The sequence below is a fragment of the Mauremys reevesii genome, linkage group 13, assembly GCF_016161935.1.
Source record: "Mauremys reevesii isolate NIE-2019 linkage group 13, ASM1616193v1, whole genome shotgun sequence".
NCBI lineage: Eukaryota > Metazoa > Chordata > Testudines > Geoemydidae > Mauremys > Mauremys reevesii.
Window position 1 is genome coordinate 6294532 of NC_052635.1, and position 124123 is coordinate 6418654.

General features: G+C 55.9%; 8 protein-coding genes and 1 long non-coding RNA gene across 18 annotated transcripts; 4 read left to right on the top strand and 5 right to left on the bottom strand.

Moving 5' to 3' along the window:
* Window positions 1–8928: 8928 nt before the first annotated feature.
* Window positions 8929–20224, bottom strand: RIPK3 (receptor interacting serine/threonine kinase 3). Of its 5 annotated transcripts, XM_039499268.1 has the most exons (13): window positions 20115–20224; window positions 19380–19527; window positions 18485–18815; window positions 18048–18208; window positions 17786–17835; window positions 15219–15389; window positions 14027–14109; window positions 13395–13560; window positions 12499–12590; window positions 11851–11935; window positions 11189–11280; window positions 10797–10824; window positions 9302–9538 (listed from the first exon to the last, which is right to left on the bottom strand). In XM_039499268.1, the coding sequence occupies exons 2-13, from the start codon at window positions 19523–19525 to the stop codon at window positions 9432–9434; spliced, it is 1512 nt and encodes a 503-aa protein (XP_039355202.1). In that variant the 5' UTR covers window positions 19526–19527; window positions 20115–20224; the 3' UTR covers window positions 9302–9431. The 5 variants fall into 5 exon arrangements, with proteins under 5 accessions (XP_039355199.1, XP_039355200.1, XP_039355201.1 ...); XM_039499265.1 differs by lacking the exon at window positions 11189–11280 and having other exon boundaries at window positions 8929–9538; XM_039499266.1 differs by lacking the exon at window positions 11189–11280 and having other exon boundaries at window positions 8929–9538; window positions 19380–19532; window positions 20110–20212.
* Window positions 20225–21600: 1376 nt separating this feature from the next.
* On the bottom strand, window positions 21601–36157 carry NFATC4 (nuclear factor of activated T cells 4). The gene is made up of 12 exons (XM_039499270.1): window positions 36033–36157; window positions 34842–34971; window positions 33863–34125; window positions 30036–30966; window positions 28697–28859; window positions 26910–27109; window positions 25271–25443; window positions 24869–25009; window positions 24547–24602; window positions 23744–23870; window positions 22894–23439; window positions 21601–22608 (listed from the first exon to the last, which is right to left on the bottom strand). The coding sequence occupies exons 3-12, from the start codon at window positions 33957–33959 to the stop codon at window positions 22541–22543; spliced, it is 2502 nt and encodes an 833-aa protein (XP_039355204.1). The 5' UTR covers window positions 33960–34125; window positions 34842–34971; window positions 36033–36157; the 3' UTR covers window positions 21601–22540.
* A 2541-nt stretch (window positions 36158–38698) lies between these two features.
* Window positions 38699–46892, top strand: LOC120379753 (ubiquitin carboxyl-terminal hydrolase CYLD-like). Its single transcript, XM_039497258.1, has 15 exons — window positions 38699–39019; window positions 39543–39975; window positions 40228–40557; window positions 40665–40770; window positions 41229–41542; window positions 41776–41944; window positions 42139–42280; window positions 42522–42644; window positions 43096–43187; window positions 43417–43480; window positions 43864–44005; window positions 44117–44225; window positions 44814–44932; window positions 45110–45326; window positions 46382–46892. Exons 1-15 carry the CDS (start codon window positions 39006–39008, stop codon window positions 46564–46566), a joined length of 2559 nt encoding a protein of 852 aa, XP_039353192.1. The 5' UTR covers window positions 38699–39005; the 3' UTR covers window positions 46567–46892.
* A 4716-nt stretch (window positions 46893–51608) lies between these two features.
* On the top strand, window positions 51609–58178 carry LOC120379710. The gene is made up of 2 exons (XM_039497197.1): window positions 51609–51751; window positions 54341–58178. The coding sequence occupies exon 2, from the start codon at window positions 54354–54356 to the stop codon at window positions 55380–55382; it is 1029 nt and encodes a 342-aa protein (XP_039353131.1). The 5' UTR covers window positions 51609–51751; window positions 54341–54353; the 3' UTR covers window positions 55383–58178.
* A 574-nt stretch (window positions 58179–58752) lies between these two features.
* On the top strand, window positions 58753–75606 carry KHNYN (KH and NYN domain containing). 5 transcript variants are annotated; one of them, XM_039498047.1, is made up of 10 exons: window positions 58753–58812; window positions 61831–61878; window positions 62605–62869; window positions 64696–64743; window positions 68687–70275; window positions 71287–71417; window positions 71683–71779; window positions 72394–72501; window positions 72860–72961; window positions 73234–75606. In XM_039498047.1, the coding sequence occupies exons 3-10, from the start codon at window positions 62642–62644 to the stop codon at window positions 73556–73558; spliced, it is 2628 nt and encodes an 875-aa protein (XP_039353981.1). In that variant the 5' UTR covers window positions 58753–58812; window positions 61831–61878; window positions 62605–62641; the 3' UTR covers window positions 73559–75606. The 5 variants fall into 5 exon arrangements, with proteins under 5 accessions (XP_039353981.1, XP_039353977.1, XP_039353979.1 ...); XM_039498043.1 differs by lacking the exon at window positions 58753–58812 and adding an exon at window positions 60351–60483 and having other exon boundaries at window positions 62609–62869; XM_039498044.1 differs by lacking the exon at window positions 58753–58812 and adding an exon at window positions 60352–60483 and having other exon boundaries at window positions 61834–61878; window positions 62609–62869.
* Window positions 75607–78413: 2807 nt separating this feature from the next.
* LOC120380367 lies at window positions 78414–80116 on the bottom strand. Its single transcript, XM_039498051.1, has 2 exons — window positions 79960–80116; window positions 78414–79531 (listed from the first exon to the last, which is right to left on the bottom strand). Exon 2 carries the CDS (start codon window positions 79516–79518, stop codon window positions 78487–78489), a length of 1032 nt encoding a protein of 343 aa, XP_039353985.1. The 5' UTR covers window positions 79519–79531; window positions 79960–80116; the 3' UTR covers window positions 78414–78486.
* Window positions 80117–87123: 7007 nt separating this feature from the next.
* On the bottom strand, window positions 87124–100424 carry LOC120380366. Of its 2 annotated transcripts, none has more exons than XM_039498049.1 (3): window positions 100242–100424; window positions 88939–89000; window positions 87124–88403 (listed from the first exon to the last, which is right to left on the bottom strand). In XM_039498049.1, the coding sequence occupies exons 2-3, from the start codon at window positions 88963–88965 to the stop codon at window positions 87354–87356; spliced, it is 1077 nt and encodes a 358-aa protein (XP_039353983.1). In that variant the 5' UTR covers window positions 88966–89000; window positions 100242–100424; the 3' UTR covers window positions 87124–87353. The 2 variants fall into 2 exon arrangements, with proteins under 2 accessions (XP_039353983.1, XP_039353984.1); XM_039498050.1 differs by lacking the exon at window positions 100242–100424 and adding an exon at window positions 89234–89470.
* Window positions 89662–106917, top strand: LOC120380368. The gene is made up of 3 exons (XR_005587743.1): window positions 89662–89794; window positions 95355–95609; window positions 104086–106917. It is a non-coding gene; the product is annotated as an uncharacterized LOC120380368 (long non-coding RNA).
* Window positions 106918–109971: 3054 nt separating this feature from the next.
* LOC120380905 lies at window positions 109972–111879 on the bottom strand. Its single transcript, XM_039498806.1, has 2 exons — window positions 111721–111879; window positions 109972–111167 (listed from the first exon to the last, which is right to left on the bottom strand). The coding sequence occupies exon 2, from the start codon at window positions 111152–111154 to the stop codon at window positions 110096–110098; it is 1059 nt and encodes a 352-aa protein (XP_039354740.1). The 5' UTR covers window positions 111155–111167; window positions 111721–111879; the 3' UTR covers window positions 109972–110095.
* Between the last annotated feature and the right edge of the window lie 12244 nt (window positions 111880–124123).

The window sequence follows — 124123 nt, forward strand, 5'->3', positions numbered from 1 at the left end:
CCCTCAGGGTCTTAAGTCCAATCCCCCCAAAGTCCAACAACCCAAAAGTCTCTGTCCCTGGTCAGTGCCTCCCCAGAGTTCAAAAGTTTATCAGCAGGGTTTTACCCCCCCCAGCCTGGGTGGAAATGGGGCGGGGGCACGCAGGGTTTTAAGGGGCACCTTACGTGGTCCGAGGCTGACTGCCCTGCCTCTCCATGGAGTTCTGCTGCAGCCTTCACCACAACTGGCTCCACTCCACCTGCCCCGCTGCTCAAGACAACCCGCAAGCTGCTCTAGCCGTCCCCGCAAACTGCTCTGCTCCGCTTGCTCGCTGTTCCATGGGCTGCTCCAACCATCCCAAAAACTGCTCTGCTCTGCGTTCCATGGGCTGCAGCAACCATCCTGCAAACTGTTCCGCTCTGCCAGCCACTTAGCGATAGATCTTCAGGCTCCCCCACTAGTTAACACTGCACTCAGTGATCTCCGCTCAGTAAGTTCAGCTTTTTCAGTGATTTCAGCTTGTAGTAGTGGAGCCCCAGTGCTGGTGCACCATTGGGCCACAGTGAATTCAGCTCAGCAGCATCTAGCTAGACTTCTAGTGGAATCAAAATTATCGCTGCTATTCAACAGTGGAGAGAGAAGGTGCAATTGGTGTTCCAGGCCCTCAAAAGGGGACCTATACTATCAGATACACATACTAATCCCCCAGCCTTTCTCCATTCACTGTGTTTTGGAACCCATGTCCCTTGTCTAGCGAGTGCTACTGATTTGATGGTGAGACCCTCTGTCATAAACCAGTTTCATTGTCCTTCATTCACATAATCAGGGTAACAACACTTTATTCCTCCTGCCCCAATAACAGAGAAATTGGGGATCCCACAGCTGTCAAAGTGACTCTTTTAGGCTGCCGTGGGCTATGCTAGGCGGGGTGGGTGTGCCTATGCAAACAAGATCAGCCCCTGAAATTCTTTTCCACACTCACCATAATTCACAACCAGATGTCAGGGTAGAGCTCATCCTGACTCTGCTTACATAAGTATTGGCTCTATACCTGGATTTCAAATGTTGACTCCTGGGGTAGTGCCCACAAGGTAGTGCCCAGCACATCTTGGAGGGACTATTCAAGCTAAGTGGTTCATCAAGAAACACTTGGTTGACAATGGACTATGGGAGATGCCCATCTACACTGAGTGGGCTGTCGTGTAAACGTGCTGTCTGGAGTGTAGATAACGGCTTCCTGCAATGACTGAGAGAAATTGGGCATGAACATGTGACTTGCCCATGTGACTCCAAACTCCATCTTGTTGCTGTAATTTTCCACAGTAAGAACAATGGGATGCCCTCCACATGGCAAAAGTTATAAAAGGCCTTGGAAACACCTCCAGTTTGTCCTCAATCCTGCTTGTTACCTCTGGAGGAACCTTGCTACAATTTGAAGCTCTGAACAAAGGACTGAATGACCCATCCCAGCTGGGGATGTTCCAGAGACTTGATTTGAACCTGCAGTTTATTCTATCACTGCTACAAGCCTGAACCAAGAACTTTGCCATTGCTGTATGTAATTGATTCCATTTAACCAATTGTAACTCTCAGCTTTCTTTCTTTCTTTCTTTCTTTCTTTCTATGAATAAACCTTTAGATTTTAGATACTAAAGGATTGGCACCAGCGTGATTTTTGGGTAAGATCTTAGTTGTATATTGACCTGGGTGTATGGCTGGTCCTTTGGGATCAGAGGAACCTATTATTTGATTAGACTGGTTGTAAAGAACCACTCATCTCTGAATCCAGTGTTTTGGGTGGTGATATAAGAACTGGGATGCCTGAGGAAACTGCCTTTATATTTTCTTGTTAGCCAGTGTGGTGAGCCAGGAGTTTACTTTTGTGGCTGGTTTGGTATATCTTATAAAAGAAGAACCACCAGTTTTCGGTTGTGTTTGCCCTATTTCTCAGCAGTTCATCCTGAATTTGGCATCCTCAGTTGTGACCCACTAAGGCCCGGTTACACCTAGTTCTTGTGTTATGAGGAGGAGTAAATAACACGTCCTTCTTTACTTTCTCCACACCAGTCATGATTTTATAGACTGCTATCATATCCCCCCTTAGTTGTGAAAAGTCCCAGTCTTATTAATCTCTCCTCCTATGGCAGCTGTTCCATACCCCTCATCATTTCTGCTGATAAACTTTTGGGATAAAGCGCTACCAAATGTAAAAGGATCACCGTGTGACTCATAGTAAGAGACAGTCCTTGTCCCAAGCAGCTTACACGTTGTACAGACCAAAAAAAGAGAATGCTAGCAGGGTTCAACATAAGGCAAAGTAGTGACCCCACGTGAAGATGAGCCCACCTGTTGTTAACTCCATTCATGTTCTTATTATTTGCCCTCAGTCAAGCAACACTATGGTATTTAACATGCAGCTTATTCTGGGCTGGAGTTCACCTGACTCCAGCCCAGAATAAACAGGATGTGTGCAAAATGCATAACTGAATTTCCTGTTTGAAGCCAGAGATTCTCTTGATGCTGCAGCTCTTGAAGAGAAAATCGAGACAATCTGCGTCCCCCTGTGTCTGTGCAATTAACAGCAAATTCCTATGAGAGCTCTCCTCAGAATCGGAAGGATGCTATTATGGCTTGATACTGCATCCTTTCTAGTGGGTCTCACATATAATTTAATTCCTGCAGACATGAGAGATGCCCAAGTATTATTAGAGAAGTCTCCATGTCTCTTTTTTACTATCCATGGATCCAGACACAATTAGAATTTGTGGCATCTGGTGGAGAAGTTAAAATGCTCGGGGACTCTCTCTGGATCTCCTGCAAAACCTCTGGATTCAGTGTTGGTGATTATGGGATGACCTGGTACAGAAACACACCTGGAAAGGGACTGGAGTGGCTCTCAACCATTAGTCATTGGGCCAGCGGTACAAAAAATTACACGGCTTCAGTGAAAGGCCAATTCATCATCGCCAGGGACAGTCCCAACAGCCTGTTGTATTTGCACATGACTAACCTTAGACCTGAAGATGCTGCCGAGTATTTCTGCATGTTGGACGCAGTATGCAGGAGTTGGAGGTCAGACAAGAATAGTTTTTACTGCAGAAAATTTCTGCTGGGGAAGCTGAAAGCCTGAACAGTAGAAAATCCCAAAGGAAACCGGCTCAGACAATCCACTCGGCTTTAACAATAGTAACGGGTTACCTACTGCCATCCACTTCTTTCCCTGACCCTGGACCCTGGGATTCCTTCCCTCTTCCCCTAGTGCCAGCTTTCCCCAGTCCCCTGGCAGCAACCTCATTCCTCCAGCTTTATCCACTCTATGTCTCCAAGAGACAACAGAAACCAAGGCCTCTCACCAGGCCTTGCAGGGACTCCTTCCAAAGGAGCTGATCTGTGCCTCAAAATGGGGGCAGAGGGAGGTCTTGGAAGATGCATGGGGATGTGTCCAACATGGGAGAGGGGACAGAGAGAACATGCAATGGGTTAGTGGGTTTCCTGAACAAGAGGGCAAGGACTGGGGGGCTTAGACATATTGGATGTGACCTGTGTAGGCCTCTATCGACCTAGTTATCCTTAATGGACTCACGTCCATGCTCCGGCCGGGTGGGGCTGCCTCACACCAGCTCCGACCCCTGTGCTGATCCAGGTTCATTCTCTCTCTCTCACCCGTGGCAGCTGTGGCCCCCTGCACCCGCCTGCTGGGGACCGACCATCACGTCAGCCCAGGCTCCGAGTGCAGCGAGGCTGGGTGGGGTCGGACCGGAGCGAACACCACCACTGACAGGCTGCAGGAGGTGGTGAGGGATGGCACATGCAGAGAACAGTGCCGGCATTACAACTAGGGCTGCCAATTTTGGTTGGACATATTTCTGTAGGTTTCATCTTCTGACATAATCTTTAATTCAAGATTAATCTTTAATTCCTGGAGACTCCAGGACAATCCTGGAGGGCTGGCAACCCTAATTACGACCCCACCACCATGCTGTGGGCCGGCAACCCTCATGCCAAGAAATCAGTGTTCCAGGTAAATCTCCCCCTGCCCAGAGCGGCCAGCCTGCAGCAACCTGCTCCAGGGCAAGGAGCTGATGGAAACCACCATGGCCATGCCTCTCCCATGCTGCATTGCCCCAAGAGGGGAGCCCCTGGTGCATCATGGGAGATGCAGCCTAGCCAGGGAGCCCAACATCTAGGACATCTCTGGAGGGGTCTCTCCAGTGTTAGTGCCCTTCTGCAAGGCGCTGGTGGAAACGGGATGATATTTAACATGGGCTCATGCAAATAGGGACAAGTAAGAAGAAAATTCCTGCTCTGAGCTGGGGGCTCATCAGCTGGAAGCGATAGAGCAGGAGGGAGACTTGGGTGTGTCAGTGGATCGCAGGATGACCATGGGCCACAAACGGGATGTGTCCGGGAGAAAGGTCAATATGGTCCTGGGATGGAGCAGCCCAGGCATCTCCAGTAGAGGGACATTTGAATGCCAGCGTAGAAGGCACTGGGCAGAGTTCAGCTGGAATCCGGTGCAGAGTTCTGGGCAGCCCTGTCCCAGAAAGAGGGATCCTGGCTGTAGCAGGTGCCGAGAATGGCTGGTGGGACAATCAGGGAAATGGAGAGTCGGTTTCATGAGAGGGGAATAAAACACTTGGGTAGGTTAGCCTGAAACACAGGCTGAGCGGGGTCTGATTGCTCTATAAATACAGCAGGAGCAGGGGGAACACCAGGGCGGGAGACGAGCTGTTGAAACTAAAGGACAAATCAAATGGGGATAAATGTGGCTGGGATCAATGGAGGCTGGAGATGAGAAGAAGGTTTCTAACCATCAGGGGGGAAGGTTCTGGAACAACCTCCAATGGGAGCAGTTGAGGGGAGAGAGGGGAACAACCTAACAAGGATGCAGACAAAGCTTGATAAGTTTATGGATGGGATGATATGACAGGGCTGCCTGAGACAGGAGGAACTGGATCCCATGACCCAGTAGGAGCCTTCCAGTCCTGTGTTCCCACAAGAAGGAATAGGGGCATGAGGCACCCAAACTACCACTCCCATGATGCACCATGACCAGAAATGTTTAGGCTTTGATTTTTAACAACCTGTTTCAGGGAAAATGTTGAAAATGGAGAAATGCCCCACACCCACATTTTATGAGCATCTGTATTGTTCGCCTTTCCTGGAGGGTCTTCAAGTGAACTCAGCCCCAAGGCTACCCAACAGACAGGACCCTGGGTGAAATCCTAGACTCATAGACGTGGATGGGAGCTTTGCTGTTGACGCTGATAGGGGCAGGGTCTCACTGGAGATGAGGGAGAGTCAGCGTTCCCGTCCCGCAGGAAATGGCAACATTTCAATCTTTGTTTTCGAAGAAAAGTTGAGATGTCAACATTTTTGGTAGAATGGAAATTCCGACGGCAGGTTTGACTCAGAAATGTCGAAATGTTTCATTGCAACATTTTCAATCAAAATGAAACATGCTGAGATGTGAACAGATTGAAACATTTCCTTTCATGTGAACAAATTGGAGAGAGTCCAGAGGAGAGAAACAACAAAAAAGATCAGAGGTTTACAACAGCTGACCTTGGGAGGAAAGGCTGAATGAACTGGGCACGTTTGGGCTAGAAAAGACGAAGCTGAAGAGGGGACATGATAACTGTCTTCAGATATATTAAGGGCTGTTATAAAGAGGCCAGTGATCAAATGTTCTCCATGTCTATTGAAGAAAGAAGAAGAAGAAATAATGGGCATAATCTGCAGCAAGGAAGATTAAGGTTGTATATTATGAAAAACTGTCCAACTCTAAGGCTAGTGAAGCTCTGGAACAGGTTAACTAGGGAGGCTGTGGAATCCCAGTCGTTGGAGGTGTTCAACCGTCCAGGTTGGACATACGCCTGTCAGGGACAGTCTCGGTTTATTTGGTCCAGCCTCAGTGCAGAGGGTTAGACTAGATGACCTCTCAAGATCCTTTCCAGCCCGACTTTTCTATGATTCTAAGATTTTGGTTTGTTGAGCTTACCCCAAATGCTTCATTTCGAGTGAGTTCAACATTAAGCTGCAGTTCCTTATCAGTGCTTTGCCTTCAGGCGGGGGCATGCACAGAAACTCAACTTTGACCCCTTTTGCTGGGGCATGTTCTGTATCTGCTCCCCCCGCTCCGGCAGAAGCTCGCTGTCCTCCCTGCAACCCCAGGGCTGGGAGGATCTTGCTCTCCCCGCCACTGCGGCCTGGGCCTGGAAGAGCTCTGTGCCTCCGATGATTATGTGTGTGGGGTGCCCCTGCTACCCCCCTTGTGCACACCCCTGCCTTCTGGGAGCTGTAGTTCAGGCCTCTATTTTCCCTTATGTAGTCCCTGCCTGGACTACATCTCCCACAATGCACTGAGTTTCATGATTCCCATGATGCTCTAAACAGCTCAATCAGAAGCAAATCTGAGCTGCATTCTGGGAGATGTAGCCCTCCAGGGAGCCAAGTCCTTATGAGAGAACTGAGACCTGAAGTACAACTCTCATAAGCCAACGCACGGGTAGCAAAAATCAGTTTAACATATTGTTGAACTGATTCCAAACTAAATGTTTCAGATCATTTAAAAAAAATGAAATATTCTGATTTGGGTGGAATGGACCTGAGATTAAATATTTCATTTCAATTTTCCCGATGGAAAATTAAAAATTCATGGAAAAATCAATTTTTTTCTGCGGAAAATTTCAATTTTGTATAAACTGCCCTTTCCACAGGTACATCATTTTGCTCAGCTCTAGATTTCACTCTCTGCTGACCCATTTTCAGGCTGGTTCTGTTTGGCAGGAAGGGCTGGGCCTTCAGCTGCAGAGAACACCTGTCCCACATGCAATCTGAGATCTCCTGAGGACAGGCCGGGCTGGGTAATGTCAATCACAGATCAGAGGGGGAGCCGTGTTAGTCTGGTTCTGTAAAAGCAGCAAAGAATCCTGTGGCACCTTATAGACTAACAGATGTTTTGCAGCATGAGCTTTCGTGGGTGAATACCCACTTCGTCGGATGCAAGTAGTCACAGATGTTATTCTCCTTATTGGCAGGGCGATTCCGGTGGGCCCCTGGTTTCTCTGTGGAGAGAGATGGCTGGATGAATGGAGAGGTGTGTATAGGGACGGGGGGATGGATGGAGTGTGTATGGAGCTGGATGGGTGGGTAGGGTGAGGGATGGGTAGATGGATTGATGCGTACATGGATGGATGGAGGGGTGTGTATGGAGATGGATGGAAGGATATGTACAGGGATGGAGGGGGTGTACAGGGATGGATGGATAGATGAAGGGGTGTGTAGAAGGATGGAGGGATGGACGGAGCGGTGTGTGTAAGGATGGAGGAATGGGAGATGGATTGAACAGTGAGTATGGGGTGGATGGATGGATAGATCGCATAGGTGCCAGAGATGGGGGCCAGAGGGACGTTGTCTCCCCTCTTTGAGACCTTGAACTTGGCAGGGGCTCAACGACCCCCCCTCGCCCGCCTTATCCCCAACTGGTGCTGGGTGTTGTAACACTGGTGCCGTCCCTGCTAGTCAGTGCCGGTGCTAGGGGGCGCTGTGCTAGCAGGGACAGGAACACATGGGCCAAACTTGAACGTCATGGCCACACCGTGTGCCACGTAGCACCACCACCCACCCCAGAAGGGCACCTATTCAAATGCGGCCTGGCTGCCCCGCCGTCCTGACAGGAGGGTGGGTGAGCCAAACCTGAGTGCGTGGCATGGGGACCTGGCAGTTGGCCCCGGCACTTCTGCAGTCCTTCCGGCACCCCTCTGGATGGACTACAAGTGTCTGAAACCCTCCATTATCCCTCCTCCACTCTGATTTTGCAGGGCGATTCTGGAGCCCCCTGTTTACAAGGGGAAGGCCCAGGGCATCGTCGCCTATGGAAATGGCAAAGTGCGGCCCCCCTCGGGTATTCACCAGAATTTCCAGCTTCTTGCCTGGGACAGAGGTGATGCTGGAGGAATTGCAGCATTAGGGGAGACAGCTGGGCTCCGCCTCAGGCGATATTTCACACGGCAGATGCTCTGGATGAATTATTTTCCCAACTTTGCTTAAGCAAAAGGCTAGCAATAGTGTCTCAGTGTAACCCTGCCCTTCCCCTGAACCACAGGACTAGGGGGCACTGTGCTGTGGGGCAGGGGGGGCTCCCTAGGGGGCACTCTCCCCTCAGAGTCAGTGCTGGTGCTAGGGGGCGCTGTGCTGTGGGGAGCAGGGCAGAGCAGCTCCCTCAGAGACAGTGCTGGTGCTAGGGGGTGCTGTGCTGCGGGGAGCAGGGTAGAGCGGCTCCCTCAGAGACAGTGCTGGAGCTAGGGGGCACTGTTCTGTGGGGAGCAGGGCAGGAGGGGACTCCTAGGGGGCACTCTCCCCTCACAGTCAGTGCTGGAGCTAGGGGGTGCTGTGCTGCGGGGAGCGGGGCAGGGGGGCTCTCTAGGGGGCAGTCTTCCCTCAGAGTCAGTGCTGGCCCTGGCGCTAGGGGGTGCTGTGCTGTGGGGCCAGGGGGGCTCCCTAGTGGGCAGTCTCCCCTCATAGTCAGTGCTGGAGCTAGGCGGTGCTGTGCTGTGGGGCCAGGGGGGCTCCCTAGGGGGCACTCTCCACTCAGAGTCAGTGCTGGAGCTAGGGAGCGCTGTGCTGCGGGGTCAGGGGGGCTCCCTAGGGGGCACTCTCCCCACAGAGTCAGTGCTGGCCCTGGTGCTGGGGGGTGCTGTGCTGCAGGGAGTCAATAGGGGGTGCTCTTCCCTGCTGGTCAGGGCCATTTTCCCCTCCTGTTGCAGATCCCAGCCAGCCCCACGCCTCATTGTCCATAGGGGACACAGACACCTCAGCCTGCCAGTGAGTCCAGCGGGGGTGACCCAGGCAGGGCTAAGCTGAGCTCCCACGGCCCCCCCACCACCACACACACAGCCCTTGGCAAGAGTCCCCTGCCCTCCCACACAGGCCCCTACCAATGTGCCTCTGCCCTGGAGGGACACTCTCCAACCGGCCACTGCCGGCCCCCTGGCCAGCAGCAGCACACGAGAACTAGGACCCCAAGCTGGCACCTCGAGGGGGTGCCCCACGGCCGGCAGGCACCTTGGCAGGGGTTGCTGTTGGGGCTACCTTGACTCTGAACCATCCAGCAGCCAGCTGCTTTCTTTCCTCCACTCACAACTCTGCAAAACCAGACTCCTCGTCCCAAAGCCAGGCTTGAGTTAGTCTCACTGTTGCTTTAATGCTGCAGCTACAAAAGTCCTCCGTGGCCAGAGATGCCAGCTCCCAGGGCTGGAATCCCCCCTGCCCTCCACCGCAGGGGGAGAGTGGGGAGCTGGGAATTTGGACAGGACGGTGGGGGGCTGAGGTCCATAGTGCCCCCGCAGAGGGAAGTGGTGCGTACCAGAGAAGGGGGGTTCTCTGCTGGGGGCAGGGAGGGCTGGGATGCTCCACACACACACATCTAGAGATCAGAGGTGAAGGAGCCATTATTTCTTCTTCTTCTTCTTCTCTACTCGCACCTTGGTCACTTTCATGCTGTTGTTGTGGCCAATCTGTATTGCCGAGCAAGGCCCAACGATATTTATGCTGCCACCTGCAGGTGACAGGGAGACACAATAAAGCGAAGGGAAAGAAAGAAAGAAAGAAAGAAAGAAAGAGCACTTGTGTGGAGAGAGAAGAGGGGGGTGTATGGGGATGGATATGTAGAGACAAAAGATGCACATGAGATGGATGGGTGTGTATGGGGATGGATGGCTCGATGGACAGACAGATGAGATGGATGGATGTGTATGGAAAAGGATGGATGGATGGATGGATGGATGGATGGGTGTGTATGGGGACAGATGGATGAATGGATGGACAGATGAGATGGAAGTGTATGGAGAAGGATGGATGGATAGATGAGATGAAATGAGATGGATGGGTGTGTATGGGGACGGATGGGTGGATGGATGGGTGTGTATGGGGACAGATGGATGAATGGATGGACAGATGGGATGGATAGATGAGATGAGATGGATGTGTGTGTATGGGGACGGATGAGTGGATGGATGGATGGATGGGTGTGTATGGGGACAGATGGGTGGATGGATGGACAGATGGGATGGAGTGTATGGAGAAGGATGGATGGATAGATGAGATGAAATGAGATGGATGGGTGTATGGGGACGGATGGGTGGTTGGATGGGTGTGTATGGGGACAGATGGATGAATGGATGGACAGATGGGATGGATAGATGAGATGAGATGGATGTGTGTGTATGGGGACGGATGAGTGGATGGATGGATGGATGGGTGGGTGTGTATGGGGACAGATGGATGAATGGATGGACAGATGAGATGGAAGTGTATGGAGAAGGATGGATGGATAGATGAGATGAAATGAGATGAGATGGATGGGTGTGTATGGGGACGGATGGGTGGATGGATGTGTGTGTATGGGGACAGATGGATGAATGGATGGACAGATGGGATGGATAGATGAGATGAGATGGATGTGTGTGTATGGGGACGGATGAGTGGATGGATGGATGGGTGGGTGTGTATGGGGACGGATGGGTGGATGGATGGATGGGTGGGTGTGTATGGAGAAGGATGGATGGATGAGATGAGAAGGATAGGTGTGTATGGGGACGGACGGGTGGATGGATGGATGGATGTATTTTCTCTTTTTCTCTCTCAGATGTTTAAAACCACAGAATTGTTCTGGGGGCAACAAACAGAAGAGACCCCCCTCCCCCATCCCAAATATCTGGGGCCACCCGAATCTTAGTGCTCATTTATGAGTGAGCAGGCGCCACCTAGAGGCTATCCAGGAACATTGCAGCTGTCCCATGTGCGGAGAGGCTCACCTGCGAACCCATAGAGAGGTTGCTGAGGCTGAAAGACAGATGGGGGAAGGGAATGGGTTAATCAGCTGGGATGGGAATGGAGACCCTGCTCTTTAGAGACCCCTTCCCTCTGTGCCATTATCCCCATGATCCATCCTCTCCATTCCACAGTTCCCATCCCTTATACCCCTCCTCCTCCCTTTCCTCTGCCCATAGCTCCCTCCCCACAACGCCATCCTCTTACATCCCCCTCCCCTGCTTTCCCCACCTGTAGATCCCCCTCCCGACCCCTCCCTCCTTCCCTTCCAGCACCCATCCCCCCCATCCTGATCCCATGAGCCCCTATATCCCCATCCCCCTATTTCCCTGCATACCCAACCCCTCCCCCTTCCCAGGGTGGGGGCACCCCCCACCTGTTGCCAGAATGGGCGCATGGGTTGATCCGGCCCCTGGGTGGGGAGGTGTGGGTGGGACTGGGTGGGGAAGAAGGGCCTCGGCTGATTGGCTGGTGGGAAAGAAAAGTTAGGGTTCATGAACACTTCCCCTTTGAGGCTGGGATTTTTCACTGCCAGACTCTATTCCCACCAAGCTGCATCCTCTTCGCCATCCCTGATGCACTCCCTGCTCACTGCCCTTGTGAACGCTTTCTCTTTAAGGGCGGAGTGTCTCTCTGCTGGAGTTGATTCCTCATGGAAACTTCCCCTTTAAGAGCAGAGTTCTTCACTGCCAGACTTTGGTCCTCATGAACACTTTTCCTTTCACTTTCTCTTAAAGGGGAGTTTCTCAGTGTCAAACACAGGGACCCATTCTGCACCGTGGACCTTCCCCTTTAAGGGTGAAGTTTCTCACTCCCTGATGCCAAATGTCAGCCACACTTTTCCTTCAAGTGGCTCTTAAAGGGGAGTTTCTTAGTATTGGTCTCTGTCCCTCATCCTGTATTAATGGTAGTGAAAAACTAAAAATGGGTACCACAAGGGGGGATAACATCCCATCTAGGGTCTGACCCCCTCCTCCTAGATTGCCCCCTCAGTCCTCCAACCTGGCCTCCCCTCCCCCTGGATCTGCCCCTTGGTACCTGGGGGTCTCAACTGTGATGGGGTTGTCTTGGGGGAGCCAAATTCTCCTTTATTGGGTCCTTCTCCTTCTTTATTGGGTCCTCCCTTGAAAGAGAGGAGAGAATCACATGGATCCTGGATGCCCCGTATCACTAGATCCCTACAGATATAGTTTACAGGGACCCTTTGCCCGGTGGGGCATGGGAGCTGTTCATATGGGAACCCCTCTCCCAGTGCAGAGACGGAGCCCCTGTGGCGAGGGGTACAGAGGCTGGTACTCATAGACTTTAAGGTCAGAAGGGACCATTATCATTATGAACCCTTCACGCGGCACTGAGATGCGGCCCCTCTGGGGTGGAGCTCACAAGCTGCGTAACAGCCACAAAGCAGTACTGCCTGGGGATTGCTCACCCAGTGCTGACGTGTAGCTAGCCCTGGGCATTAGAGCTGGCACTAACTGCAAGGGGTGGTGCCCCACCCGGCTCCCTGCGGCACTGCGCCCCCGATGCCATACTTGGGCGCTGGTGCCAGTGCTGACTGCTAAAGGAGAACACGTGCACCCCTTGCTGCCCCCTGGGTCTCCCATCCAAGCCCCAACCCAGAGGTAACCCCGCTTAGCAGGCAAATGCTGAGCCCACCCCAGGGAGGGAGCGATGGCAGACATTTACCTGCCTGGGACCCATGCTGACACTGCAGGGCTGAGGGGTACCAGGTCCTTGCTGATCCTCCGTCTGCCTCATGTTTCTCTGGAGCACAGCTTCTGAGGGACATAAAGACACCCCCACTGTGTCACTGCCAGCTTATGGGGAGCCCATGTGCCCCTCTTCCCTTCTACCCCCTTTTCTCTGAACATCCCAGAACCCCTCAGGCAGGGAAATTAGCCACAACAGCCAGCTCAGGAAGTCCCACCACTCTGGAAGCAGGACTTCCTGTATTGGCATGCTGGGAATGGAATTTCCTCTACTGCCACCTGTTTTGGGTGGGACTTCCCATGTTGACACTGTAGAGGCGGGACTTCCTGTGTTGACATTTCCTGTCCTGTACACTGGAGGCAGGATTTTCTGTCATGTCACTCTGGAGGTGGGACTTCCCCCATGGTCACCATTTAGCCTATCCTGCTACACTGGAAACACAACTTCCTGCCCAGTAAGTTGGGAGGCAGGACTTCCCCTAATGCCACCATTTTGGGTGGATCTTCCTGTCCTATGACACTGGAAGCAGCACTTCCTGCCTTGCCACACTGGAGGCAAATCTTCTCCCCCCCAGCCACCTTTTCAGGTGGGACTTCCTATGTCGCCTTGTGCCACATCAGGGACAGGACTTCTAGGGTTGCCACTCTTGAGGTGGGACTTCCTGCTCTGTTACATCAGAGATGGGAATTCTCACAGTCACAGCCGACATGGAAGTCCATTTATGGACCTGCTGGATGCAGGAATTCCTGCCCTTTTATCTTGGAGTTGGGATTTCTTGTCATGACACCAGAGTAGACTCCCTCAATATCCAGAATTTCACCAGCTGGTGCCTGATGCAGATGGCTTGGCACGGGGACGGGAACCCAACTCACCGTTTTCTCTGCTTGGACGATCCTCATAGCGAAGTGTCTGGAACTGCTCTGAGACCCCGAGGGAAGGTGGAGGAAAGGTGTGGAGATGGGAGCTCTCAGCTGCAGCAGGTATAGGGACACTGACTGATGGTCTGGATTCATCGCTGGGAGAACTGGCCATCATCATCTGGAGTGACAATTTGGGGGTCAGGTCTGGATAGACAGACAGAGATAGATGGGTGTGTATGGGGATATCTATCCATCCCCATACACACCCATCTATTTATCCATCTATCCCCATACACACTCATCTATCTATCTATCCATCTATATAGATGGATGGATGGATGGATGGATGGATGGATGGATGGGGTGTATTGGGGATAGCTAGATTAGACAGACAGACAGATGTGTATGGAGATAGTGAGATAGTCTGATTTCTCTTATGGTGCAGCACCATCTCCTTATGGCAGCTAGTGAGAATAGCAGAGATTGAATTGCTTAAATCCTGTGCTGGGAGATGGGAGATTTATCCTCGGCCCCTGGGTCTGGCTTGGAATTGGGGCTATTTCAGCTAGGATGGTGCTTCCACCTAGTGGCCAGCTGTGGCGATGCAGAGGATGAAATCAGAACCACAGCCTGCTGTGCCTTACCAGCACATCCTGCACCTGACGCACAGCCGGCACGATCTGGGACTTGTGGCAAGAAAAAATCTTCTCTGTCTTGTTGCTGCAGTCTGCAGGAGAAAGACAGGAGGGGTGAGGGATTCCACTGCAGTACAGAGTCTTGTGGCACCTTATAGACTAACAGACGTTTTGGAGCATGAGCTTTCGTGGGTGAATACCCACTTCGTCAGATGCAAGCAGTGGACATTTCCAGGGGCAGGTGTATATATAAGCAAGCAAGAAGCAAGCTAGAGATAACGAGGTCAGATCAATCAGGGAGGATGAGGCCCTGTTCTAGCAGTTGAGGTGTGAAAACCAAGGGAGGAGAAACTGGTTCTGTAGCTGGCAAGCCATTCACAGTCTTTGTTTAATCCTGAGCTGATGGTGTCAAATTTGCAGATGAACTGAAGCTCAGCAGTTTCTCTCTGAAGTCTGGTCCTGACGTTTTTTTGCTGCAGGATGGCCACCTTAAGATCTGCTATTGTGTGGCCAGGGAGGTTGAAGTGTTCTCCTACAGGTTTTTGTATATTGCCACTCCTAATATCTGATTTGTGTCCATTTATCCTTTTCCATAGAGACTGTCCAGTTTGGCCGATGTACATAGCAGAGGGGCATTGCTGGCATATGATGGCATATATTACATTGGTGAACGTGCAGGTGAATGAACCGGTGATGTTGTGGCTGATCTGGTTAGGTCCTGTGATGGTGTCGCTGGTGTAGATATGTGGGCAGAGTTGGCATCGAGGTTTGTTGCATGGCTTGGTTCCTGAGCTAGAGTTACTATGGTGCGGTGTGCAGTTACTGGTGAGAATATGCTTCAGGTTGGCGGGTTGTCTGTGGGCGAGGACTGGCCTGCCCCCCAGGGCCTGTGAAAGTGTGGGATCATTGTCCAGGATGGGCTGTAGATCCCTGATGATGCGTTGGAACCTCGATGCACCCATGAAAGCTCGTGATCCAAAACGTCTGTTAGTCTATAAGGTGCCACAAGACTCTTTGCTGCGTTTACAGATCCAGACTAACACGGCTCCCCCTCTGATACACTGCAGTACGATGCCACCTAGTGCCGGGGCATTGGGGCCAGCACAGACTGCCAGGGGAGAGCGCCCCCTACTGAGCCCCTGACCCACTCCCTGCAGCACAGTGCCCCTGTCAGCACTGACTGCACGGGAATGGACTTCACCTTTAAAAGTGGGTCTTTCCCAGCTGTCATTGTGCCAACATCTCTTCATTAACTCTTTCATGTCCTCCAGTCCCTCCACTCCTGTGACCTCCTCCAGTTCCTCCAGGTCGGGTCTCTGACCCCGGGGGATGTGCATTCGGAGCAGGGAGCTCATGCATTTTGGGAGGAGATCTGGACCAAGAAGACATGGGGAACATAAGGGTCATACATAAACACTGCCCCCCTGTGGGGAGTCAGACACATAACAGCTTTGCCCAGACACTGCCCCCCTGTGGGGAGTCAGAGATATGATTATTAAGGCTAAGATAATGTCACGGACTCTGAGACTTCCCTTGACCTCCGTAACATTTTCTGCCCTGGGGCTGGAGCTCCCAGCCAGCCCTGCTCTCACAGCTCCCAGGCCCCAACCTGGTGGGGAGACCCCGCAGCTACCCAGCCGCGGTGAGGAGCTGGCGGAACTGCAGCTACCCAGCTGCCCGGGGAGAGGGGACCCCCCAGGAGCAGGGACACCGACGCTCCCAGGCACCACGTTGCTGGGGGACCCGGGAGCCCCAGCAGCTGTGGGTGCTGAACCCACCTGCCCTTTTTGTCAGGGATATTTTTAGTGAAAGTCAGGGACAGGTCATGGGAAATAAACAGAAATTCATGGCAGCCCATCCCGTGACCTGTCCCTGACTTTTACTAAAAATATCCGTGACAAAAACTTAACCCTAATGATTATTTACTACAGAGGTCAGGAGTGGGGGAGGTCATCTGGACTTTACCATGAGCTTAAGGGAATTACCGTGAATTGCATTTGATTTCAGGTGCCTAAATGTCATTGAGCTCCCAGCCATAGAATATCAGGGTTGGAAGGGACCTCAGGAGGTATCTAGTCCAACCCGCTGCTCAAAGCAGGACCAATCCCCGGACAGATTTTTTTCCCCAAATGGCCCCCTCAAGGATTGAACTCACAACCCTGGGTTTAGCAGGCCAATGCTCAAACCACTGAGCTATCCCTGCCCCATCCCTGTTTCATAAAGCATGTCGCTGCTGAGGCCCCTAGTCACGCCCCTTCAGAGCCGCTGGGATTTGAACTCCCAGAGGTGGGCAGAGATTTTCAAATGGGCATAACTGGGCCTCTTCCCCCACTTTTTATAAGGAGCCTGTAAGAGGCCGCCCCTGCCACAAAGACTTTACAGTCAAGAGAGACCAATGAAATTCTGTTTCATGGCTGGGGAAACTGAGGCAACAGACAGCTGAAGTAAGTTGCCCCAGGCTGCATAGCTTAGCTGTGGATAGAACCCAGGAGTCCTGGGTCCCATCCCCCCTTGCTCCACTAGGCTCCACTCCTCTCCCAGAGCTGGGGATAGAATCCAGGAGTCCTGGCTCCCAGCCCCCCACTGGACCCCACTGCCTTCCCAGAACTCAGGATAGAAAACAATTAAACACCTGACTCTGAGGGAACAGCGCCCACTACCGAGCCTCCTGCCCTACTCCCTATAACACGGGTTCCCCAGATGGCACACAGGGGATGTGGGGCCAGCACTGCCTGCATGGAGAGCAGGGCCGGCTCCAGACCCCAGCGCGCCAAGCAGACGTGCCTGCGGACGCTCCGCTGGTCCCGCAGCTCCGGTGGAGCATCTGCAGGCACGCCTGCGGGAGATCCACCAGAGCTGCGGGACCAGCAGACCCTCTGCAGGAGGTCCACCGGAGCCGCGGGACCGGCGACCGCCAGAGTGCCCCCCCGTGGCGCGCCGCCGTGCTTGGGGCAGCGCAAATCCTAGAGCCGCCCCTGATGGGGAGTGCCCCCCACTTTCATGTGAATTTCTTTTGAAATTCTCCGATGAAAAATACCATTTTCCCACTAACTCTATTATCCACCTACCCATCCAACTTCAGTCCTATCTATCCACCCCATACTCCCCCCCCCCGCATCCCTTCCTCTCTAATAAACTATCCTTCCAGCCAACTGCCCTTCCTTTTTCACACACCTCCTCTTTTTTATCCCAGCAATACAGGGTTTATGGCAGGGGTCGGCAACCTTTCAGAAGTGCTGTGCCGAGTCTTCATTTATTCACTCTGATTTAAGGTTCCGCGTGCCGGTCATACATTTTAACGTTTTTAAAGGTCTCTTTCTAGAAGTCTATAATATATAACTAAACTATTGTTGTAAGTAAAGTAAAGAAGGTTTTCAAAATGTTTAAGAAGCTCCATTTAAAATTAAATTAAAATGCAGAGCCCCCCCCCCGGACCGGTGGCCAGGACCCAGGCATGTGAGTGCCACTGAAAATCAGCTTGTGTGCTTCCTTTGATACGCGTGCCATAGATTGCCTACCCCTGGCTTATGGCTTATACAGACACAGGGTTTATGGCTGTCACAGCTCATTGACCTCTAGTGGACAGATTGAAAACTGCGCCTGTATGAGCCGTAAATCCTATACTGCTGGGATAGAAGGGATTCCCCTTCAGCTCAGAGGTGGTGTTTGTTTTGTTTCTATTCCCAGGACACCCTGAGTAGCCCCTGAATTGCAGGACAAGCTTGGCTCAAAAGAGAGGCATAGTTAAAAGACAGGAATAGGACTCACTTGGGTAAGGCTGTTCACCGGTTAACACGGACCAGGTGAGGATGGCATAACTGCAGAGGCAAAAGAGGAGGCAGGTTGGGATCATGGGATGGGAGAGCACCCCCTACGCAGCTCCCTGCAGCACAGCGCCCCCTAATGTCGCTATGGGTCATTGTGGTCAGGACAGACTGAAAGGGGAGAGCGCCCCCTACTGAACCTCCTGCCCTACTCCCTGCAGCACAGCGCCCCCTAGTGCCTCACGGGGACATTGGGGTTCCTTTACCTGTATACGTCTGTGGCTGGCGTTGGCTTGTAGTTGATGTCTATGAGGGATTCGGGGGGCATGTACTCCAGGGTACCCCCGTAGTCATCCTCATCCCCGGATCTTTCTGCTCCCTGCTTGGTGGTCACTCGCTTGAATTTCGATAGCCCAAAGTCTGCCAGCTGGTGGGGAAGAGAGAAAAGCATAGCTGGGAGGCAGGGAATGGGACACATGGCCTTTCTCCTCTACCGGCGTTGGCTGCAATGCAGCCCTCGGGCAGGGGAGTGGCTGGATCAGTGGGGTGGGGAATGGGACCTTTCTCCTCTAGGGGGCGTTGGCTGCAATGCAGCCCTAGGGCAGGGGAGTGGCTGGATCAGTGGGACACGGGGCCGTTCCCCTGTACCGGGTGCCGGCTCTGACCCAGACTTGGCTGACTAGGAGGGGAGGGGCCTTCTCACCCGGACATGCAGCTCCAAATTCAGCAGGACGTTGCTGGGTTTGAGGTCCAGGTGCAGTAACGGTGGGTGAAGCCCATGCAGGTAATTCATGCCCAGCGCCACCTGGTGCAGGAGGCGGAAGCGCAGTGGCCAGGGGACTGGCCGGACTCTCTCCAGCAAGGTGGCCAGGCTGCCATTCTCCATGTACTCCATGACGATGCCCAACCGGGGGCCGGACTCCCAGCCCTCCTCTTCCTCCTCATAGAGGCCGAAGAGCCGCAGGATGTAGATGAAGCGAGCTTTGTCCATGGCCCGGGCTTCCGCCAGGAGCTCTTCCCGGCTGCAGGTATCGCTGCAGGCAGGGGGTGGAGAGATGAACAAAGGATGGGGAAAGTTGAGAGTGGCGGGAGGAGGCAAAAAGAAGGAAGGAGAAAGCAAAGGCAGGAGACTGGCGAGATGGGAGGACGGAATGGGAGGGTGGAGGGACAGAGACTACAGAGGCAGGGGAAATGGAGGTATGGAAGGAGAGAGAGTGGAGAGAAGGCGAAAATAGAGATGGAAGGATAGGAAGAGAAACTGGGCATGCAGGGAAGAGGAAAACGGAGGGAGGGATGGAAGGATAGAAAGAAGGGATGGAAGGAACGAAGGAGAAAGGAAAGGGAAGGAGGAAATGCAGGGATGGAAGAAGAGAAAGAGAACAAGGAGGATGGAAGGATAGACGAGAGGAATGGACAAAAGGAGAAGGAGGAGGGTGAAGGAACATGGTGAAAGGAACAGGGGAGAAGGGGAATGAAGGGGAGAGGGGGATGGGAAAAGTAAGAAGAAGCGGAGGAAGGAAGAGAAAAAAAGAGAAAGCGAGTGAAGAAAACAAGGCTGGAAAGAGAGAGCGAGACACCCAGCCGCCCACCCCTCTTACCGGCTCAGTTTCTTCACGGCGATGGGGATGCGCCAGTCACGGTGCTGAGCCCGATAGATGGTGCCGAACCCCCCGGAGGCGATGAACTGCATCTGCTCCAGGCACTCCCGGGGGATCCGCTCCCGGAACTCCACCCACTCGGCCATCCCTGCACTGGGACAGAGTGAGAGGGTGCCCCTCACTCCCGACCCGCAGCCCCCTGATAGCCCAGCCCTGGGGTCCCTCCGAGCCCTGCCGGTGCCCCTCACCCAGCCCTGCCAGTGCCCCTCACTCCCGACCCGCAGCCCCTGCTAGCCCAGCCCTGCCGGTGCCCCTCACTCCCGACCCGCAGCCCCTGCTAGCCCAGCCCTGCCGGTGCCCCTCACTCCCGACCCGCAGCCCCTGCCAGCCCCAGCCCTGCCGGTGCCCCTCACTCCCGACCCGCAACCCCCTGCTAGCCCAGCCCTGCCGGTGCCCCTCACTCCCGACCCGCAGCCCCTGCCGCCCCCAGCCCTGCCGGTGCCCCTCACTCCCGACCCGCAGCCCCTGCTAGCCCAGCCCTGCCGGTGCCCCTCACTCCTGACCCGCAGCCCCTGCTAGCCCAGCCCTGGGGTCCCTCCGAGCACTGCCAGAGCCCCTCACCCAGCCCTGCCGGTGCCCCTCACTCCCGACCCGCAGCCCCCGGACCCCCAGTCACTGGACGGCTCCCCTCCCGTTCTTTCTGGGTGCCAAGACGGGGGGACTCGCGCACCTGACCTCAGATTTGCACCGCTCGGCGCTCCGACTTCCGCCTCCCCTGCAGCCGCGGCTCGTTTCTCTTCGCCTGCGAGCTCGTCACTTCCCCCTTTGGCGTCCCAGGGTGGCCCTTGGCCGACTCCCCCCCCGGACTTCCCGCAGCCCGACCCCGCCCGGCTGGGCTGGGCTGGCGGAGCAGGGAGGGAGAGGGAAGCGCAGGAGGGCAGATGTGCAGCGCATGGGCGCAGAGAGACGAATCTGATCAATCAATGGACATTCTCTCCCCCCCACAAACCAAACCATCTACCCCCCCCCCCACTCTGTTTCCAGCCTAGGATCACACATTGATCAGCCACTAGCCCTGCTCAGACCCCGAGTCCCCGTCACCCGTCCACACGCGTTGTGTGTCGGTGTAAATTACTTCTCCCATCGGGCACCAGAGCCGGGGGGGGTCTGTCAACACAAAGCAGCTCACCCGAAACCAGCCGGCAGGAATTACCCCTGACTGCTATTCCACACCATGACCACTAGGGGCAGCAGAGGGTGGGGGCGGGGAGGGGCGGCTGTACTGTATAATGGGCACTAGGGGCAGCAGAGTGAGGGTGGGGAAGGGGCGGCTGTACTGTACAATGGGCACTAGGGGCAGCAGAGGGTGGGGGTGGGGAAGGGGCGGCTGTACGGTATCATGGGCACTAGGGGCAGCAGAGGGTGGGGGGGGGGACGGGGCGGCTATCCTGTATAATGGGCACGAGGGGCAGCAGAGGGTGGGGGCGGGGAGGGCGGCTGTACTGTATAATGGGCACTAGCAGCAGAGTGTGAGGGGGGAAGTGGCGGCTGTACTGTATAATGGGCACTAGGGGCAGCAGAGGGTGGGGTGGGAAGGGGCGGCTGTACTGTATAATGGGCACTAGGGGCAGCAGAGGGTGGGGTGGGGAAGGTGCGGCTATACTGTATCATGGGCAATTGCGGGCAGCAGAGGGAGGGGGCCGGGAAGGGGCGGCTGTACTCTATAATGGGCACTAGGGGCAGCAGAGGATGGGGGAGGGGAAGGGGCGGCTGGACTGTATAATGGGCACTAGGGGGCCGCAGAAGGTGGGGGGGGGGCAGGGGCGGCTGTGCTGTCTCATGGGCACTAGGGGCAGCAGAGGGTGGGGGCGGGAAGGGGCGGCTGTACTGTATAATGGGCACTAGGGGGCAGCAGAGGGAGGGGGAGGGGAGGGGTGGCTGTACTGTATAATGGGCACTAGGGGGCAGCAGAGGGAGGGGGAGAGGAGGGGTGGCTGTACTGTATAATGGGCACTAGGGGGCAGCAGAGGGTGGGGGAGGGGAAGGGGCGGCTGTACTGTATAATGGGCACTGGGGGCCGTACTGTCCCCTCCCCTTCCCCCCCTCCACTTCCCACCCCCCTGACTTCCCTTCCCTCCCCTCTCCTCCCCCTCCCATCCCCACTTGCCCACTCTGCACCTTCGCTCCCCCTCCCCCCCGAATCAGATGCACTTTTATTGTATTTAGCTGTTTTTTTAATCAATTCATTTCATTACAAAACAAACCAGGATTCAAAGAAAAGGAAAAGTCAGGGGAAAAATAAACAATATAAAAGTGGATATAATCAGGGCTACCCCTCTGGCCGGGCCCCACAGCAATACCATTGTAGTCATTAACTCCTTCTTGTCCCCATGGCGTGGGGGGGAGATCTAGGGAAGGCACCTCCTCCTCCACTCTAGTGGAGAATTATTTTACCCCTGGGGGGGAGATGTTTCCTATACCCTGCAAAATCTGATGGCTCAAACTCCTCCTCTTCCCCACCGTTAGCCACATCTGCCCCCCTCCCCCATTGCTGAGTTGATGGGGGGGGGGTGGGCTCATGCACAGGGGATAGAAATAGCCCCCTCCCCCTGGTTGGGTATTTTTGCACCATAGGAAAATGGCTCCAGGGGGGAGGTGGAGAACAGGGGTGATATAGTCTTGGGGCCTCCCCTCACCCCACAGCTGGCATATGCTGTGTTGGTAGGGGCGCTTGGGGGAGGAGACAAGGGGGGGGGATGGGGACTTCAGAGTCATCCTTCCCTGATGTAGAAAGAAAGAGAGAGATGGACAGATGGATGGAGAACTAGGATGGGCGGACAGAGAGCTAGGACAGATGGACAGAGAACTAGGATGGATGGATGACTGGAGGTGTGATCGAGGGACAGAAAGCTTGGACAGACAGAGAGCTAGGACGGACGGACAGATGGAGCTGTGATCAATGGACAGAGAGCTTGGACAGATGAATGGATGGAGGTGTGGTTGATGGACAGAGAGCTTGGACGGACAGACGGACAGAGAGCTAGGACGGACGGACAGATGGAGCTGTGATCGACAGACTGAGAGCTTGGACAGACGGATGAACAGAAATGAGATGGACAGAGCTTGGGTAGGCCAGGAAGGATCCGGGAGCAGCCAGGGTCTCAGCTCCCCCTGCCTTCACGGAGCGGCTCCGGGAAGTCACTCAAGTCCCGGCCGATGATCTCAGTCACTAGGAGAAAAAGAGAGGGGAAAACAGAGTGAGGGGAACCGCCTGAGCCAGACAGACACCCGCCCTGGGGCTGGATCAGAGCCAGCGCCCCTACAGGGGAAAGGCCCCATGTCCCATTCCCTGCCCCCTGAGCCAGGCTGTCCCCCGCCCTGGGGCTGGATCAGGGCCAGCGCCCCCTACAGGGGAAAGACCCTGCATCCCATTCTACACCCTGTGATCAAGCCAGTCCCCTGCCCTAGAGCCGTCTGGGAGCTGGTGCCCCCTAGAAGGGAAAAGTCCCATTACCTTCCTCCAGCGTGATCCCCTGGACAGGCAGGCTGTCACGGAAAGCCACCCGGTATCCGCTGCCTCTGGGTTTCTCCACCTCCTCAGTCTCCCCCGACTCCGGTTCCCCCCAGTTGTGGGGCCCGGCTCCGTCCGACAGTGGTGGTGGGGTGAGCTGGGCAGGGGCCTGGAAGTGGGGGGACCGGTAGCCCAGCGGATGGAAGTTGGGGGGCACTGTCAGCCCAGTCCCCCCGTACTGCTCTGTGTGGGGGTAGCGGCGGGGGGGCTCGGTGGCCAGGCAGCGGTGATAAGGGGGTGTCAAAGGGAGCAGTGGAGGCCCATCAGGGTATGGGGAGGGGCTCCCGAAGGCCGTGGGGGAGGGGGAGTAGCCAGCCCTGTAGGGGGAGTCATCAGGGTAGCAGGGGAAGTGGGGACGACTGGGGGAAATGTCCATGTCCCCGGGGCCCTCGGGGGGGTAAGGGGGACCACAAGGGGGCACTGGGGAGGAGGGGCCAGGGGGGAAGCCACGGAGTGGGGAGGAGGAGGGTGGCTCCTCCTTGAAGATCACTGTGGGGAGAGGGAGGGGAGAGAGTCAGAGGAGGGGGAGGGGAAGGGAACTGCCCCAAATCCTTCCCATCCAACAGCGCCCCCTGGGAGACAGCACTGTTTGTCCCCCGTCCCTCTTCTCGCGCTCCCTCCCCCCGACCTTCTCAATTTCCCACCTTTGTCCCCTCCCCCCAGCTAACCATCAGGTCACGTGGGAATCACCCCTCCAATCGCTGCCCCCCCAACCGCTTCTCCTTCCTCCTCCCCCCAGCTCGTTCCACTCTCCCAACTTGTACAACTCCTCCCCTTCCCCCCCGCCACTCACCGGGCAGGTATTTAAAGGCCTGCGTTGGGCTCCGTTTCCGCCGCCCATTGGAGACGTAGAAATAGACCTGGACAGGCCGGGCCACCTGCGGGTTGCTGTATTCTGGGACTGTGAGGGTCAGCGTGGTCTGGAGGGGGGGGAGGGAATTCGGGTGAGAGGGGGCAGCAAAATTCCCCCATCCTGGGTGGGGCTGGAATTTGGAATCTGTTCCAGGAATCCAGATCCAGGGTGGATCTACTCCAGGATTTACAACAACCCCACCCCATTCCCCCAGGGCTGATCCACTCCAGGACTTCCCCCGTCCCCCACCCCACTCCCCCAGGGCTGATCCACTCCGGGACTTCCCCCATCCCCCACTCCGCTCCCCCAGGGCTGATCCACTCCGGGACTTCCCCCACCCCGCCCCCCAGGGCTGATCCACTCCGGGACTTCCCCATCCCACTCCCCAGGGCTGATCCACTCCGGGACTTCCCCATCCCCATCCCGCTCCCAGGGCTGATCCACTCCGGGACTTCCCCGTCCCCACCCCGCTCCCCCAGGGCTGATCCACTCCGGGACTTCCCCGTCCCCACCCCGCCTCCCAGGGCTGATCCACTCCAGGACTTCCCCCGTCCCCCACCCCACTCCCCCAGGGCTGATCCACTCCGGGACTTCCCCCATCCCCCACTCCGCTCCCCCAGGGCTGATCCACTCCGGGACTTCCCCCGTCCCCCACCCCGCTCCCCCAGGGCTGATCCACTCCGGGACTTCCCCCGTCCCCCATCCCGCTCCCCCACGGCTGATCCACTCTGGGATTTTCTCACCTCGTTGCTCTTGAGCCGGTTGATACAGGCCTCCTCCTCCCATTGGAGCTTCCCATCTGAAAGGAGAGAGGTTATTGGCTGAGAGGCCATGGAGGGGTGGAGCAAGGGGGAAGGGAGGATCCTGGAGGGATCTCGCCCCGTGCAGGGAGTGGGGGCATTGTAGGGCCTGGAGTCTCCTGGGCACAAGGGGGCACAGAAGGGATGGTGGAGAAGATGGGAGTGGGAGGGTCCCAGTGGGGTGTGGGGAGGGATTGTGCATCCCAGGGGGCTCCCCAAGTGTAGTGGGCAGGGAGGAGATGGTGGGGGTGGGGCTCACACTTACCGGGACCCCTCTCAATGAAGACAACCTTGGAGTCAGGCAGGAAGTTGGCGCCCGACAGCACCATCTCCTCGCCCCCGCGCCCCGACCCTGCGCTGAGGCTGCACCTCTCCACCTGGGGGAGCTCCTGCGCCGAGCGCTGGGCTGGGGGCAGGAGAGAGCAGTGAGCGCCCAGACCCACGGACAGACGCCTCCCCTCCCCCTGGTGACCTCTAGTGGGTCCTGTAGTGGGCATGGAGCACATAGTCCTAGTTAGACCCACTGTGCCCCCCAGTGGGGCCCATAGGTCACACCAACCCCATAGCCCTGGGCTGACCCACCACAGCCCCCAGCGGGGCTTGTAGGTGGCGCCCACCCCATAGCCCTGGGCTAGCCCACAGCACCCCCTGGTGACTGGGCACTCACAGCACTCGATGGGCACGGAGGCGGCTTGGATGGAGACGACTTTCCCATTGCCCTGGGGGACATGGACCCTGAACACCAGCCGGACCCGGGTGTTCTTGCGCCCGATGTCGGTCTCGCCCTTCCGCAGCTCGATGTCCGAGTTCCGTAGCTTCAGGATCCCCGCGCAGTCAATGCTGGGGAAGGGGGGCAGGGTTAGGGGGCTCCTGGGGGGGCAGGACATAGCCTGGAATGGGGCCCTTGGTACCACCTCATCCCCTGCCCCTGGGCCTGGAAAGCCCAGAACCGGGTCCCTGTGTTGTTTGGATTGGACTGTGGGGTGAGGTCCACAAGGAAGGGGAGAAACCCCAGAGCTGGGTCCCAGAGCTCCCTGGATTGTACTTTGGGGTGTAGCTTCTGGATTCCCCCAGCCCACCCCTTGCCTCCCAGGACTGGACTCTGGGCTACAGCCTTGGGGGAAGGGCAAGGCCTGGCAGTGGATCTCTGTGCCCATTGGAATGGGTTCGGTTGTGCAGCCCCTGCGGAGATAGGAAGATGGGGAGTAGGATTCCTTTGTCCCCTGGAACGGATCTCTAGAGGCACCTCCCACTCGCTGGAGAACAAGAAGACCTGGGCCTGGATCTCTGTGTCCCCTGGATTAGACTTCGGGATGCCGCCTCCCCTGGGAATGGGGCGAAGACCCAGAACCAGATCCCCTGTGTCCCTGCAATGGACTCTTGGTCCAACCTTCATGAGATAGGGTCAGTGGCGGATTAACAAATTTGGCAACTCTAGGCCCTCAAAAAATTGTCCCCCCAGCTCACCTCTGCTTCCCCACGGCAAGCCTGGGAGGGAGGGGGGAGAAAGGGAGTTGTGGCGCGCTCGGGGGATGGCAGTGGTGGAGTGGAGGTGAGCTGGGGCAGGGAGCGGGAGCTGGGGTGCGGAGCGGTTTCCGGACCCCCGGGGTTACTCCCTGCGTCCGCGGGTCCCAGCTCACCTCTGCTCTGCCTCCTCCAGCACACGGCTACTCGCTTCTCCCTCCCTCCCAGCGCTTTCGTGCAGCAAGCCTGGGAGGGAGGGGGGAGAAGGGAGGCACGGCGCGCCTGGGGGAGGAGGTGGGCAGGGGATTTGGGGAAGGGGCGGAGTTGGGGAGGAGTCATGAGCAAATTTTCCGCCCCTGCAAATTTGCTGCCCTAGGCCTAGGCCTTGTTGGCCTAGGCGATAATACGCCGCTGGATAGGGTGGGGGAGACCAGAATTGGATTCCTTTGCCATTGGCGTGGATTCTGGATGGTGTCTAGAAGCAGATCCCTGCACCCCCTAGAACGGACACAGGGTGGCACTGCCCTGGGATGGGGAAAAAATTCAGAAGCGGATCCCTGCTCCTCCTGGATTGGACTCTGGGTGGCACTGCCCTGGGAAGGGGAGAAAACCTGTAAATGGATCCCTGCTCCCGCTGGATTGGACTCTGGGTGGAACTGCCCTGGGATGGGGAGAAAACCTGTAAATGGATCCCTGCTCCCACTGGATTGGACTTTGGGTGGCGCTGCCCTGGGATGGGAAGAAAACATGTAAATGGATCCCTGCTCCCGCTGGATTGGACTCTGGGTGGCGCTGCCCTGGGACGGGGAGAAAACCTTGAAGTGGCTCCCCAGGGAACTCACTTGGCCGCCATGTTGTTCTCGGGCAGCAGGGACATCTCCAGCACCTTGGTGCTGCTAATGATGGTCTCGTAGCTGGCAGTGGCCACCATCTTGCCGGTGATGCGGTGCACCTGGTAGAAGGCATGAGGCCGCAGGTTGCGCTCGTCAGCCGTGCCGATGAACATCTGCAGGGTCAGTGGCTTCTCGTCATAGCCTAGGAGCTTGCGGGGGGGGGGAAGGGGGGATAGGGGAAGAAGTGGGAGGACAGTCAGGAATCAGGGCCCCGATCTGCTCAGCCCATGATCCACCAGCCAGGATTTCCCAAGGAGAAGAATGGGAGGGTGACATGAAAATCCTGGCCTGGATTCCCCATGCAGAATAGGGAGGGGGGCTGGGGAAACCTGGACTGGATTAACCCCCAGGGAATGGGGAAAGAGGGCCGGGGAACACACCCCCAGGTGCCCCCTCCATAGGGAATAGAGAAGGGGGCTGGGGGAACCCGGACCAGATTCCTTTTGCTGTCCAGAAATGGATTTGGCTTTCCTGGCTAGGACCATGCCTGGACTAGATCCCAGGCAAAGCCCCACCCCCCCATGACTCAGTTTCCCACCCCTAAGGGAGCTTGGGTTCTCTCAGAGCCCCATCGCGTGCCTCGTCCCCCCTGCAGCCCTCAGAGTCTGGACGCCAGCCCAGCCAGGGTGGGGCGACGCCAGCGGTTTGGTGGTCTCCCCCAGGGCGCGCCCAGCTGTTTCCAATCAGCGGGCGGGATGCACAGCTGGACTCGATTTGGGCTGGAACAGAAACAAGGGGAAAAAATCCTTTCCCCCCCACAGACCTGGGTGAAATGGAATGTTCTGGGGGGGGATCATGGGGCAACCTCCCCCCTGAGTCTGAGATGAGAGGTGCTGACTGGGGAGGGGTTCCAGGATAATGGGGGGTCTCCCTCCCCCTCCAGCCCCCCAAAACTCCCTCCACTCCCCCTAAAACCCTTCATCCTCCAACCCTCCACCCCTGAAGCCCCCCAAACCACTCCCCTCCAACGCCTTCAGTGCCCAGAGCTCCTTCTCTAACAACCCCTTCCTTCCACCCAGAGTCCCCCCCACACCCCATCCCCTCAACCCTTCATCCTCCCCCACACGCTCTGTTTCTCTTTTGCATATTCTGCCCTTCACAAATTAAGCGTGTGTGTGTGTGTGTGTGTTCCTGCTGCCCCCTGCTGGAAGGGCTGAGGCCTGCTGTGTGTAAGTGTGTGGCTGTGCACACACACGCATGCGCGGCCTGTCCCTGGTCTGGAGCGTGGGAAAGGGCACCCTATCATGTGCACTCCCACCCCCCCACCTCCTCGCAGCTCCAGCCGGCACAGGGGAGGGGGGGCGTGCAATGAGAGGGGGATGTGACCCCCTCCAGCCCTCCCCCCGCAGAGCCACTGTGACACAGAGCCCCAGGCAGGCTGGCCCAGTGGGACCCAGCCAGAGCAGTGCCAGGAGCGGAGCAGAAGCAAACGAAAAGGCGAAGGCGGCAGAGTGAGCGGAGAAGGGTGATAGCAAAGGAAGGCCGAGGAAGCCGCTGTCCCCACCCTTCCTGTCTCTTTTGCCCCCATCCTGCTCCCCCCATCTCTGGGACCCACCTGCCGTGTCACCCGATGCTCCGTAACCACCCACGCCCCCATCCATATTCATGAGAAACTTGTGGTCACAGGTTGGGGGATCCAAGCCCTGTCTCCCCCAAGCGTGGGGGGCACTGGGGAAGCCTGGAGATGGGGCTAACCAGGGGAAAATCCAGGGATGCCTCCAAGGCAGCTCAGGTACCTTCACCACGGGGTGACCCCCCGGGGCGGCCTTCACGGCCCCCCGGCTGCCCTCGGTCTCGTAATGGGCCCGGTGGTGGGTCCGGGGCTGGACTTCGATCTTCAGCTCGTATTGTTCATACTGGCTGGGCAAGGGCCAGTCTAAGGGAGGCAGAGCGGACGACCTAGGGCAGAGAAGAAGACAGGTGTCCTGGGTGGCACCTTGGCCTCTAGGAGGCACCGTGCTGCAGGAAGTGGGTGTGGGGGGGGGTGTCGGCAGGGGGTGCTCTGCCCTAACCATCAGTGCTGGCACTAGGGGGCGCCATGCTGCAGGGAATAGGGCTGGGGGCTCAATAGGGGGCACTCTCTTCCCACAATCAGTGCTCACCCCCATGCAGCACTAGGGGGCGCCACACCATAGGGACTAGGGCCAGGACTCAGTAGCAAGCACTCTTCCCCTGCAGTTAGTGCTGGCCCCAATGCCCCAGTGCAGCACTAGGGGGCGCTGTGCTGCAGGGAATAGGGTTTGGGGCTCCCCCTCCCCCGTAAGTGCTGGCCCCAGTGCTGCAGGGGCTCAGTAAGCGGGTGCTCTCCCCTCACTGTCAATGCTGGCCCCAATGCAGCGCTATGGGGTGCCATGTTGCTGGGGGGGGCAGGGGACATTGTACTGCAAAGAATAAGATTGGGGGCTCAGTAGGGGGCATCCTCCCCTCACTGTCAGTGCTGGGGGCAGGCTGTGTTGTAGGGGCAGGGGGTAGGTCTAGGGTGGCGCAGCAGGGGACACTGTGCTGCAGGGAATGGGGCTGGGGGCTCAGTAGTGGGGGCTCTCCCCGCCCCCAGTGCTAGGGGGCGCTGTGCCACAGGGCCTCCCTAGGGGGCGCCCCCTACGCAGCCCAGGCTGCAGCAGCCTGGGGTTTACCTTAAGAGGGAAGGTGCGGTGCCGCCAGGAGCCGTGTTTACGGCAGCTGCCACCGTGCGTGCTGAGCAGGGGCCTGGGATCTGTAACAGGAGACACTGGCCCGTCCGCCGCAGGGCCAGCTTGACAGCTTGTTATTATACAGTGGAACCGCTGCCAGCCGCAGCTGCAGCCCAGGGAGCAGCTGGCAATATGGGCCTGGCTAGCGCAGGGGGGTGGGGAATGGGGCACGAGGCCTTTCCCCTCTAGGGGGCGCTGGCTGTGATCCTGGCCCAGGGTGGGGAGTGGGGGATGGGGCCTTTCCCCTCTAGGGGGTGCCAGTTCTGATCCAGCTCCAGGGCAGGGACTGGCTGGTGCAGGGGGGTGGCGGTGGGAAATGGGGCCTTTCCCCTCTAGGGGGCACTGGCCCCACTGCTGGGGGCAGGGGTCCATTAGTAGCTGGTACCTGAAGATGGGGCTGTGGCCCCCGATCCTGGCCTTGGACCAGCCCAGCGGGGAGGGCACAGCCAGATAGTCCATCCCGTCCTTACGGGCCGCCCCAAACCCCCCGTCGTCACCATTGCAGCACCCCTCCTCCTTCCGCGTCAGCGCCACTGTCTGCTCGGTGGAGGTCTTGCGGGCCTTCTGCGGGATGCTCTCAGCTGGGGGGCGCTGCCCGGCAGCCTCGTAGGGCGGCCCCTCCCCGCCCACCCCCTCCGCCCCCTCCCCGCCCCCCTCCTCGCCCAGGCTGCCGCGGCGGGAGAGGCAGGGCGAGGCCGAGGAGTGGGTCTCCGAGCTGGAGTAGCGCCGCTTGCCGCAGGGTGAGGCTGGACGGGGTGCCAGGGCCACCCAGCCGTCCTCGGCCCCCCGCCCAGCAGGGTACAGCCCCCAGGGCTCCTCCAGCCCGGCCCAGGGCTTGGGCGAGCCGCAGGGGGAACTGAGGGCGAAGCGGGCGGCAGCTTCGTTCAGCTCCCGCTCCACATCGTCACCGCCCGCCCCGTCATCGTCCGAGAAGAAGCTCCAGGGGGAGGCACTGCCACTGCTGGCGGGGCTGGGGGTGAAGAAGCCAGAGGCCGGAGGGGCCTCCCGGTAGCCACCGTAGGCTTCCAGGGGCAGGTAGTCACGTGGGGAGCAATCCCAGTCGGCGCCAGGCGAGATGGTGGTGATCTGGATGCTGGGGCACTCCAGGACGCGGGCATCGGCCCCCAGGCGCACCCACCGCGCCGGCTGGCTCTCGAAGGTGTCATCCCGTGCTGGGCGGGGCGGGGGGGAGTGCATGCCAGCCCGGGGGCCCCCGCCCAGGCGGGGTGGGCAGGGGATGCCTAGCGGGGAGGCATAGGCTGGTGGGTCATCCAGGGCCAGGATGCAACACGGAGGTAGGTCTTCAGCGTCGAGGTCTGTGGGGGGAGAGAGGAGGAGAGATGGATATGGGATGGTGGAAGGGCTCCTCCTATCCACCAGGGGGAAGCAGACACACACAGCAGGGCTCATCCTCTCCACCAGGGGGCAGCAGGGACACCCACACAGCAGTAGTAGATTGTTATCTCTCTCTGACACACCCTCGCAAACCAGCAGTAGTATGTTGTGGTGTTGAGGGCCACCCAGGGGGGGCAAGTGGGGCAATTTGCCACAGGCCCTGGGCCCCGCAGGGGCCCCACGAGCCCTGGCCCGACAGTGGTCTGGGTCTTCGGCAGCATTTCAGTGGCGGGGGGCCCTTTAGTCGCTCCGGGTCTTTGGTGGCATTTTGGCAGTGGGGGGCCCTTCAGTGCTGCCGAAGACATGGAGCGACTGAAGGGCCCCCTGCCGCTGAAGACCCGGACCGCCGCCGGGGTGAGTACAAGCGCCGCAGCTCCCCCGCTTTGCTACAGGCCCCCTCAATCCTCTGGGCGGCCCTGGGTCTGTCTGTCTCTCTCCAGTAGGGGGCAGCAGCAACACAGTTTATCACACCACAAAGCCCTATCCCAGCAGCAGTGACCCCTGTCCCCCCACTTTTGCCATAGCACAAAGGGCAGAAGGCTGCATCCCGGAGGACGCCAGGTTCCCGTCCTGCCTGGGGCTGTGGCATTTCCATGGGGCCTGGATAAGAGGGCCAGGAATCTTGCGGGTAGAAACGTCTGTGCTGAAAACCACCGGCAGGAAAGCTGCCTTCCCACGAAAACACAAATATTTGGAGAGAGACAAAGCAACGTGATCTCAACCCAACTTCCAGCTCCAAAACACACCTGCTTCTCATTTAAGGCCCCGTCTCTGCCCCTTTCCTCGGGTGGGCCCTTGGCCGGGGGAGGGGTTCCGGTGCTGTGATGTCAGAGCCCATCGCCCCAGCCCCCAGCCATGTGTCCAGCAACGCTAGAACCCCAACAGCTGTGAGGCTGGGCTGCCTGAGAGCTCCCCCTGCACCCCACAGCGCCCCCTGCTGGGGCTGGAGCTCTCCGCATCCCACTCCCCACAGCGCCCCCTGCTGGGGCTGGAGCTCCCCGCATCCCAGTCCCCACAGCGCCCCCTGCTGGGGCTGGAGCTCCCCGCATCCCACTCCCCACAGCGCCCCCTGCTGGGGCTGGAGCTCCCCGCATCCCACTCCCCACAGCACCCCCTGCTGGGGCTGGAGCCGCTGGAGCTCCCTGCATCCCACAGCGCCCCCTGCTGGGGCTGGAGCTCCCCGCATCCCACTCCCCACAGCGCCCCCTGCTGGGGCTGGAGCCACTGGAGCGCCCCGCATCCCACTCCCCACAGCGCCCCCTGCTGGGGCTGGAGCCGCTGGAGCTCCCTGCATCCCACAGCGCCCCCTGCTGGGGCTGGAGCCGCTGGAGCTCCCCGCATCCCACTCCCCACAGCGCCCCCTGCTGGGGCTGGAGCCGCTAGAGCTCCCCGCATCCCACTCCCCACAGCGCCCCCTGCTGGGGCTAGAGCCGCTGGAGCTCCCCGCATCCCACAGCGCCCCCTGCTGGGGCTGGAGCCGCTGGAGCTCCCTCCTGCTCCACTCCCACAGCGCCCTGCTGGGACTGGAGCCGCTGGAGCTCCCGCATCCTGCTCCACTCCCACAGCGCCCCTGCTGGGACTGGAGCCGCTAGAGCTCCCGCATCCCCCTCCTGCTCCACTCCACAGCGCCCCTGCTGGGACTGGAGTAGCTGGAGCTCCCAAAGCCGGCCCTCCTGCTCCACTCCCCACAGCGCCCCCTGCTGGGACTGGAGTAGCTAGGAGCTCCCCCCAAAGCCGGCCCTCCTGCTCCACTCCCCACAGCGCCCCCTGCTGGGACTGGAGTAGCTAGGAGCTCCCCCCAAAGCCAGCCCTCCTGCTCCACTCCCCACAGCGCCCCCTGCTGGGACTGGAGTAGCTAGGAGCTCCCCCCAAAGCCGGCCCTCCTGCTCCACTCCCCACAGCGCCCCCTGCTGGGACTGGAGTAGCTGGGAGCCCCTCCCACCGCCCCCTGCTGGGAGGGGCTGGGGTCAGGGGGCTGCAGCTCCCCCCCTCCAATGATCAGGATCTGGAAACCTCATAAACTGGGCACCAGCTCTGGGGCCTGAGCCTCGCCCCCACCCTGTGGAGTGGGGCAGCCTGGCCTGGGATGGGAAGGGGCAGACACATGAACCCAATTAAAGGCGCACTGGCCTCTGCTGGCAGGGCCTGGGTCGCCATGGGAACGTGGGGCACAGTGCCAGGAATGGGGGGGGAGAGTACGAGTCTGAAGGCGCTAGTTAAAACTGTGCGCTGGACAGACAGACGGAGGGGGTGGGGGACAGACCGCCATGTTCCCCACAGCCTGGGGGGATCTCTGTGTGTGTATGTAGGAGGAGGGGGTTGGAGAGCATGGGAACCTGATGGATAGACACCCGGAGGGAATTCTCTTCCCACCCCCCATGGCTGGGCTGTTTCAGGGCTGTGAGCGTCCCCAGAGCAGTGCCCCAGCTGGAGGGGTCATGGGGGGTACTCTGGGGCTGCGAGCTTTCCCAGAGCAGTGCCCCAGCTGGAGGGGGAATAGGGGGTACTCTGTGTGCTGTGAGCTTCCCTATAGCAGTGCCCTGGCAGAATGGCCCCGGGGCTGGGACCGGCAGAGAGGCCACCCCATGCCACTTGCCAGGCCCTCAGCATCCATACCAGGGAGCTGCTCTTCCCATAACGTGAGCAACCAGAAGGGTGTGTGTGTGGAAACTGATCCCCCCTCCCTTCCCCCTCATCCTTAATAGGGCAAAACTTTCCATCCTCCTCCAGCCAGGGAAGAGCAGAAATCCCGCTGGCCCTTTAATGCTCCCTCCCAGCCCACGCTGGCCCTTTAAGAGCAGCCCCCCCAACCCTCACCTTCCAGCGACACCCCCATTCCCGGAGGGTCCTTCTCCTCTTCTCCAAATATCAGCTTGAATTCCAGATCCTCGTCTTCGCAGCTGGCCGCCCCCATGGGAGAGGCTGGATGGACTGCGGGGGGGGTGTCCCCCAATTGGGTGGGATATATGAGGGGTCCTAGGGGGCACCCCAATAAACCTTCACCCCCTTATTCCACCGGTGGGGGCAAGATCTTCCTCCCTCTCCTCCTCTCCCTCCTTCCCTCGCCTCAATTTTTCGACCTTTATTATAACGTCCACAAAAAAAAAGTTGTCCCAAACTTTCCCCCAAGCTCCGCCCACATTCCCCCTCCAAGCCCCGCCCCCACTCCCGCCCTTCTGTGATTGGTCCCAGCCCCGCCCTCTCAGCCTGTCATGCTTAAGGCCCCGCCCACAAACCTATTAAAGCTGGAAAAATAATAGATCCATTCCTGTCGTCCCTCCGTCCCACTTCCCCGTCTCCCTCCGGATGGAACAACCCGCCCCGTGCCGATTGGATGGCTGCCCGCGGAGCCCCGCCCTCCGCCGGTAGAATGCATTGGGTCGGGTCTCCCCCAGATGGAGGTTTAAAGAGACAGAGTCTGATTTTGAAAAGGGAAGGAGAAGCCAAATGCGATGGAAACATTTCCCCTCTAGGGGACTCCGTCTCCGTTCCGACCCCAGGGCAGGGACTGGCTGGCTCAGGGGGGTGAGGAATTGTCCCTTTCACCCCGAGGGGGCGCCAGCTCCGAGCCTGCCCCAGGGCAGGGACTGGCTGGTTCAAGAGGGTGGGGAATGGGGCATTTCCCCTCTGGGGGCGCTGGTGACTGGCTGGCTCAGGGAGCGGAGAATGGGTCCTTTCCCCTCTAGCGGCGCCATCTGCGATCCAGCCCCCGGGTCAGCAACTGGCTGATTTCTGGCCCGTCTCTTCAACCCATTCCTGTTCAGTGCAGGAGTCCGGTCCTGGTTTCTGCTCTGACCTGTGGCTGGGTGAAGCAGTTCAAAGAGGGGCGGTGGCCAAGTCACCCGTAGCCTGTGCAGCCCTCGGGGCGGGCTGCTTGGAAAACTGGGAGTGGCTTCCCCATTGCAACTGGACTGGGCTCGCTGCACCTGGAAACAGAGGGCGCTATGGAAGGACCTGTGCCCTAGGAGGGTCCCCTCCCCACCCAGCCCTGCCGGTGCCCCTCACTCCTGACCCGCAGCCCCCTGCCCCCCCCCAGCCCTGCCAGTGCCCCTCACTCCCGACCCACTGCCCCTGCCCCCCCCAGCCCTGCCGGTGCCCCTCACTCCGGACCCGCAGCCCCTGCTAGCCCAGCCCTGCCAGTGCCCCTCACTCCCGACCCGCAGCCCCTGCCCCCCCAGCCCTGCCGGTGCCCCTCACTCCCGACCTGCAGCCCCTGCTAGCCCAGCCCTGCCAGTGACCCGCAGCCCCTGCAGGGGTTAATGTTTCCAGGTTCCCTATTTCATGCCCAGCGAGTAAGTGACGTGGTTAAGAAAATCCAGAGCAGCCCTGGTCTCCCTTGTTCTCATTAAACTAATGGAAACCAGGCCAAGCGGGGGGGGGCGGGGCTGGGGCCAAACGTCGGGGCCCGGACCCAGCCGGAATCGCTATCCCAGTGTCTCGGCCGGCCGGGGCCCCTGGGGGTCTCAAAGGCCTTGTCCCCAGCTGGGGGGGGGGCAGTGCTGCCCTTGAACCCCACCGACCCCCCGGGGCCAGAGATCCCCACCCCCCTCCCCTGCCCGTTCTGCTCCCCACTCCACAGCTGCCCCCCGGCGTCTCGCCAAACCCCCCCCCCCCCCTCTCCCCCTCTGAACCCGAACCCGACCTGAGCCCCCCTCTCCTCCTCTGCCTGCCCCCACCCCACCCCCTTCCCCCACCCAGCCTGTCCCCAGCCTCTCCCCCCCACCCCCCCCCTGAGCCCCCCCCCCCTCTCACCAAACCCTGTCTAGTCAGGCCCCTCCCCCCCCGTTTCTCTTTCTGACCCCTCCCCAAATCCCTACTCCAGCCCCCACCACCAGGGTCTCTCACTTCCCCTCTCAGGCTCCCTTCCTGCCCCCCCCTCTAGCCCCCTCCCCAGCCTCTCTCCTCTGACTAACCCTCTCTAATCCAGTGGCCCCAAGCCCCCATTTCCCTGCAGCCCCCGAACCCTCCCCTCCCCCAGTTCCTTTACCGCCACCAGCTGATCGCACTCCCCCAGCCCTTCCCCATGTCTGTGTCCCATTGACGTGGGTCTGGCTCCGCTCTCCAATAGAAATAACACCCCTGAGAGCTGGACTCTGACCCGAGACTGCGGAGACCCCCCGCCCCCACCGGGCCGGGTTCCCAGCCCCCCCGCACCAGCCCGTCCGCCTCCCCAGGGTGTTAGAGAAAGAAACAAAAGGGGAAAGGAACCGAAAGGCCAAATCTCAGCCTCAGAATGTCACCTCCCAACGTAGGTCCTACGCGGCCAGCAGGGGGCAGAGTGACAAACTCTCCCTCCCCCCCACAGCCCTGTATGGAGTTATCAGCACCTGCACCTCCACAGTGCCCAATATACAGTACAGCCGCCCCTCCCCCCCCTCTACCCTCTGCTGCCCCCTAGTGCCCAATATCCCGCACAGCCGCCCCTTCCCCACCCCACCTCTGCTGCCCCCTAGTGCCCAATATACAGCACAGCCGCCCCTTCCCCACCCCCACCCTCTGCTGCCCCCTAGTTCCCATTATACAGCACAGCCGCCCCTTCCCCACCCCCACCCTCTGCTGCCCCTAGTGCCCATTATACAGTACAGTCGCCCCTTCCCCGCCCCCACCCTCTGCTGCCCCCTAGTGCCCATTATACAGTACAGCCGCCCCTTCCCCACCTCTACCTTCTGCTGCCCCCTAGTGCCCATTATACAGCACAGCCGCCCCTTCCCCGCCTCCACCCTCTGCTGCCCCCTCGTGCCCATTATACAGCACCGCCGCCCCTCCCCAACCCCACCCTCTGCTGCCCCTAGTGTCCATTATACAGTACAGCCACCCTCCCCACCCCACCCTCTGCTGCCCCCTAGTGCCCATTATACAGCACAGCCGCCCCTTCCCACCCCACCCTCTGCTGCCCCTAGTGCCCATTATACAGTACAGCCGCCCCTTCCCCGCCACACCCTCTGCTGCCCCCTAGTGCCCATTATACAGTACAGCCGCCCCTCCCCCCCCCCCACCCTCTGCTGCCCCCTAGTGCCCATTATACAGCACAGCCGCCCCTTCCCCACCCCACTCTCTGCTGCCCCTAGTGCCCATTATACAGCACAGCCGCCCCTTCCCGCCCCACCCTCTGCTGCCCCTAGTGCCCATTATGCAGTACAGCCGCCCTTTCCCACCCCACCCTCTGCTGCCCCTAGTGCCCATTATACAGCACAGCCGCCCTTCCCCACCCCGACCTTCTGCTGCCCCCTAGTGCCCATTATACAGCACAGCCGCCCTTCCCACCCCACCCTCTGCTGCCCCTAGTGCCCATTATACAGCACAGCCGCCCCTTCCCCACCCCACACCCTCTGATGCCCCTAATGCCAATTATACAGTACAGCCGCCCCTTCCCCCACCCCCACCCTCTGATGCCCCTAATGCCCATTATACAGTACAGCCGCCCCTTCCCCCACCCCCACCCTCTGCTGCCCCCTAGTGTCCATTATACAGTATAGCCACCCCTTCCCCACCCCCACCCTCTGCTGCCCCTAGTGCCCCTTATACAGTACAGCCGCCTTCCCCACCCCCACCCTGTGCTGCCCCTAGTGCCCATTATACAGTACAGCTGCCCTTCCTCCCCACCCTCTGCTGCCCCTAGTGCCTATTATACAGTACAGCCGCCTTCCCCACCCCACCCTGTGCTGCCCCCTAGTGCCCATTATACAGTACAGCTGCCCCTTCCCCTCCCCACCCTCTGCTGCCCCCTAGTGCCTATTATACAGTACAGCCGCCCCTTCCCCACCCCACACTCTGCTTCCCCAGGGCAAAGCTCCCAGCTGGAGACCAAAGGGTTGTGTGGAGGGCTGAAGACTGGGGCATTTGGAGACCCGGACCACTGGCTCTAAGGGGAGAGGGACAGAGCTAGGCCCAGCCAAGAGGGCATCAGGGTCTGCGTGGTTCCCGGGAGCCTTTATCCCAACCCTGGCCTCTGTGGGGGACCCAAGGTCCAGGCGACAAGGCGCCGCACGCAGCAGGGAGTGCGTCTGCCGTCACTGCCGATATCCCCTGCGTGTCCTGGGCCCACAAGGAGCCCAGCCGGGGTTCGTCTGGGCTGGATCAGCTGCGCGAAGCCCCGGAGAGGACAGGGGTGGCTGGTGCTAAAGGCCCTGTCTCAGAGTCGGGGGGGGGCATGGGGCTGCCTCTGCAGAGCCACGTGGGGCCTGCAGGGGCCCCGGCCCAGTGAAGGGGTCACTCCCAGGAGACCAGGGCCCAGCAGGGCCCAGTGCAGCCCTGTGGCTGTGCAACAGGGGCGAGGGTGATACTGGGGTTGGGAACGGGAGTTGTGGCTGCCATGGGATAGTCTGTGTGTCCCGTCCCCCCCGAATCCCTCAGGGTGGCTGCATGTCAGTGGGGCACAGGCGTGTGGGTCAGAGACTCTGCACGGTCCACCCACTTGAGCCAGACCCACCCCCTGCCTTCTGTCATACACAGAGCAGGGCTGCTGCCCTCCAGACGTGGGTGGCACAGACAGAAACCCCCTCTTCGTGGTCTCAAACACTAGTGCTCACTCCCATAAACCCAGCCTGCTCTTTCTTTCTCCTCCCCCTCCACCCTCATTGGCTCCTCTCCCCTTCATCACACCCCCTTGATTCACACCCCCTTGTTCTCCAACCCCACCCCCAGCCTCTGCCACTTCCTCATTTGTTGTTTTCAGGTTTCCCAGGCGAGTCCCCCAGGGGGTGGGGGAGAGCTGGGACCCTCCTCGCCCACTCTCCCTGGCCCCACGGGCCCTGGCAAGGCAGGGAGTGGGGGAAGGAAGGAGACTTCCTGGAGGATGAGGGACCGGGAGGGCAGTTGCCGGCTTGAGGACCTTCCCACCTGGCTGGCTCTGTCTCCTTCCCTTTCTTTCTGAACTTTCTCTCTCTCTCTCCCTCCCTCCATCCCTTGTGCTCCAGCTCGTCGGGGAAAACCCACCACGACAGATGACATCCGGACGGGGATGACGGGCGACAGGCGAGTTTTGGAGATGGTCTTCTCCGTCGGGTACCCAGGGACAACTTGTCCTCCCCGGGCAGGATGGGCCCCCACAGCCCGTCCCCCTAGTAGGATCACAGAGTCCCTTGGTGTTGGGGGTCCTGAGTTCCCAGCATCCCAATGTTCCCCCCAGCCTGCCTGGCCTCTCCCACTCCCCATCCCCTAGATCAGCCCCCTCCCTGCCTGGTTCCCCCACTCCTGTTCCCACTGACAGGCTGCTCAGCCCGGTCTCTCCCTCCCCCCACAGCCTGTTCTCCCAGATGGGATTGACCCCTCAGCCCTGGCTGCCCCCAGTTATCCCCTAAACCTGGTCTACCCCATCGATACCGCCCGCCCACTTGGTCTCCCCACTCCCCTCCAGGATACTGGTCTCCCCCCTCCCCTCCTAATGACCCCCCCAGCCTGCTAGCCCTCCCTCCTGGATGTGCCCCCCAGCCCAGTGTCCCCCGCTGTCCTCATCCCCCAGTCAGCCCCTCTCTGATCTCCTGTCTCCCCACTCCAGGTCTCACCCCCCCATCACCATGCGGCCGCGCCGGTTCTTCATCTTGGTGCAGGATTTCTCTGGGGGAGGTGGGGGGCAGGTGCCCCGGGGCAGCCTCCTGAGCCAGGCGGGCGAGCCCCCCTCCCCGGACTGCCCCTTCTGGGCCAAGCTGCTGGACACGGAGGCCATGGTGCAGGTGCCGGCCCGGGCTGCGCGAGAACTGAGCAAAGAGCAAGCCAGGATGCTGCAGGCCGTGACCAATGGGGATGAGCGACTGGAGCTCTTCAGGCAGGAGGGGCTGCTGGGCAGGCGGGGGGCCCTGCGCCTGGGGGACCGGGTCCGGGTCCAGATCACCTCGGCCTCTGGGGAGAAGGTCCGGGGTGTCCTGCGCTACCGAGGACCCATGGGAGACAGCAAGGAGCAGGCTGGAGTCATCTTCGGGGTGGAACTGGTGGTGAGTGAGGGGGGAGCCTCTAGGGGGCGCCAGCTCCAGTCAAGGACTGGCTAGACCGGGGGGTGGGGGATGGAACATGAGGTGTTACCCCTCTAGGGGGCGCCAGCTCTGATCCGGGCCTGGTGGGCTAAAGGGGGCAGGGGTGAGGACATGGGGCCTTTCCCTTCTAGGGGGCACCAAATCTGATCTGGCCTCACGGAGGGCGACAGTATCAGGCATCCATGTCAACCCCTCTATTCTGTTCCTCTCCAGGGATCAGCGGCTGGGAAGGGTTTCACCGACGGCTCCTTCAGAGGCCAGAAGTTCTTCTCCTGCCGGGAGAACTGCGGGGTTTTTGTGCCTGTGAGCCGGATTGAGCCAGAGGAGGGGTCCGAGTGCAGCCCCCTCATGGCTCCCCGGGGCAGCCGCCGGGCATGCACCAGGCTCCAGCTGGCTGCAGAGGACCCCCTCAAATCTCCACCCCTGGAGCTCGGCGATCGGGTCTTCTTCAAGATGGGTGACAGTGCCCCCATGGGCACTGTGGTTTTCTGCGACTATCTGCCGAAGAAGGAGATGACTGGGGTCTTTGTGGGGATCTTCCTGGTGAGAGGGCGTTGACCCCCAACTTTCAGGGTTGGGGCCATACAGCAAGAACCTTATTGAGAGGATCATAATTGGGGGCCCCTTTCCTGAACCCTTTTATTTTCCAGGATCAGCCCGTTGGCTCATGGGATGGCAAATTCAAAGACCAATCACTCTGCCACCTCCCCTCTCCAGAGTATGGGATCCTCCTGCCAATCACCAAAGTACATAAAGGTAGGACCTACAGTAAACAGTAGGGGCGGGAGGCCCTCTGGGCTCAGCTTCATTGTACAGGGCATTGGCCCTGGCCATGCTATGCGGACACTGATATAACAGCCTTTCTCAGCCAACAAGATGGCTGCCCTCATGGCCTTTCTCCCAGCGATGCAATGGGATATAATGACATCCCTTCCAGACCCTCCGACTAACTGTCTAAGATGGCCACCTCAATGGCAGTCACTTTCTGCCAGCCAAAATGGCCACCCCTAGCAGCGGCAATGCCTGTTGGCCAAGATGGTCACTGCAGTGCCAGTCAGTGCTCACTGGCCAAGTTGGCCTCCCCAGTGGTGGTCAGTGCCTGACAGCCAAGATGGCCAACCCAGTGGTGGTCAATACCTGATGGCCAAGATGGCCACCGAACAGGCCCCATCTGCTTAATGTCTGCCATGTTGTTTTGGTTCCTTTCCCTACAGAAAAGGCTGATGAAGGCCCCAAGACCTTGAGTGATGACTCCTCTCTAGGGCTCCTCAATGACCTCCCATCCCCCTCCTCCATTCGATACCCCCCCAGACCGGAATGGGAGTCCCCTCATGGCTCCCCCTCCTCCCTGTTGACGGGGGGCACCGAGGAGCGGGGGGAAGGGGAGGAAGGAGAGGAGGAGGAGCTGGCTTCACCCCCGCTGGAAATCAACTCTATGGTGGAGGTGCACGACCCCCCAATCTACGGGGTGATCCGCTGGACTGGGAAGCTGCCAGATGTGAGGGAGACCATTGCAGGGCTGGAGCTGGTGAGACAATGGCAGACATCTGGGGGGACAGACATGGGGGTTTATGGGACCCCAACCCTGTTCTGAGTGGGGTCACCCCCATGGGGCAGGGTATGGGACTCCCAGCCCATCTTTAGTGGGGTCAATCCATGGGAGGGCTATAGGGCCCCCCAGCTGCCTCCCTCCTGTGATCATCCCATGGGGGGGCTATGGGACCCCGGCCCTCTTGACACAGTCCCTGCCCCTCTCTCCAGGAGGAGCCGCTGCCCTCGGGCTGCACGGACGGGATCTACCGAGGGATGCGATACTTCCAGTGCCCACCTGGCAAGGCTCTCTTCGTCAAGCTACGCCACTGTCGGCCCGATGCCCGCTTTGGGGTGCCCCAGCCCCCCGAGAACCCCGTGCTGCGCTGCAACTCACTGGGTAGGACCCTTGGGGCCTGTGAGGGGAGAGACGGTAGCTGAGGGGGAAGGGTGGGGGGCATTTGAGGGGGATGGGGGACCATGCTCCAGGGGGATTGGGACAGAGCTGGGGGTGTGTGTTTTCCTGTAGGGAGGGGAGGGGAGGGGCGGGATAGGGATAGAGATCCCACTCCAGGTCTGCCTCCCCTCCCACAGCTTTCAGGGTCTATGCCAGCGAGCGGGTGCCAGAGGACACCCCCCCGGGGCTGGGTGAAGAGGGGGCTCAGCGCCTGATAGGCTGGAAGAAGGGGATCCAGGGCCATTGCAACTCCTGCTACCTCGACGCCACCCTCTTCTGGTGAGTGACTCCCCCCCACTCCCGGGGAGAACCCAGGAGTCCCGGTTCCCAGCCCCCACTGCCTGCCCACCAGCCAACCGACCGGCCTGCTGCTCTAACCACTAGCCCCCCTCCCCTCCCACAGCTGGGGAGAGAACCCAGGAGTCCTGGCTCCCAGCCCCCTGCTCTAACCACTAGCCCCCACTCCCCTCCCAGAGCCAGGGATAGAACCCAGGAGTTCTGACCTTTCCCGCCCCCACAGCATGTTTGCCTTCAGCTCCGTGCTGGACTCGCTGCTGCTGCGCCCCCCGGACAAGAACGACGGGGCAGCTTACGAGGAGACCCGGGACCTGCTGAGAACCGAGATCGTTAACCCCCTGCGCAAGTGCGGGCACGAGGGGGGTCTCTGTGGGTGGGGGGATCTATGGAGGCATGTGGGGGGGGGTTGGGGATGAAAGGGGGTCTCTCCAGGTGGCAGGGGGGTTTCTGGGGATGATGGGTCTATAGAGGGATGCAGGGGGTCTCTAGGGGCGAGGGGTCTATGGCGGGGTGCGGGGGGTCTCTAGGGATGAAGGGAGGGTCTCTCCGGGGCAGTGGTTCTCTGGGGTGGGGTCTATGAAGGGATGAGGGGGTCTCTGGAGGATGGGGTTTCTCCAGGGGTAAGGGGTCTCTGTGGGTGAGGTGTTTGGGGGTGGGAGGAAGGGAGGGGTGTCTCTGGGAGAGGCTGGGGGTGTGACAGATTCTGTCCAGGGAGAGGGAGTCTCAGGGGGAGGGGACTGAGGGGGGGTATGTGGGCAGATTGCCAGCGGGGTAACCCCCCACCCCCCTCTCCCCAGACATGGCTACGTCTGCGCCACCAAGGTGATGTCCCTGCGGCGGGTGCTGGAGGCGGCTGGACACTCCCCGGGCTTCACCAGCGAGGAGAAAGGTGGGGGGGGGCTGGGGGAGAGGAAAGGGGGAGGCGAAGCAGGGGTTCAGGGAAGGGGGCAGGGGTGGCAAGGGAGGGGCAGGGAGATGGGACAAGAGGTTGGGGTGCAGAGGAGGGGATGTGGGAAGGGGCTGCAGGGGAGGTTTAGGCGTGCAGGGGGAAGGGATGGAGGGGGCTGGGGTGCAGGGGGTCCCCGCTCTCACCCATGCGCCCCCCCTCCCACCCCCAGACCCCGAGGAGTTCCTCACCCTGCTGTTCCGGGTGCTGAAGGTGGAGCCCCTCTTTAAGATCCGGTAAGACCCCCCCAGCACCCCCATTCCTCTGTCTGGCCAGCTCCTCCCGCTCCCCATCTGCCTGCCTGGAAGGGTCTCCTCCTCCACCCCTCCCCTTCTGCTGCCCCCGCCAAGCTTCCACCTCCTCCACCACTGTCTGCCAAACACCCCCACCCCACTACCCCCTTTCCCACATGCCTGCCCCCTACTCCCCAACTTATCCTCCTACAATTCCCCAAAGTCCCCTCCCAACCCCCCTTCCCCACACCCTCTCCATCTCCCCACTACACATTCCCCTGCTGCTCCTCCTCTGCCCCCTCCCGACACCCCCAGCTCCCCCCTTTCCCCTCCACTCCCCCGCTCTCTGCCCTCCACTAACCCCATCTCTCTCTCCCCCCGCCCAGGTCGGCGGACAAGGACCCCCAGGGCTGCATCTTTTACCAGATCTTCATGGAGGGGAGTGCAGGGGGGGCGGGGCGGGGGGTCCCCACAGTGCAGCAGCTGCTGGAGGGGTCACTGGCTGCTGGTGACCTCAAGTTCACTGAGGTGAGAGGCGGGGGACGGGGGGGAGGAGCTGGGTGCTGGGTGGAGGCTGGAGCCCCGATCCCCCCTCCCTGCCCCCCCCACTAACCCCCTCTTGCCCCTACCCCCCGCCAGGCCCCCTCCTGCCTCATCCTGCAGATGCCCCGCAATGGCAAAGACTACAAGGCCTTCGCCACCATCCTGCCTAGCCTGGAGCTGGACCTTACTGACCTGCTGGCGGCCAGGCAGGGGGGGTCAGGGGGAGGGCTGGGGGAGGGGTAGCAAGAGGGGGTACAGCCTGGAGCTGGGGGGGGGGGGGCAGGAGATGTGAGGAAGGTGGCAAGATGGGGGTGAGTGGTGGACAGAAGGAGGTGGGGGCCAGTGAGGAGGGGGGAGGCTGCGGGGAAGGGGAGGGGTCAGCAAGGAGGAGGGGGCAGGAGCACGAGAGGGTTGGGGGCAGAAGGAGGTGGGGGCAGCTGGGGGTCAGAAGGAGGGGGTGGGAGGAGCATGGGAGGTGCAGGAGGGGCAGGGGCAGGAAGAGGTGGGGAGGTAGGCGGAGGGGAGGCAGAAGGAGGTAATGGGGAGGGGCACAGAAAGATGGACGGAGGGACAGTGGCAGGGAGGGGAGAGGCAGAAAGAGGTGGGGAGGGGGCAGAAGGCAGTGGTGGGGATGGCACAGGAGGTGGCGGAGGAGGGGCAGGCGGCAGATGGGGGTGTTGGGGAGAGGGTAGTGGGAGGGGACAGGGACGTGGTGGGGGAGGGGAAGCAGTGCGGAGGGGAGTTGGCCCTGGGGTGCCAGCGCTGTGACTGACCCCCCCCTCTGCTTTGGCAGCCCCCCGGGAGTGCTGCATCTGCCAGGCTCTGGCGCTGAGCGAATGCCCCCAGTGCTTCGGGGACCCCAGCATCGGGGCAGGGAGCACCCGTCAGTACTGCGCTATCTGCTGCCAGCAGGTACCGCCCGCCGGCCACCAGGGGGAGACACGGAGATGGGGATGGGGGGAGCGCTGGGGGAGGGAGAGGGGGATGGAGGAGGCAGGGAGTATTGGGAGCGGGGGAGGTAGAGGGAGGTGTGTGTGGGGGGGGTTCTGGGACATGCTGTTCCCGTAATCATCCCCTCCCCCCACTCAGGTTCACCGTCACCGCGCCCGGCGCGCCCACCGCCCCCGCGCCCTGCGCCTACCCCCAGAGCTGGAGCACCTGCCGCCCCCACCAGGCCCCCCGCCCCGCCAGACTATGCAGCTCTACGCCGCCCTCTGCATCCACACCAGCCACTACGTGGCCTTCGCCCGCCACGGTCCACGCCGCGGCCAATGGCTCTTCTTTGACAGCATGGCCGACCGCCAGGGTGAGCTGTGCGCCGGCCCTTTAAGGGGGGCAGGAGGGAGGTGTCTGCAGGGGACGTGGCTGGGGGCTGCCCCTGGTGGGCACCCCAGAAATTGCAGCAGGGAGACTCCCGTCTTCCTTCCCTCTTTCCAGCTATTTTCTCTCTCCATTTTCTCCTTCCCTCTTTTCTTTCTTTTCTCTCCTTTCCGTCCCTGTCTCCATTTTCCTCCAGCTCTTCCGTCTTTTCCTTCTCTCACTTTCTCCTTCCTCCTTTTCTTCCATTCTCACCAATCTCCCCTTTTCCTTCCCTCTTTCTATCTGTTTCTCCTTCCTGCTTTCCTCCACCTCCTTCTTTGCTCTCTTCTCCTTCCCTCTTTCTCTCCATTTGCTCCTTCTCTTTTCAACTTCTTCCTTTTCTTTCTCCCACTTCCCTTTCCTCCTCTCTCTCCATTTTCTCCTTTTCATGTTCTTTTCTGTCTCATTTCTTCCCCCTCCCTCCTTATGAGCCCCTCTTCCTTTTCTCTTCTCTCTCTCATTTCTCTTTCCCATTCCCCCCTCTCCCCTTTATATTCTTCTCTCCATTTTCTCCTTCCCGCTCTTCCCTTTTCTGTCTTCTCTCCACTTTCTCCTTTTTTCTGTTTTACACTTGTCTTTCCCCTTCACTTTCCCCTTCTCTCTCTCCTTTTTCTTTTTGCCCAATTTCTCCTCCTTTGTATCCATTCTTCTCGTCACTTTTTCCTTCCCTCTCTTTCTAGCTTCGGTCACTCCTTATTTCTCCCTCTTTTGTTCCCAGTCGTTTTTCCTCTCTCTCCTTTTTCTCGTCTTCTCTCTCCATTTCTCCATTCTCCTCTTCCCATTTTCCATTCCCATTTTCTTTATCCATTTCTCCTCTCCCTTCTTTCTCTGTTAATTTTCTCATTCCCTTCTTCCTCTTTCTATTTTCTTGTTCCCATCTTCTCCCCCTTTCCATACCTTTCCTCCCGCCACTATTTTATTTATTCTTTTTCTCTCCTTTTTCTCCTTCTCTCTTTCCCTCTCTCCTTTTTAACCCCGTCCTTCCCCCTCCTTCCTTTCCAGGTGGCCAGAATGGCTTCAACATCCCGCGGGTCACACCTTGCCCGGAGGTGGCTGACTACCTGGAGATGAGCCCGGAGGAGCTCCAGGTGCTGGACCCCAAGTCCCTGCCCCCCTGTGCCCGACGCCTGCTCTGCGATGCCTACATGTGCCTCTACCACAGCCCCACCCTGGGGCTCTACAAATAGTCTCTCCCCTGGGGTGGAGGGATACGGCGACTGAGGAGAGGGCAACGGGGCTGCTGCCCAATGAGGGGACTTTATTTGCACCATGAATGCACCTGTGCCTTTAAGAAGCGGCTGGAAACTACTTGGACCTATAGCTCAACCTTGGTATCCTTATGCCCCCTAAAAGGGCTGGATCAGAGCTGGTGCCTCCTGGAGGGGAAAGGTCCTGTGTCCCATTCCCCACCCCCTGAGCCAGCCAGTCCCACATCCTGGGGCCGGATTGGAGCTGGCGCCCCCTAGAGGGGAAAGGCCCCATGTCCCATTCCCCACCCCCTGAGCCAGCCAGTCCCCCATCCTGGGGCCAGATGGGAGCTGGCGCCCCCTAGAGGGGAAAGGCCCCATGTCCCATTCCCCACCCCCTGAGCCAGCCAGTCCCCCATCCTGGGGCCAGATGGGAGCTGGCGCCCCCTAGAGGGGAAAGGCCCCATGTCCCATTCCCCACCCCCTGAGCCAGCCAGTCCCCCATCCTGGGGCCAGATGGGAGCTGGCGCCCCCTAGAGGGGAAAGGCCCCATGTCCCATTCCCCACCCCCTGAGCCAGCCAGTCCCCCATCCTGGGGCCAGATGGGAGCTGGCGCCAGGAGACGAGAAAGGACCTGTGACCTATTCACCGACCTACATGCAGGTGGTCGAGAGCAAGCACATGAGCTCTGAGCTTTTCTACACCCTGCTGGGGGGCATCATAAGAGGGCCTGAACTCACGGGTCTTCGGGGCTGTCCCTGGGCCCCACTTCTTCTGCTGCTTCCCCCCACCCATTCCCCCCGCCCCCCATGGCCAGTAGGTGGTGATGGCCCCTTTGTGACACTGCCATTAAAAGCGGACAGGACTGAAAAATCCCACTGCCGCGGGCCTCAACCAAACCAGATTTAAGACTCATCCTTTGCAAACCTGCCTGAGTAAACTGGTGACTTATGGTATCATGGCGCCAAGGAGAACCGGACCTCCCCGGTCTTTATCTCAGCAGCTGGGCTCCACTGCCACTTTGCTGTAGAGGCTTGCTGCACCGAGCAGCCGCTGGAGACATCCTGGAGGGCTTCCAGGAGAGATGGGGGGCTGCGTGATCATCCCTGGACAAGGCCAGAGCTTGGCTGGAATCCGGGGTGCAATTCTGGGCCCCAGCCGTTCCAGAAGGAGGGATTTAAAGTGGAGCAGGTGCCGAGAAGGGATGACCAGGGGAACAGAGAGTCGGGCTGACGGGAGGGGAGTGAAAGAGCTGGGCTTGTTTAGTCTAGGAAAGAGCCGGCCGAGAGGGGATCTGTCTGCCGTCTATAAATACATCAGGCCGGGGGCGGTCTAAATACCAGGGAGGGTGAAGAGCTATTGAAGCTAAATGACAATGTTGGCATGAGAACAAATGGCTGCAAACGGGCCATTAACCAACTCCAGCTGGAAAGTAGGAGGAGGGTTCTCACCACCAGAAGGGTGAGGTGCTGGAATGGCCTCCAATAGGAGGTGTGGGGGCAAATAAGTAGATTTAAGGCTGAGCTAGGCAAATGCATGAGCGCGATTGTGTGACGGGGAAGGAGCCTTGGAGCCAATTGTCCTCTGTTCCTAATGGTCATGCTTCAGGGTTCCAGCCAGCCACCGGTAGGGGTCAGGAAGGGATTTCCCACCCAGTGTATGCTGGGAAGTTATTTTTGAATCACCTTCCTCGGAAGCCCCAGGGATGGCCCCTTCTGGAGAGGGGCCATTGGACAGGGAGGGCAGAGGTCTGAGGTGGCTCTGAGTATCCTCTCTCTCAGGTGCTCGTCTGGCTGGTTCTTGCTCATAGGCCTGGAGTCTCGCTGGTTGCCATACGTGGTCCAGGGAAGCAATTTTCCCTCAGCGGAGCTTGGCAGGGACCTGGGGGAGGTCTGCCTCCCTCTGCACCATGTGGGTGCGGGTCACTTGCCAAGATTAGCTGGATTCCAGCAGGTGGGCGTGGGCATTGGGCACTAATTGGAGAAGTGGGGGATTAAACTCCGGCTCTGGGTAGACAAGCCCGAAGAGCGACCTGACTTTGCGCCGATTCTGTTCCCAGAGTGGATTGCGATTCCCCCGAGCTACTAGCTTCCCTGGCCCTTAGTGATGAGGAGGGTCGCAAGGAGCGTCAGGAAGTTCATTATCCCCTGACAGATTGCTCCTGCCACCCCTCAAAAGGCCTCTGTGTCATGCCCAGGGTTTGGGTGGTCAGGGCTGGTGCCAGAGAGATCCCAGACCTTAGGTTGGGGGTCTAAGAGCGATATCCTGATCTGGGGACCAGGATCAGGGGCAAAAGCTGGTGGCAAAGCCCAGGTACCGATGCTAGGGGGCGGGACTGGAGTTGCCATTTCAGGCCCGGGCTGAGGTCAGCAGACTGAACCGAAAGATGGGCCCATCTCTGGCTGGCTTCCTTGCACAGCCACTTTCTGGAACGCCTCCTGGGTTCAAATAGAGCATCTGGGCCAATCAGGGACCAGGAGGAAGCTGTCACTCGGTCCGGCCTTCCAAGGCGGTACTTCCTGTGGTGGTGATCTTCCAGGGGAGGGTGCCCGTGGCCTGGTGGTGTCAGCCACCCCTGCAGAACCTCACCCCTGAGCCTGCCGCTCTCCTAGAGCCGAGCCCCAAGGAAATCCTTCTGGGTGGCCTGGCAAGGGTGGGACCTGGCTGTGCCAGCCCGATATGTGAGGAAGGTGCTAGTGGCACCTCATCGGATGGGAGGGGAGCAGTGGCCCCACCCAGGGGAAAGATGGAGCGCGGGCCAGCCGATCACCGCCAGAAGGCTGCGGAGGGGAGGGGATTGTGTAACCATCCATCCTTCCCACCCCGAGAAGACTTGCAGGAGCAGTGGGGAGCAGATGGGATGGGGGAGGGCAGGAGCTGGGGGAGGGGTTGGGGAGAGCAAAGGGCTGCTGCAGCTGGGGAGGGATCAGGAGAGCCCAGAGTGGGGCAGGCCTGCCCAGAGGATTCAGTGGGCCTGGAGCAAAGCAATTTCAGGGGCCTCTTCCATAAAAAAAAGTTGCAACACTATAGAATACTATATTCTCATGGGGGCCCCTGTGGGGCCCGGGGCCTGGCACAAATTGCCCCACTTGCCCCCCCCCCCCCCCCCCCGGGCAGCCCTGGAGTGGGGAGGTAAGTAGGGCTTGGGGTGGAGGGTGGTGTGGGGAGCAGGTATATATAGACTCAGGGCAGTGTGGTGGGGTGGGACGAAGTGGCCATTTTCTGTACCATTTGTATGAAGCCGGTGCATGCCTCAGTTTCTCTCTGCACATTGCCTTGCTGGCCGGTGGGTGTACACCGGTTAATGCTGCTCCTGGCACAGGAAGTGGGGGTGTCCCCTCGCTGTCTGGGGGTCAGCAAAGAACAGCTTGGAACCAACCCAGCTTCCAGAGAGGGAGCAAGATTCCCCAAGGACTGAACGATTGACGTCTGGTAGTGGGAAACCCCAGAAGGCGGAATGTGGGGACTGAGCTGGGGACCAAAGGGGAAAAGGCTCTGGGCGGCCGGGGTGGGAGGGTCTGAGCTGGGTCTAAGGGTGAAGAGACAAAGAGACGGACCTAGCGGGGGAGTCCATGGCCACTGGTTTGGCTCATTGAACAGACTCAACCAGGGATGGACCACGTCTCAACCTCTCTCTCTCTTTCCTAGCCCAAGCGCTTGCCAATGCCGTGGGCTGGGAAAAGGCTGCATGTGGTCACCAGAAATACCTGCCTGGCTCAGTTGGTCCACTGCCAGGAGCCCTGGAGAGATGGGGATTGCCAGTGCCGAAGAGTCTTGGAGGCCTCTATGGGTCTGTGTGGGTTCTTGGGCCCAGCACACTACATTTCCCACATATTTGGTTTCAACCCGCTTTCCTCCCCGGCCGTCTCACAGAGATACCAGCTCAAGGGCCTTTCATAGGTCCCTGCCGCTTTCCTTCTTCCTCTTCCATTTCCCCCCCTTCTATAGCCCCCAAAGTGAAAGAAAGGAGAAAAGCAAGGAAACTCAATGCCAAGAACTTGGTGAACGCTGAATTAAATCAATGCTTTATTCAGGATTGACAAATGCATTGTGTTTCTGCCACAGGTTCCACCCCAAAATGATCCCAAAGCAGAATTCAGGCTGCAGGAGGATTTGATTTTTATCGTTAAATGTCAGTAAACGTTGATTTCACGATAATAATCAAAATCAACAGCTAGGCAAGGTAAGGAAAATGCTGTTTGAGTAATTACTAGAATTTGATTTAAGGCCATTTACACTGTATATTTGGCCATGTGCTGTTGACAATTTGTGTTTTACTGGCCATAAAGCTTTAACTTTTTGAATCTCAATATCCACTATCATTAAATAATTATTGTCTGTCCTCCTCCATTGTCTGATCCCACACAATTTCCCACAACTGTGAAAATGTAAATAGATATTTAAAAAAAAAAGGTTAAAGGCTATAATTCTGCATAACTGTGAAAATTGAAATTTATCAAAATGGAAGAAAACGCTTAAAAACAAACATTGATCGTATCTGTCGAGATTTGAAAAAAGTGTAAAACTCGAATTCTGCCACACCTAGCCATAATCATGAGAGACTGAGAGGAGAATTAATTAAATCATCTGCATTGGGAAAACCGCTCAGGAGAGGCAGATGAGCCAGGTGGGCAGGCGGGTAGGAAGGCACGGGGAAACCGTGAGCATGGATTTCGAGGGACTGATTTCATCCCACAAATTTCTAGGAGGCCAACGCGACACTCAACCCAAGAGGCTCTGGCTAGGCAGACACCCATGGGATGGTCACGGCATCGTCTGCGGCTTTGTCTCCAAGAGGCTCAGGAGGATGAAGGCAGAGGGAGGGAGGAGGGTCGGGTGGGGTCGTGGCACAAGAGGACAGGCTCCCGGCCCAGGCTGAGGAGGTTCTGCCATACAGAGAAGCTCTGCTTGGGTCTCACAGTCACCTGCAGCGTCTCCTCATTCTCCAGGGCTTCAGTCCAGTCCTCCTCCTGCTTTGTCTGGGCTGGGCCGCCAGGGAGAACTGGGCCTGGGCGATGAGGCCTGTGGTGGTGATGGTTTCGAAAGAGCTGGTGGTGGCCACATCCCAGCTGCGCCTGATGCTGGACATCTCCTGCTTGGTGGAAGCCACCTTCTCAGTCTGGGTGATGGATACGTCAGACGTGTTGCCTTGATGCAGTCGCAGCTGTGGATGGAGATGCCCCTGGTGAGGGTCAGGAGCCCCCTCGGCAGGCAGCTGAGCAGGTTGGGGTGGGTGTATAAGATTCCCCTTGTAAGGCTTGGGTGGGTCCTCACATTGGCTCCCCACTTCTCGTCCACCATGACCAGTGTCTTGTGGGAGTCAATGCAGAGGTAGCAAAGGCCCTGGCAGCGCTTAGGGTGAATGGGGTTGGGGGAGAGCTGGTGGGGCTGGCTCAAGTCCTTCGTGGACAGGATGACGCCCTGCTCCAGGCTGTAGATATAGAAGGTGTGGCGTGGTAGCGTACGAAGTGGTCTGCCTAGCAGAGCAGCGGCCCGACAGAGGCGCCCTGGTCTGTGCTCAGGTCCTCCACCACCCGGAAGGAGTTGCCCCAGATGCTGTAGACCTTGGAGTCCGTCTGATAGCCCAGGTAGTGCTCGCTGAGCCCATGCAAGGGGTCCAGGCTGTGAAGCTGGACCTACTGCCCTTCGCTGAGGCAGTTGGTGGTGAGGTAGCAGCTGAGGTCGTCCTTAGGGACCAGCCTGGCCTTGGGGTGCTGGGCCTGGGGCAGACACAGAGGTGGGGGGAGGCAGAGTCAGCAAGGGGAGGAGCCCCATGGCCCCATGGAGATGGGGGTGGGCCCCCTGGCCTAGGGCTGGAGGGACGGCTCAGTGGCCCCAGAGGGGACTCCGGAGTGACTCCCCCTGGGCTGTGGACAAAGGCCAGATCAAAAGTTGCTCTGAGCTCCCCAGCCCCAGCAGCTGCCGAAAGGAAAGCAGAAGGAACCCACAATGCATCAGGGTTCTCCCTAGAGGGGGAAATAGGGGTAGTGGGGCAGAGCTGGTCAATAGTGAAGCTCCTGCCATGGGACGAAGGCGGCCAGGCCATCCTGGTGAGGCACAAAACAAGACCAAGGAACCCTGAGAAATGAACTAGGGCATCCGAGGGTGGTCATGGGTTTCAGAGACCCCTGAAATCTCAGCGTCCCGAAGAGCTACCGTTGGTGATCCGGGGAGGGGGGGGTCAACCGGAAGAGGCGTGGCATCTATCAGAAGAGGCGGGGCCTTTAAATCACCAGCGGAGGGGACTCCTGGCTGCTGCCGCTACCCCGGGCCCCGGCCTCTGGCAGAGCTTTAAAGGGCCCGGGGCTGGGGCTGTGGTAGCAGCAGCTGGGAGCCCCTGGCCCTTTAAATCACCGCCAGAGCCCTGCCGCCGCTACCTCCGGGCTCCAGCAGCGGGGCTCAGGTGGCGATTTAAAGGGCCCCAGAGGGTAGCGGCAGTGGGAGCCCTGGCCCCTTTAAATCGCCACCCGAGCCCCGCCACCCCTTCCCCAGGGCTCCAGCAGCAGGCCTCTGGCAGCAATTTGAAGAGCCCAGGGCTCCAGCCGCTGCTGGAAGCCCCAGGCCCTTTAAATTGCCACCGGGGAAGCCGATCCGCCTCTGTCCGGAGCACCGGCTCTTGCTGGTACACCGTAACAGGGCGAACCGGCTTACTTTCACCTCTGCCTCAAGGCCATTGATAGTCCTGTAGACCCCTCGGTTCGTCATGTTTTCAGAGAAAAATGTCTGTTTTGGAGGGAGTAGCCCCAGTGGGGACGGGGAGAGAAGAAACGGGGCACAGGGCCGAGGGCATGTCCATGGGCTTTCTGGCCCAAGAGTTGGGAGGTATCATGAGCTGGGTTGCCCAACCATGCGGGAGAGAAGGGTCAGGGTCTCTGGCGACGGAGCTATTTTGGCCTCGTCTCAACGGCCTGGAGAGAATAAAGTGGTAGCGGTGAATTATGTCTACTGCAGGAGTCCCCAGGCAAGATCACTGCCCTGCTGCGCTAGGTGCTGTACATACACATTGTGAGAGAAAGGCCCTGTCCCGAAGAGCTTACAGTCTACGTAGACCAGCCAGAGGGGAAACTGAGTCACACACACAGGGGAAGTGACTTGCCCAAGGTCTTGCCTGGCAGCAGAGCCAGGTCTAGAAGCCTGGTGTCCTGATTGCCAGCCCAGAGCTCTACTCACTAGACAACACTGCAGGCCCCTTGAGAGAAATTGGGGGCCATGGTTCATTATGTTTGCTGGGATCCCACCCTCCCCCATTTTGCCCCAGTTACAGATCTTTTGGGGATCCTCTGAGCTTGGGGCCCTGGTACAATTGCTTCCCCTTTGTCCCCCTCTCGTCAGTCCTACGTGGGGCCCGTATCTTACAAACTCTGCCTTTCTCACACCCCTTCCACTCCAATCTCCAAGCCCGGCCCCAGGACACTGTGTTTACACAATTTCTTTCTTCTTCCCTGCCGGTCTTGCAACATCTGTTGCGTCACTTACGCCACTTCCCAGCTCGGGAAGGGTGACACTAGAGACGCCTGCTGGAGCAGCGGCCGTGTCTCTGAACCCCGGTGGGCTTCTGGGTCTTTCACTCTCTGCAACCCCCGATGTTTCCTGGCAGATCCACGAGTTTCTGGTTGTAAATTCTCCCTGACGTACGACAGGAGAGCAGGAAAGGAGCATCTCGCCACAGCTAAGCTGTCTCACGCAGGGACCAGCCAGTCAGGGCAGTGCCTGGCCATTGTCCTATAATCCTTCCCCTCCCCGACCCCTGTCCTCTCCTTGCTGTCTCCCTCAGGGTCTGAGGCTCAATGGCCAGGATCGTCCCACGGAAAGACGCTCCCGGCACTGGCATCTTCCGGAAGAGGCATGGAGACTTCGTGGTCCGCTCTGACCTGGGCTGCTACATGCGGACAGAGCGTCTGGAGACTGGACGCTGCATCGAGATCCGGGGCCTGCACCCCTCGTGCCAGGGTGGGGATCACTACCTGGGCTCTGAGAGGGACCCCGATATCTACGTCATCAAGGGTGACTCCTACCGGGTGGTACAGGACCTGAGCACAGATGAAGGAGCTCGAGTCTACGAGCTGCATCCCAATTGCCGTGGCGGGGACCACTACATGAAACGCGCCGACTTCTTCTTCATCCTCTTCTTTGGCCAGGGGGTTGTGCGTGGTGTGTGCGATTTAAGCACAGACTCCGGGGGTGAAGACATCCCCCTCCATCCCCAGTGCTGCCTGGGGCTATATTACTTTGGCATTGGGAGCTACTGGGCATTGGTCACGGTGGACCAAAGATGGGGAGCTCAGTTCCACCTCTACAAGAGTTTTATCAACGCCAACTTGGCTGCAGTCTACTCCATCCACCCTGACTTGGTGAGTTTCCTTCCTGGGGGGCTGGCCCTAACCAGGGGCCCCTCCTTCAGCGGGTGGGAGTGCATCAAAACTCTCTCCAATGACTCGGACACCCCCATCACCTGGACTCACGTCGTGGCCCGGAAGGTGGGTTTTGCCAAGGAGAAGGTGGCCAGCGTCGGGCGCAACTGGAACGTGGGGGCTTCTGCCTCACTCGGGGCCGGGGAGCTAACGGCGGCTGTCGTCAAGGCCCAGTTCTCCCTCTCGGCCCAGTACGGCGGGAGCAGTGTCAAGACGGAGAAGGAGGACTGGACTGAAGCCCGGGAGGAAGAGGAGACCTTCCAGGCTACCCTGGAGCCCAAACAGAGCCTCTACGTGTGGCAGTACCGCCTTGGCCTGGGCCAGGAGCCCATCTTGTTCTGTCGGGACATCAAGTTCACCAAAGACCCCACCCCGCCTGCCACCATCCCGCTGCCCCAGTTTTAAGACTATCTTGAGGTGGCCCAACCAGCGTTGGCCAGGACCTTCTTGTGCATCCACGTGGTACATCATCATCCTCTAGCAGTTGTTGGGTCACAGCTAGGCTCAGCTACCCAAGGTGGGTCTTTTAGCTCATGCACTAAGATCACAAGCTTCAATCCCTGATGCTGGTAACTCACCGAGGGGCGCAGTGGTTACACGGCTTGAGCTTCTTTGACGTGCTCTTGTGTTAATGTCTGGAAATCAGGATGTGGCTGGAGAGTCCAATGGTATTAGCTAGTAATAGGAAGGCTGTTGTGGGGCTGAGTCGTCCTGGATTCAGTCCCTGGCTGGGAGCAACTGTCTTCCATGAGTCTTTGGGTGGGTCAAATTAGGGAAACTGACGTATCAAGCGATTGAAGGGTGAAAGTGATTTAGGCACCTCAGTCCCACTAAAAGCTTCCATGTGACCAAGTCACTGCTAAAAATGGGGTTTGGCCCCTGAATCACTTTGAAAAATTTGCCCCTCACTTTGCCCCTCTGGGCAATGGGGACAGTAGCATTTCTGTACGGCACAGGGCGTAGTGAGAATTGCAGGCACGATTGGGTGTCCATTTTCTGCATTTGCCGAGGCACCTGTTAGAGTTTAAATCTAGCAAAGTAGATTTGCCGGTTGGATAAATATATTCCATAGTGAACTGGAATTGAATGAGGATAAAGCCTGGTTTGTTGAGTCCAGGCAGCTTACTTATTCGAATGCTAGGTTCTGCTATTTCCCAGATTGGGGCACTTGCTTATCCTTAACTAATCAACATGTTTATTAATTCACCAAGGGCCACACAGGTCATGGTAAATCGCTAGATTTAGAAATCACGGTCAGATACCCAGTATGGACTGAACCCAAAATACATGTGCAGTCAAATGAAACAGACTAGCATTGGGCCCAGCTGTTGGAGACTGATCCATAAGATTTCTTTCGACATTTACTTCTAATAATCAGTCACCAGTTCTGTAGTATTTCTGCTACGTTTATCACCCTCCCAGGAGTCCAGCGACTCTTGTCTTAAGGGACTTTGAGGCCATGTGATCACCATGGTCCCATCTGGCTTGGAAACCCTGCTCTGGGAATGCCTTGGTGGGAAAGGCACTAATTTAAGTGATCAAAAGCAATTGCCTGATATTAAATTTCCCTCTGGCCAACTGACTTGGCTTTATAAAGGTTTATCCACATACTGGTAAAAATCTAAACTACCAATTCTTGGGTCTGTCACCAGGAAGAGGCTGGGCTCATCAGGGAATTTGCAGGTCCCAGTTTTTAAAGGCCACAAGAGACCCAGTCTCTGAAATGAAATCTCATTGCGCCTTCTCAGCCCTGGGAACTCTCCAGTAGAGGGCGTCATTCCACACGGCTGGTCTGTGTTGGTAGCACTTCTGCAGCTCCCTTTGTGGATTCTTCTGCTGAAGCCCTATCACCTTAGAGGAAGGGCGAGTAGGACAATTGGGGGTGAGCTATCTCTGGGATCCCACAGGGCATCCTCGGTTTTATACATCCTGATTTAAGGGCCATTGGAAACCACTCGGCTTCTGATTTCTACTGGACACTTGCTTCATGACCATCAGACTTTGCTTGTTTGCAGTGTAGATGAGACCATAAGAACGGCCATGCTGGGTCAGACCAATGGTCTATCTAGCCCAGGATCCTGTCTTCCAACAGTGGCCAATGCCAGGTGCTTCAGAGGGAATGAACAGAACAGGGAATGTTTGGTCCCAGGACATGAGAAAGACAAGGCGGGTCAGGTAATGACTTTTATTGGACCAGCGTCTTTTGATGAAAGGACCAAGTTCTGCCCCAGCTCTGTGGAGCTCGAAAGCTTGTCTCTCTCATGGACAGAAGCTGGTCCAAAAAAAGGTATCAGCTCACCCACCGTGTCTCTCCCTCTCTCAGCCTTTAGCTGATTTCCTCTGCTGCTTCCATCTACGTCCAGTAGATGGTGATGGTGTCCAACAGATATCTTTGATTCTTTCCTCGGAGGGTTTTTAAGCTGTATTGATTTCAGGGACTGTATTTCTCTGTATTCACCCCAGCTATGAGTTGGGATCCCCAGCTATGAGTTGGGATCCTCTCCAGGATTTTAAGCACTGTCTGATGCTTCGCTGATTTCAATTCTTTTTCCTTCTCGCACCCAACGAACCCGCTAACCTCTAGGGTGCAACAGTCCTTCTGAAAGCAAACACAATCCATTATAGTTCCCCTAAACATAGTGGGCTTTTGGCTAGTTCTAATAGCTTTGCTTTCATGCCTTTAAACCGGCAACATTCACGTGGAGGTGGATGATCTGATGCAGACCAACACACAGCTCCTAATTGGGGGGTGGAAGATAACGGAGGAGCAAAACAGATTATCCATGGGATATTTTCCCTAGATTCAGCCATCCTGCTCTTCCAGGACAGTCTTCCAACTTTAGCTGAGCCGAGGTGTCACAAGGTTAATGGTAGTTTTCTTATGGTCACTAGTTTCCAGCTGGAGTTCAGAACTAGCCTATTTTGGGGGGATCGGAGGGGAACAGCTTTTCTGCCCTTTGAGGACTGAGAAGAACTAATTATTATTAGTCACATATTCTAGGCATATTTCTAACAGGATGGTAACCCAAACTGTGAGACCTTCAGATCCTAATGTGGTTCATACAAGTGACTGGCTCAGTACTGGATAACTGGCTTATCTGAGGTCTGCACTAGCTGATTTAATGGTCCCTTTAAATCCCTGGATATGAGCACCACTATGGACTATTTCCCGCTACCTGAAACCTGCATATGGGCCTTTAACGTCCAAATTCATGGGAGAAATGTCAGCAATTTGTCAGCCGTGAATTAAAATAAACATAAAGGAACTTTGCACATTAACAAAGTGTTGTTTGGTTTTGCCACCATCCCCTTGTTTATGTTTTTTGTGTGGATTTTTTTTTAAAGGTAAGAACTGGGAATGAAAGAGGAAACAAAAGGGATTGGCAGTGAGGTGTAGAGGACTGGAGTGAGGGTCCCGACTCCTGGTTCTATCCCCAGCTCTGGGAGAGGAGTGGAGTCTAGTGGTTAGAGCAGCAGGGTTAGGAGCCAGGACTCCTGGGTTCCATTCCAGCTCTGGGAGGGGAGTGAGATCTAGTGAATTGTTCCCCAGCTGCCCCACCCCAGAGCTGGCTGCATTTCAGTGGGTGGGTGAACACTTCCCTGCTGATAGTCTACAAAGCTTGGCAGTAGAAACGTGTCCATCTCACTGAGACCCCTTTGGGGCAGTTCACAAAGGGTTAAGAGAGGGCAGGGCAGGGCTGGGGGAGGGATGAATGGAGGTTTATAGATGACCCCGCCCCCAGGAAGCTGGAAGCCACTGGCTGTATCAGGTGCATAGGACAGGTGATTGGGACGCAGGACACAGCTCTGCCACTGAGTTGCTATAAGACCTTGGGTAAGTCCCTTTGCCTCTCTGCCTCAGTTTCCCCCTCACCCTGTGTCTGTTCAGACTGTGAGCTCTTCAGAGGCCACGACTGTCTGTGCAGCACCCGGCACAACGGGGGCCTGATCTCCGCGGAGGGGCTCAGAAAATATGAGTCAGCCACACCTGGCGGGGGGAGGCTGGAAGCCTCAGACTTTCCTCCTATTCATACAAAGAGTCAGCTGCACAAACCCACTTCCCCGGCCAGGGCGCCCCCGCCCCTGCCTCGCCCTGTGTCACAACCTGGAATTTCCCAGCTGGGCCGGGCAGGGGTGGAAGGGGACCTCTAAGGGGGTGAGGAGAGCAGTGACAGCCAGAGAGGGTGAATGGGGCCGGATCGATAGAATGGACGGATGGCTAGAGAGATAGAGGGCTTGGGGATGGATAGACAGAGGGGCGGATGGATGGATAGATGGGGAGATGGATAGATACATAAAGCAGGGGTCCCCAACGTCCTGGCCGGTGGTCGAGCATCTGCCGAAATTCGGCGGCATTTCAGCGGCGACACCTCTGGATGATGCCACTTGCCGCCGACAAGCGACGCCATCGAGTTCGGTGGCATTTCGGCGGATGCTCGATCGCCGCCACGGTCCTTCATCTGGCGGGCGCCAGACGAAAAGGTTGGGGACCACTGACATAAAGGATGGATGGAAGGATAAAGAAGCATACGGATGGATAGACAGGGGGATGGACGGACAGACAGAGGGGTTTGGGGATGGATGAACAGGCAGGCAGAGGCACAGCCAGCCATGGGGCCAGTGTGCAGAGGCCAGTGGAGGGGGCACAGGGCACCAGGCAGGGCAGAGACTGGCAGAGGGGGCGCCTGGAACCGGGTGGGGTAGAGGCCAGAGGAGGGGGGGTGCTTGGCACCAGGCAGGGGCAGAGGCCAGCAGGGGGGGCGCCTGGCACGGGGGGGGGCAGAGGCTGGCGGGAGGGGGGCGCCTGGCACCAGGCCGGAAAGAGGCCGGCAGGGAGAGCGCCTGGCACCAGGTGGGGCAGAGGCCACCCAGAGGATTCAGGGGGCCTGGGGCAAAGCAATTTCAGGGGCCCTTCCATAAAAAAAAGTTGTAATACTATAGAATACTGTATTCTCGTGGGGGCCTGGGGCAAATTGCCCCACTTGCCCCCCCGGGTGGCCTCTTGGGGGCAGAGGCTGGCAGGGGGGGCGCCTGGCACCGGGTGGGGTAGAGGCCAGAGAAGGGGGCATCTGGCCCCGGGTGGGGGATGGAGGTGGGGTGTCGCCTGGCACCAGGCGGGGTGGAGGCTGGCGGGGGCGCCTGGCATGGGGCACCTGGCACTGGATGGGACCGGAGGCTGGTGGGAGAGGGGCGCCTGGCACGGGGGGCAGAGGCCGGCTGGGGGGGGCGGAGGGCGGCGGGGGGGGAGCCTGGCACCGGACAGGAGCGGAGGCCGGTGGGGGGGCTCGCCTAGCACGGGGGGGGCAGAGGCCAGCGGGGGGGGCGCCTGGCACGCGTGGGGGGGGGGGCGGAGGGCGGCAGACACAAGGGCCGGGGGAAGTGAAACTGCGCAACAGCTGGAGCCTCCCCGGGCTGCTCGGGGCCCCGCGGGGAGGAGCCGCCGTCAGCGCTTCCGCCTCGCTGCGTCGCCCGCAGCCTGGCAGGGGCAGCCCGGACCCGGGCTATGGTGAGTGGAGCCTGGTGGGGGGCGGGTGTCTGGGAGCCAGGACTCGGGGGTCTGTGCGCGGCTGGGAGGGAGTCAGGACACCTGGGTTCTAGCCCCGGCTCTGGGAGGGAAGTGGCATCCAGGGGGCAGGGAGGGGGCTGGGAGTCAGGACTCCTGGGCGCTATCCCCAGCCTCAGGAGGGGAGGGGGGTCTAGGGCGGTGGTTCTTAACCTTTACTGCCGCCTGCACCTCTTTGGGTCTCAAACTATGTTCTCGCCCCCTTCAATCTAGGTCTATTTTTGTTTGTATATTACAGTAATCCTTAAAAATGTGTAATGTTAATAACTACATGGGTTTGATGAAACAAAGTAGTTGTACTTACATGCCTGTGCTTAATTTGTGTTTTGGATGATTTACTTTCTAAGAAAATCTGGCATGTCCAGCACCCCCAGAAAGGGCCTCTCACACCCCCAGGGGGTGCAGGCACCCCAGGTTAAGAACCACTAGTCTAGGGGATAGAGTGCTGGGAGCCAGGACTCCTGGGTTCTATCCCTGGTTCTCCTGTAGGCCTGCTGGCTCACCTTGGGCAAATCCCTTCCCCTTTGGATGACTCAATTTTCCCATCTGTACAATGGGGAAGACGATCCTGACCCTCTTCGTGAGGTGCTGTGGAAGAGCCAGGGATTACTGGTCACACACCAAACTTGTATCCCCTTGATGGACTCTGGTATCATTTATCATGAGCCATTATATATTATTTATAATTCACTAGTTACTATTTATAATTGTTATTATGCATTGTATATTAAATCAAACATTTTGATTATTCCATTTATTTAGTCAGATTGGTTCTATATTTATAATTAATTAGTTACCATTTATAATTCAACGTTATTATGAACTGTATATTTATTGTGAATATTATAAGATGTTTATTATGAGCAATTATTTATGTCATTAATTACTATTCATTGTTATTGTGTATTGTATATTTATTATTGATTATGAATGAGCATATATTTTATAGTTCATTAATTACTATATATAATACATTTTTATGATTTGTATATTAATATGATTATTTATTTTAGATTGATTATACATTATTTGTAATTCATTGGTATTATGTACTGTAGATTAATTATTGATTGATTTTGGTTGATTGTAGTTTATTTACAGTTCATTAGTTACTGTTAGTATTAGTACTATTAGTTATAGTATACTATAATTTATCGTTACATATTGTATGTTAATTATTATTGTATATTTATGATCAATTATATATAATTTGGAATACATAATTTAGTATTATCTTGCAGTATTAACTTATAACATCTCATCTATTAATTATTATCTATTTTTTGTTAGCAGTGCTCAAAGACCCAAGCCAGCACTACAGAAACGTTTGAAACTCAGGTAGGAGGACGTCTGCGTGGTGATTCTGACCCGGGTTAAACCCCCACTTGTAGTTGGTTCCCAGAATGGCTGATTTGGGTCAGCTGGGAACCATCTGGAGCATTAAATGAAGATCAGAGCATTTACACTGGAGTCGCTGGGCTGGATTAAAGCTTGATCCCGATGTAGCTTGTGTCCAGATGTAATCAGCTGGGGCGGGGTGGGGGGAATATTTACCAATACCCCAGTGCAATCTCTAGTGTGGATGCGCTTATACCAGTAGAAATGTGCTTCCACCAATGTTTATTCCCCTTCCCGTCTGGGAATAGTTGGTTTGCTGCTCGGGTCGGGCATTCAGACTACGCAGGTGGCAGATCAGCGGGGGCACATCTTCGTGGCGGAGATAGCCCGGGGGTGGGCACTTGCCTCAGCCCAGCACATTGTGGGAGCCAGAGTCTGTGTCCCTGGGACTTCTGGGGGCGTTTCCCATGATCCTTTGTGCTGCACCAAGCTGCTCCCAGTGCATTGTGGGAGCCCTCTTGGGGAGTTATGGGACGGCACTGCAAGACTAGGGGGTAGCCTGCGTTGCCAATGCAAAATCTAGGCCCCCCCTCCCCACCCGCCAGCCAGGTCACCTCACCTGCCTCTCCCCCGTCGCCTGCCCGCCCAGCGCCCGCATGGCCCACCACCCTCACCCTGTGAATTAACGATGACCAAGAATTAACCCCTCCCCCCGTGGCTGTCCAGGCAGGCCGAGGTGGGCACCGTGGCGCCAGGTGGTGCCATGGAGACGGGCGCCGTGGCGACGGGGGCGCTGGACGAGTTTGCAGTCCCCGCGGAGGCCCGGGCAGCCGTCATGGAGCAGCGGCCGCGCATCGAGCGGCTCTTCGGCGTGGGGCTCAACGTGCTGGGGGTGCTGGGCGCCGGGCAGGGCCCGTCCCGCGCCCCAGGGGGCGCCGGGCAGATCTGGCTGCAGCTGCAGGGCCCTCAGCACGACCTGCAGAGAGCAAAGGTAATGGGGGGGCTGCTGGGTTCTCCCCAAACACCCCCACGTCCCCCTCCCCCGAGATACCTCCATCGCCCCCCACGCCAGACACTCTCCGTCCCCCACCCCCATCACCCCGTCCCTGCCCCCAACCCCCGACACACCCATCCCCATACACCCCCATCTCCCCCGTTCCTCCCCGACATACCTCCATCTCCCCAGGCCTGCCACCTCCCCACCCCATCACCCCATCCCCCAACCCCGACACACCCATCCCCATACACCCCCATCTCCCACGCCCCATCCCCGACATACCTCCATCGCCCCACGCCAGCCACTCCCGTCCCCACCCCCAGCACCCCATCCCTGTCCCCAACCCCGACACCCATCCCCATACACACCCCCCATCTACCCCCACGTCCCCATCCCCCGACATACCTCCATCGCCCCCCACGCCAGCCACTCCCCGTCCCCCACCCCCATCACCCATCCCTGCCCTCAACCCCGACACACCCATCCCCATACACCCCCATCTCCCCACGTCCCCTCCCCGAGATACCTCCATCTCCCCCACGCCAGCCACTCCCGTCCCCACCCCATCACCCCATCCCTGTCCCCAACCCCGACACACCCATCCCCATACACACCCCATCTCCCCACGCCCCTCCCCGACATACCTCCATCTCCCCACGCCAGCCACTCCCTGTCCCCAACCCCGACACACCCATCCCCATACACACCCCATCTCCCCACGTCCCCCTCCCCGACATACCTCCATCGCCCCTCATGCCAGCCACTCCCGTCCCCACCCCCATCACCCCATCCCTGCCCTCAACCCCGACACACCCATCCCCATACACACCCCCATCTCCCCACATCCCCTCCCCGACATACCTCCATCGCCCCACGCCAGCCACTCCCCATCCCCACCCCATCACCCCATCCCTGTCCCCAACCCCGACACACCCATCCCCATACACACCCCCATCTCCCCACCTCCCCTCCCCGACATACCTCCATCGCCCCACGCCAGCCACTCCCGTCCCCACCCCCATCACCCCATCCCTGTCCCCAACCCCAACACACCCATCCCCATACACACCCCATCTCCCCACGTCCCTCCCCGACATACCTCCATCGCCCCACGCCAGCCACTCCCGCCCCCACCCCATCACCCCATCCCTGTCCCCATCCCCATACACACCCCCATCTCCCCACGTCCCCCTCCCCGAGATACCTCCATCTCCCCAGGCCTGCCACCTCCCCACCCCGTCACCCCATCCCTCCCCAACCCCTGACACCTCCATCCATCTCCCCTCACCCCCATCCCCATGCTTCTGTCCCACATCCCCAAACACCTACCCATCCCCTGACACCCCCATTCATTCCCCAACCCCAGACATACACCCCCATCCCCATAAACACACCCCCATCCTCAGACACTTCCCCATGCCCCCAACACACACACACATCCTCCCACACACCCCTTAACTCATGCCCTTCATCCCCCCTTTAAGTATCTGTCACCATACACACACCTCTAGCTAGACAGGTATTCTTGATCCCCATACACCCCCTTCCATCCCTCCACCCTTCCATCCACCCCCTCCACCCATCCACCCACCCTATCCATCCATCTATCTATCCATCCATCCATGGCCCTTCACACCTGTCCATCCATCCATCCATCCATCCTTCCATCCACAGCCCTCTACCCATCCATTCACCCACCCTGTCCATCCATCTATCCATCCACCCACCCTTCCACACACCCTGTCCATCCATCCGTCTGTCCAGCCAAAACTCCTCTCCACCATTTCTAAGCTCTTTGTAAAATGGGCAACCTTTTCCAGCTTTTGTGCAGAAATATAAATCCACCCTCAGACTGTACAGCAGCAATGGTGAGTGTGCGTATAACCATAACACACTCACCCGGCGTGTGCATGTGTCCCAGCCCCGCCTGTGTAAATATATCACATGTGGATACTGACAACCATGGCCATCGATACTGATCACAAACCAGCAGGGGTGCAGAGCACAGCACAGCACGGTGTGTGTGTGTGTATGTATCACAACCGTGTGAGATAACACTAAAGGGGTCTAATACACACACAGCCCCCACCTCCCTTGTATGTGTTTCTATCACAACCCTGCATGCGGGTGTCACAATTCCAAAGGGATTCAGTCCCTAAGGAATTTAACACCCCCCTCCCCAGTGTGTGTGTGTCCCAACACCTTGTGAGTAGGTTTCACACCATCTTGTGTGTGACACCTCCGGGTGTAGCTCCGCCAACACCCCGTGTACAGTTCAACCTCATGACTCTGCTTCTCTCTGTGTTTACATTTGGTAGTTAACTCATATCGCCTAAACCTCCCCACACCTCTCTCCGCCCTGGGTGAATTTCGATATACCCTGCGACCTCTGGATTGTCGCTCACTCCCCGGGTTCTGCCCCAATTGTTCTAACATTGAGTCTCTGCGTCTTCACACCATTCCTTGCCTCTGAAATCGATTGATGAATTTTTAACCAGTATTTATGCAGCCTGGACCCCACCACAGTCAGTGGGGCCAGATCCCAGCTGGGGTCAATGGGCCGTAGCTCCATTGGAGTCAATGGGCCAGATCCCAGCTGGGGTCAATGGGCCGTAGCTCCCCTGGAGTCAATGGGGCCAGATCCCAGCTGGGGTCAATGGGCTGTAGCTCTATTGGAGTCAATGGGGCCAGATCCCAGCTGGGGTCAATGGGGCCAGATCCCAGCTAGGGTCAATGGGCCGTAGCACCATTGGACTGAATGAGTCATACCCCAGCTGGGGTCAATGGGCTGTAGCTCCATTGGAGTCAATTCGGCTAGATGCCAGCTGGGGTCAATGGGCCGTAGCTCCATTGGAGTCAATGGGGCCAGATCCCAGCTGGGGTCAATGGGCCGTAGCTGCACTGGAGTCAATGGGGCCAGATCCCAGCTGGGGTCAATGGGCTGTAGCTCCATTGGAGTCAATTCGGCTAGATGCCAGCTGGGGTCAATGGGCCGTAGCTCCATTGGAGTCAATGGGGCCAGATCCCAGCTGGGGTCAATGGGCCGTAGCTGCACTGGAGTCAATGGGGCCAGATCCCAGCTGGGGTCAATGAGGCCAGATCCCAACTAGGGTCAATGGGGGCAGATCCCAGCTGGGATCAATGGGCCATAGCTCCACTGGAGTCAATGGGGGCAGATCCCAGCTGGTGATCAATCAGCCGTCACTCCTTTGAAGTTGATGAGAACAGCTCCCCAGTCCAGTGACACTGATTCACAGCCCGTTGAGGATCTGGCCCTGTGTTTATATCCCATTGTCCTTCAGCGGCTCAAGAGCGTGGTACCAACCTCAGAGCAAACTTAGGAACCAGGCACGCAGCCCAAACTGGCTGGGAGTTCTGTGCTGAGATGTCACTAATCGATCCTCAAGTGTGAACTCCTCAGGCACTATCACAGCCTTAGCATGGAGTCCCAGACAGTCCCCCTCGGGTACCCCAATCTGTCTCAACACCAGGGGAGCCTACCGTTGTGCCAGATGGTCCCTCATCCCAGGAATCGCAGCAATATTCAGCTTCTTCCCCGCCACAAAGAACCGGTCGCTTACCTAGCTCAGTGACACCTTCGACCTAATGCCGAAGACAGCCCTTGTAGTCAGTCCTGTAATAGGCTCTATCCAGTTCTGTTACATAGGAAAAGGAAACAAGGGTAAAGCGGGTAACACAGACACACCAGTGAGTTCCAAGCTGAGGTATAAAAAGGAACAGACATTTCTATAATACGCCAGCTGTATATGTCCTCCAGGGCTAGCCCAGGCCAAGCACGGGAGATCTTTTGCTTGTGCTTAGTCCTCACCCCGCCACGTCTAAGCAGCATAAAGACACAGCTCCTCCTCGTTAGGGCTTTTTCCTCCTTTCCCCCTCTTCTGCTCTGAGCTAGAAACTCAGCCGACAGGAGGCACCGGCTTGCTCCATGGGGGGTGGGGGAGCAAAGGACAAAGTCTCGCAGCCTCTTTAATGTCCCGCGATTGTCTGGCGTTGCTGGGACGGGAGGTTGCTATTGGTGCCCAGCATTTTGCCCTAGTTCATGTCTTGCCCCTGCCCTCTTCATTTGACACCCGTTCGTGTCCCTGTCCTGGTGATTCACAGGGCAGATATGAGCCCCCGAGCAGGGATACCGGCGAGACTAACGCAGGTTTAATGATTTCACCAGGTAGGGATGCCAATTTGGGTTGGACGTATTCCTGGAGGTTTCATCACATCACATAATATTTCATCAAAGACTAATCTTTAATTCCTGGAAACTCCAGGACAATCCCGGAGGGCTGGCAAACTTATCCCCAACACTGACGCACAGGGGAGCCAGATGGGTGCCCACCCCCTATTTGTCAGTGTTCAGTTGAGGCCTGGGGCCCTTGGCACGAGCTGGCACCTGGTCTGCCAGTATCACTCCCTCTGGTTTATTCTGGAAGGCGAGAGGCCCTACAGGGAGCTGACCTGCCATAACGCTCCAGCACCCTAGGAAGTGATTGGATTTCAGGACACGCCCCTGGCTGATTTTGCTTTCGATTCCACCCCAAGCGGCAGGGAATTTTTCTTCTGCTGTGGGCGTGAAACCGACAGGGGGGAAATTGCAACCAAAATAACCATCTCCTCTCCCCACCCCCCGCCTAGTCACGCCCACACGCTGATCAGCTTTGCACACGGTGGTTTAGGAAGTACATGCAGCTGCAGAAGCCCAGGGCTGGGCTAGCAGGGGGCTGCGAGTCAGGAGTGAGGGGCACCTGCAGAGCTGGGGGTGCGGGTGGGGGCTGGGACAGCAGGGGGCTGTGGGTCAGGATTGAGGGGCATCATCACACACCCTTTGTAGCCATTATTAATTCTGATAAGGGCAACTAGTGGGGTGTATGGAGATAGATAGATAGATAGATAGAGGGGGTGGATGGGAATAGATAGGTAGGTAGGTAGATAGAGGGGGGTGGATGGGAATAGATAGATAGGTAGGTAGATAGAGGGGGTGGTTGGGGATAGATAGATAGATAGATAGAGGGGGTGGTTGGGGATAGATAGATAGATAGATAGATAGATAGATAGATAGAGGGGGTGGTTGGGGATGGATGGATAGGTAGGTAGATAGATAGATAGAGGGGGTGGATGGGAATACGTAGATAGATTAGATAGAGAGGGTGGATGGGGATAGATAGATAGATAGTTAGGGAGTGCATGGATTAGGGTGACCAGATGTCCCGATTTTATAGGGACAGTCCCGATTTTTGGGTCTTTTTCTTATATAAGCTCCTATTACCCCCCACCCCCTGTCCCGATTTGTCACATTTGCTGTCTGGTCACCCTAGCATGGCGCAAGGATGGATAGATCATAGAGATTTGTACGGATACAGTGATAGAGAGCGAGTGGGGGTTTGCATGAGGATAGGTAGATACATGTGATCATATAATTAAAACCTGTGTGGTGATGTATGCGTGGGAGGAGGCAGAGTTAAGATTACCCAGACCTCTGCAATTCTGGCATTTCCTAACTTTTGAGTGCTGGGTTTGCATCTTAAAAAAAATTCATTTAAATGCAGATTTTGTTTGTATACAAACATATAATTATGTATCAGGGCCCCATTGTGCCAGGTGCTGCACAGACCCCGACCGAGATCAGGGCCCTGTTGCGCAAGGTGTTGCACAGACAGTCTTTGCCTCAAAGAAAGCTCCAGACCAGCGCTGAGCAGTACAGGGCTCATGACACACAGTGAGAAGTTCTGATTCCAGCCAGCAGATGGCACATTCTTGGCAGCCGGTGTCCTAACCCTGTCCCTGTGTTGTGTCCTCCAGGAGTACATCAAGGGGCTCTGCAGCCCGGAGTTGAGCCAGGAAGTCTGCTACCCTAAGGACATGCAGTGCGTCTTTGTGGGAGCTCAAGGTCTCTTCCTGGACTGCCTCACTAAGGGGACCTCTGCCAACCTGGTCCTGCTCAGCCCGGGCTCCCTGCTGGTCTCAGGCCTAGCCGAGGCCTTCGTGATGGCCCAGAGCCGCATCCAGGAGTTCGTGGAGAAGTACCAGAAGACGCCCCGGCTACCGGAGGAGCAGGAGGCCCTGGTGAAGAAGGCCTTCCGGGAGCTGGTGGAGTCCCACGACGACAAGCATGCCATAGACCTTCTTATTCTGCCCACCCCGCTCAAGGAGGAGCTGCTCAGCCTAGTGCGGGACATCCAGCAAGAAGTTGGGGAATGGGAACCGAGGAATGTACTGTGGGTGCCACCGGCCATCAGTCAAGACCAGCCGCCGTGGTGGGAAGCCAAAGCGACAGGTGGGGCTAGGTCTCAGGGATGGCCCCAGGACTTCTTTGACCTCAGTAGACCTCCAGATCAGACCAGGCATCAGGACTCCAGGTCTGGCAACCCAGGCATTTCTCAGGACCAGGCAAAGCTGGGGGAGGAGGCCTCCGAGAGGCCAGTGCTTTACAAACGGTCGTCGAAGCCCATCCCAGGTTTGGACGCCAGCCAGCAGGCTCAAGACTTGATGTTTCCTGCCACCCAGGACAGGGTGAGAGAAGAGGAGGAAAGGGGGCCAGAGGAGAGCAGCCAGGAGGAGGAGGAGGAACTGTCGGCTGGGGCCCTGTCATCATCGTGGACAGAGAAGGAGTTCAAGATGAGGCTGAACTTCTTCAAGACTATGGGCTACGAGGAGCAGGTGGTGAAGAAGGTGCTGCTGGAATGTGGGGTGCAGGAAGCCCCCTCAAAAATCTTGGACAGGGTCCAGACGGAGCAGGCCTCCTTCTCCCAGCAGGAGCATGGCCCTGCACCCTTCCAGGAGTCCGGGGCAAGCAGGATGTCTTCTCCTCCTCCTCCTCCTCCGCCACCAGAGACGACCCAAGATGAACACGAATACCTGCTGGAGGTCATCAAGTCAGCAGCAGCCAACTGTGGCCACTCGCCCAGCGAGATCCCAGCTGAGATCTGGACAGGGGTCCCCTTGGCCGGCCTGCTGAGAAGGCTCAATGAGAAAGCCAGCCACCAACAGGAGGCCAGGGTTAAAACTAGGCTGGAGCACAGAGGCAGCTGCAGAGATGGAGAGCTGGCCCTCTCAAATGGCAAGGAGTCTCCCCAGGGTCAACATCACTGCGAACCAGGGAGGAAAGGCGGGTCTCCTATCCACAGGGGAGTCCGTGGCCCACCTCCCCTCCCAGAAGGCTCTGATTTCCCCATGGATGTGACCTCCGTAGCTTCCCCTGCATGGGCTTCCGAGGAGAGCCAGCCAGCTGAGGACGTGTACCCAGTGCCAGTGGGCCCAGTGCCGACGGTGACTGGAGCCCAGCGGTTCAAGGAAGCCATCCAGACACCCTTCAAGCTCATTTTGGCCAACACGCCAGGGAAAAAGAACCTAAGGAGGGTCATTATCGATGGCAGCAATGTAGCCATGGTGTAAGTAGCCTGTGTTGCTGCGTCTTGCTCTGAGACCTAGGGCATGGTGGGTGGTGAGCTCAGCTAAGAAACCAGGATGCTTGGTCAGCTGAATACCTGTTAATCCCATTGATTTAGGTCTTGCAACTTGTCCGCAGGTCTCAGTACACCTCAACTAGACCTCAAGATAGTAACTTTTCTTTTTGTAGGCCTCAAAACCAGACTGGGCCCCAGCATTTTATGGTTGACTTGTCCATAGACCTCAGGACCAGAGTAGGCCTGGAGAATCTAGGCTTGATGTGCCTTTAGGGCTCAATATGCCTTAGGAGCAGCTAAGCTCTTAAGACTGTAGGCTTGACTTTCCTGTAGGCCTCAAGACCCAAACAGGCCCCAAGACTCTAGGCTTCACTTTCCTACAGGCCTCAAGATCAGATCAGGCCCTAAATCTCTATGTTTGATCTGCGCCATAGGTCCCAAGAACAGACTAAGACCCTAGATTTGGCATTCCTGTAGGCCTCAAGACTCTAGGCTTGACTTGACCATAGACCTCAAAATCAACCTAGGCTGCAGGTTTCTGTGTTAGATTTTCCTGCCCTTAAGACCAATCTAGGCCCCAAGACCATAGGCTTGACTTGTCTGTAGGCCTCAGGGCCTAGTTTGCTCTTGAGGTCACCACAGGAATGTTGAGCTTAGAGTCCTGAGGGATAGTTTAGTTTTGAGGCCTATGCACAATCCAGTCTCAGGTTCTGGAGCCTGGTCTAATCTTGGAGCCTATGGGAACGTCAAGCCTTTGATCTTGGGGCTTCATCTGGATTTGAGCTCTCCTAAGGCCCTATGCTTGACTAGTCCGTAGGCATCAGTTGACTTCAAGACCAAACCAGCCCCAATTCCTCTCCCGCACCTGGCGTAGAGCTCAGAACTCTAGGGCTGCCCTATTGCATTGGCCCGTCTTCCCCTGTGCCCAACCCTGTACCAGGGGAACCCAGTGCCGGTGCCTCTGTGCCTCAACATCGCCTTCCATCCCTCCTGTAGGCACGGCTTACACCAGTTCTTCTCCTGCCGGGGCATTGCTCTGGCTGTGCAGTATTTCTGGGACCGTGGGCACCGGGAGGTGACGGTCTTTGTGCCGCAGTGGCGAATGGAGAAGGTTGCCAGGGTGGAAGGTAAGAAGGGAGGTGGGGTGATGATGGACCTTTACAGCCCTGTGTGACACTGTCCGGGCCTGCCCCCCAGGGCCCTTCACTATCCCACCAGGCTGGCCCCCTGGGGCCCCTTGCTACCCTACCATGAGCTCCCCCTGCCCCACCCCGGGCCCCTCGTTACCCCACACCACCCTGCTCCCTAGGGCTTGGTGCTCACCCACACAGACCCACCTCCTAAAGCCTCGCCCTGCCCCCCAGCCTCACCCCATTTCCCCTCCTCCCCCAGAGAAACATTTCCTGACCCAGCTGCAGGACCTGAGTCTGCTGTCTCTGACGCCTTCACGTCAAGTGGCCGGGAAGCGCATCACATCCTATGATGACAGGTAAACCTGGGGCTCCCTCCCTGCCCCCCTCCCAATCAGGGGAGCCCCCCCCCACCCTACGCTGCCCCTGCAGGAGGGGCCACCGATGTGGTGCTGTCTCAGCCCAGCTGGCAAAGAGCCGAGGGGCCAGGCCTCGGAGGCCCACCCCCACTGGGCTTTCCAAGCTGCGAGTTGCTACTACACCCGTCTGGTCACATGAGGAACGAAGGGGTGGCTGTGAAGCAGAAAGTCCCTGCGGCTGCAGCTGGGGGTTAATTGAAAGCTGAGCTCCAGAGGTGGGGATGAAATAGAAAAAGAAACAACCTCCCCCGCAGTGCTGTGGTGCCCCTCAATCCTTACCCACAGACCCCTGCTATCCCAGCTCTGGCCTCCGCCCCCCAGGCCTGTGGTGCCTCTCACTCGAGACCTGCAGCCCACTTAGAGCAGGCAGACAGGGATCCTTATGCCCACACTGCTTCCCTATGGGGGACTATGGTTCCACTCATGTTGTGCTGCTGCCACCTTGTGGTCAGTGTCGGGTACAGCTGGCATCTGGGACCCTGCTCTTAGCCTTGTCCTGGAGCTCAGAGCAGGGCCTGGGGTGCTGGGGTCTCACTCTGCCCCCTTCGGGTTAGGTTCATGCTCAGGCTGGCAGAGGAGACCAACGGGGTCATCGTCACCAATGACCAGCTCCGGGACCTCATGCAGGAGTCCAAGAAATGGATCAGAATCATCAAAGAGAGGTGAGGGGGCCAGGGAACGGGACTTGGAGCCCTTCCCCTCTAAGGGGAGCTGGTTCCCACCCAGCCCCCGGGCGGGGACTGGCTGGCTCACGGGGTGGGGAATGGGACACAGGTCCTTTCCCTTCCGGGGGCATCGGGTCTGAGCCAGGCCCAGGGTGGGGGAACTGGCAGGCTCAGCGGGGCGGGAATGGGATCTTGGGCCTTTCCCCTCTAGGGGGAGGCACCAGCTTCAACCTGGCCCCAGGGCAGGAAACCAGCTGGCTCAGGGGGACAGAGAAGGGAACACAGAGCCTGTTCCCCTCTAGGGGGTGCCAGGTCTGATCCCGAATGGGAGTCTGAACTTCTTCCTCACTCTCAGATTGCTGCAGTTCACCTTTGTGGGGAACATCTTCATGGTTCCAGATGACCCGCTGGGCCGAGAGGGTCCCACCTTGGATGAATTCCTGCAGAAACCCCTCAGGTACCTAGTCATGTGGGGAATCACCTCTCCCGGCCAAACCTCCTTCAGCTGGGGGGGGGGGGGGGTTTGATTGGCAGAAATGCCCCATGTGCCAAAATCCCTTTAAGGAGATGCTGATTCCTCCCCTTGAAGGCTGGCATTTTTGACTACCAAACGCCTGCCAGCCCCTGCTGGTCAGACTTGGGAACTGCATGCCTGTCCCACTGCCAACCATCTGGGGATCAGGGGGTGGCTGGGAGCTGATGCTAACTTTGCCTCAATGCTCCTCACAGCAGGCCGAAGCCTCCCACTTGTCACTCCTTTGCGGGGCGTGGGGGTCCCTTTCCCGCCCCCAGCCGGCCAGCCTCCCAGACGGAGGTGCTGCAGCTGCGGGACAGAAAGCCCCCCGGGGACCGGCGGCGGAGGAGACAGCCGCAGGAGGAAAAGGGAGAGGAGGAGGAGGTGGTACGGAAGCCGTGGGAGACTGAGCGGCTGAGGCAGGAGCTCCTGACAATCTTCATGGGTCAGGACCAGAAGGTGGACTTCGTCCTGCACAGAGAGCCCTGTAGCCGGGACCTGAACAAGCTCTCTGAAAACCTTCTGAGCCTCAACTTCTGAGATGCCCACGTCAGCCACTGTTGACCCCCTGGGGTCTACCCTCATTCTCCCACCAGCAGGGATCACACCCACCAAAATCCTAGCTGAACTTCATTACCAGCAGTAAGCTATTAACCTCCCACCTGGACCAGCTCTTTACGAGACAACCTTCCATGGTGCATCATGAACAAGGTCTGAACCAATGACCTTCAGGACCAAAATCATGGCCTTTGCCCCACATAACTCCACTGGCTGGTAGCAGCAGGAAGCTGTTATCCTCTCATGTGGACAAGCCCCCCACCAAGTCACCAGGAGGGCTTGAACTCACAGCTGTCAGTGCTAATAACCATTGACCTCAGCCAACTGAGCTGCAGGAGTAAGCCCATTAGCTGGTAGAAGTAGCAGGTTGTTATCCTGTGTGAACCAGAATGTTATATAGTAACTGGGTCACCAGCCAGGATTGAAGCCACAACGTTAAGTGCCAACATCACAGACGGAGCTAAAGGTGCAACTGTCATTGTCTGGTAGCAGTAGTAGATAGTTATCCTGTTCCGTCGACCACACACGTTGCAGGTGGGTTACTCGCCACGTCTCTCTCCACTCATTCCTCTGAGGTTGCGCCTGGCATCTGATCCAGGTACCCCACAGTTAGGACTTCGCCAAATGCTGAAGGACCATTTATAACTCATCTAGGGTGCCTTCCCAGAGAGAGACATCCAGCAGCCCTTCTCTGGCCTGGGGAGAGAGATTGCTGCAGCCGTGGGAGAACCCACCCGAACTTGTCTCATCACCCATGATGGAGAAGGGACAGATCATGGTATATTTATTTTGGAAAACTGACCGCTATACCTGGAAGCTATGACCAAAGCCACCCATGGGAGAAGCGTTGGCTGATCCTTCTCCAAGCCAACCATTTGTGGTGGCAGTGGCAGCTTGAGGTTCACGAGACAACCTGGCAATGTCCTCCAGACTCAGCCAAGCTTGAGACTCAGAGCCGGGCAGACAGAATGCAAGTGGGTACGGTCTTCTTCATCCTTCGTTGCAATTGATGGATGAGGAGGAAGAGGGAGTTGATGAGGAAAGAAAGATTGGAGGAGCCCAAGGTTGGGTCCATACTTCTCCTCCTCTCACCTTGGCCTCTGCCCCCTCAGACCCAGTGAGCCTGTCACATCCCCACCCAGAGTCCGTTCCACCGCACCAGCCCAAGGAGATCTACAAGGCTCCTTGCAGCCATCGTAGGATACTGGCAAACATGTCCTCCTGCTGCTGCATGTAGATTTCCTGTTCCAGGGACCTGTAGGAAGTCCATAACTCCTGGCTTCCCCTCTGGTCTGTGCTGTAAGCCCACGATACATGGATGCTTCTCCAAGTCCATGCCCTACGCCCTAGATCTACCTCTGCCTGGCTCCAGTGTCAACGAAGCAGAATCTGTTCCAGGTGCCTCTGAGCCAGCGACGGGTGCATTGTGGACCTTAAAGCATGCGTCACTACGGCCTGAGCTCAAAGACGTCCTGGCTGTAGGGGGCTCAACATCTCCTTGCTAGAGCTTCTCTCCAAGCTTTGGCCACCATGCTTCCTCCTTGCTAGCCTGTCTCCTTCTGACCTTGGTCAGCTCGAGTCTTCTTCTCTCTGTCTCCTACCTCTTGCCCTCAGCCAGGCCAAAAATCCCACTCAGGAGAGAGTCCCCTTCTTTGCTCTACCCATCTTTCCTGGAGTCCCAGCTCCTTCAACATCCTATCCATGTACTCCCTACAAAGTCCTCCAAGATCTCATCCCCCGCCAGCCACACTCTCCCTAAGCCTCACCCCATCTCAGCTCCATGCTTGGAGATGATCTGACCCACTTGGCACATCTTTCGTCTTCCTGCAATCCATTGGCGTTCTTCTAGCCATGTCTCCTGCATTCCCATCCTCTAAGCCTTGTGTTCTCCACTTTTCTTATCTTGTCTCTATCTCACCAAAGCTGAGGGCTCGGCGGGTCATTACCCAGCCTTATCGACCTTTATACATTCAGCAGCTATTTATGTAAATATGTTTTTTTGATAATAACAATGATAAATAAATGGCGGGGCCCTGTGTGATAAAACTGCATTTTCGTCACCCCAAAGTTCAGAGACTCTGAGGTCGTGGGATACAATTCAGGGTAACCACTGCTCATTGCTCCCCTCCCAGAGCTGGGGATAGAACCCAGGAGTCCTGACTCCCTAATCTAGCACCGCAAACGTCAGACCACCCACATGTCCTGGATACTTCTATTTCAGTAAAAGCAGCAAAGAATCCTGTGGCACCTTATAGACTAACAGACGTTTAGGAGCATGAGCTTTCGTGGGTGAATACCCACTTCGTCGGATGCAAGTCCTATTTCTATTTCAGTGTAAACCTGGAGCAACACCACTGCAGTCAATGGGTGATTCCAGATGATGCCAGGGTGGAGGGTGGGGAGGGGGAGCTGAGATCTGAATCTAGCCCTGATCCCAATGCAGTCATGAGTGATTCTGGATTGACCCAGGGGGAGCTGAAACCACACCAGGATGGGGAACCTAGGGGGTCTGTTTGAGCCCCTCCCCTCCTCAGGAGACATGGGAGGGCACCAGCTCCCAGGACAAACCTAGTACCCTAGTCGCAGACAGGATATTCTCTGTGTCCCCAGAGAGCAAGGGCTCCCCATGCCCCCCTTGGCACATGGTTCCCACCCCACACCCTCCTGATGGGCCCTGTTTAGATGGGATGGAGATGCCTGAACACAGGGTGGAGGGTAAGGCAGCTAAATGGCCGGGTGATGGGATGGATGGAGGGGTGAGAATGGAGATGGAGGGGGAGAGAGGCAAATTATGTGTGTTGGGGTAGCTCAGTGAGGGGAAAGCAGTGGACGTGTTATTCCTTGACTTTAGCAAAGCTTTTGATGTGGACTCCCACAGTATTCTTGCCGGCAAGTTAAAGAAGTATGGGCTGGATGAATGGACTATAAGGTAGATAGAAAGCTGGCTAGACTGTTGGTCTCAACAGGTAGTGATGAAGGGCTCCATGTCTAGTTGGCAGCTGGTATCAAGTGGAGCACCCCAAGGGTCAATCCTGGGGCTGGTTTTGTTCAATATCTTCATTAATGATCTGGAGGATGGCGTGGGCTGCACCCTCAGCAAGTTTGCAGATGACACTAAACTGGGAGGAATGGTAGATACTGTGGAGGGTAGGGATAGGATACAGAGGGACCTAGACAAATGAGAGGATTGGGTCAAAAGAAACCTGATGAGGTTCAACAAGGACAAGTGCAGAGTCCTGCACTTAGGACGGAAGAATCCCATGCACTGCTACAGACTAGGGACTGAGTGGCTAGGCAGCAGTTCTGCAGAAAAGGACCTAGGCGTTACAGTGGAGGAGAAGCTGGATATGAGTCAGCAGTGTGCCCTTGTTGCCGAGAAGGCTAAGGGCATTTTGGGCTGTATAAGTAGGAGCATTGCCAGCAGATCGAGGGATGTGATCATTCCGCTCTATTAGACATTGGTGAGGCCTCATCTGGAGTACTGTGTCCAGTTTTGGGCCCCACACTACAAGAAGGATGTGAACAAATTGGAGAGTCCAGCAGAGGGCAACAAAAATGATTAGGGGGCTGGAGCACATGACTTATGAGGAGAGGCTGAGGGAACTGGGATTGTTTAGTCTGCAGAAGAGAAGAATGAGGGGGGATTTGATAGCTGCTTTCAACTACCTGAAAGGGGGTTCCAAAGAGGATGGATCTAGACTGTTCTCAGTGGTAGCAGATGACAGAAGAAGGAGTAATGGTCTCAAGTTGCAGAGGGGGAGGTTTAGGTTGGATATTAGGAAAAACTTTTTCACTGGGGGGGGAAGCACTGATATGGGTTACATAGGGAGGTGGTGGAATCTCCTTCCTTAGAGGTTTTTAAGGTCAGGCTTGACAAAGCCCAGGCTGGGATGATTTAGTTGGGAATTGGTCCTGCTTTGAGCAGGGGGTTGGACTAGATACCTCCTGAGGTCCCTTCCAACCCTGAGATTCTATGATTCTAGAATACCCGGACTGAGATCAGGGTCCGTGCCGGGCACTGCACAGACCCCAACTGAGATCAGGGTCCCCATTGTGCCAGGCACTGCACAGACCCTTCGTGAGAATCAGTCCCTGCGACAATGATCTTAGTCTCCCTAGACAATATGTGGGATCCTCACCCCATTTTACAGCCAGGGAAACCGAGTCACAGAGAAGAACATTCCAAATTGTGTTGAAGGTTTGCGATTGGCTCTGGTGCTGAACAAAGTCACAGGAACTGCAGCACTACTTCCCCTAGAGACGTACTTCCCCTAGAGAGTACTTCCCCTACTTCCCTGGCCTTCCCCAGATCCCACACGTCCCGAGTTCCCTGAGCTCCCACTGCCATGACCTCCCCCAAACTGATCCCTGGTCTCCTCCAGGCTGCCATCCCTGCCCACACACACACCTTCCATGGGTTCCTGCAGCTCAGTTGTCACCTGGGGGTCCCTGCTGGGCCAAACCCCATTTCTCCCCTGTACTCCCAGACCCTTTGTGACCTGGATAGCGCAGTGGTAGAACCTGTCCCGTGGGTGCAATACCTGCCTGGGACACTAGGGAAGCTCAAAGAAAGAAAAATGTGTTGCTGCCTTCAGGACTCCTGCGTTCTCTCCCTGTCTCTGGATAGCGAGTCGAGTCTAGTGGTTATGGGGGTGGGGCTGGGAGTCAGGTCTCTGGAATTCTATCCCCAGATCTGGGATGGGAGTGGGGTCTAGTGGTTAGATCAAAGGGCTGGCCGCCACAACTCTGTGTCCTCTCCTGCCACATTCTATGCCTCAATTTCCCCACCCTGGGAGGGAGCGGGGTGGGATCCCAAAGTCATCCCCAGACAGCCGCCGCCAGTGCAATAGAACATCATTTATTCAGCGACAACGTTAACCTTTCCCCTACTGCCAGCTTCCCTTCCCCAGTCAGACGTCAGCATCCCCTGAGTCTGACCAGGGCAGCGGGAGGTTGTCAGGTGACGCGGGGCTACGGGTCACCTTGAGGCAGCGGCAGAAGAGTATAGGCCGGTTCCCCAAGCCCAGGTGATACTGCCACCAGTAGAGCTTCTGCCGAGGCTGAAGAATGATCCGCAGCTCCTCTCCCTCTTCGGCCACGGCCTCCCACTCCTCCTGCTCCGTCCTGAGCCCCAGCCCGCCATAGGCAGGGGGCAGGGAGAACTGGGCCTGGAGCAAGGCCACTGAAAGGTCTGCAGGTGCCGGGGAACCAGCCGTGGAGAAGGTCCAGTTGGCCAATTTCTCTTCCATGCGTCCCACCTTCCGGGTTATCTCGTGGCTGCCGGGGAGCGGCCCGTCCGTCTCGTTCTGGATTAGCTTGATGCATTCCCATGCCCCGAAGGTGCCCCTGTGGACCAGGGAGAGGCCGCCGGGGAGGAAGCTGGCCACGTCCGCGTGGACGGGGAGGACCTCCTGGTGGCCCGAGCTAGAGAAGACCTGGCTGTATAGCCCCCGCTGCTCGTCCACACCCAGGAAAGCCAGGTGGGTAGCATCATGCGCATAGTAGTAGAGTCCATGGCAGGACGCAGGCTCCAGGGGCATCTCCTCTGCTTCGGCCCCCGTGGTCAGGTCAGCCACAGACAGAACCACGCCACGGGCCAGGAAGATGACGGAGAAGCGGCCGCCCCACGAGGCATAGTGGTCTCCGCCGCGGCACGTGGGGTGCAGGGGGAGGGCGTCGGGGCTGGGGGCGACACCCAGGTCCGTGGTTCGGTGGAACGTGTCCCCCCGGAGGATGCAGACGGAGGAGCCGGCAGCGTCGCTCACGTAGTGTTCCCCGCCCCGGCAGGCAGGGTGCAGGCCCCGGATCTCCACGGCCTCAGGGGAGTGGCACTCGGGCGCCTGGAGGAAGCAGCCCACGTCGGAGCGGACGACGAAGAAGCTGTGAGGGGTGGCAAAGACATCGGTGCCAGGGGAATGTGCCCGTGGGACGATCCCGGCCATGGGGGCTGAGAGCCTGCAGGACAGCAGAGGGGGAAAGTGAGAAGGGGGGATCCTGGGGAAGACCCTGCCAGGCGAGTCCAGCCAGATCCTGTGCGGGGGGAAGGGCACCACTGGCCAGGGCAGAGGGTGGGGAGAGAATCGGGTGGGCTGATGCCAAGACCGGCCAGGCCCCAGAAGGGGGGGTTGGGGAGAGGATGCGTGTGGGGGAGTCACACCAAGGGGGGGCAGGCCCTGGGTGTGTGGGAGCGGGAAGGAGGCCTGGGCCCCGGGTGGGGGTGTGGAAGCTGGCTCTGCAGCGGGCTCCCAGCAGCCCAGCGTGGCCTCTGCTCCCCCCACCCCAGAAGGGGGGACCCCCCCCAAGAGAGGCCCCACTTGCAGAGCCCCCCGGCAAGGGGCGATGGGGCAGCCCGCAAGGGGGCGGGGATGGTCCGCGGATCTCACCGGCGCTGGGAGTGGAGACGCGGCCGTGCGCCCCTCTCCAAGGCGCTGCGCTCCCGGCCCCTGCGCCCCTCCCCAAGGCGCTGCGCCTCACCCGGCGGGGAGCCCGGAGCCTTGCCCGGGGCGGAGATCCGCTCGGCCCGCCCCCGAACGGGATGTCGTAGCTAACGGGAGGGGAAGCGGCCGCCGGCTCCTCCCAACTGCACGGGGCGGGGCCGGGCTTCTGTCGGGGCGGGGCAGGACTCCGGGGTTCTCTCTCTGCCTTGCTGGGACAGGGGGTGATCTAGCGATTAGAGCTGGGGACCAGGACACCTGGGCCGGGGGCTTTAGGAAAGGGGGAAGCATTTTTGAATAGTTGACGGGCCCCCAGCAGGATGACTATATAATAAAAAAAAAAAAAAAAAAAAAAAAACAACATGGTGCTTGTAGCAGTTGAGTCTTTAGTCTTGGCGCACTTGGGGGTCCTTCACTGCTCAGGGGGTCACTGGTGGCTGGGAGAACCCACACTGAAGCCGCTGAACTGACAGAGCAAAGAAGACCCGCGCCGCAAGTGTGTCGGTGAAGACCCCGCCGCCAGGTGAGTAAAAATTAAAAAGGCACCTCTAGCAGGGAAGAGATTCTCTCCTTGCTCTGGGACCTGGGAGTGGGGTCTCGTGGGGGAATTGGGACCAGGACTCCTGGGTTTTTTCCCCTGCTATGCGGGGGGGGGGGGGATCCAGTGTTGGGGGGGGGGAGGGCGGGAGGCTGCCTGGGGTCTCTCCCTGGCTCTGGAAGTGAGTCATGCCGAGCTGGAATGCAGCTGGGAGGCAACTGGCCCAGATTCTGCCAGGCTTGCCCTGGATCTGCGGGCCCATCGAGCCTGGCCTGTGAGAGTGGCACCCCCTGGTGGTGAACTGTGGAGTAACCTCCTGCCCCCTTTCCTTATTGCTGGGCCATGCCCTGAGCTGCAGCGTTCCCCCGGCTCCCCACCCCGGCACACGGCTCCTCTGCCTTGCTGGCACTGATCCCCACGAACTTCCCATTGGCCCTTGAGCCTGTTAAATTCGTGTGGCAGCGGGTTCCACAGGTCATTCCTGTCCCCATGGCTCTCGGTCCCGTTCCTGCTGCCTGCTCCCCCCCGACCCCAGCTCTGTCCTGTGGTGATACCCGAATAACTCCATGCCGGGGGCTCAGGAGGGAGAGGATAGGACAGACACAGGGAGGGGGATGGGGAAGGCTCACTGGGGATTAGATGGGTTTACTGTCTGGGTACCTCCCCCTTACCTGCACCTTGTGTCCCCTGCCCCAAGCGCCATTATAGGGCAGCTCTGCCATGTGGGGGCACCATGCCCCAAGCAGCGCTCCTGACTGGCGGGGGAAGAGCAGCGAGTTCAGACTTGGTTCCGCAGTGGCTACCGTGGCCGGGAGTGGGCAGAAGCCAATCAGGGCCAAGTGGCCAGTTCAGGGGGAGCAGGATGTAACCGACTGGGGCTGAGCATTCTCCAGGTTGTGAGGGCCGGTGGCTGTGGCATGGGGCCTTTCTCCTCTAGGGGGCACCAACTCCCTCCCAGTCCCAGGGTGAGGGAATTGGTGGCTCAGGGAGGCGGGAATGGGACACGGGGCCTTTCCCCTCTAGGTGAACTGGGGGGACGGAAGTTAGAGAATTAAATCAAGGCAGCTCAACCTGCTGCTAGCACTTGCAGCCCTGTACAAAGACAATTATGATCGTCCCGGCTCTCTCCCGCTTTTTAATCTTTCTACAGACCCTGAACCAAGGAGAAACTCAAGGAAATTCCACCCTAGCAACCTGGGGAATGCTGAAAAAAAATCAATGATCTATCCAGGCTTGACAAATTCTTTGTGCTTCACCAGCAGATCCGACCCCAGAACGATCCCAAAGCAGAATTCAGGCTGCGGGTTATAGCGAGAGAAGACAGAGAGAACATGCCAGGAAATCACCTGTCCCAGGTGATGCAATTTGCAGAGAAGCTGGGGGAGGGGAAGCAGATGAGCTGGGTTTGCGAGCTGGGAGGAGCACGCCAGGAAGTGCTAAGTATGGATTTGAAGGGGCTGATTTTATCCCATTGATTTCCAGGAGGCCAATGCCTCCCCCCACCCACAGGTCAACAATAGCATCTTGGTGCTGGTGTTCTCCATCCTTACGAATGCTTAGGGGACCGGAGGCAGTGGGATGCGGTCGGGTGGGTTGTTTTCTTTGGTGAAGTGGACGTCCCTGCAGAACAAGACGGGCTTGTGGCCTATGCCGAGGTGGTACTGCCAGATGTAGAGGTTCTGCCTGCACTCCAGGTTCACCTGAATTGACTCCTTCTCAGGCTTCATTCCAGTCCTCCTGCTCCATGTGGACACTTCTCCCACCGTACTCGGCCCTGCAGGAGAACTGGAACTGGGTGATGAGCTTGGTGAGGGCTCCGGCCCCAAGGGACAGCTCAGCGGAGATTCTCCAATTGTGCTCGATCCTGGACATCTGCTGCTTGGTGTAGCCCACCTTGCAGGTGACCTTGTCAGCCCAGGTGATGGAGGAATCGGAGTCGTTGTGCAGGGTCTTGGTGCACTCCCAGCCGCTGGTTGAGGCGCCCTTGGTGAGGGTCCAACCCCCAGGGAAGAAATTGAGCATGTTGGGATGGATGGAGAAGTAGACTGGGGGGGCCGAGCTGCACATGTCATGTCCAGGTAGCACTGAGCCCCCCATTTCTCATCCACATGGATCAGGGGTGGGGCGACAGCGATGCTAAAATAACAGAGTCGCCTGTGGCATTCCAGCTGCAGGGGAGTGTCATCCCCTTTTTCAGCTGTGCTCAGGTCAAGGACCTGGCACATAACCCCCACTCTAGGGAGATGATGAAACAAAGAAACCAGCGTGTGTGTAGTGGTCCCCACCATGGCAGTTAGGATGCAGCTCATGGACCTCGGCCTCAGCGTCTGTGCTCAAGTCCTTCACCACCCGGTCAGAGTCGCCCTTGATGATGTAGATGTTGGATTGTTCATGGGCACCCAGGTAGTGACCCCCACCCTGGCACGCGGGGGGCAGTCTCCAGATCGTGATACCAGTCCCGCTTTTTGGATCCTTTCTCCGCAGGTAGCAGCCCGGCTTGGCACGGACGATGAAGAATCTGCCTTGGCCATGGAAGATGTCTGTGCCTGGGGCGTCCTTGTGAGGGAAACAATGGTCCATCAACAGGAGTCAAATCTTGAGGGAGGAGAAGGGAGGGCAGGACATTAGCTCATCTCATCGTTTGTGAATCTTTAATGCTTGAAGACCCGCTGGTTCCAACAGCGACCAGGCACCCAGGACAGGAGTTGGGCAGATCTGGGAGATGCCTGCAGTGAAGTCTCCTCGATGTGCCCCGCAGGCCTGTCTCCAGGGAGTGACGTTGTCCTGAGGGAGGGTGGGAGGGAGGGGAAAGCCCAGGGTCCTGCTCCGGGAGGTTCCTACTGCACACGGGCTCCCACTCAGCACCGTTGATCTATGTGACTGGGCCTTGTCTCCTCCGTCTCACCCCATAGTACGAAGGGCTGCCCTGTGTGGAGATAAAGAGGGGAGGGAATATCAACAGTGTCCTGACCTGTAACTTTGTGCCCAGCCAGGAGTCCGTGAATTGAGCTCCCAGGAAAACAACGGACCAAAGTATCCTCAGTCCCAACCTGCAGCCCCGCAGCTATCCCAACCCAGGCTCAGCTCTCCCACCCCCAGCTCTGCTGGTGCCCCTCAGTCCGAACCCGCAGCCCCCTGCTAACCCAGCCCTGGGGGTCCCCCACCCCAGGTTCCAGCTGACAGTCCCACCTGGTAGATGCTCTTGGCCAATGACAGCCCCGCTTGGGGACAGGAGTGAGCTCCCGGGCCGTACCGAGATGACCCTAGGGACCCTAGGGAAGAGCAAAACCAACCTTGCAATATTCTGGGTGTAAAAGCTGCAGGGAGCTGTTTATTAGAATCCAGAATCATAGAACTACAGACCTAGAGTCATAGAATATCAGGGCTGGAAAGGACCTCAGGAGGTATCTAGTCCAACCCCCTGCTCAAAGCAGGACCAACCCCAACTACACCACCTCCCGAGGTAACCCATTCCAGTGCTTCACCACCCTCCTAGTGAAAGAGGGATTCCTAATATCCAACCTAGACATAGAATCCTAGAAGATTAGGGTTGGAAGAGACCTCAGGGGCCATTACCTTTCCAGCAGGGCTGGATTAACGTTTTGTGTGCCCGGCTCCAGACATATCTGGGCCCCCATGGGGCATGATTGTAAAAGCCAGGAGATCGACACGGGAGTTGTCTTTGACACAGCACACAGCGCCACAGGTTTTATTTACGGTATTTACATGTTTAAATTGCAGATGGAGGCAGGGTAGCGGCAGTGGCAGCCCTAGGGCGAGAAGAATGCAGGCACTGGTGCATATCAACTACATGCTAAAAGAAAAAAAATTGAACAGGAAACACAGTGCGTAAAAGCAGCTAACAAAAGTCAAAGCTGGTCAGAACCCAGCCATGTGCTGCTCCCCCTGAAAGGGAACCATCGCACTAGCTCACCCCTCCCATTTCTCATCTCAGCGACTGGGACTTGGATGAGATTTTTGTATGAATTTGGGGAGAATTAAAAAAAAACAGTTTAAAACATTTTAAAAATATGGAAAACTTTAATACATTTTATTTAAAGCATCATTATTCCTACTAGTCTTGCTAGTCCTTCCCCCAGGCAGGGAGGCACAGAGACTAGGATCAGGACCAACCCTCCAAATGGAACCAGACCCACATCTCTCCCCACCCCAAACAGGACCAGACCCCCTTGCAGATCAGACTCCTCTATGAACTGACCCCTCTTGCCCCAAATCTCCCCACTGCCTCCCAGAACAGGGCTCCTCCCGAACCTCTATTCCCAAACCACAATGTGCAGCCAGACCACTCTCAGGCCCCCAACTCCAGACCCACCCCCTGCTGTGGATTTACCTGTTTTCCTCGGCACAGAATTGACCTGGGCCAGGCCATACCTGGCTGCAGCTTGGCCAGGTGCACCTCTCCACCGGGCCAGGAGCACAGGTGGCCCAGGGGCGCTCCGAGGGGCAGAGGGCTCAAGTCACCCCCTGGGGTGTTGGTGGGGGGGATGGGGCAGGGGGTGCTGGGTCTCCCTTGGGGGCACTGGTGCGGGGGATGGGGCAGGGGGTGCTGGGGTCTCATGGGGCAGGGGTGCTGGGTCTCCTTGGGGGCACTGGTGGGGATGGGACAGGGGTGCTGGGTCTCCCTCAGGGGCGCTGGTGGGGGGATGGGGTGGAGGGGGTTGCTGGGGGGGGGATGAGACAATGGGGCTCCAGCTGCTCCGCAGCCAGAGAGCCCTGACCCGGGTCAGTGACCCCTCCCCCCGCCCCCCAGCTATACTCAATGGTATGAGCCACTGGGGGGAGACGGAGACGGACACCCCACACTGCCACTGCCTGCTCTGGCCAGCCGCTGCCCTCACCCCACTCACCCACAGCTCTTACCGGTACGGGCCCACTCTGCTCCCCCCGCCTCAGAAGGGGCGGGGCCTCAGGCAGAAGGGGCAGGGCCAGGGTGAACATGAGTTACATTTGTTACTGGTACAGTCCAGAGACAAGTGACCCACTTCTCCTACATACTTCATACCTCCCATTGCACGACTTCGATATAGAAAATAAAGCTACTACTGCCAGGACTGTCTGTCATAAAACTTTAATATTGGAATAAGCCTGAAAAAGTGAAAACTCACTGTCACATTTTTCTCCGTGTCCTCCAGCCAGGCTGCCGACACGGCTTGGCTCCGCGTTCCCCTGACCCCTGCACTCAGCGGGGGCTGCAGGGGCTCCCCTCTGGCTTGTGGCCAGGAGCAGAGGGACTGGCTGAGGGAGAAGCCTCCCCAGGACGCCTGCTGCCTGCGTAGGAACAGTTTAAACGTTCACTCTCTGGTTCAACTCGCGGGTTTAGGGGCCATTTTTGGCATCCTTGTTCATTTCACTCACAGCTGTTGGGGCTGGAGGAGGAGGAAGAGAAACCAGTGTGACAGTGAGTTTTCCCCTTCCACGGGCTTTTATTAGCTCTGGATTTCAGCTCTGCAGCCAAATGCCTGTTGTATTCCGCCCCTGCCTTGGGCTCACCCCGCCTCAAAAAAAACAACAACAAAAAACTGTGAGTGAAATTAACAAGGATGCCAGAAATGGCCCCTAATCCGGTCTGAACCGCGGAGTGAACAGCTAAGTTTAAACGGTTCCTACGTGGGCAGCAGGCGTCCTGGGGAGGCGTCTCCCTCAGCCAGTCCCCCTGCTCCCTGCTGCAAGCTAGAGGGGGGCCGCTGCAGCCCCTGCTGAGTGCGGGGGTCGGGGGAACGTGGACCCTAGCTGCAGGCAGCCTGGCTGGAGGAGGAGGGAGGAGAGAAACTAATGTGACAGTGAGTTTTCCCTTTCCAAGCTTTCATTAGCTTCCAGTTTGAACTGTTTGTTATGCAGCCAGAGGAGGTGGAAGTAAAGCCAGTACTGAATGCTCCACGTATCTGCCTGTACGCTGCTGCAGCTTTTTTACCGGTACTCCGGCCCAGCCCGGCCCGGCTTACTTTCACCTCTGCTGGAACTGTGCTTCAGTGGCTCCTCCCCCTTTCCATTGACTCCATCTTCTCCTACAGGGTCCTCCTTCCTCCTCCATCCAATGCCCCCTTCTGCCCCCAAGTGTCCCCTCCCCTTCCACTTCCACCCGCTAACCCTGCCCCATCGAGCCCCTTTTCCATGTTAAGGGGGTTTGGTGGCTCATGGAGGTGGGAATAGGACACGGGGGCTTTCCCCTCTAGATGAACTGGGGGGATGGAAATTAAGGAACTAAACCAGTGCAGCTCAACATGCTCATAACATGTGCAGCTCTGTATGGAGACAATTACTGTAATCCAGTCTCATGCTGTAGGGCTCAGGCAGGAAGAGTTACCCTGGTGCCCCATTGGCTCATTGGGATTTTTTTTCACCTTCTTCTGAAGCAGCCTGACCCACCAACCTGGCATCTCAGAGACCTGGCCCACCCTGTCCTGTCTCCAGCTATGGATGATCCCCGATGCTCATCAATCTTACCCTTCTATAATCCTACAATTTAACTCTCTTCATCTTACAATGATTATATATGCCATGACATGTTAGTTAATCATAAGATCACACAATAAATGAACACTCAACTAAAACAGTTGGCTAAAATAGGAAGGGAAGAAAGTTTAATTAAACCATCTTTGTTGCAGACAAGAGTTGGGTAAAGCTGGGAACAGGAGGAAAACCAGGAAGAGAACAGCTGGGATGAGGTGGGTGAAATTTGGCCAGCTCAGGGAAAGACCAGAAGGGGTAATATTAGGGCAAAGCAGTTCACATGCATGCATCCAGAATAGCATCATGGTGCTGCATTCTCCATCCTCATGGGAGCTTAGGGGACTGGAGGCAGCGGGATGCGGTCAGGTGGGTTGTTTTCTTTGGTGAATTGAATGTCTCTGCAGAACAAGATGGGCTCCTGGCCTATGCCGAGCTGGTACTGCCAGATGTACAGGTTCTTTTGGGGCTCCAGGATCACCTGGATTGACTCCTCTTCTTCTCGGGCTTCATTCCAGTCCTCCTGCTCCGTGCGGATGCTTCTCCCGCCGTACTCGGCCTTGAGGGAGAACTGGAGCTGGGTGATGAGCTTGGTGAGCTCTCCGGCCCCGAGGGACATCTCAGCGGAGATGCTCCAGTTGTTCTCAATGGAGGACATCTTCTGCTTGGCGTAGCCCACCTTGCGGGTGACCTTGTCGGACCAGGTGATGGGGGAGTCGGAGTTGTTGTGCAGGGTCTTGATGCACTCCCAGCCGCTGGTTGAGACACCCTTGGTGAGGGCCAGCCCCCCAGGGAAGAAGTTCAGCACGTCGGGGTGGATGGAGAAGAAGGAGTCCAGCTTGTCTTTGCTCGGGTCTGGGAACAGGTAGAAATGAGCTCCCCACTTCTCATCCATCTTGATTAGGGCTAGGTACTGATCGATGCCAAAGTAGTAGAGCCCGTTGCAGCATTCAGGGTGCAGGACAAAGGTTTTTTCACCTCCAGCTGTCCTCAAATTAGTCACCCAGCGGATTTCACCCTGGTTTTGGAAAATGATGAAGAAGGTCCAACCAGCCCTCCCGTAGTGGTCCCCGCCGCAGCACCTGGGATGTAGCTCAAAGACCTGAGCTCCCTTATCTGTGCTCAGGTCCTTCACCACCCGGTAGGAACTGCCCTTGATGATGTAGATATTGGATTCCTGCCTGTTGCCCACATAGTGATCCCCGCCCTGGCATGCAGGGTGCAGTTTCCGGATCTTGATGTCGTGCCCCCTCTCAAGGAAATCTTTTGTCTGCAGGTAGCAGCCCAGGTCGGAGCGGACAATGCAGTCCCCATTGTCATCGCGAAAGACGTCTGTGCCCAGGGAGTCCTTCCGAGGGACCAATGATCTAGGAACTAGACTGGAGCCCTGGGATGGGGACAAAGGGGACGGGGAGAGAGGGGAGCAGTTGACAGAAGGACCAAGGCAGTTGGAGGAGATCATGTGCACGTGGGGTTGGCATGGGACACAGCAGGGGACTTCTCTGTTTCTATCAATGGAAAAAATTTTCAGTGACGCCAGGAGTGAATCCCTCAGGGCAACAATGACTCCTCGTCACTCACCCCAGTGGAGCTACGGCCGATATACACCAGCTGGAGTCTGGACCATTGACACCAGTGGAGCTGTGGCCCATTCATGCCAGATGGGAGCTGGCCCAATGACACCAATGGAGCAATGGACCTATGGCCCTTTGACACTAGCTCATCTGATCTTATATGATTCTTTGATGTTTGAAGATCCCCTGATTCCAACAGCGACCAGGCACCTGGGACAGGAATTGGGCAGCCCTGGGAGGTGCCTGCAATGAAGTCTTCTAGATGTGCCCTGCACCCCTATCCCCAGAAGGTGGCATGATCCTGAGGGAGGGAGGGGAGGATCCCATCTTACACGGGCTCCCACTTACCACTGTTGATCTGTGTGACTGGGCCATGTCTCCCGGCTCCCCCGTACGTAGGAAGGGCTGCCCTGCGTTGAGATAAAGAGGGGAGGAAATGTTAACAGTGTCCTGACCTGTAACTCTGTGCCCAGCCAGGAGTCCGTGAATCGAGCTCCCAGGAAAACAACGGACCAAAGTTCCCTCAGTCCTGACCAGCTGCAGGCCCCTGGTATCCCAGCCCTGGGCTTAGCCCTCCCGCCCCCTCTGCCAGTGCCCCTCAATCCCAACCCGTAGCCCCCAGCTATCCCAGCCCTGGGCTCACCCCACACAGCTCCAGCTCCAGCTCTCGGCTGATGGCAGCCCCCCTTGGGGACAGGAGTGAGCTCCTGGGCTGGACCGAAATGGACGGGACCTTAGAGAAAAGCAAAACCAGCCCTGAAATATTCTGTGTGTAAACATGGCTGAGGACTGTTTATCTCCTCTCCAGTGGCTCCTTCCCCTTTCCACTGACTCCACCTTCTCCTTCAGGCTCCTTCTTCCTCCCCCACACAATGTGCCCCTTTTCTTCCAAAGTGCCCCCTCCCCATCCCACCTCCCCTCTCCCACTCTGCCTTCTGCTCTGTAACCCTGCCTCTGTGGGCCAATCGAGCCCCTTCTCCTAGATAAACAGTCTCCAGTTCAGCCCATCCCCTTCCCCTGCTCTCTGCCAGGGTCACAGCTGCTTCGCCAGAGGGCGGGGATCCCTGCCAGACTTTTATCTGCACGGTCCATATTGCAGCCAGCTCCTTTCGGCCTATCCCACGTCCGCAGCAGTTTGTGCATTTCCAGTGTGGGGAGCAGGACGTAACCGACTGGGGCTGAAGATTTGCCACTTTGTGAGCAGGTTGGTACATGTATCACGGGGCCTTTCCCCTCTAGGGGGTGCAGGCTGGGATGCAGCCCCAGAGCGGGGGGTTCTTGGCTCAGGGAGTTTGGAATGGGACACGGGGCCTTTCCCCCTCTCGATGAACTGGGGGGATGGAAGATAAGGAACTAAACCAGTGCCGCTCAACATGCTCATAACACTTGCAGCCCTGAATGAAGACAATTATTATAATCCAGTCTCATGTTTCAGGGCGTCCCTGCAGGGGTCAGGCAGGAAGAGTTACCCCAATGCCCCATTCTGGAATGTTTTTTCCATCTTCCTCTGAAGCATCAGGGATCATCCCCAGCTGGAGACAGGATGGGGTGGGACGATGCTCTGAGGTGCCTGGGGGATGGCTCGGGCGGGCATGCTCATGATCCGACTGATCATCAGAATTGACATGGAGAATGAATCACCCCCATCCCCCTCATGTCAGATTGGCAGCGATCTGAGGTAGAGGGTCGTCTTTCTCTTCAGTGTGGGGCAGGTGTCACCTACTGGGGTCATCTGCCGCTGACTCAGTCCCTTGCCATTGCAGAGGGCTCGGGCCTTGGTGCCCCAGGGTGCCTCCTTTTCTCTGCTGGTGGCCACAAGAGCTTAGTCACCGTAGCCTATAAGGCTAACCTGCTTGCTTGCCTATATTTTTTTCTTACGGATTTCTTAGTTCTTTATGGTTTTGATTATTTGTTTTATTATAATGTTATGGGATGAAGTGGGGTTTTATTCACCTTGTTATGTTGCATGTGAGTCTTACTGTTCTGTACTAACACTGTGTGTACCTCAGTTTCCCTGTGCGCTGCACCAATGCCTACATGGTGATGGGAATTGGGGGGGGTGACTTTTACTGAGGCCCTCGGGGCAGGTGAGGCTGCCCAGGTGTCTCCATGTAGAGGATGGCCAATGCCCTTCCTAACCTGAGCCCCAGGGGCGAGATGCACGAGGCGGCAGGACAAAGGCTGGAGGAGGAGCAGTGGGACTGTTGGAGGCCAGGCAATGGGGTCCCAGGTCAGTCTGAGTTTTGGGACTCGGAGGTGGGTGTTGGGCCTGGAGTCTCCCCAAGATGAACTTGCTTGAAAGTCACTGATTTCTGTGCTAAGAAGCTCTGTTCTAGGCTGTGTTCCTGTTGACTAATAAATACTTCTGCTCTATGATGCTGGCTGGGAATCCCTGCTGACTGCAGAGTTGGGGTGCAGGCCAGGAGCCCCGCCCGGGCAGGGGATGCTGAATGCTCCGAGGTCAGAACCAGGAAGGTCGAAGCTGTGTAAGCTTCTTGCCCTGGTGACAGTCTGCTCCGAGAGAGGAGTCACGCTACGCCAGAGTCATAGAGAGCAGCTCCAGAGAATTGCCACAACAACTCCGTGACAACCGTGGGGTCAACTGCTGCCCATAGACAGAACATCCTGCAGTAAGTGATGGGGGAGCAGGAAAACGAAGTGAGAGCCAGGCAGGCTGAAGGCTCAGAGAGGTGCGGTTCCAGGAGGAGGAGGAGAGAGATTGTGACGCCTGAGAAGGACTGTCACTGACAGGGTTCTTCCTAGGGACCATGGGGATGTGAGAGAGCACAGGCCTGTGAGTCCGGACAACTTGGGAACAGGGAAGAGATGGCCCATCACCATCTCCTTAAGAAGGATGTTGTAGAGCTGTGCAGAGAGAGGGCTGTGCATTGGAAAGTTCACCAAAGCGCAGCTGATTGCTCAGTTGGAAGAGAACGATCACTCTAAGGCCGCGAGAGAGGCTGGGAGCAGCCAGGCGGCTCCAGGGGCCACCCAGGGCCCTGACCCAACTGAGGCTGCAGGAGGAGCTGAAAGCAACCAGGTGATCCCTGGACCCACCGTGACCTACCCGACCGGCAGGGGATCTTCATGGCTGAGTTCCCCATCAGTGGAGCTGAGATGGCTCGAACTGGAGCGGAAACTGAAAGAGCTGGAGAACTGTGAGAAGGAACGGCAGGACCGTGTGAAAGAATGGGAGGGTCATGAGAGACAGAAAACATGAGGAAAAGCAGAGGTGGCATTGGTGGAGCTGAGAAGCAGAGAGACCCCTACCATGCTGAGTGGGGATGGGCCCGGGGGGGCCAAGCCTGCAGGGAACGTCGATATAAAATTGTTGCCCCAGTTTAAGAATGGGGAGGATATGGACGCCTTCCTTGCAGTTCGCACCGGATTGACCCGACCCTGACTGGGTCCCAAAGCCATCGGGTTGTTCAGGCAGATAGATGGGGTGGAAGCAGGGGACTATGAACAGTTCATCTAAGCCCTGCTGTGCACGTGTGGGCTGACCCCCGAGCTTGACAGGAAAAGGTTCTGCAGTTTGCAGAACACCCCGGGGGGGGTGACCTGTCTGGAACTGGCCATCTGGAAGAGGGGATACACCCGCAAGTGGAAGAACGGGGCTGGGGCCCAGACCAAGGAGGACATGATCGAACTGGTGGGGCTGGAGAAGATGAATGAGAGCTGCCTCCCTGACCTGAGAATGTGGCCAATGGACAAGAAGCCGAAGGACTGCGCAGTGCAGCACAGGGCAGCTGGCTGATGAGTTTGCAGACAGCAGGAAGGGCTCTGGAAGGAATCCCAAGGGGACAGGCCCACGTCGGTGTGGAGGGGAGACACTCAGGGACCCCCCAAAAGGGAGACTTGGCTAAACCCCTTCCAAAGGGTGCAGCCAATACCAGGGCTGACTGATCACCCCAGGGGACCAATGGGACATGAGGTGTAATTCCTGTGGGCAGAGGGGCCACAGATGGCCCGGCCTGAGATGATGGCCCCAGACTGAGGGTGCCCAACACCTACCTGACCCTGACAGGCATGTGCAGGCCCCCAATTAAGGTTCCCGTAGCGAGGGTGTGTCTGAAATGGGGGGCCAAGGAGGGCCCCAAAGACATGGGCTGCACCATCAGCTGCCAACCGAGGATTGGCCAGGTGGGCCCCGCAGTGCCCAAGTCATTACCCGTAGCCAGCAGGGAGTGTGGGGCCCTACCCCAGTGGGAAGGGAGCCACCAGGACAGGGCCCAGACCCAGCCAGCGAGAGGGAGCAGGTCGCCATCCCTTCCCCAGCCGGTGAACTCCAAGCCAAGGTACGGAAGGATCCCTCCTTGGAGAAGCTGAGGGACCTTGCTGGCCACAGCACAGCCCCTGGGAGAAGGGATCCCTGTGGGAGAAGGGATTCCTGACCCGTGAATGGGTTCCCCAAGGAGCACTGGAGTTGTGGGGGATCTGGAGGCAGCTGGTGCTCCTCCAGAAGTACCGCCGCAGGCTATTGTACCTGGCCCATGATACTCCTCTCGGGACATCAGGGGATCCAGCGCGCCAGGCGAGGTTGCTACAGAACTTTTACCGGCCCGGAGCCTTTGACATCCACAGTACTGCAGGTCCTGCGAGCCCTGCCAGAGCGTGAGGAAGGCCCGGGACAAGGGAAAAGCAGCCTTAAGGCCTCTGCCCATCATAGAAGAGCCTTTTCAGAACGTGGCTGTGGACATAGTGGGACGCCTCCGCAAGGCAACTGGGTCAGGGAAGAAATACATTCTGGTGGTGGTAGATTTTGTCATCTGGTACCAGAGGCAGTGGCCTTGTCCTCTGTTGAGGCAGACACTGTGGCAGACTTGGTGCTGACCATTTTCAGAAGAGTGGGGTTCCCCAAGGAGGTCCTTACAGATCAGGGGTCCAACTTCATGTCAGCCCTGCTCAGGTGCTTGTGGGAGAAGTGTGGGGTCTGGCACACCTGGGCCTCAGCATATCATCCTCAGGCCAACGGTCTTGTGGAGAGGTTCAGTGGGACTCTAGAGATGATGCTGAAGACCTTTATGAACCAGCACCCACAGGACTGGGACAAGTATTTACCCCATTTTCAGGGAAGTGCCCCAGGAATCTACAGGGTTCTCTCCTTTCGAGTTGCTGTATGGGAGGTGAGTGAGGGCCCCCCTGGACTTAATGGGGGTTGAATGGGAGGGGAAGGCCTCTCCCGATGGGGAGTCAGTGATGGAGTATGTACTGACTTTCTGGGGAAAACTCACTGAGGTCATAGGCGTGGTGGGGGAGAATCTAGCCAGGGCCCAAAGGAAGCAGAAGATCTGGTATGACTGCTCAGCGCATGCCCATGCCTATGCCACTGGCGACCAGGTGATGGTTCTCATTCCCGTGAGAAAGAACAAACTACAGGCTGCCTGGGATGGGTCCATTAAGTTCATCCAGCAGCTGAATGAAGTGAGCTATGGTGGAACTGTCTAACCAGACTCACAGCCACAAGGTCAACCATGTCAACACGATGAAGCCATATTTTGACAGGGAGAATTTGGTACTGGCCGTGTGTGGTCAGTGGGAGGAACGGAGGGACGATCCCTTGGTGGATCTCTTCCCTGAGACAGGAGCTGGACCATCGCTGGAATCAGTTCCCCTCTCTGACCAGCTAACCTCTACTGAGCAGGCAGAGATCAGAGAGGTGCTGCATTCCTATCTGCAGCTGGTTTCCAACCTGCCTGGGCCCACTAACCTGGCTGTGGAGGAGTGGAGACAGGAGCCCACTCTCCTGTAAGATGCTTCCTCTTCACAGTCACAGGGAAAACTGCCCAAGACCCGGAGAGAGAGGTCAAGGATATGTTGTCTCCAGGGGTGATCCAGCCATCCTCCAGCCCTTGGGTGTCTCCCGTGGTGCTGGTCCCCCCAAAAGACAGGTCGATCCGGTTCTGTGTGGACTACTGGAAGCTAAATGCCATCACCGTGTCCGATGCCTACCCCCATGCCTAGGCCTGACATGCTCCTAGAGAAGCTGGGCTGGGGGTGGGGGTGGGGGCTCGTTACCTCACTAGTATGGATCTCACCAAGGGCTACCGGCAAGTGCCATTGGATCCAGATGCCAGGCTGAAATCTGCTTTTATCACCCCTTTGGGGCTATACAAGTTCCTTTCGGCCTCAAGGGGGGACCTGCAACCTTCCACGCCTGGTGGACCAGTTACTCAGGGGGATGGGGGACTTTGCCCTGGTGTACATGGATTATATCTGTGTCTTTAGCCAGATCTGGGAGGAACATGTGTCCCAGGTTAAACAAGCGCTGGACAGGCTCTGGGATGCAGGACTGACTATAAAAGCCGGGAAATGCGAGGTGGGGAGCGGCTGCCTAAAGTCAGAGCAGGCGAAGGCGGTGGTGATCAGAGATTGGCCAGCTCCCCGTACTAAGAAACAGGTCCAGGCTTTTATCGGGACAGCAGGGTACTACCAAACTTTTACTGAGGCCCTTGGACAGGTGAGGCTGCCCAGCTGTCTCCCGTAGAGGATGGCCAATGCCCTACGTAACCTGAGCCCCAGGAGGGGATGCAAACAGGTGACACCTTTTGCCCAAAAGCAGGACAAAGGCCAGAGGAGGAACAAGCAGGCCAGGCATCTGGGTTCCACACAGCCTGTGTTTTGGGACTGGAGAGGGGGGGAGTCCTGGGTGCGGGGCCTGGAGTGCCCCCAAGGTGAACTTGATTGAAAGTCCTTGATTTCTGTCGTAACAATCTCTGTTCTACGCTCTGCTCCTGTCAACTAATAAACCTCCTGTTTTACAGCGCTGGCAGAGAGTCACGTCTGATTATGGAGGTGGGGTGCAGGGCCCCCTGGCTTCCTCAGGGCCCCCGCCCCAGCGGACTCGCTGCAGGAAGCGCACACTGTGGAAGGGGAAGCTGAATGCTCTGAGGTCAGACCCAGGAAGGTCAAAGCCGTGTAACTGTGTAAGCTTCTTGTCCTGGAGACAGTGATATCCTGGCTGGCTTCATGCAGAGCAGTTCCAGAGCCTCTCCCCGAGGACTCCATGACATGTTATGGTAGGTTTACATTAAAGTAGTTTGGTTGTAATGCAAGGGCCACACAGGCCACATCCTGTATTTTGAGCTAAGGCAAAGACAGCATACAGATGTCTGGGATCCTGATGAGCTGAAGCATAAGGTCCATATGTGACATTGCACCCCATAATGCTTTATAGAAATATGATTATGAGTGTAAATATGACATAACTGGAATAGGTTTTATGCTAGATATGCCATGTTACATATCTTTGCAGAGGTTATGATCTACAGACTATATTCATCCTATTTGTATGCATGTATCATTTTTGTATCTGATGTTATGAGTGTTGGCTCTACGCTTGTATTTAAAGTGTTTGCTGTAGGAAGCACAGAAGACAGATTTGGTCAACATAGTGTGAAGGGGTTACTCAAGTAATTGGGAGGACTTAACTATCAATGGACTTTAAGAGATGCCAATCCACATCTGAGCTTTCCTGGGAACGTTCAAACTCACATGTAAACAATGGCGTTGGCCTGCAAAAAGCTGAATCATTCATAGACATGTGACTTGCCCAGGTGGCTAGAGACCCCATCTTGTGGCTGTGATGTTGCACAAGAGAGAATATACAAAGCCTTGGAAACCCCTCCATTTTGTCTTCAGCTGGCTCAAAGAGATAGCCAAGCCATCTTCACCCCAAAGAGATGCCTGAAAGAAACTTGAACAAAGGACAGTAACTACAGGGGAGTAAGTGATAGCTGGACCCAGACTAGGAAGGAGTCTAGTCTGTCAAAGCATCTTATTGGAACATCTCTGAGGGTGAGATTTATCTGCATTTAGTTTCTTACTGTATTAGGCTTAGATTTGTGTGTTTTTGTTTTATTTTGTTTGGTAATTTACTTTGTTCTGTCTGTTACGACTTGGAACCACTTAAATCCTACTTTTTATATTTAATACAATCCGTTTTTGCTTATTGATTAACCCAGAGCAAGTATTAATACCTGGGGGAGCAAACAGCTGTGCATATCTCTCTGTGAGTGTTATAGAGAGCAAACAATTTATGAGTTAATCCTGTATAAGCTTTATACAGAGTAAAACAGATTTATTTGGGGTTTGGATCCCACTGGGACCTGGGTGCTAGAGAAAGGAGCAATTCTTAAGCTGTTTTCAGTTAAGCCTGCAGCTTTTGGGGGAGGTGGTTCAGACCTGGGTCTGTGTTTGAGCCAGACACGCTAGCCTGCTACAACAAGGCAGGGTACTGAGGTCCCCAGCCGGCAGGGAATGGGGCTCAGAGGTAATCCAGGCACATCCAGGTGGCAGTTCCTAAGGGGGTTTCTGTGGCCCAACCCATCACACCATCTATGGCTGGAACCCTTGGATAGAGAAAAGATGCATTGAAGCAGACTGGCAGAGGGGGCTTCCAAGTTCATACCCTCAAACTTAACATGTACGCCACAAAGAAAAAACTGAAATAACCACGAGGACAAAAATAATGGAGGTGAGGATGATCCAATGTCATTAATATGTATGTATTTGTCATCAATACATACAAACATACCAGCCTATGGAGTAAGCGCACCCTTCAATTCTTGTGGGTGAGGAAGATAAGTTTGGACATGATGGAGGGCCCAAGCATCCATGCCCTATAAGAAGGGGTGACCCACCTTGCCAAAGGAGTTTGTTTTCAGAGCTTGATTTTGTTTTCTGAGCTAGTTTCTAAATGTCCAAGCTTTATTCTTAGTTCATTAGTCTAAGAGTCTGTTAGTTTTAATTGTAAGTTTTAAGTCAGTTAGGTAAGTAAAACTAAGTTAGTTTCAATAGCTCTTTGCTTTAGCTTCTCCTAAGCTCTGCACCTCCCACTCAAGAACTGGGGAACCTGGACTGGAACTCTCTTGGCATGCCAGACACTGGTCCTTTGTCTCTTACCACCAGGTTATCAAGGAAGGGTCTGAGTATATTAATCAAAAGCTTCATTGTATATAACATCATATGTATCTTTAAAATAATGGCACCACATTTTTAATTCTGATTATTTTCCCAGTTAATTACACTTTGATTATTGTTCCATTTATCATAATAAGAGTCTTTAAGATTATATTTGTCTCAGTGTGAGCATCGTGTTGTACCCCCTGAGGGTCCTTGGCATCCTCTGTGTAGTGTGACAAAGCTCTGTGGGTCCCGCGCTTCCTGGCAGATTTTGCTAGCCTCAGAGGCTCACTGTGACCCTCCACGTAGCCCTTCTCTCTCTAGAGGAAGGGTCACAGGCTACTGAGGCATTTTCATCATAAGCCAGTAAGGGAGGTGAGGAGAAGCAACCCTCCCTCGCATGTCTCTGTTGTCTCCCAGTCTCAGTGATTAATCGGGGAGGGGGAGCCCAGGCCCACCCTCTACTCTGGGCTCCAGCCCAGGGACCCTAAAATTAGCAGCTCTGGTAGCTGACTTTTTGGAAATAGGATGTGTACAATTCCCTGGGCCACTTTTCCACAGCAGCCCCCACTTCCTCAATATCTCCTTCACCATTACCTCAGGGCCTCCTTCCTTGCACCTGAAATGGTTTGTAAGGCTCAGTTCCTCCAACAGCACAACTTCCTCCTACAGCTCCTGACACACACACACACACCCAACTGACTAACTGGGAGGCTTTTAACTAGTTTCAGCCAGCCCCTAATTGGTTTCAGGTGTCCCAATCAACCCAGCTATCTTCCCTGCTTACTGGAAAGATCTTAACTGGCCCCAGGTGGCTTAACTGACCTGGAGCAGCTGCCATTTACTTATCCTGGTAACAGAGATTTGTTTAGCCTGGGGCTAATATATTCTGGATCCCAACAGGACTATTCTATAGCCATCTGGCCTTGCCCCATCACAGTAGCCTGATTCTGGGACAAGAACCTTATTGTCTCCTGATCAGATTCACTGGTGAGCCTATAACCCGTCCTATCCAAATTAATAGTATTAACTTCCGAAATCAGAGAACAGAATTTGTGAGCCAGCCAGGAGACTCGAGGAGAGTGTGACAGGAATTTTTAGCAATTCCAGGCATCTTTAGACCCTTGGGAATCTCACCTGAGGCAGAAGTGAAGAGTTAAATACAGAGAGCTAGAAACTGACTTAGTAAACTAACTGACTGTCTCAGAGCACAGGAAACCTGATTTTCTGAGACTGCTTAGTAGCCGTGGTCCCAGTATTTCCTGTTTTGTACTGTCATTTGACTTACAGGTTTGACTTAGAGTTTTTTTCCTATTCTTTCCTAACCAGAGGTTTTGCAGTCTAATCATGCAGGATAAAAAGTAATAAAGAGTAATATCATTATTTAAAGTGCTGCCTGCTGCAATTCTTTAGTCCCCTCAGTTCTCCCAGGCTGCACGCCCATCCATCTGCCTCAGTTTCTCCCAGCTGTTTGGCAGGTCCTGACAGGGCAAAGAGACCTCTCAATCAGCTAGGAGCACATTCGCCATCAAGGGAAGAGAGGGGAACTAACCCCCACCCCGTATAGTTTTCCTGGGATTTGTTGAAATAAGTGTGAAAACCCGTTTGGGGTGTTATTTCCTATTTGTCTCTCTGAAGGGATGGGTCAGTTTCAGAGTTAAGAGCAGCAGAGTGTTCATCATACAGTTTATTATGTAGGCTAGGCCAGGGGTCGGCCACCTTTCAGAAGTGCTGTGCCGAGTCTTCATTTAGTCACTCTGATTTAAGGCTTCGCGTGCCAGTCATACATTTTAATGTTTTTAGAAGGTCTCTTTCTATAAGTCTAAAATATAGAACGAAACTATTGTTGTATGTAAAGTTAATAAGGTTTTTAAAATGTTTAAAAGCTTCATTTAAAATTAAATTAAAATGAAGAGCCCCCTGGACCAGTGGCCAGGACCCGGGCAGTGTGAGTGCCACTGAAAATCAACTCGCGTGCCGCCTTAGAGCAGGGGTGGGCAAACTTTTTGGCCCGAGGGCCACATTGGGGTGCAAAACTGTATGGAGGGCTGGGTAGGGAAGGCTGTGCCTCCCCAAACAGCCTGGCCCCCACCCCCTATCTGACCCTTCCCACTTCCCGCCCAGACTGCCCCCCTCAGAACCCCCGACCCAAGGACTCCTTGTCCTCTGACCGCCCCCTTCCAGGACCCCCTGCCCCTAACCACGCCCCGGGACCCCACCCCCCATCCAATCCCCCCTGTTCTCCCCCCGCCACCCCCAAACTTCTGCCCTATCCAACTGCCCCTTGCTCCCTGCCCCCCGGGACCCCCTGCCCTATATCCACCCCCCGGCCCCCCTTACCATGCCGCTCAGAGCGCTGCTTGTGCGGCGGCCTGGCTGCAGGGGAGGGGGAACGGCAGGGGAGGGGCCGGGGGCGAGCCTCCCTGGCAGGGAGCTCAGGTGCCGGGCAGGACGGTCCTGCAGGCCGGATGTGGCCCGTGGGCCGTAGTTTGCCCACCTCTGGGTGAGAGAGAGAAGACGTGTGGCAGCACTGAGTGCCCCCTGTTGAAAGCTGCTGGAGATACAGAGCGAGCACAAAGGTGCACATGGAGGCACAGATTGTGAGAGAGAGCGAGGAGATGAGTTAGAAGAGGATGAAGTAACGGTCCCCATCCTCATTAGGATGGTGGAACCGATGGAGACGGAGCAACCTGAGGGGCCAGTTACTAGAAACAGGGCGAGAGCGTTAGCTCGGGCTGGCACGGTACCTTCAGGAGCGGAGCCGGAGATTGAGTGTCAGGAGCCAGGGGAGAGTCAGAAGAGGAAGTCAGCAGTTAGCGGTGCTGCAGAAAAGGGACTTCTCAGTCTGGTACAGCTGCTGGTGGAGTCAAATGTCGTTAGAGGAGGTGACTGGTGACGCAAAGGATGAGACAAGCGGATGGAGCAAAGGGGGAGGAGAAATCCTCTCCTCTCTTGGTGGCTGCCCCGTACAGTGAAGAGGAAGTGCCTCTAGAGACTGTGATCATTCAAGGACTAGCAGATGCGGTGTCATAGGTGACACAAGTAGCTCTGTCTATGATAGAGGTGACCAAACTACAGCCCGTGGGCCATATCCAGCCCGTGGGACCATCCTGCCTGGCCCCTGAGCTCCTGGCCTGGGAGGCTACCCCCCGGCCCCACCCCTGCTGTTTCCCCTCCCCTGCAGCCTCAGCTTGTCCCGCCGCCGGCACAATGCTCTGGGCGGTGGGGCTGGGAGCTCCTGGGGCAGTGCAGCTGCGGAGCTGGGGCCTGACCTGGTCTCTGTGCTGCGCGGTGGCGGTGGTGGCAGCCTGGCCTGGCTCCAGCCAGGCGGTGCGGCTCCAGGCAGCGCGGTTAGGGGGCAGGGAGCAGGTGGGGCTGAATAGAGGGCAGGGGAGTTTGGGGTGATGGTCAGGGTGGTCAGAAGGTGGGGAATGGGGCAGTTGAATGGGGCCAGGGGTCCCGGAGGGGCAGTCAGAGGACAGGGAGAAGGGGTGGTTGGATGGGGCAGGGATTCCGGGGGGCTGGCAGGAATTAGTGGAGGGATTGGATGGAGTGGCGGGGGGCAGTCAGGGGTGGAGTGAGGGCCGCATTGGGTTTCATAAATTGTATGGAGGGCCGTTTAGGGGAGGGGGTTGTGGCCCGGCCCCCACCTCCTATCTGCCCCCCACTGGACTCCTGCCCCATCCAACCTCCCCTATTCCCTGATGGCCCTTCTGTGACTCCTGCTCCACACCCCCCACTTCCTGTCTCCTGACCGCCCCCGGACCCCCACCACCCCATCCAACCCCTCCTCTCATTCCTGAGGGGCACCCCGGGACCCCTGCCCTGACTGCCCCCTGGTGTCCCATCCAACCCTGCCCTTCCTGACTGCCCCCCCGGGACCCCTGCTTCCATTCAACCCTCTGTCCTTCCCCAACCAACCTGACCACTGTCCACACCCCTGCCCCTTGACCACCACTCTGAACTCCCCTGCCCTCTATCCACTCCCCCGCTCCCTGCCCCCTTACCGTGCTGCCTGGAGCAGCGGTGGCTGGCGGCACTACAGCCGGGCCACCCCGTCGCTGCCACCGCCACTGCACAGCACAGAGACCAGGTCAGGCCGGCTCTACAGCTGCGCTGCCCCAGGAGCTCCCAGCCCCACCACCCAGAGCATTGCGCTGGCGGCGGAGCGAGCTGAGGCTGCAGGGGAGGGCGGGCAGCAGGGGAGGGGTCGGGGGGTAGCCTCCCGGGGCAGGAGCTCAGGGTTCAGGCGGGACGGTCCCACGGGCCGGATGTGGCCCACGGGCTGTAGTTTGCCCACCTCTGGTCTAAACCCACTGAAGTACAGGTAGGTCCCCTGAGAAAGGTTCATACTTTTGCACTGATGAAATTGGCAGACCCAAGAAATAACCTCCTAGGACCCGATATCCTATACAAGCAGGGATGTGCTCATGACTTGTTTTAATCAGTTGTTGTGTTTTACTATAGAGCAGGCAAGGGATGACCCACCAGTGATCATACCTGAGTGTGGCATGGTGTCTCCAGAGGAGGAATCTGAACTGAGGAGGGATATGGGACATTGCACGCTATAAAAATATGCTAATGAGTGTGAATATGATATAACTGGAATATGCTTCATGCAAAAGGTCTCCTGCAAGGTATCATTACAAAGCTTATACTCTACGGAGTGTGGTCATCCTATTTGTATGAATGTATCTTTCTTGTATCTGAAACTAGATCTATGAAATACAACTCTGAGGGCCTATTGTAGTTATGCAAAGGGTGGGCCATTATTGGTGGTTTGGAATCGTGATGAGTCCCATTAACCAGGACCATTGTCCACAGAGGGCTCCGTTTTACCTGTAAGTCTCCATGTATCCGTGTGTGCTGGCAAGTGGGCAATGAAGTCTTACAGTGACATGTGATGGTGTCACCTGAACTGGAATCCAGCTTTAAGCTGGTGCTTTTCCAGTGAGAAGGGGGGGTGGGGACCCGGAGGGACAAAGGATTCCCGCCCTATGCAAAAGATCGATAAGTGGGTGGAACAGAACAAACAGCGCAGCCATCATGAGAAATCCCCTGGCTACCCGCTGAGCTGGAACAAGGGCTGTACCGGGGGAAAGGATTGTGCCCAGACTAGGAAGGAGTCTCCAGTCTGTGATAGAAACGTCTTGAAACATCTGAGGGTGAGATTTTATCTGTATTCAGTTTTATTATTGTACTAGGCTTAGACTTGCGTGTTTTATTTTATTTTGCTTGGTCATTCACTTTGTTCTGTCTGTTATTACTTGGAACCACTTAAATCCTACTTTCTGTATTTAATAAAATCACTTTTTACATATTAATTAACCCAGAGTATGTTTTAAATCCTGGGGGGGAGGGGGGAACAGCAGCTGTGCATATCTCTCTATCAGTGTTATAGAGGGCGAACAATTTGTGAGTTTACCCTGCATAAGTTTTATACAGGGTAAAACAGGTTTATTTGGGGTTTGGACCCCATTGGGAGCTGGGCATCTGAGTGTTAAAGACAGGAACACTTCTTAAGCTACTTTCAATTAAGCCTACAGCTGTTAAGGTCTGGCTTGAACCAGGCAGGGCACTGAAGTCCCGAGCTGCCAAGGCAGGAAAGCAGGGGCAGAAATAGTCTTGGCACATCAGTTGGCAGCCTCAAGGAGATTTCTGTGATCCAACCCATCACAGGGTATAACTTGAAAAAAATTGTAGCTAATCATGCAGACCAACCTGAGTTACAGGCTTTACTTTGCAAGCATACGGATGCCTTTGCTAAACACAAACGGGATTGTGGTTGTATAGCAGTCACTCTTGTTGAGGAAGGAGGAGATGTACCAGCCCAAAGACAATATCCTTACCCAGACCAAGCCAAGCCATACATAGAAAAGACTATCAAGTCTTTACTGACACAGGGAGTCCTACGCAGATGTACTTCCACCACCAATTCCCCTATTTAGCCTGTGAAGAAACCAGATGGTTCCTGGTGTCTCACAATTAATTACAGGCATCTAAATCAGGTTACACCCACTTGTGCCCATATAGTGGCCAAGATGCCAGATCTCTTCATGTCCTTTGATCCAGAGGCTGCGTGGTTTACTGTCCTTGACATCAGTAACAGCTTGTAGACTTTACCATTGACCTGAATCTCCCAGTACGATTTTGTGTTTAGATTCCAGGGGGTCCAATAATCCTGGACTCATTTACTCCAGGAGTATAAAAATTCTCCAGCTTTATTCCATGTGCAAATGAGGCAGGTACTGTTACAATTTTCTAACCCAACTGTTTTGTTCCAATACATAAATGACCTTTGTCTAGCAACCCAGACCAAGAAAGAGCATTTGGAAAGGCTTGACAAGCTCCTGCAGACTCTAAAGGAAGCAGGCTTGAAATGTAACCTGGCCAAGGCACAGCTAATGGCCAACCGTGTCTCTTTCTTAGGTCTCACCTTGACAAAATGGGGTAGAACCCCAGCGCAACAGAAGGTAGTTGGAGATGCAATCCAAACGTTGCCTCTGCCACAGGACCCAACAGCTTTAAGATCCTTTTTGGGTGTGACTGTGGACCACAGGGATTTCATTCCCAATTCTGCTTCCATTGCAGATCCCTCGTACCAAGTGTTAAAGAAGAGTGTCCAGTGGGAATGGACTGAGCAACACACGGGAGCTGTATCCCAGCTGAAACCAGACATTGTCAAGGCTTTAATGTTGATCACCCCAAATCCCAAGGTACCCGATCATCGGGAGGAACCAGTGAGTGTTAATGCATTGGCAGCTGTGGCTTCTCAAGAGCGACATGGGAAAATCTGACCTGTGGCCTATACCTCATGTTTAATGTCATCAACTGAGCTCAAGTACGACAATTGTGAAAAGTATTTACTGGCCACCAGTTGGACCGTACAGCACTTTTCTTTTCTAATTGGCCACAGCCCAATCATGTGACACTCACTGCACACCTCCCTTCAGTTCTTACTCCAATAGGGTAAAAGATGGGCAAGTCTCAAACACATGCCTAGCTCGCTGGGCATTGCTACTGAAAGGAAAAGATATTGCAGTAAAACCTGGTGGTACAGTAAGACAGTTGGCAACAAAGATGGTGTCATGTGTGTCCCGATCCTGATCAATTCGATCTAAGGGAGGAAGTGAAAAAGAAGCTTTTCCCATCATTGATCCAGGAAACAGATTCCTTTCGGAGATACCATTTCTTTTTTGACAGTTCTAGTTTTTACCATCAAGGAAAACCATATACAGTAGGTTTGGAATCTATGCAGCTCCTCCCGAGGGGAAAGGAGAGCCTTGGGAGAAGGCATCTTCATGCACTCCACATTTGGCCCGATATGCTGAATTAGTAGCAGTAGCCTGTGTGTTGGAGCACTTGTGTGCAGGTCTCCATCACCACCATAAACTAAAGCGTCTGTCTATTTTCAGACTCAGCATGGGTGTGCAATTCTTTCACAGGGTTTCTACCGTGTTGGGAAACAAATGGGTTCACGTCTTCTGATGGTTCACCTGTTAAGTATGCCTCGTTGGTGAAATACAGCCATTGGTTAGCAGTAAAAATCACTGTTCCAGGGTGGCTGATGAAAGTGGAAAGAAAAAAAAAAGGCCCATTGCAAGTTAGATCGCTATGCTACAGAAAAAGGGAAGGCTGATAAATTGACCCAAGAAGGAGCCTGATCAGGGGAATCCTGGAAAGAAAGGGACCAGGTACATTCCATTACTACCATTAGTCCCCAGTGCTCAATTTCTGCAACTAAGATTGTACAGACTGATATACCTGACTTAAAAGAGATGCAGAAATTGGATAAGGACATAGTGAGGGTAATCCAAGAGCTTTCCAGGACAGAAGAAGAATGGTCACAAACATTAGATCCTCTCTACAGAAGATATGAACCACATTTGCAGGTGGTGGATGGAGTTCTCATGTATAGAGGAGGTCCTTTTCCTGTGTAGGGAATTCTAGCTCACCTACAGAGGGAAATGATGTACATGGTTCATGACATTCCTACAGGAGGACACCAGGGAGTGGACAAAATTGTCAAGACTCCTGCATCTGTGTGATGGTGACCTCTTCTTCAGATGGATGTGCAACAATATTGTAACAAGTGTGTGGCATGTGCTCAAGCCAACCCAACTCCATCCAAAATAAATGAGCCGTTAAAATATCCGGTGTATGAAGGTCCATGGATAGCTTTGCAGATTGACTTCATACGTCCCTTGCCAAGATCTCAGAGAGGTAATCAGTACTTGGTGGTGGTTGTCAATCCCTTTTCAAAGGGGGTAGAGGCATTTCCTCTAAAGGCCAATACTGCAGAGGCCATAGCCAGGGTGCTATTAGAGCAAGTCTTCTCTCGATGGGGGATATCTGCAAAGGTGGATTTGGACCAGGGATCACATTTTACCAGACAGTTCTTTATGGACTGCCTTAAATTACTGGAAGTCCAGCAGAGACTACACGTCCCATACAGACCACAGTCATCTGGGTTGGTGGAACGAACCAATTGGACTATAAAAGTGATGTTGAGGAAACTGGTTAATGCGAATGGGTGAAACTGGAATACTCTCATGCTTCTGATTCTAATGGCTTTGAGAGCAACACCAGCTGTGTCTACCGATAAAACGTCCTTTGAGATGATGACAGGCCGAACCATGCAACTACCAGAACATTTCATCTGGCATACCAGTGGCACTGAATTAGAGGGAATAAAAATGATACCTACTTGCAGAATCTGCAAGAACATTTATATCACGTCCACTTGCAGGTAGCTGCTAAATTGGGGAAATCTAGACGCAAGGCAAAGGCCTACTTTGACAAAAACCAGAGAGAGAATACTTGGGAGGTTGGAGACCAAGTAATACTGTTACCTTACAAAGAACCAGAGCGTGGGCTGTGTAATCGATGGATCGGACCCTTCCGGATCATTGATAAACTTAACTCAGCATTGTGTAAAATTATGATAAGAGGAGGCAAGCATTATAGAGGCAGAATCTACCATGCTAATCAGTTAAAGCTGTATCGATCATCCAGGTCATAGGAGCAACTTCCTCCTCAGGAGCTAGGTGAACAACCCCCAGTGGAATCGCGACAGCTGGATTCCAGCAGATCGCTGCCATGAAATGGACACTGGTATTTCTGAGTTACTACACCTGTATTGTTGCTCTAAGGGTAAGACTGAGCCAAAACCAAAAATTCTGGACTAAACTGTTACAAAACACGCAGACCCATGAAACCTGATGACACGTACACATTCAATTGTTTGACCATCTGAAGCAGAAAGCACCAATTATACTCAGTCCAGAACTTATGCACAGTCCTATTAGTCAGGTTAAGGGAATTAGAGGGGAAGATGTCACCTCTGAATATAAATTGGATGGAGTCGTTTCACTGCCATCCAGTGGCTGGAAAAAGATTTGGCCGCTAGATGATGACTCAAAGGAGGGAATATAAGAATGAAGGATGATATGGAGTGTGCGTTATATGTACCTTTCCGACGAAATTAGGAAACAAAATGTACATATAAATGTGACCTTTGAAGTTAAGGTTCATGATCCTGTCATTGACTATTACTATGACAATCCAATACCCGATGATGTAACTTGTCCAATGATGGACCCAGCACCTGCTAGTGGTGTCACCACAATGCTCATACTAGGGGAATTGATTAATCAAGTTAGGTTTATGTATATTCCTGTGGTGTTAAATTTGACTCATTGGTATCTTGGTGAATTCAGATACTGTCAGCATACCAAAGTGGCTTTCTTTTTCGCAGTATCCTTGTGGATAGGATTGCAGCTTATTAACAAAAAGTGTGAGATGTTGTAAGAACAGCCATTCTGGGTCAGAACAAAGGTCCATCTAGCCCTGTATCCTGTCTTCTGACAGTGGCCAGTGCCAGGTGCCCCAGAGGGAATGAAATCTGAAAGAATTGGGTTTGTTTAGTTTGGAAAAGAGAAGACTGAGAGGGGACATGATAGCAGTTTTCAGGTATCTAAAAGGTGTCATAAGGAGGAGGGAGAAAACTTGCTCACCTTCGCCTCTAAGGATAGAACAAGAAGCAATGAACTTAAACTGCAGCAAGGGAGGTTTAGGTTGGACATTAGGAAAAAGTTCCTAACTGTCAGGGTGGTTAAACACTGTCATAAATTGCCTAGGGAGGTTGTGGAATCTCCATTTCTGGAGATATCCGAGTAGGTTAGATAAATGTCTATCCGGCATGGTCTAGACAGTATTTGGTCCTGCCATGAGGGCAGGGGACTGGACTCGATGACCTCTCGAGGTCCCTTCCGGTCCTAGAATCTATGAAGAGAACAGGTAATCATCAAATGATCCATTCCCTGTCACTCATTCCCAGCTTCTGGCAAACAGAGGCTAGGCGCACTATTCCAGCCCATCCTGGCTAATAGCCATTGATGGATCTATCCTCCATGAACTTATCAGGTTCTTTCTTGAACTCTGTTATAAACTTGGCCTTCTCAACATCCTCTGGCAAAGAGTTCCCCAGGTTGACTGTGCGCTGTCTGAAGAAATACTTCCTTTTCTTTGTTTTAAACCTGCTGCCTCTTAATTTTATTTGATGGTCCCTAGCTCTTCTGTTAGGAGAAGGAGTGAATAACACATCCTTATTTACTTTCTCCACACCAGTCATGATTTTATAGACCTCCCCTTAGTCATCTCTTTTCCAAGCTGAAAAGTCCCAGTCTTATTAATCTCTCATACAGAACACAAGCTGTTCCATACCCCTCATCATTTTTGTTTCACTTTTCTCAACCTTTTCCAATTCCAATAGATCTTTTTCGAGATGGGGGGACCACATCTGCATGCAGTATTCAAGATGTGGGCGTGCCATGGATTTATATAGCGGCAACATGATATTTTCTGTCTTATTATCTATCCTTTTCTTAATGATTCCCAACATTCCGTTAGCGTTTTTGACAGCCACTGCACATTGAGTGGATGTTTTCAGAGAACTAGACCACAATGACTCCAAGACACAGGTGCCAACTTTGTCCAGCACCTGTGGGTGCTTGAGCCCCCACCCCGCTCCTGACCCCGCCCTGACTCCACCCTTTCCCTGCCCCCATTCCAACCCCTTCCCCAAATCCCTGCCCTGGCCCTGCCTCTTCCCCAAGTGCGCCACATTCCTCCTCCTCCCCCCTCCCTTCCAGGCTTGCCGCGCAAAACCGCTGTTTTGCAGCACAAACGCTGGGAGGAAGGGGGGAGAAGCAGGACACAGCGGCGCACCCAGGGAGGAGGCGGAGGCAGAGTGGAGACGGAGGTGAGCTGGGGCAGGTGGACAGAGAAACCCGTGGTGTAAACTGATTGCTCTGCAGGATTTGCATAAACGCACCTTGACTTTACCACGCTCTGAAGTTCTGCCTCTGGGTTTGCCCAGAGATAACTTCCTGCTTTGGGTACCTTAGAAGAGATCCAGCCGAGCAGAGGAAGAAAGGCCCAGGAGGCCAGCAGAGCAAACCTGGGAAGGCTGGTTGGAGGGGAAAGGGTCATTCCAGAGATCCAGACAATCATTTTATAAATATGAACGAGGGGGTGTAGGGTGTTCCCCCGAGGTGCAGTGTCACACTCACCCCACACCCTTCGGATGGACCCTGTTTAGATGAGATGGAGATTCCTGAACACAGGGTGGGGTGTAAGGATGCTAAAAGGCCGGGTGATGGGATGGATGGAGGGGTAAGAATGGAGAGGGAGGGAGAGGCAAATTATTTGTGTTGGGGTAGCTCCTAGAATACCCAGAGTGAGATCAGGGCCCCGTCGTGCTGGGTGCTGCACAGACCCCAACCAAGATCGGGGCCCATGCCAGGTGCTGCACAGACCCCGACCGAGATCGGGGCCCCCATTGTGCCAGGTGCTGCACAGACCCTTTGCGAGAAACAGTCCCTGCCCCAATGATCTTAGTCTCACCAAACAATAGGTGGGATCCTCACCCCATTTTATGTCCAAGGAAACTGAGTCGCAGAGAAGAACATTCCAAATTGTGTTGAAGGTTTGCGACTGGCTCTGGTGCTGAACAAAGTCACAGGAACTGCAGCACTACTTCCCCTAGAGACCCTTCCCTGGCCTTCCCCAGATGCCACACGTCCCGAGCTCCCTGAGCTCCCACTGCCATGACCTCCCGCAAACTGATCCCTGGTCTCCTCCAGGCTGCCATCCCCGCCCACACACACACCTTCCATGGGGTCCTGCAGCTCAGTTGTCACCTGGGGGTCCCTGTTGGGCCAAACCCCATTTCTCCCCTGTGACCTGGATAGCGCAGTGGTAGAACCTGTCCCATGGGTGCAATACCTGCCTGGGACAAAAGGGAAGCTCAAAGAAAGAAAAACGTGTTGGTGCCTTCAGGACTCCTGCGTTCTCTCCCTGTCTCTGGATGGGGAGTCAAGTCTAGTGGTTATGGGGGTGGGGCTGGGAGTCAGGACTCTGGGATTCTATCCCCAGATCTGGGATGGGAGTGGGGTCTAGTGGTTAGATCAAAGGGCTGGCCGCCACAACTCTGTGTCCTCCCCTGACACATTCTGTGCCTCAATTTCCCCACCCTGGGAGGGAGCAGGGTGGGGTCCCAAAGCCATCCCCAGACAGCCGCCGCCAGTGCAATAGAACATCATTTATTCAGCGACAACGTTAACCTTTCCCCGCCAGCGTCCCCTGAGTCTGACCAGGGCAGCGGGAGGTTGTCAGGTGACGCAGGGCTACGGGTCACCTTGAGGCAGCGGCAGAAGAGTATAGGCCGGTTCCCCAAGCCCAGGTGATACTGCCACCAGTAGAGCTTCTGCCGGGGCTGAAGAATGACCCGCAGCTCCTCTCCCTCTTCGACCACGGCCTCCCACTCCTCCTGCTCCGTCCTAAGCCCCAGCCCGCCATAGGCGGGGGGCAGGGAGAACTGGGCCTGGAGCAAGGCCACTGAAAGGTCTGCAGGTGCCGGGGAACCAGCCGTGGAGAAGGTCCAGTTGGCCAATTTCTCTTCCACGCGTCCCACCTTCCGGGTTATCTCGTGGCTGCCAGGAAGCGGCCCGTCCGTCTCGTTCTGGATCAGCTTGATGCATTCCCATGCCCCAAAGGTGCCCCTGTGGACCAGGGATAGGCCGCCGGGGAGGAAGCTGGCCACGTCCGCGTGGACGGGGAGGACCTCCTGGTGGCCCGAGCTAGAGAAGACCTGGCTGTATAGCCCCCGCTGCTCGTCCACACCCAGGAAAGCCAGGTGGGTAGCATCACGCGCGTAGTAGTAGAGTCCATGGCAGGACGCAGGCTCCAGGGGCATCTCCTCTGCTTCGGCCCCCGTGGTCAGGTCAGCCACAGACAGAACCACGCCACGGGCCAGGAAGATGACGAAGAAGCGGCCGCCCCACGAGGCATAGTGGTCTCCGCCGCGGCACGTGGGGTGCAGGGGGAGGGCATCGGGGCTGGGGGCAGCGCCCAGGTCTGTGGTTCGGTGGAACGTGTCCCCCCGGAGGATGCAGATGGAGGAGCCGGCAGCGTCGCCCACATAGTGTTCCCCGCCCCGGCAGGCAGGGTGCAGGCCCCGGATCTCCACGGCCTCAGAGGAGTGGCACTCGGACGCCTGGAGGAAGCAGCCCACGTTGGAGCGGACGACGAAGAAGCCGTGAGGGGTGGCAAAGACATCGGTGCCAGGGGAATGTGCCCGTGGGACGATCCCGGCCATGGGGGCTGAGAGCCTGCAGGACAGCAGAGGGGGAGAGTGAGAAGGGGGGGATCCTGGGGAAGACCCTGCCAGGTCAGTCCAGCCAGATCCTGTGCTGGGGGGGGGGCACCACTGGCCAGGGCACAGGGTTGGGAGAGAATTGGGTGGGCTGATGCCAAGACCGGCCAGGCCCCAGAAGGGGGGTTTGGGGGGAGGATGCGTGTGGGGGAGTCACACCAAGGGTGAGGCCCTGGGTGTGTGGGAGCGGGAAGGAGGCCTGGGCCCCGGGTGGGGGTGTGGAAACTGGCTCTGCACCGGGCTCCCAGCAGCCCAGCGCGGCCTCTGCTCCCCGCACCCCAGAAGGGGGGACCCCCCCCCGAGAGAGGACCCACTTGCAGAGCCCCCCGGCAAGGGGCGATGGGGCAGCCCGCAAGGGGGCGGGGATGGTCCGCGGATCTCACCGGCGCTGGGAGTGGGGACGCGGCCGTGCGCCCCTCTCCAAGGCGCTGCGCTCCCGGCCCCTGCGCCCCTCCCCAAGGCGCTGCGCTCCCGGCCCCTGCGCCCCTCCCCAAGGCGCTGCGCCTCACCCGGCGGGGAGCCCGGGGCCTTGCCCGGGCCGGAGATCCGCTCGGCCCGCCCCCGAACGGGATGTCGTAGCTAACGGGGAGGGGAAGCGGCCGCCGGCTCCTCCCAACTGCACAGGGCGGGGCCGGGTTTCTGCCGGGGCGGGGCAGGACGCCTGGGTTCTATCCCTTGCTCGCAGACGAGGCGGGGGGCAGGATTCTTGGGTTCTTTTCGCGGCTCGGAGACGGGAGGGAGGGTTTAGTAGTTAAAGGGGGGCAGGACACCTGGGTTCTCTCTCCCCAGCTCTGGGACGGGCGTGGGGTCTTGTGGTTGTAGTATGTGTGTGTCTATGGGGGGGCCTTTGGGACCAGGAATCCTGGAATCTTTCCCCTGATTGGAGTTGGGCCAGGGTGTGTGTGTAGTGGTTAGAGCAGGGGCTGGGAGCCAGGACTCCTGGGTTCTCTGCAGCTCTGGGAGGGGAGTGGGGTCTAATGGTGAGAGCGGGGGGGTGGGTGGGAGTTAAGGCTTTTGGGGTTTCATTCCCAGCTCTGCCCGTCTCTATATGGATCCCGCCCCCTTGGTGAGTCATCCGGAGCTGGGAGGTAACCGGTCCAGATTCTGCCGTTCTTGCCCTACATCTGCACTGTTGCTGAAGGATCCCTAGTATCCATCAGCCCAGGGAGCCCATCTAGCCTGGCCTCTGAGGGTGGCGCCCCCTTGTGAACAATTGCGGAATAACCTGCCGTGGGGGAGCCACTCCCTCCTGCCCCCCTTATTGCTGGGCCATGCCCTCAATTGCAGGCTTTCCTCCTGCCTCCCCACCCCAGCACGTGGCTCCTCTGCCTTGCTGGGAGTGATCCAAGAACCTCTGATTGGCTCTTGAGCCTCTGTTAAATTCATGTGGTCGTGAGTTCCACAGGCTGTTACTTTCCCCATGGCTCTCAGGGTCCCCTTTCTGCGCCTCCCCCAGCTCTGTCCAGGGGTGACATGACACCCTTATAGCTACATGCTGGGTGCTCAGGAGGTCAGGACAGATATGGGGAGAGGGAGATGGGGAAGTTCACTGGGGACTAGGTGGGTTCCCTGCCTGTGCCCCTCCCCCTTACCTGTGGTTTGTGTGTCCTCTCCCCCACCCACCACTATAGGGTTTACCAGGCATTTGCTGGGGCCTCTGCCATGTGGGGACACCAGGCCCCAGGAAGCTCTCTTGTCTGGAGGGAAAGAGCAGCGAGTACAGACCCCCTATAGTGGCCTCCATTGGGATCCAACGGGGCAGAACCAAGAATTGGTCCTGCATTGGCTAGAAGGGCCTGGAGTGAGCAGGAGCCAATCAGGGCCCAGCAGGAGGGGTTAAAAAGGGCCAGTCACACCTGCCAAGGGCCAGTTCAGATGGAGCAGGATGTAACCGACTGGGGCTGAAGATTCTTCAGTTTGTGGGATGGTCAGTGAATGTGTCAGGGGGCCTTTCCCAACCTAAGGGTGCTGCCTCCCATCCAGCCTCAGTGCGGGAGGATTGGTGGCTCAGGGAGGTGGGAATGGGACATGGGCCTTTCCCTTCTAGATGAACAGGGGGCCCAGTAGTTAAGGAATGAAATCAATGCTTCCCCCAGCTGCCTTAGCCAGCTCCTCCGCTCCCTTCTGCACTCTTGTGTCCCCACCCCATGACTGGACTCCTGCCAATGGACTATTGGTCCCTCACAAGGACGCCCCAGGTACCATCCTCTTCCATAATCAAAGGGGATTTTTCATCGTCCACTCCGACCTGGGCTGCTACCTGCAGACAGAGGATCTAAAGAGGGGGATGGTATCAAGATCTGGAGACTGCACCCTGGGTGCCAGGGCAGGGATCACTAGACAACAAGAACCCCCCCCAACATCTCATCATCAAGGGTGACTCCTAACAGGTGGTAAAGGACTTGAGCACAGATGCCGAGGTCTGTGAGCTGCATCCCTACTGCTCTGGCCGGGACCAGTACCTGAGCTGTGGTTCCTGGTTCCACATCATCTCTCCAGAGAAGGGTGGTCTGAGCTATGTGTGCGCCCTGTGCACATCTACCAATGGGGGCCGCACTCCCCGGCAGCCTGAATGCTCCAAGAGGCTCTATTACTTCACCATCGACAGCTTCCCAACCCCGATCAAGCTGGACGAGAAATGGGGGGCTCAGTGCTATCTGTAGAATGAGCTTTTCTCCCACCATCCACGCTCCTTCTCCATCCACCCCAACGTGCTGACCTTCTTCCGTCATCAAGAGCAGCTGGGAGTGCACCAAGACCCTGCATAGTGACTCCAACTCCCGCATCAGCTGGTCTGACGAGGTCACCTGCAAAGTGGGCTATGCCAAGCAGCAGATGTCCAGCATCGCGCACAACTGGAGCATTTCCACTGAGATGTCCACTGGGGCCGGAGAGCTCACCAAGCTCATCACCCAGTTCCAGTTCTTCCTCAAGGCCAGGTATGGTGAGAGAAGCGTCCACATGGAGCAGGACTGGAGGAAGCCCAGTAAGAAGAAGAGTCATTCCAAGCCCATCTTGTTCTTCAGGGACATGCAGTCCACCAAAGAAAAAATACCCACCAGAGCACATCCTGCTACCTGCTACCTGCTACCTCCAGTCCCCTAAGCACCTGTGGGGATGGAGATCGCCTGCACCATGATGCCATTGTTGATGTGTGTGAGCTTCTCTGGTCTGGTTTGGGCCCAAATCCCACCTCATCCCAGCTGCTTCCCCTGCTTTTTTGTTTCCTGTTCCCAGGTTCACCCAAACCTTGTTGGCAACGTAGATGATTTAATTAGCTGGCCTGTCCTTGCTATTATTACAGCTGATTGGAAAATGGTGTTTTATTTTTCCATGGAAAATTTACTTTCTATTGAAAAACCAAAACAAATGGCTACAAATAGCCAAAATATCCCCAAATTGGGCAAACTGAAAAATGTTGGCCAAAAACGTGTCAGAAACTGAAAAATCTTGGTAAAAAGCCACCCAAAACAAATATATATTAGCTGAAAAGTGAATAATGTTTTATTTTTAGCCAAAATTTTCTGATTTTGTGAGAAAACAGTGACCGTTGTTGAGGGAAGCCAACACTTTCTGTGAATATTTTCCTTTTGACAAAAAAAAAATCCAAGTTTCCCTCAGAGCAGTCTCCCAAAATGCACGCTCATCACTTCTTCTCACCTAACCCTGTGAAAGGGGAGATCAGGACACATGGCTTGTCTGTGTGTCTGGTTGCACTCCTGGGTTCTCCAGCTTCATAGGTGGCTTTGGTTAACTGTGAAGTCCACCATGCTGGCCCCAGCTTATATTCCCTGTTTTGGGGTTCATTGGAGGACCCAAATCCTCTTCTTTTCTTGCAGAGTCTTTCAACAAGCTCTGAGATTTCCCATCTATTACTTTCTCTGCTGCATCAATCACTATCCAGTAGATGGCATTCATGCATCAACATTTTCTTTTGTTCTTTGCTGATAGGAGGCGCTTTATGCATTGGTCATTCAAACATAGTATTTCTGTATTTACCTGGCCTGGTTCCTCCCTTGTTTTAAGCAATTTCTTTTAAAGTTTCAAAGTCACACATAAGAGGGTGCTTCTGCCTGTCAATAATTCAGTTTTCTTCCTGTCCAAGACAATTCCTACTTCTGAGGGCAACAATAGGTTGAAAAGAAAACAGACACAATTGTGTATACTTCCTCTAGATGTAGTGGACATGGGGCCAGACATTAAAAGGTATTTAAGTGCCTGAAGGTGCAGATTGGGTTTTTTATGGACAATGTGAGTGTCTGCAGGAGCGAGAGCTTCTTGGGTTGAGTGTTCCATTGGCCTCCTGGAAATCAATGTGATAAAATCAGCAGGACCAGCTCCAGGGTTTTTGCCACCCCAAACAACGAAAAAAACCCACCCTCCCCCACGATCACGATGTGTGGCGGCTCCACCACACCGCTTTCTTCTTTGGCAGCAATTCAGCGGCAGGTCCTTCCTGCCAAGAGGGACTGAGGTTGAGATCCTTGTGTCTGTCTCTATAAGGCAGGTTTTCTATTTCTAACAGACTCTGATGGTATGACATGGTCTCCCCTGGAGATACGTGTCTTGCGTGCACACACACGCACGCGCACACACACACACACACACACATATATCAAGAAAGGCTCCTTTGGATCTCAGCACCTCTCTGTAATTCTGTGCATCCAAGAGCCCTGGGGTCACAGCAATATCTGGGTATCACAATAACTTTCGTCTTTCATGATTTCGAAGGCCAGAAGGAACCATTTGAGCACCCAGTCTGACTCCTGTAGTCACCCGGATGCCCCGCTGTGAATTCAAAAGACTTTAGTGAGACCAAAGTGTTTGACTGCGCAGGGGGCTGAGCCGTTCTGGCCTCTGGCAGAGAACTGGAGGGATGGGATGGGTTTGCAACCTTGCAGGAGGGCACTGCGAAGCGGTAACCATTATTTGAAGGGACTGATTTAATCCCATCGATTTCCAGGAGGGATGCCCATGTGAGATTCAACCCAAGAAGCTCTCGCTCCTGCAGACACCCACAGTGTTAATAAAAAACTCAATCTGTGCCTTCAGGCACTTAAATATTTTTTAAAATCTGGCCCAGTGTCCACCACATGTTGAGGAACTATACAAGATTGTGTTGATTTTCTTTCAAACTGATTGTTGTCTGCTGGAAGTGATACAAATTGTCTGGCATGGGAAGGAAAGTGAATTATTGAAAGGCAGAAGCACCCTCCATCTGTGTGGCTTCAAAACTTTAAAATAAATTGCTTAAAAAATAGAGACACACAATTAATAGGCTGGGTTAATATAGAAGATCAATGTTTGAATGACAAACACATAAAGAGCCGCCTATAAGCAAAGAATGAAAGAAAATGTTGATACACCAGTGCCATCTACTGGATAGTGAGGGGAGCAGCAGAGAGGGGAAATCTCAGAGCAGGTGGCAAGGTTCCAACAGGAAAGAAGAGGATTTGCCATCCTCCAGAGAACCCCAAAACAGGGTATATAAACCGGGGCCACCAGGGTGGACTTCTGTTAACCGAAGCCACCTATGAAGCTGGATGACCCAGAAGTGTGACCAAACATGCAGACAAGCCATGTGTCCCGCTCTCCCCATCACAGGGTTAGGTGAGAAGAAACGGTGAGAATACATTTTGGGGGACTGTCTGAGGGAAAATTGGATTTTTTTGGCAAAAGGAAAATAGCTACAGAAAGTGTTGGCTTCCCTCGAAAAATGTTGCTGTTTCGTCAGAAAACCTGAAAACTTTTGGCTAAAAATAACCCATTCACTTTTCAGCAACTATACTTTGGTTTGGTTTGGACAGCTTTTTGCCAAGATATTTCAGTTTTTGACATCTTTTTCACCAACATTTTTCAGTTTACATTTTTCAATGTGACGTCTACATTTTCTGTGGGAAAATCAGACGGCATTTTCCAACTAGCTGTAATAGGAAGGACAGGACAGGAAAGTTAATTAAATCATCGATGTTGCAAATGAGATATGGGTAAAGCTGGGAACAGACAGTACAGAAAACTGTGCTTACAAGCATCACAGACAGCTAAGACTTATCGGGGGGTAATGAGAAGAAATGGAAACTGTCTAAGTACAGCTGTAAGTCACACGTCCACCAAAGCAGAGTGGTGACAATCCAGGAAACTAAATTGCACAGGAATGGTTAATTAAAATGCTTCAAAAGAAAAGAACAAAACAAAAAACTTTTACTGACCAGAAAGTACCAAGAGCTTAGCTCCCCTCACTGGTCGTAGAGACAGTAACTTGTATCTCGTACTCTGTCAGGCTGACAGTCACTGTGCTTTTAATTTATAATTTCTAAGCCAACAGGAAGCAAAATGTCACAGAATCTTTGACTAGAAGCTAACAGGTTTCTGTAGAAACTGTAGGGGAAATGCTTCTGAGCGTTTTGGAGGAAAGAGGACATGGACAAAGTGAATTGCTTCTGACAGAATAATATTAAAATTAAAACCCCACAGAACATCTTAATTCCGCAGCCTTTTGATTCATTGGGTTGTGTCTAATGTCCCTGTACAAGGTAAAGCAAACTCTTGCTTACTAACCCCCAGACCTGTAAGAGGGAGGCAGTAGGAAAAGAAGCGAGGGTAACACCCCCTAGGTGAAATTGAAGTATGAATATTGTTTTATTACTTACATATTTGTATTAGCCAAATTGCAGTCACAAAACTCTGGGATTTAAATCAGCTGCTGTGCATCATTATTCCAAAAGGAGGTATCAAGTTAGTTGTGATTTCAGACATACCCAGCGTGGTAAAGGAAGCCAGCAACGAATAATCTTTCTGCTTTTACACAGGAAGTATCGAAGCAAAATGCAGCAGCCTTTGCTACCCACAACCTAAATCAGTTATTGTTACAAGTCTTAATTCACCAAAAGAAAATACTTGACTTATCTCTTGCAAATATCTCTTTACATATACTTAACAAATAAACACAATATTTTAATATATGTTAATATTTTTCTCTCTTACGCGCTTGTGTTTTAATCTAGGGCCTAAAGATGCAAGAAAACATATTTGGCTCCTAACTAAATCATTAGACCTCTTTTCTAGGCAAACCAAGCTATAAACCCGGAACAATTAATTATTTCAACCCTTAGGTTTCCTGGACCTGCGCTCAACAACAACGTTTAATCCATTGCTGTCACGGTTTGTTGGTATGTTGAAATTACTTGTCTGAGAGTTCTATGTTTTGTGTCACATGACTAAATTATGGTTTTGGGGAGTTTTTGTTGCAACAACAACATTTTTGCACACAAGAATGTGCATAATAATAAAAATATTAATAGTAAAACATTTTTTCTTTGTGGTACCACACTATTTATAATTATAATTAGAGTTTAACCCCCAAGGGTGTGTCCTTATAATACATCAGCGATGGTTCTATCTTTTCTATAGATATAGATATCTATATGTAAAATTTTGATTTGAAATTTGTCAGGCAATGTGGCCAGTTGTTTGGCAGAAGCCAAGTTAAAAGCCAAGTTAAAAAATAAGAAGTTCATTGGGAAATTTGTGGTCATGGAAAATGTGTCACGGACCATGAAATCTGGTGTCCCCCTGTGAAATCTGGTCTTTTGTGTGCTTTTACCCTATATTATACAGATTTCATGGGGGAGACCAGCATTTCTCAAATTGGGGGTCCTGACCCAAAAGGGAGTTGCAGGGGGATTGCAAGGTGGTTTTATGGGGGGCGTGATATTGCCACCCTTCCTTCTGAGCTGCCTTCAGAGCCAGGCAGCTGGAGAGTGGGGGCTGTTGGCCAGGAGCCCAGCTCTGAAGGCAGAGCCACTGCCAGCAGCAGTGCAGAAGTACGGGTGGCAATACCATACAATGCCACCGTTACTTCTGATCTGATGCCTTCAGAATTGGGCAGCTGAAGAGTAGTGGCTGTTGACTGAGGGCCCAGCTCGGCAGGCAGCAGGGTATTAGTAAGGGTGCCAATACCATACCAGGCCATCCTTACTTCTGTGCTGCTGCTGGTGGCGGCTCTGCCTTCAGAGCTGGGCTTCTGGCCAGCAGCTGCCTCTCTCCAGCTGCCCAGCTCCGAAGGCAGCGCTGCCGCCAGCAGCAGTGCAGACATAAGGTAGCAGTATCACAACCCCCAGGGCCGGATTAACGCAGGGGCTTTAGGGGCTGCAGCCCAGGGCCTCGGGCTAAGGGGGGCCCCTCAGAAATAAATCCATAATTACATACAATTCAGTGGTCTCCACCCCATCGATCGTGATCAGCTGGTCGATCCTGGAGCCTCTGCCAGTCGATCGCCATGTCCAGGCTGCTAAAAGTCCAGTGGCGCAGCAGGGCTCAGGCAGGCTGCCTGCATGCCGTGCCCCACGCTGACCTCAGAAGCGGCTGGCTGCTGGCGTGTCTCTGCAGCCCCTGGCACCGGGGGAGATGGCTCTACGCGCTGCCCCCACCCCCAGCACCATCCCTGCAGCCCAGGGAATTGTACTCGTCCTGTTTCAAAATGTCACCTACCAATAGCTGCTACTATTAGGGTCACTGGGCTGGAGCTCGGAGTAGAGGGTGGGCCTGGGCTCCCCTCCCCCTGCCCACTCTCCCTGATTAATCACTGAGACTGGGAGACAACACAGATGTGCGATGGAGGGTTGCTTCTCCTCACCTCCCTGGCTGGCTTATGATGAAAATGGCTCAGCAGGCTGTGACCTTTGTCTCTAGAGAGAGAAGGGCTACGTGGAGGGTCACAGTGAGCCCCTGAGGCTAGCGAAATCCGCCAGAAAGTGCGGGACCCACTGAGACAACGTCAGAGCTTTGTCACAATCTATCTATATATATATATGTACTAAAAAATGCGTATCTACAATGGGTATATTGTAAAGAGCCTACCAGGTAAAAGTGCAACCTTCAGATATGAGCTAGTGCATGAAACCATTTCACCTTTAGTAACTGAGAAAAGGGTCTATCTTCAAATCAATGTGTTCAACGTCGCTACATCTATACCAGTGGTGTAGCAACGGGGCGAGTGTACACATATAACACCACTGTGACGCCGGGAGCTTATATAAGTTCATCAGTTTAACAAAGGAATTGACATGTACCAGGCTTGTTCTCCCAAGGGGAGTCTCTGACACGCTTCAAACCGAACACACTGCTTCAAGTAGAATAAACAAACAGATTTATTAATATAAAGGTAGATTTTAAGTGACTATAAGTCAAAGCACAACAAGTCAGATTTGGTCAAATGAAATAAAAGCAAAAACCATTCTAAGCTGAACTTAACACTGTCAATGTCCTTACAAACTTAGATGCTTCTCACCACAGGCTGGATCTTCAGCCAGGCTCTCCCGTTTGATCAGCGGTTCAGTCGCTTGGTGGTGGTGGTGTCTGTAGATGTAGGTGGAAGAGAGAGAGCCTGGCAAAATGTCTCTCCCTTTTATCATGTCCTTTCTTTCCTCTTGGCTTTGCACCCCCCTTCCGAGTCAGGTGAGCATTAGCTCTTCACAGTCCCAAACTGACCAAAGGAAGGGGGGTGACTCCCTCGGGGGTCTAATAGATTATTTTGTTGCTGCCTAAGGGCTTGGCTAGACTTGCAAGTGAGAGCACATTAAAGCAGCCCCGGGCGCCCTAACTCCTGAGGTGTCCACACTGGCAAGGCACTTAGAGCGCCTGGACTCTGCAGCTGGAGCACTCCTGGTAATCCACCTCCATGAGAAGCATTAAGCTTGCTGCACCCCAGCTGAAAGGCCCGGGCATCAGTGTGGACGGGGTGTTGTATTACTGCGCTGTGATTGGCCTCCGGAAACATCTGGGACCGGAGATATTGGCTAGCGTCATTCGGTCGCGCAATCCAAGGAGCAGCTTATATGCCAGAGGCTGTGCGTGAACAGCCCAGGGGTGGGGGTTCTCACAGCAGGGCAGGGTAAGGCTGGTTCCCAGAGTCAAGGATTGGAGTGACCTAGCAGAGCACTGGTCCAGATAACACCAGAGGGGAACGTCACAACCATCCTATAACTTTTGAATTGGAAAAGGTCCCATCTTTCATCAAGGATTAGCAACAGCTAAATTGTATTGTTAATTGCTGTTTTTAAAACATAAAACAGGAAAAGCCACTTGTCAAAAGTGCCTTTGGAAGCAACACCACCCTAATTAAACTCTTATTTAACTAAGATTATTATGGAAAAAACTTGTGTGTTTTGTTCACAGCCTCTTTGCCTTGTTCAAGCCAGGTGAGAATGTGTTCAGTCACTTGGCAATTATCCACTCAGTAGGTCACTTTGAAAACAACGTCTACAATAAACGCAGCAATACAGCTCCTCTGGTAGTTTATCACCCAAGTGGGAAAATTCCACCGATGACCTGTTGGTCTGACAAGGGCAATCAGTACATTGGCAGCTACAATATGTCTGAAGTGGACACACTGTAGTGTGGCCAGAAGGGAAGGTACCAACACAATCTGTCGCCATCACTGTTGGTAGCCTGTCAGGCAAACCAAGCAAAATGCTTGTATGCAGAGGGTAACATACAGTGGAGTTGGTCAGTATTCTAGTATTGTAATATATTTATATCTCAAAATTACTTGTATTGGAGTGCAGGGTCACAGGGACAAATTTTTGCCCAACCCCAAAGGGATTTTTTTTGGCAAAAGGAAAATATTCACAGAAAGTGTCGGTTTCCCTTAAAAACGGTCGCTGTTTCATCAGAAAACCTGAAAACTTTTGACTGAAAATAAAACCTTATTCACTTGTCAGCAAACATAGTTTTGTTTGTTTTGGGGTGGCTTTTTGCCAAGGTTTTTCAATTTGCAGTAGTTTTTAGCCCAATTTTGGGAGGTTTTGGCTATTTGTAGCCCCTTTTTTTTGTTTTTTCAATAGAAAGTGTACATTTTCCATGGGAAAGTCAAACACCTTTTTCTGACCAGCTGCAGTAATAATAAATAATAATAATAAGGACAAGACTGTTAATTAAATTATCTACATTGCAAACGAGGTTTGATTAAAGAACATAAGAATGGTCATACTGGGTCAGACCAAAGGTCCATCTAGCCCGGTATCCTGTCTTCTGACCATGGCCAATGCCAGGTGCCCCAGAGGGAATGAACAGAACAGGTAATCATTAAGTGATCCATCCCCTGTTGCCCATTCCCAGCTTCTGGAAAGAGGAAGCAGAAAAGCAGGCGAAACAGCTGGGATGAGGTGGGAGAGATTTTGGGCAGCCCAGGGAAAGATCTAAAGGGGACAAACTGGACCAGAGAAGCTCACACACAGACGTCAACAATTACATAATGGTGCTGGCACTTTCCATCCTCACAGATGCTTAGGGGACTGAGGCAGCGGGATGCGTTCAGGTGAATAGCAGGGGTATTGGGTGTCTGGGTGGACAGATGAAGAAGATCTCCAGCTGCAGACGGACAGCTAGCCACTGGATCTCTATGGCTGAAATCACCCAAGGACCGCTCCATACTCCTAAGGGGTATTTTTCAGTTTGGGTTGCTCTCTAACCTGTTGTGTTTGTGTGTGCTTGACACTAAACAAAGCAGTAACTTCAAGTAAAGGTGTTCTCGTGGGAATACTGGAGACTAATAAAGTACTGGCTTAAGTGAAAGCACGTGGTTTTGATTTTTTTGTGCCCCTCATATAGCAGATGGAGGTGCTATGTTTCCCTTGGTCTGTCCTGATACTGACGTGCACAGAGTAAAGTTACTGCAAGCTTGGGGTTCAGTGGAATGTCAGGTAACAAGGGTTACCAAAACCTTTGGGTTCAAGGGGAACCCTGGGTAACAAATGGATCAGAGAAGCACACACATGTGAACAATAGCATCATGGTGTTCTCCATCCTCATGGACTGTTAGGGGACTGGAGGAAGCAGGATGCACTCGGGTGGGTTGTTTTCTTTGTTGAACTGGACGTCCCTGCAGAACAAGACAAGCTTGTGGCCTATGCCTAGGAGGTACTGCTGATGTAGAGGGTCTTTTTGGGCTCCAGGGTCACCTGGATTGACTCCTCTTCTCATGCTTCATTCCAGTCCTCTTGCTCTGTCCTGCCGTACTGGGCCTTGAGGGAGAACTGGAGCGGGTGATGAGCTTGGTGAGCTCTCCAGGCCTGAGGGACATTTCAGTGGAGATGTTCCAGTTGTGCTCAGTGCTGGACATCTGCTGCTTGGCTTAGCCCGCTTTGCAGGTGACCTTGTCGGACCAGGTGATGGAGGAGTTGGTCATTGTGCAGGGTCTTGATACACTCCCAGCTGCCAGTTGAGGCGCCCTGGGTGAGGGCCAACCCCTCGGGGAAGAAGCTCAGCACATCAGGGTGGATGGAAAAGAAGCGCACTGTGGTGAAGATCATGTGATTGTACAGGTAGTACTAAGCCCCCCATTTCTCATCCCCCTTGATCAGGGCTGGGGAGGAAAAGAAGTCGGAGTAGCAGTGCTCACTCAAGTCACATACACGGCCCATAACACCCGGCTCCTGGAAGGTGATGTAGGAGCTTGGGCCACAGCTCACGTACTGATCCCCACCACAGCAGTGGGGATGCAGCTTATAGGCCTTGGCCTCGGCTCAAATTCTTTACCACCCAGTAGGAGTTGCCCTTGATGACGTAGATGTTGGGGGGGGGTTCTCACTGTCACCCGTGTAGTGATCCCCGCCCTGGCACGCAGGGTGCAGTCTCCGGATCTCTATGCCAGTCCCGCTCTTTAGATCCTCTGTCTGCAGGTAGCAGCCCATGTTGGAGTGGATGATGAAGAAACCCTTTTGAATATTGAAGATGTCGGGGCCTGGGGCATCCTTGTGAGGGACCAGTGGTCCATTGGCAGGAGTCAAATTGTGAGACAAGGGGAAAGGAGGGCAGGACATTAGCTCATCTCATCTTTTGTGACTCTTTGATGCTTGAAGACCCCCCAGTTCCACCATTTATCGATCTAACTGGGCCATGTCTCCTCTATCT

What these genes read in the sequence shown, in the direction of transcription:
- RIPK3 (XM_039499265.1), bottom strand. Translation starts at nt 19,525, where the DNA reads ATGGCCGAGTGGGTGGAGTTCCGGGAGCGGATCCCCCGGGAGTGCCTG. An exon ending in GCCGTGAAGAAACTGAGCCG is followed by an intron (nt 18,816 to 19,379) that starts GTAAGAGGGGTG and finishes CCCTGCCTGCAG; the next exon opens with CGATACCTGCAGCCGGGAAG. An exon ending in CGGTGAACAGCCTTACCCAA is followed by an intron (nt 15,390 to 17,785) that starts GTGAGTCCTATT and finishes TTCTTGGTCCAG; the next exon opens with ATCTCCTCCCAAAATGCATG.
- NFATC4 (XM_039499270.1), bottom strand. Translation starts at nt 33,959, where the DNA reads ATGGGGGCGGCCAGCTGCGAAGACGAGGATCTGGAATTCAAGCTGATA. An exon ending in GGGGTCACCCCGTGGTGAAG is followed by an intron (nt 27,110 to 28,696) that starts GTACCTGAGCTG and finishes CCCCCCCGCAAG; the next exon opens with CTCCTAGGCTATGACGAGAA. An exon ending in GGGGATCACGCTGGAGGAAG is followed by an intron (nt 22,609 to 22,893) that starts GTAATGGGACTT and finishes TTTTTCTCCTAG; the next exon opens with TGACTGAGATCATCGGCCGG.
- LOC120379753 (XM_039497258.1), top strand. An exon ending in CTCGACGCCACCCTCTTCTG is followed by an intron (nt 42,281 to 42,521) that starts GTGAGTGACTCC and finishes CCGCCCCCACAG; the next exon opens with CATGTTTGCCTTCAGCTCCG. An exon ending in CAGCATGGCCGACCGCCAGG is followed by an intron (nt 45,327 to 46,381) that starts GTGAGCTGTGCG and finishes CTTCCTTTCCAG; the next exon opens with GTGGCCAGAATGGCTTCAAC.
- LOC120379710 (XM_039497197.1), top strand. Translation starts at nt 54,354, where the DNA reads ATGGCCAGGATCGTCCCACGGAAAGACGCTCCCGGCACTGGCATCTTC.
- KHNYN (XM_039498043.1), top strand. An exon ending in GAAGGTTGCCAGGGTGGAAG is followed by an intron (nt 71,418 to 71,682) that starts GTAAGAAGGGAG and finishes CTCCTCCCCCAG; the next exon opens with AGAAACATTTCCTGACCCAG. An exon ending in ATCACATCCTATGATGACAG is followed by an intron (nt 71,780 to 72,393) that starts GTAAACCTGGGG and finishes CCTTCGGGTTAG; the next exon opens with GTTCATGCTCAGGCTGGCAG.
- LOC120380367 (XM_039498051.1), bottom strand. Translation starts at nt 79,518, where the DNA reads ATGGCCGGGATCGTCCCACGGGCACATTCCCCTGGCACCGATGTCTTT.
- LOC120380366 (XM_039498049.1), bottom strand. Translation starts at nt 88,965, where the DNA reads ATGGCCCAGTCACACAGATCAACAGTG. An exon ending in AGTCACACAGATCAACAGTG is followed by an intron (nt 88,404 to 88,938) that starts GTAAGTGGGAGC and finishes TCCCCATCCCAG; the next exon opens with GGCTCCAGTCTAGTTCCTAG.
- LOC120380905 (XM_039498806.1), bottom strand. Translation starts at nt 111,154, where the DNA reads ATGGCCGGGATCGTCCCACGGGCACATTCCCCTGGCACCGATGTCTTT.